Source organism: Peromyscus eremicus, chromosome 13 (genome assembly GCF_949786415.1).
Source record: "Peromyscus eremicus chromosome 13, PerEre_H2_v1, whole genome shotgun sequence".
Taxonomy (NCBI): Eukaryota; Metazoa; Chordata; class Mammalia; order Rodentia; family Cricetidae; genus Peromyscus; species Peromyscus eremicus.
This window is the reverse complement of record NC_081429.1, coordinates 28,253,053-28,354,929: the sequence shown is the minus strand read 5'-3', so window position 1 is coordinate 28,354,929 and position 101,877 is coordinate 28,253,053. Positions and strand designations below refer to the sequence as shown.

The 101,877-nt window shown below is 39.4% G+C and overlaps 1 protein-coding gene across 3 annotated transcripts; it reads right to left on the bottom strand.

Moving 5' to 3' along the window:
* Window positions 1-18,601: 18,601 nt before the first annotated feature.
* Window positions 18,602-86,858, bottom strand: Yes1 (YES proto-oncogene 1, Src family tyrosine kinase). Of its 3 annotated transcripts, none has more exons than XM_059277918.1 (12): window positions 86,755-86,858; window positions 54,559-54,831; window positions 50,443-50,542; window positions 47,084-47,182; window positions 46,201-46,304; window positions 45,954-46,103; window positions 43,860-44,015; window positions 43,477-43,656; window positions 40,319-40,395; window positions 38,437-38,590; window positions 32,455-32,586; window positions 18,602-21,155 (listed from the first exon to the last, which is right to left on the bottom strand). In XM_059277918.1, exons 2-12 carry the CDS (start codon window positions 54,821-54,823, stop codon window positions 20,947-20,949), a joined length of 1,626 nt encoding a protein of 541 aa, XP_059133901.1. In that variant the 5' UTR covers window positions 54,824-54,831; window positions 86,755-86,858; the 3' UTR covers window positions 18,602-20,946. The 3 variants fall into 3 exon arrangements, with proteins under 3 accessions (XP_059133901.1, XP_059133899.1, XP_059133900.1); XM_059277916.1 differs by lacking the exon at window positions 86,755-86,858 and adding an exon at window positions 86,305-86,444; XM_059277917.1 differs by lacking the exon at window positions 86,755-86,858 and adding an exon at window positions 85,772-85,895.
* Between the last annotated feature and the right edge of the window lie 15,019 nt (window positions 86,859-101,877).

Below are 101,877 nucleotides of genomic sequence, written 5' to 3'. Positions count from 1 at the left end.
TTCTACTACTAAACAATGTTTTATTAACTCACCTTTGACAATTTTCATGTATGTATATAGCATACTCTAATCATATTCACCCTCCTGCCCCCATCTTCCTGCCATCCCCCATCAACTCCCCACTTCTTCTAACAAGTCCCTTTTATACTATCATTTCTTTTTGTTTTATGAACCATTGAGTTTAGCTAGAGTCATGCATGAGTGGGCATTGGTATGGAGCTATCCATGTCCACTATCGATTAAAGCATAGGCAATTTATCAATGGCTATACCACTGAAGAGATTGACTCCCCCTCCAAGCAGCCATCAACTGTGGAAGGACCAGAATGTCATGAGTACCCCCAATATATGACTGAATACTGAAAGGACCAGTCTTCAAACAGTAATTTTGCTAAATTTTTACTGTTCAACTACTATGAAACTTAGTGTGGCTTGTTGATATGGAAGAAGCAGATTTCTTTTATTCTTGCCTATCAGAAAATTTTCATATAGTGGGGAGGGGGAGCCAAAACCTAGGACCAGATGAGAAGGTGTTTAAGTGATGACTGTGATCAGTTATAGCTAGCACAGGAGTTAGTTCAAGGGCAAGGAAAAACTAGAACTTGAGGGAATTTTCTTGAATGGGGCAGAGACCACAAGGATGTGCAAACGGGCAGAGAAAGCAATACAAATCCCAGAGGCTTTTTTTATTTTCAACAGAGAAGAAAAAGATCTACAAGAGTATAGTATTCCAAGACCAACAAAGCCATCACCATCAAGAACTGCCAAAAAAAAAAATTCTACTAAGAAAGCCCTTGAGGATCAACATACTATACTCACCCTATCTCCCAGAGAGAAATGTTTTTATGAGCTTCGAATACAGATATCAGAAAACCTGATATCAGAGCTCATAGCCAACTGAAGCCCAGAAGTAAATTCCATTTCTTAACTGTTCCTACACAAACCATGTTTCTTAATATTTCATACATTCAAAGTCAGATTTATGTCAGTCCTTTTTGCTTCTGTTTCTGTGGTGGTATTGTGTTCCCCAAAATATTGTGCACCCTAATAAACTATCTGGGGTCAAAGAACAGAACACCCACTAGATACAGAGGCTAGAAAATGGTGGCACTCACACCTTTAATCCTAGCATTCCAGAGGCAGAAATCCCTCTGGATCTCTGTGAGTTCAAGGCCACATAGGAAACAGCCAGGCATGGTGACACACGCCTTTAATCCCAGGGAGTGATGGCAGATAGCAGAAAGGTATATAAGGTGTGAGGACCAGAAACTAGAAGCATTTGGCTGGTTAAGCTTTCAGGTTTTTGAGCAGCAGTTCAGTTGAGATTCATTCTGGACGAGGACACAGAAGCTTCCAGTCTGAGGAAACAGGATCAGCTGAGGAACTGGCAAGGTGAGGTAGCTGTGGCTTGTTCTGCTTCTCTGATCTTCCAACATTCACCCCAGTAACTGGCCTCAGGTTTGATTTTATTAATAAGACCTTCTAAGATTCCTGCTACACGTTTCCTCATCAATAAGTGATCATTAAAGTAAACTCCTGTTGGGAGCCTTCTTTGTATAAGGCCCTTTTCAGGTATCTATCTACATGCACAAAGTAAATACTGTTGGACCTATTTTATAGATGAGAAGATCTAGGCTTGAAGAGATTATATAATTTATCCTCAGCTGCTAAACCTCACAGAGGCAAAGTCACATTCAATGAGGTGTCTGGATTTTACAAGTTGCTAAAATTATGAATATTTATTTGTAAGTCCACAAAGGTCTGTGACTAGATTTTTGTATCATTTACCATAATATCATATATAAGGACACAGGGATTTTTTTTAATACCTCAGAACAGAGAACATTCTTCTGCACTTAATATATTCATTATAGTTTTAAGAAGCCTGTTTTTAATTAAACATTTCAGGCTTTTAGGAAATAAAACATTACACTGTAAATTAAAGTTCCTGCGGGTGATTTCCTGACCATATTTTCTCTTCCTTGGGGACAGGTAACCATATCCCTAACACTGATGCTTCTCCATCTCAGGCATGCTTCCATACATTCACTCTGCATGGATGCAACTCTTGGTATTCTAGAGTGGTATCTCCCTGGTGAATTAGAAGGCACTCAGAGCTGTGAAGAGCAGTGATGGACTCCACACACGTATTTAGGTTAAGCCATCAACCAGTTGGATAAGACGAGCAGAACAGTCTAACAGTCTCAGCTAGCAAGAAATGTCCTTCAGGACTGACGTGGGAGCCCAAATTTATGCCCTTCCTTTATTTCCTCTCTTAAGATGGTCACAGGTAGAACTCTTTATGTTAATCTTTTCTAATCACTTTTGGAGGTACAGAGATTTCACAGGAGTGCCCTCTCAAGCGACCCACAGTCACTCGACTCCTGGTTTCACAGCCCGACTGTGACACTTTCATTCCACTCAAGAGCAAAGGGTGGCAGAGAGGCCGGGTCTTCTCAAAGTCACTCAATGACTTTGTGATAGAGGGGGAGGATCACCACCCTACATTCCCAGCTCGGTGTTCCTGGTTTCCACCACTGCAAACCCCATAATGTACCACGTATGGACACAGCCAGTGCTGAGTTCTGCTTCGCTAGTGGGGGCTCAACCAAACCCTTTTGCTCTTCTTGGTCCTCTGCATTCTACCCTTTCCAGGAAAACCTAAGTTGTAAAACCAAGGCAAAGAAAAGACAAAAAGAGAACCAAAGAGAAAAGAACCTCGCCCCCTACCTTCCCCTGAGAGTGGACAAGTGCTGGCTACTCCTGCCCCTCAGAAGGCCTCTGCCCTGCCCCACGCCCGCCTGCCTCCACGTCCTAGAAGCCCTTCTTCAACTGGCACCACCCTGGGGTCTGCGCGCTTACCATGGCGTCGGAGCCGTGGCCACTTAGCGACGTAGGAAAGCGCACGTCATGCACCGAGAGCTGGGAGATCCTGCCGCGAGCCATTTCGCACTCTCCACCCCGGGGTGGCGGAGAGGCCGGTTTAGGGAGCAGATCTGCCCGAGCCCCCGGCCAGGCTGGGTGGTTCCTGCAACCCTGCGGGAGGGCGCGGTCGGCGGGCGAGGATTGGTCCGTCCTCTGGGGCCGTAGCTGCACACCTGTCCGGGATTTCTAGCCAGCCCTGCTTCAGGCCAGATCTTGGGCGAGGCGGAGAGCCGCCCCCGCCAGGAGCCAGATAGGTTCTTCCAGGGAAGACCACAGTGGGAAGCCAGGCGGGTCAAGCGTGTGGCCGCTCAGAGTTTTGGATGCCGCCCGCCCAGCACAAACTCGTTCACTTAAAAAGTTTATGTAACTCTGGTTCTCTCGGGCGCAAACTTCGAAAACATCGTCTTGTTGCTAAGTCAAACCTGCCCTCGAGGCCAGATGGCTCAGGGAGTACGCCTGCAACCAAGCGTGACCTGAGTTCAGTCTCTAAGATCTACATAGTTGATGGCAAGAACCGACTCCTGCAGGTTGTCCTCTGCCCACCCCCGGCAACACACACACACACACACACACACACACACACACACACACGACAAATAAAAAGTTTAAAGGCGACCCCAGTCTTTATCATCTGATAAATTGGCACACCCCTCTATGATGCAAATTGCTTTAAATTATCTCTTATCTGTCCAACTGTGCAAGATAGGTAGGGAGGAAAGCCATTTACATTTTATTGTGGGGGTGAGGGGGGACGACAAGAACGTGAATTCAGAGATGTTAAGTGACTTACCCAAGGCCACACAGCCCATTAAGTGGCAATGCCTTAGCATGAAAAGCAGAGGCTTATTTTGGGACTATAAAATCCATCTGAGGCCAGGAGGTGGTGGCGCACGCCTTTAATCCCAGCATTCAGGAGGCAGAGGCAGGAGGATCTCTGTGAGTTCGAGGCCAGCCTGGTCTACAAAGTGTGTTCCAGGAAAGATCCATCTGAGAACAGAGTGCTGAGAAGATGGTGGAGATATAGACCCTCTCTACTGCCACGTTCCACACTCCTCGACTCAAAGTTTGCATGTACATGTATTTTCATATCCCATCAGAAGCTCACTGATGCTGGGAAGATAGTTCAGTGGTTAAAGCTCTTGCCAAACAAGTGTGAAGTTGTGAGTTGAAATCCCCAAAGCCCATCTAAAGTTAGTGGCAGTAGCATGGGTCTATGCTGCTATAGGGAGACTGGAGACAGATACCGGAATGAAGCTCATGGGCCAAGCACACTGAGCAATGTATAACCAAGAGACCCTGTGTCAAAAAAAAGTGCAAGGTGAGGAGCAACACCTGAGGCTGTCTTCTGACTTCCACGTGCCTGCTATGGCACACACACACACACACACACACACACACCCCTCAAATAAAACAGATTTTCTGACATGTGATGTGCCATGCAGTTCGTACCTCTGGGGAAATGGTTTTTCTTTCTTTCTTTTTTCTTTTTTTTTCTTTCTTTCTTTCTTTCTTTCTTTTTTTTTTCTTTTTCTTTTTCTTTTTTTTTTTTTGGTTTTTCGAGACAGGATTTCTCTTTGTAGCTTTGCGCCTTTCCTGGAACTCGCTTTGGAGACCAGGCTGGCCTCAAACTCACAGAGATCCGCCTGTCTCTGCCTCCCGAGTGAATAGTAAATGAAATGCTAGAAATTAATGCTACAGGTATTCTGTCCTTCCAGTGTGTTCCTGTAGGGAGGGCATGGATATTTTTAAGAGTGCTCATGTCATTTATGCTGCTCAAAGATGGGCATGATCCATATTAGATGAATCCTTTTGGCAATGAACAGCCTTGGCAGAAACAGAAAGGAAAAGGAATGAGGTCCCAGGTGGTTGTGGGCACAGCGGCAGGCACCTGCTTTTTTTTTTTTTTTTTTTTTAAACAAGGAAGCCATATCCTCCAGTTGATGGTGGTCCTGTGGGAATTTAAGCACCAGGCTGCCATTATTCCAGAAAATTACCCAGAAGTCTGAAGTGCAGATGTTAATATAAAATATTGTTGTCTAAACATTACCCTCTAGCTTCATTTCTTTCTCCTAAAATGGTGTGTGCTGGTCAGGAAAAGATTTCCATGGACTTAGGGCTTGGTGGCTGGATCTTTGTCTTTCTCTTGGAGAACCAACCTCTTAAGTGTTAATCAGTCCTATTTGCCTCAGGATTTGGAAGTTAATTGCTAAAATCTGATTTTAATTGATGACCCAAGGGAAGAACCTAAAGGTTGTCTGAGAATAAATAATTTGGGTAGCACAGTGTAAAAGGATGGTTGTGTATCATTTATAGAACTCCCAGCAAACTCCTATGAGGGAAGCAGGGATTACCTATTCCATGTTAAAGCTAATAAAGGGAAGATCTAGAAGGATGAGATCAATTAGTAGGGCATTAGAACTAATGTACAATGTAATTCTAGGGCAACCATTGAAAATGTAAAGACAAGTGTAACTGGAAAGCTATGAAAGAAGTGGAATATAGTTATATAAAATCCTAAAAAAATCACATGGAAGACAAAAATAGGAACAAAGAGCAAGGGAAATGGATATGGTCTATATTAATCCTTAGGCATCAATCAGGAGTGGTTGTGAGCATGTGGCAGCCAGCCCTAACCTGGTGGCATTGTGTTTTTGCCTGCCCGGAGATGAACTACTCTATCTCAGTCATTAGAGTGCTCAGACCTGAGTGATGATTAACACAGGTCCTGAGATGACTAAAGAAACTTAATGGAAGGAACCAGGTGTCGCTTCAGGGCTGTTGACCTTTTGCTCTGGAATGGTTGGGAGAGCCTAGTGGCCTGCAGGTGAAGTAAGAATAGGATAAGGGGCTGTGAGGCTTTAACAGCTGCCTTTGCTTCTGGAACACTTGCTTATTGCTATGGGAGTATGGATGAAATTCCAAACAGTCTTATTAAGTAAGAAACACAGAGCCAAATACAGAGTTAAAAGCCCAAGAGATCCAAGCACTAGCAAAGAGCCAAGACCACCTTGTCTTACACTCGCTGCCATCCTTCCCCTGAGAGAGAGAGAGAGAGAGAGAAAGAGAGACCTTCTTCCTGTGTGTCTCGAGTTTTATTCCTGTTCTGCCTTCTCATTGGCTCTAAGCCCAGCCACATGACTGTTATGCCCAGATTGGGACCCCAAAGATAACCACCACAGACCTTAGGTACAGAATGCAATAGCATGGTTTATTTCTGTTTGTTTACAAGCCGCGGGCAGGGAAGCTCGATCCAAAGCACTCACTCGTAGTTGTGAGGCCAGGAGGAACTTGGTTTTTCTTTGAGTGGCTAGCTTTTTAAAGGAAAAAACCACAAGCCCTTCAGGGGGGTTGGGGGAGTTTTTCACGGGTGCAACTCGGATTGGTTTATTTTTATCTCTGTTCTCTCTTAATTGGGTGAGGGTATGTAACCTTTGAATTTACTGGTTGGTGGTTACAATTTATTACTTTGGGGGCAGTCCAGCACAAGTCCCAGGCTTTGTCCTTGAGCCACCATGGGGGCTGGCTGGCCAAGCACGTACTGCACATAACTCTAAGTTGGTGAGGGGCCCCAGAGAGTAAACATCTGGCTGAACTTTGAGCAGTCAGAGTACGTGCAGAAAGGGAGCTACTGCAAGGACTATGTCTTTTGTTCATGGCCCTCCCAGAAACTGCTTGCTCAAGTCTCAGGAAATTGAAATTGAGGCCTGATCTCTGAGAGAAGATTGAGCAGCCTGTTATGGCATCTGCTTGGTCCTTTCAATGACTTTCTCGTCACTGCCTGTCTATACAGACCTCCTGGTCTCTATGGTTGGTACTGGGATTAAAGACTCAAAGGTCACCACGCATGGCTGTGTCCTTGACCACACAGAGACTCTGCCTGCCATGTGATCGGGATTAAGGGCATGGGCTACCACCACTTGACTTCTATTCCTGGCTCGCTAATGACCTCTGATCTCCAGGCAAACTTTATTTATTAACATACAAATAAAATCACATTTCAGTATAATTAAAAATATCACCACATGGGAGAGGGATGAAGTGGTCTTTCTATTACTATAGAGCAGGAAAGTAAGAAACAACTGGGGGAAGTAAAACAGTCTTCTTGCCCAGTTGTTGATTCCATAGATAGTTGTAATACAAGCTTTCTAAAGTCTACTTTAAAACCCCACCTTAACCCTGCTTCCATGGGGCATGCTGTTTGGCTCTAAGGCTGCTGTCCTTCTGCTAGAAGTAAGAATAAATTAATCTAAATTTGAATTGAGCCTACGCCTTCCAGTTCTCTCAGTGGATTTGAATGCCACAACACTGTCAGAAGCTATGTTGCATGTAGGGAACCCATGAGTAGATATGGACAGACTGAAAGTCAGTGGATGATGCTAGAATCTGAACATGTGTCCCAAATTCCTACACTGAAACTTAGTTGCCAGTGTAATAGTATTGAAGTGATTAAATCATGAGGGTTCTACCCTCATTAACGGAATCAGTGATTCTATAAAAGGACTGGAGCAGTCATCTCCTCCCTTATCCTATGTGAAACCATGGTATTCAAGGAGTGGTCTTGGGAATAGAGACTAGCGTCCTATCTAGTGCTTGATCTGGGTGCTTAACTTCTAGAACTGTTAGGAAGTAAATTTATGGTCCTTATAAATTACTTACAGCAGCACAAATAGGCTGAGAATGGCAGACAAAACATACTACATTGATGTTGAGAGAAAGCAGTAAGTTATCTGATAAAATTCAGTATTAATTCATGATTTAAAATACTTAGCAAAGTAGCAATGAGAATAACTTCAACCTAATAATAGGTATCTAGAGAAAATGTTAATAGCAATCGACTGACTTCATGGTTAAAATTCATTTTCCCTCTAAAACTGGGGACAAGGACATGGTGTTTGCTTTTCTCACTTACACTGAACACTAATACGCAAGGTAAGAAATAAGATTGAAAAAGAAGAGGTAGTAGCCCTCTTCTTTTTCCTCCTTGAATGTTATGAGTAACAATCTTCGTAGAACACTGGAATTTACTCCCTTCTCATCCAAGTTATCAGAACCAATGCTAACAAGTTTGCAGAACACAAGGTAACTCTGTTTGGGGAGAGTAAAACCTGTGGTCTAGGCCAGGGAGATGGCTCATCGAATAAAGAAGGTACCTACTACCAAATGTGACAACCTGAATTTGATTCTTAGAACCCAAATCATGGGAAGAGAGAATCTAACTGTTACCCCCACAAACTGTCCTGTCTTTGACCTACAAATGTGTACCATGGAAGCAGGCCCCACCAAAGACAACACTCAGACTCTGGGGCCTGCCTCAATTATATTCAACATGCTAGTAATGAAAAATTGGAACAGAATAAGAAAACAATACCCCAGGTGTAGTTGCAGTGAGACACACATGCAGTTTCAGCTACTCAAAAGACAGGCCAAGAGGACGCCTTGAGCCCAGGATTTTGAGGACAGGTAGGGAGACTTTCTTTCAAAAATGGAAGGAAGGAAGGAAGGAAGGAAGAAAGGAAGGAAAGAAAGAAAGAAGGGACAAACCTTCAACAATTGTAGAAAAAAAATACTGGATAGGACAAAGATATGGCTTAGCAGTTTAGATAGAGCACTTACTGTTTTTTTCAGAATACAGTTCTCAACGTTATGTCAGGCACAGCTCACAACTGCCTGAAAACTGCAGTTCCAAGGAATCTGATGCCTTATGGTCTCCAAGGGCATCTTCATACACGTGGCATTCACTCACACAGACATATACACAGATAAAATATCTTTTCTTAAAAAAATGACTTAGGGAAGGTTTAATAAAAAAGATGCAAGCGTTGTGACTGAAAGCTTTAAAAATCTATGGCCCTACCACCCCAATCACGCCCAATCTCGTCTGGAAGCTGTAAGAAACACTGACAAATGGCAGGTAAAACAGCTCAATGGGTAGGGCGTTGTTGAGCAAGCCTGGAGACCTTTCAGATCTAAGTGGAGCTGGACTCTCCCCATGCACATGCAGAGCCCAGTGTTCCCCCAAGCATCTTGAAAACACTTAGTTGACTTATTCTTCTGTTTAATATTTAAAACCAGGGACCAAAATCCACCGCCCTGATTTGTACATTATTATCTCGCCTGGCCATTATTTCAGTACTCCTGTAACCACCACAGACCATGGATGTGTACCTTTTTAAAGGAAGGTTTGCAGTAACTGTGCAAGAACTTGGCAGATGCTTCCTGAAGGCCAGGGGCCTTCCTACTGGGAAGTTTTCATACATTGTTTCTAGATACATATTTTTGTTTCATTTTCTCTTCTTAGCATTTCCCAATTCCTACTTATTACTTATGACTAACTATTCTTTACCTGAGGCTGATAGCTAGTCATACTCAGTGTTTTACCATAAATGGCACATCAATTAAAAACAAACCAACAAACCTACTAGACAAACTGTGTGTATAGATGTATGTATATATGTGTATATATATTCTCAATTTATATATTCTCAAATTTATAATGTGTATATACATACATGTATATATATGGAGAGAGAGAGAGAGAGAGAGAGAGAGAGAGAGAGAGAATGTTCCAGTTTTGGAGTTTTTAATATTCTCAAGATTTAGTATGTTATCTTTATAGTTAATAAAATTTTGTGGTAATTTTTGACTTAATAGTGTGTGTGTGTATATACTCCACTGACAAATTTACTTTTATATAAGCTGACATGTTGTTTTTATCTAAGTTGTTCTATTACCAATAATGACTTGGGAGTCAGATATTGGGGTGAAAACCTGATAGATCAAAGAAACAGCAGAATAGCAACCAACTGACCTTCCCTTTTTTAGTGGAGACCCAGCAGGCACGTATCTCCACACGTCCTAGCCCAAAATAGACTTCAATTCTCAAAATCCCACCCTATCATTTCCTGTGTGTCTCCCTCCCTATCTGTATCCCTGTCTCCTCCATATTCTCTATGGCTAATTCCTGTCAACTAGTCACTGGCTCTGCCCCCCTGATCCAAGGTTAATTTTATTAACACAGTCTCAGAGTTACACAGTGTGATCAGATATACCAAAACACAGACACTTTGATACATGAGGGTTTTTTTTTGTTGTTGTTGTTGTTGTTTTGCCACTGATAGAACTGTGACAAATTATCAATCACTATCTTAACAGAAAACATACGGCACACCAAAATCCAGGTAAGCCGTACTTACAAAGGGCGGGCAGAACTGAGGAATCACAAAAACTATTATAGTAAGTAGAGGGGCAGCAAAATGTCACCATTAGAGGCGGAAGATGCAGAACCGGAACTGTCAGACCCACAGAACAGAGACCGAGAAGCCTGACCGAGAGGAACCTTTGGCTGGAAGGAGTCTGCGGCTCAAACTCACAGAGAGGAAGCCAAGCAAACACTTTGACTCTTCACCAAAGCTTCTTGACCCGATACAACAAGAACCAGAGAGCAAGAGAAGAGCCTATGCAAAAGCCTTCAAGCAGGAGCAAGGCAATCAGCAAATGATAGCATTGGGTACAGGCTACTTAGAAACATTCAGAAAAAATTATCACTGTGTATGGGCGTGTGCATGTAGCGGTCAGAGGACAACTCTGAGGAGCTGGTTCTTACCTTCTACTTTTATGAGGGTTCCAGGGATCAAACCCAGGTTGTTAGGCTTGCCTGGCAAGCAGTGTACCCACTGAGCCATCCTGTCAGTCTCATACTGCTTGTTTTAATCACAAATATTCCATTGTCTATTAACAATGTGAAGGTTAATTAATCAAGACAACTCAACTTATGTGGCTTAATTCTGTGGTGGTATTTTACTTGTACTGAAATGTGATTTTAATTGTATGTTAATAAATAAAGTTGCCTGGTGATCAGAGTTTTAGAGCCATAGCAAGTGCGTGGCAGTGGTGGCGCACGCCTTTAAGGACCTGGAGGGCGGTACATACAGGCAGTGACAAGGCAGTCACGTGTTTAGGTTTACAACCAATGAGAAGGCAGAACAGCTAGACTATATAAAGACATACACACAGGAAGTAGGCCCCTTTTTTCGAAGAGCTCTCTTGGCTGAAGCAGGATCGCTGAAGCAGGAAGGGTAAGGCTCTTAGTTCTGACCTCTTGGCTTTCTTCTCTGAATCGGCTCTGTGTTTCTTATTTAATAAGACGGTTGGTTACATCTACATAATTCCCTGCTTTTAAACTGAGGGTCATGCTTTTTGCCTGCTTGTTCTCACCTTGCTAGCAAGTCCATTCCCTCACTGGTATTAGAGCTGACTTCTTTGGGCTTCTAGGGTATACTGAAGATCAGCTGAGACCTCCAGCCTCATGGACTGAGCAATCTACTAGATTCTTGAACTTTTCATTCATAGCCAGCTATTGTTGGATTAGCTGGACTACAGCCTGTAAACAAGTCTATATAAATCCCCTTTCTATACATATATAGATTCATTCTATATGTTTTGCTACTCTAGAGAATGCTAATACAATGGCCTTCAGGAGTTCTGCAATGGCATGCTGAGAGCAGTGGAATCTCAGATGTTAGAGGCTGGTCATCTTCTAATACCAATACTTAGCAAGGCCAATGATATCCAAGCTAAGTTTTGTACACACAAGGCAGTAAGACCGATTTGATTTTTTTTTATTGTGTTGGTGCTGTGGAATAATCCTCTTGTACACTATAAAGATTTGTCACTTGAATTGGTTTAATAAAACACTGATTGGGCAGGCAGGAAGTATAGGCAGGGTGACCAAACTAAGAATGCTGGGAAAAGGAAGGACGAAGCCAGGAGTCACCAGCCAGATGTAGAGGAAGATGAAAATGTTGTACTGAGAAAAGGTATCAAGCCATGTGGCTAAACATAGATCAGAATTATGGGTTAATTTAAGTGTAAAAGCTAGTTAGTAATAAGCCTAAGCTACTGGCCAAATATTTATAATCAATATAAGTCTATGCATGGTAATTTGAGAAGCAGCTGCTGGTGATTTGGGTGTTGCTGGCAGGACAGTAACTTCTGCTTACATATGGCATTCCAACGCGCCACACATACATCCACACAAAGCCTGAGAAAGCTTTTTTTAAAAAAAAGGATTCTACACACACAAAAATGGAGCCAAAAACAGCTTCCTAGTTTTGCCTCTCATACGGGCCTTGGTACAGACATGCTGTGGCATGTGGGCTTGAGCTACAGCATGATGGGTTCCTACAGGCTCACATGAACTGCAGTACCAGCATGTGCTGCATGGTGGATTTAGGGTTTCTGCTCATACAAACAAAAAAGGGTCAGAAATATACAGTAAAAACAGGTTCAGACAAAAAGACCTCTAAATGGGTTACAGTATGCTTAAAAAATGAGTGTAGCCTTAAAAATGAGAAGAGGAAGAATATATACAGCCTTAGATTAAAAATATATTTAAAATAATAAAATCTTTTAAAAGGGGAATAAAATAATATAAAGAAAGTAAGCCACATAAAGATGAAAAATATAATCTGGATTACATATATTATTGTGTTTTCTTTGGATTTTTTGACTGTTAACAAGCTAATTGCTGAGAGACATTTGATTATAAAAGCTGCTAAATTTACTTCTACTTTGATATATTATTTTGGGAAAGAGATTCTGCTTTTATTTCTACAGAAAATGAGAGGCTATGGATTCATTTTAGGTTAAGATAAATCATGTTTGATTGAGGAAGACCTCTGAAAATCCTGACTACAGACATGGGAAAATAATCCTAAAGTAACTACAAGACATGGGACGTATATTTTACCCACTAAACCAAAAAACAAAAATTTTTGGCTGGCTTATGTACAAAACAGTTTATATTTCTATTAATACAGATATATGTTACCTTTAAAAATGCCTATGTTTTCAGAACAAGTGGACCAGACACCAATAAAAACAGATGGCCCAGATGATTCAATGTTTCAGCATACCTCTGTTACAGTTTCCTGAATTCTGCACCCAAAACAGCTTCAAGGCTGAGATGGACCAACTGCACAAAATACTCCAGTCAGGACTTGACCATAATTCTAAATTTTCTCAGGGTCCCCGTAAGATTATCAGCACCAATCAACAGGGAGTAGTCAAGAAAACTATGCCCAAATTCCCAAAATATTGTTTATGTTTATTTTCATTTAAGGGGGGTGGTGGTTATAAATTGTTATTGGTCATAGTCAATTTCTTTCTAAAGAAGGAAGGGGGATATGAAATAGAAATAATGGGAAAAAAGGGCAGATTCTTATAACAAGAAAAAAGGGTAGATTGTTGAATCTATTTTAACGCCCAAAACAACTGTTAATCTTACATATTTTACATTGGTATGGATTTTAGTTTATTGATACAAATTTAAAGTTATTTCTGTTATACTATATGTATATTTCTAATCTTGTTTAAGGTATTATGTTTATACAGCTCAATTAAAAATGTAATGTTTAATTAAAAATACAATTTAATAATCATCTATAATAGTCAAACTTACAGTCATTTAGGTTTTCTAGGTATACAAAAACATATTTCAATTAGATAATCATCAAACACTTCAAAGACCTACAGAATATAGCATTTAAAATTTTTTAAGAACTTAGAATTCTTTTGAACATGAGATACATCTGCTCCTAGCAGCACCAATCTACTCACGAGAGGATGATGGGCACTGAAGACACTCCATATGGAGTTTGTTTTCCTTTTGGCAAAACTGGCCTATTGGGCAAGAAACTGCCCTTGCCTCAACTGCTGACAGTAAGTACGATGTACAATCTTGACAAATAGGACACAAAGTGACTGCCAAGCTTTGTCATGACAAGATAAACAGTCTTTCAAATTTTTCTGTTTCTGAAAAAGATCTGTCAGATATGCTAAGACTGTAGGCCAAAGATGGATGCCCCAACATTATAGAAAGATTTGGGTGACTGTCCAGGCAGCCTGATGTCCCTGTCATTATGTAACATTACATCCTTTTGGAGTCTTTGATGAAGTTGAGTACTAGATAATTATAGTTTTCCTTGGTTATGATAAAAGATAAATTAGATATAAAACTTTAGACTCACCAAGATAAGATAGATAATTGAGTGTTTTCTCGAATTTTGTCAAACACAAATAGACTAGATATGATAACTATAATTCTTATTTGATAACTGTTTTGTTGTATGTAATCTTACTATGTTAAAGTTAAAAATCTTCCTTTTTAATTAAAAAAAGGGGAAATGCTGTGGAATAATCCTCTTGTGCACTGTAAAGATTTGCTACTCAAATGGTTTAATAAAATGCTGATAGGCTAGTAGCCAGGCAGGAAGTATAGGTAGGGTGACCAAACTAAGAATACTGGGAAAAGGAAGTGTGGAGTTAGGAATTGCCAGGTAGAAACAGAGGAAGCAAGATGAGAATGCCATACTGAGAAAAGGGACCAAGCCATGTGGCTAAACATAGATAAAAATAATGGGTTAATTTAAGTGTGACAGTTAGTAATAAGTCTGAGCTACCGGCTGAGCATTTATGATTAATATAAGCTTCTGTGGGTATTTGGGAGTGGCTAGTAGAACAGAAACTTACTCATACAGTTGGAAACCTACAGGAAAATAAGAGATAACACACTATAAAGTCATGTTCTCTATTCCAATAGCTTCCAAATGAATCAAAACATTAAAAATAAAAAGCATAAACTATAAAAGAGGTGACATGAATTTTTAATATTGGGGCAGATAAATGCTTTCTAAGCATAAAAAAGGAATATACTTGGCAAAATATAAATGTAAAACTTAAATGTCAATCAAGCACATGTAACATTAAAAGCAAATCATCAAACTAGGAAAAAAAATGTTTTTTTTGAGACAAGGTCTTACTGTGTAGCCCTGGCTGGACTGTGTAATTGAAAGCTTCTCTTCCACCTGCCAGTTCCCAAATAACCAGAGGCTTAATATCTTTTATAAATGCTTGGTCGATGCCTCAGGCTTATAATTAGCTAGCTCTTACATTTAAATTAACTCATTTCTATTAGTCTATGTATTGCCATGTAGCGTTGGCATTACTGGTCTGCTGGCATCTTGCTCCTTGGGAAGCTGGCTGGATTTTCCCAGACGCTACCCTTTTCCTGTATCTCTGCTTGGATTTCCCACCTGGCTGTATGCTGCCTTGCCAAAGGCCAAACAGCTTTATTTATTAACAAATGGGAGTAATACATATTCACAGCATACAGGAAAATATCCCACATCATTTCCCCTTTTCTGTCTAACAAAAAAAGGTTTTAACTTTAACATAGTAAAATTACATATAACAAAATAGTTATTAAGCAAGAATTACAGTTACAATATTTAACCTATTTGTATTTGGCAAAATTAAAGAAAATACTCTATCATCTACCCTATCTTTGTGAGTCTAAAGTTTCCTATCTAATTTATTTTTTATCATAACTAAGGAAAACTATAACTATCTAGTCTTCAACTCCATCAAAGACCCCAGGAGGATATAATATTACCTTAGTAAACAAGAAGTGCACTACAAGCAACTTCCAAAATTCTAGAATGAGAGAGACATCTGGCTGCCTGGACAGGCACCCAAAATTCCTCTGTAATGTTGGGCATTGATCTTCAGCCTATAAGCCTAGAGTATCTGGCAGACTCCTTAGTGAAGTAGGAAATTTGAAGGACTGTCCCTATTATTTTGGCAAATTTCATCAGTTGCTTTCCTCTGTGTCCTGAAGAATGTCTGACAGTTTCTTCTGTGAAGCAGGAACCCTGAAGGATTGTCCCATCTTGTTCTGGCAAAGTTCAGCATTCACTTTCTTGTGGGTCCTGCACGTCCAGTTTAGAGAGCATAGTCAAGCAGTCAAGGCATAAGCTGTTTCTTGCCTAAATGGCTAACCTTGCCACAATGAAAGCAAACTCCTATGGAGGTTCTTCAATACCCATCATCCTTTTATGAAGTAGATTGGTGCTGCCAGGAGCAGCTGTCTCATTGTCATGAAAAACCCTAAGTTAACAAAACATTTCAAATGCCATATTCTATAGGTCTTTGAAGTATTTGAAGACCATTTATCTATCTAAAATATATCTCTGTATGATCTAGAAACATGTCTAATATATCTACAAATTTGACTGTTATAAATGACTATTAACCTATGTTTGATTATCCTAAATAGTTTATAATAATGGCTTTCAAAAACCAGAATTTTACATTTTTAAATGAACTGCATAGGTACAATACTTTAAACAAGAATAGAAGCATATATACAATGTTGTGTCAAAAATAACCTTAAATTTGTATCAATATACAAAAATCCTTTAAACCAGAAACATATACATAGTGTAACAAAATTAACTTTAAATTTGTATCACTATACCAAAATCCATGCCAATGCAAAATATGAGATTAATAGTTGCCCTTTTATCCTATATTCCCCTAAATATAACAAACATTCATAACCCACCAAATAACCAAAGACCATCCGTATCCCCCACCTCTTGAGAATGTGGACGTCATTTTCTCCAAACTGCTCCTGCTGTCTGTGGACGAGCTATCTTTAGGGTCCCTGAGAAAATAAGAGATAATGGTCATGTCCTGGGAAGACCAGTTATAACCTTTGTTGATAGGTATCACCTGTCAAGGTTCAGGTCTCCCTTGATCAAATCTGGTCCATCTAAACCTGGAACAAACCCATAGCCTCTAGTTTCCACTGGAAACAAAAGCAAAACCTCTTTCCCAAAGTAAATTCTGAAGTCAAGACATTTTTTAAATATTTAAGTTGGGTTAATCCAGCAACATTTATAATCAAACATCTTTTAGCAGCTGTTGTTCCTTCCTCAACAGTCAAACAATTCAAAGACAATAACATACAGTATCCAGAATCTCATTTTCATTTTTATGTCGCTTTTTTTTTTATATTCCTTTATTCCCCCTTTAAGGATTTTAATTTAAAATTATGTATTTCTTTTTTATGACTGTCTATACCTTTTCTCTTCCAAGTCTATGTATATTTTTCAAACATATTGTGACCCATTTAGGGGCCTTTTTTGTCTGAATCTGTTTCTATTGTTTATCTCTGACCCTTTGTCTATATGAGCAAAAACCTTAACCTGCCCTGCAGTACGCTGCTGGAGTTTGTACTGATAGCTTAAGCCAGCAGGCAGTGGCTCCTGTGAGAGACTATGGAAGCCTGTTGTGTGGCTTGGCTCACGGTGGTTGGCAGCCAGCTCTATTTCGAGGGCACCATGGTGCTGTGGGAAAATGGTCTTGTAAAGATTTGTCATTTGAATTGGTTTAATAAAACCATGATTGGCCAGTAGCCAAGGAGGAAGTATATGAGGGGTGACCAGACTAGTAAAATTCTAGAAAAAGAAAGGGCAGATTAAGGAGTTGCCAGTCAGACACAGAGGAAGCGAGATGAGAATGCTGCACTAAGAAAAGGTACCAAGCCACATGGCTAAACATAGATAAGAATTATGGGTTAAGTGTAAGAGCTAGCTAGTAATAAGCCTGAGCTACTGGCTGAGTATAAGTAATATTAAGCCTCGGAGTCAATTATCTAAAATATAGCTGCTGGGTATTTGGGACCAGGCCTGTGGCAGAGAAACTTCCACCTACACTGTGGCTGGCATGAAAGAGTAGGAAGCCCATTGTGGATCCATTTCTGCGCATTAGAATCTTTTTAAAGCTTTCTCAGGTTTTATGTGGATGTACATGCCCTACATTGGGTACCATTTGTAATCAGAAATTTCTCTCCCTCCCACTAGTTCCCGAATAACCATTCAGAGGCCTAATATTATTTATAAATGCTTGGACAATGCCTCAGGCTCATTACTAGCTAGCTCTTACATTTAAATTAACCCATTTCTATTAATCTACGTATTGCCACATAGCCGTGGCATTACTGGTCTGCTGGCATCTTACTCCTTGGGCAGCTGGCTGGCTTCTCCTAGACTCTGACCTTCTTCTCCAGTATCTCTGCTTGAATTTCCCACTTGGTTCTATCCTGCCTTGCCATAGGCCAAAGCAGCTTTATTTATTAACCAATGGGAGCAATACATATTCACAGAGTACAGAAAAGACATCCCACACCAGGATTGGAACTGTCTATGTTGATTAGGCTGGTGTAGAAATCAGATATTTGCTTTCCAAGTGTTGGGATTAGAAGAATGTACACCATGCCCAGCTGGAAAAACATTCTAGTAGATTGTTAATATATTACATAAACAATGAATTGAAGAAAGTATTGTGTTGATTGTAATTTGTGATTTTTTTTTTTTTTTTGGAAATCATGAAAAGGGGCAACAATTTCACATGAAGTAGTAGTAAAAAGTAATTAACACAACTGTAGAACTGAAAATCACAAAAGCTTTTGACTAGACATTTAAAATTTTATTTTAATTAAATCTGTGAAAAGAGATTTGTAGAACACATAGAGATGTTTGTGCAACTTTAGGAAAGTAAAGTGACTTTTCTACTTTTTATCTTTCCTATTGTCTGTAAATAGCTTCACTTAAATCACCCAGGTTTCTCTATGTGATACAGTGGCTGTATTTGCTGATACAATTTTAGAAAATGTCATTTACTGTACACAGGAAATTAATCATGTGAAATAAGTTCAATAGTGTTCTAAACTTAAGAAAGAACTGATTTTAATTTCCCAATGGAAGAATAAATTCAGAATAACCAATATTTACATAATTGAGGAAATATAAAGAGCAACTGAAAAGATAAATAGATGCATTCAACAAAGATTTTTATTTTAATTATCCACAAAACAATATTTCAACATTTTATAAAAATATTAAGTTTTAGGTTACCATTATTTATTTTAAAAAAGTGTGCTAGAAGGCTGCTTTTGCCAACTTTTCTTTTTTGGTAAGGGTTAAAGTTCCAAGTTAAGACAATAAAGATGAAAGCTGTTGGAAAAAAAAATCTTCAAATGTACAAAACTTTTTCTTGACAATTCAAAAATACATAACAATTTAAACTGAATACACATTAAGTTAGTGTTGTATCCTTACTATACAAGTGTTAGTATAAGAACTGCCCCATCCAGTTTATTTAAAATCTAAAGAATGCCATCAACTTTTCCTGCCTTATTTTTCTAATCAGAATTAGTACATAAACGTAATTTTATTATTCTTTAAAGAATCCTTAGAAAAAGTACAATACCATAGTTCACATGAAGCCCTTTAAAACACTCATGTCACAAACTGTAGACATCAGGGCAAATAAGGACGACATTCTTATCAGGAGACCCTCTTGGCAGAGGACTCAGTACTGAATAGGTTAAGTAAAAAGAAAACAAACACAACTTTTAGTACCAGAACTTTTGCCAACTTGCTTGAAGTTCACTTGTCACATTTAAAAAGGTTTAAATTTGAACATAATTTACCATGGCACAGATCTTTAAATTTTGTGATTAAAATGATGGTAGTTTAAAATTATATGCTGAAAATAAGACAACTTGATATAACATTTTAAAGTGTAACTATAAAATACAGCATTTAAAAACATAAATATTAGACTTTTATTTTATTTAGCAGACAGTTTTTTCCTTGCTAGACCCTTAAACCATTAACACTACTCAATTCAAATTAATATTTCATAATTTCTGAGTTAGAAAAGCTCTCATTTTGAATGTTTTACTTCTGCACTTTGAGTGGGCAAAAATTTCCCTCTTTAAATTACTGTTACTCAGAGTAAGTATTCTCCCTCAAATTAATTATATTATGAAAGGAAAATACGATAATCATCAAGTATATCTGAAATGTAAGTGAAATTTCAGAGATTTGAAAATTGGAGTTCTAAAAAGGTTCTGTATAAAAATGGGCCACTGAAATTAGTGTTAAACCTTATCTTCACTATTTTGAGGATGTAAAACTTATTTAGTGTATATGTTAAGAAAATGAGTTTTACAGTCATACTTTACAACTTTTAAAGTCTAAAAATAGCTAATGAGGAGCTCTGAGTGCCAGAAAAGCCATGTTGTCACTCCACAACACCAACATTAAACATTCCATCCTATCCCAATACCTGTAAAACTTTCCCATTTTCTTCTCTCATATTTATTTAAATACATTTTCCTCTCTCCTATTCTATACTCAATACAAGCAAAGTGCATTCAAGTCCCTGATCTAGTGATGTTTTCTATTGTGGAGCCCATCACCATAAAAACATACTAGCAACACCTCACAGTACACCATCTATTTTTTAAAAATGGACTGCTTAAATGCTGGGTTTTTATTTTTCATGCTATGCAGATATTAAAAGATTTTTCCCTTGGACTGGATAGTATAATTTCAATTGTACATTGCCTTTAAAAAATCAATACAACCTTGCAAAAGATTAACTCACTTTCTGGTTATCTTATTATTCTAAGTTGAACAATTCAAGAAATGACTTAAGTAAAAAAATTGTTTTTCTACTTTCCAGTTCTATGAACTAAATGTGAACACAGTGTATTATGCTTCCAAATTCCACGGCTGTGATCTAACATTTAATCAAGTTTTTGATGCTGTTTATAATCCATTTTTTTGCTTTTGGAAGACTTGGCCCGTTCCACACAAAAGGAGATCTGTGTTAAGACTACATGCCAGCTGTTAAATAGAAAAACAAAACAAAGCAAAACAAAAACCTAACTTTTGAGGAAAAAAATGCAAGATTTTTAAAAACTGGAATGGAATTATTTGGTCCCATGAAGTTCTTTGATTTTAGATTTTACAGTGATATAACAGCCCAAGTTTTGTCCATATCAATAAATAGTTTTCTTTTAGCAATTCTGAGTTTGGGGAAGAAAAGGAAGTGACTAGTAACCAGTAGTAGTCTTGTTGCTCTTTCTTACCATGCTATCACCCACAGTCACAATATCTTAGCTTTCTTTGGACCCTGAAGTAAGTTGTAAGATGTATCATTGGTACTTTAGAGTTTAACACTTGGGGGAAAAAAGTGGTTTTGTGCAACCATATCTGGAATTCCAGTTTACCACAAGAAACATGCAGAGTGAAGAGTATCTTCTCATTCCTGTGCATGAGGAACTCACACAAGTGTTTTGGCAGATCTGTGCACACAGCTATTTGGATTATAAATTTTCTCCTGGTTGGTACTGTGGCTCTGTAGCAGTGAAGTAGTCTTCCAAGAAGGACTGAATATATTCAAATGTTGGTCTCTCATCAGGGTCCTTCTTCCAACAAAGATTCATCAATTCATGGAGGGATTCTGGACAGCCCTGAGGGCAAGGCATCCTGTACCCTCGCTCCACTTGTTCCAGAACTTCACGGTTTACCATACCTAAGGTTAACATTCAAACGTTAAAAATAATGGTCCTAGACATGAAGAGCAAAACAGAGTAAATACCCTAGCCATTAACTAAGACATACCAAACTTACCTAGTGAAAAGACATTTTCAACAGAGACTAGAATAAAATTTAAACATCAATTTATTTAAAGAAAAGCTGAGAAATGATTATAGATATATGTGTATGTACACACACACACACACACACACACACACACATGGTTTTTCAAGACAGGGCTTCTCTGTGTAGCTTTGGAGCCTGTCCTGGAACTCACTCAGTAGATCAGGCTGGCCTCAAACTCACTGACATTCACCTGCTTCTCCCTCCAGTACTGGGATTAAAGGCATGCACCACCACACTGGGCTGATAATCTATATTTTAATATGACCAATTTTTCATTCCACTTAAACTTTTATTTCTTTTATTCTTTTGTAAGTTTCCTCCCATGATTAATGAGTTACTGTGCACTGTCCCAAGTAGCAAGTGGACTCTTCCTAAATTTCTCTTCTAGACATTGACTCACTTTGATGGTAGAATTACCTAGGAGAAAATGTCTGGGCATAGCTGTGAAGGATCATCTAGATTAAGATAGCCTCTAGGCATACTTATGAAGGATTATCTAGGCTAGGTTAAGGTGGGAAGACCCATTTAACTGTGGACAGCACCATTCCATGAGTTGGGGGGGGCGGGTCTTGGACTGAATATAAAGGAGAAAGAGCTGAGCTGTGGGATGTCTTTCTGTATGCTGTGAATATGTGTTGCTCTGACTGGTTGATAAATAAAGCTGAATTGGCCTAAGGCAAGACAGCTTATCAGCTGGTGGGAAATCCAAGCAGAGATACGGAGAGAAGAAAGGAGAGTCTGGAGAGACGCCAGCTTCCGCAGAAGGAGCAGCAAGATGCCAGCAGACCGGTAATGCTGCGGCCACATGGCAACTTATATATTAATAGAAATGAGTTAAGTTATAAGAGCTAGCTAGTAAGAAGCCTACCATAGGCCATTCAATTGATAACAAATATTAAGCCTCTGAATAATTATTTTATAAGCAGCTGAGGAACCTTCCGGCTACAGAGCTGAACACTAGCTTCCATCTCTCTCTACTTCTTGACTAGATGCAATGAGATCAGTATCTTACGCTTCTACAGTTACGATTCACTACTATGATGGGATAGTACCTTCAACTGTGAGTTAAAATAAGCCCTTTCTTCCTTCCTTTAGTCAGGTATTTTGTTCCAGCAACATGTAAAGCAACTAATACACACGTCATGCCAGCAAACCCTTGACTCTTTGCCACATCCCATTATCACCTTCCCTGCCAGCCAAGACAGGCCATCCCTTATTTCCTGTCATCTTATTTCCTGTCATCTTTTTTTTTTTTTTTTTTTTTTTTTTTTTTTTTTTTTTTTTTTTTTTGGTTTTTTGAGACAGGGTTTCTCTGTGTAGCTTTGCGCCTTTCCTGGATCTCACTTGGTAGTCCAGGCTGGCCTCGAACTCACAGAGATCCGCCTGGCTCTGCCTCCCGAGTGCTGGGACTAAAGGCGTGCGCCACCACCGCCCGGCTCCTGTCATCTTATACTGACCACCAGCAGTAAGACTGTTCACTGACCATGATTACTCTTTTTTTTCCCCCACGGCAGGGTTTCTCTGTATAGCTTTGGAGCCTGTCCTGTAACTTGCTCTGTAGTCCAGACTGGCCTCGAACTCACAGAGATCTGCCTGCCTCTGTCTTCCAAGTGCTGGGATTAAAGGCATGCACTACCATTGCCCAGCAACTATGATTGCTTTCAAACAATGAAAAATGATAGAACTATTTCCATTTTTAGTTATGACTTTCTAAGGAATAAGGGATTCCTCAAAATACTTAAAATCTTAAAAACTGAAGAATATTTTCATCTAAGAAAATAGTACCTCTTAGTGAAATCCAATATATTTCCCTGCTACAGAAATAAAGCCAGAAGTTGTTATACACATGCAGAAAGGACCCAATATTTAACATTCGATGAGGGCTTACTGTAACTGGAGAACTTCTGTTATTGAATATATACGCCTATGAGCTTTTGTACTTCTTAATAGACTAATATTAATTAATCTAAATAAGCCTGAACCCACAAAACTAACTTTAAGTACCAATTACTTCTCCTTTGTGGGGGGAGGTGTGTGCTGGAGATAGAACCCAGGGCCTTTTTTTTTGTTTGTTTTTAAAGATTTGCTCTATTTTTAATTGTGTGTGTATGTGTGTGTGTGTGAGAGAGAAGGGGGGGGGACAGGGAGAGGGAAGGGAGAGGGGGGAGGACAGGGAGAGGGAATGGAGAGGGAGAGGGCAAAGAAGTGAGGGAGAGAACAGGATCTTGCAGAGCACAGAAGGAGACACTGGAACTCCTGGAGCTGAAGTTACAAGCAGCTGCGTCTTGTAAGATGTGGGAGCTGGGATCTGAGCTCCAGTTCTCCACCAGAGCAATGCACTCTAACCACTAAGCTGTCTCTCCAGTCTCTGAACCCAGGGTCTTATGTATACTAAACACATGCTCTACCTTTGAACTATACTTCAGTCCTAATTCCTAACAACTCTTTCATTCAAGATTTGATCCTTCAGAATTTTCTGATAATCAGAACTAATGAAAGTTTTTATGCCAACATATTTAAAAGTAAAGCATGGCAGAAATGGCCTCCACTCAATCTTCAGAAAGACAATTGTTTCTAAGATGCTGAGTAAGACATAACTCTGGAGCATGGCAGGAAGTCAAGCCTTTCATAACTGGTTTTTAATAAAAAGAAGATAGACCTCTAATACTTAATACTTAAAACTGATTGTAATGGCTTTGCTTTCTGTCAATGAAGTATTTAATTATTGCTTACATTTGTTGAGGTTATTTTGCTAAAATAATAGTAGCAAATAGAAACTGTTGGTGCTACATGTTAATCCTCTTCAGTAATCAAAGATGGACAATATATTATTATCCTTTCCTTTTTTGAAGCCTGGGATCTGGGGGCTGGAGTGGTAGCTCAGTGGTAGAATGCTGGCTTAGTGCATACATGGTCCTAGTTCCAACCCCTAGCACTTTCCTGCCAAAATAAAATCTATAAATTGTTTAGATTCTGCTTATTTAAATGTTTATTAATGTAATGTATATTTACAGATATGTAATTAGTTATACCTGTTTGGATTTTTATGTTTCCCTGTTCAACTGACCTTTTTATCATTCAATGATATTTTGTCTCTAGTAATATTTCTTGTCTTGAAGTCCACAGCTGCACAGGTTTTCTTTTGGCTAATATTTTGCATAGTATGTCTCTTTCCACCCTCTGAATTTTAATCATTTTGTACAGCTTATATATTTAAAGTGTATCTCTTAAAAATAGTACTATAGGGGCTGGAAAGATAGCTCAGTGGTTAAGAGCACTACAAAGTCATGAGGACCGTTCATAGCTGGGATTCCAGCACTCATGTAATGAACTAGGTGGCCAATGCACACTTATGATGGCAGCTGCAAGGGCAGGGATGGGTGGTGAGGCAGATACAGAGGATTTCTGAGGTTTGTCAGTTTCTAGCCTGGCCAAGAAAAAAAAAATGAGCGCTAGTTCCAGGGAGAGACACTGCTTCAAAAGGAATATGAGGAGCGATAGGGGTGTACTAGAGGTCTGGCACTGATGCATATATTTAAGATCTGGTTTTTGTCTTTTAACTGGAATATTTAGTGCACTTACATACAATGTAATTATGGGCATAGGTTTAACTATCATCTTTCTTCCTTTTTTTTTTTTTTTTTTTTTTTTTGAGACCTGGTATCTATGTGTAGCCCTGACAATCCTAGAAATCACTGTATAGACCAGGTTGGCCTCAAACTTAAGAGAACCATCTGACTCTGCCTCCTGAGTGCTGGAATTAAAGGTATTTGCCACTGCCAGGTTTATCATCCCATTTACTTGCTGTTTGTCCCATCTATTCCTTGGTCCTCTTTATATTTTGATTAAGCAAGCACTGTTCATCATTACATTTTAGTGGATTGTTTTTGTGCTAGGGATCAGACTCATGGCCTAGTGCATGCTAAGTGAGCACTCTACACTCCCCATAGTCGTCTACCACTGAACCACACTCTACTGGAATTGCAATATGCTTCTCTGGGGCTTACGCTTTACTTTAAATAAGTACTTCTATAATCTCTACATATTAACAGAAACTCAGAACTATCTACCTACTACTGTTTTATACCCTGTGACCTTTGTGTTACTACCATGGAATTTATTTTATTTTACTTTCTAAAGATTTATTTTTATTCTAAGTGTGTGGGTGGTTTTGTCTGTATCTATGCCTGTGTACCACATGCACAGACCCAAAAAAGGACACTGGCCCCCCTGTAACTAGAGTTATGGGCAGCTGTTAGTCACCATGTGGGTGATGGGAATGGAATCTAGGTCCTCTTGAAGAGCACTGAGTGCTCTTAATCACTGAACCATCACTCTAGCCCCATTGAATTTATTTTTAGATGTACCATAAATGTGGTAAGTCAACAATTTTCTCCTAAGCACTTTAAAGACAATTTTGGGCAGGGGTGGCTTAATGGGTAAGGGTGCTTTGCTACCAAATCTGGTGACTTGAGTTGGAGCACCAGAATCTACATAGTAGAGAGAGCTAACTCCTACAGGTTGTCCTCTGATCTTTCCATGTGTGTCCACACACATACATATACATAAATAAATAAAAACATAATAAAGATCTTTCACTTATTTCCAGCTTCCATATGAGTGAGGAAAAGGCAAGTATATACCAATTCCCTAGGGCTATTTATTTGGCTTTGACCTTTATAATTTGGTAATGCTATACTTGACTGAAGTACACTAAACTTCCTTTATTCTGCTTCAAGTTCACTGAGTTAACCAAAACTATTTATTTTTAAGGAACTTCTTGTGGTGGTATTTTATGTTAATAAATAAAGTTGCCTGGGGTCAGAGCTATTAGAGCAAGTGCGTGGCAGTGGTGGTGTACGCCTTTAAGGACCTGGAGGGCGGTACATACAGGCAGTGACGAGGCAGTCACATGATTGGGTTTACAACCAATCAGAAGCCAGAACAGAGAGACTATAGAGACAGACACACAGGAAGGAGGGCTCCTCTTTTGGGGAGCTCTCTTGGCTGAGGAAGATCCCTGAATCAGAAAGGGTGAGGCTCTTGGCTCTGACCTCTTGGCTTTCTTCTCTGAATCGGCTCTGTGTTTTCTGTCTGATAAAACCGTTGGCTACATCTACACTGAATTACATCTATACTTGACTGAAGTACACTAAACTTCCTTTATCCTGCTTCAAGTTCACTGAGTTAACCAAAACTATTTATTTTTAAGGAACTTCTGGCTATTCCTTTTCTAGTAATACTTGTTACTGTTCCACTCTCCCATCTCCTAGGGCTCCAGGTACAGAGAAATGAGACCTTTTCACTATGTTCTATTTAGTTCATACATTGTCCATCCCCACCCCCAGGTATTTAATCTACACACTGCCTTGAGAATTCTTCTAATAATGAACCTATGAATCTACTAATTTTGTCTTCCGCAGCCATATAATGTATGAATTTTACAAAGTATTTTACAGTTCTTACATGATATTTACTTATTAGAGACAGGGTCTTGCTAAGCAGCCCAGGGTAGCTTTGAAGCTGTGATCTTTCTGCTTCAGTATCTTGATTGCTGGGGCTACAGGTGTGCACCACCACATCCGGCTTTGTTTATTTCGTTTATAGATTCCAATTCTATTGAAACTCTCCAGTTTTCTTATCATTTTGCTAACCACTTCTTTCGTTTTAAGTATTGTTAGCTTTGGTCATGTACACCTATAGTACCAGCAGTCTAGGGGCTGAGATGGGTAGATCACTTCAAGTTTGAGGCCAGCCTGGCTATTTTAAATAGGAAGATCAAGGAAAGCTTAGGTTACAAAGCGATGACCTGCCTCAGACAAAACACACACACACACACACATACACACACACACACACATACACACACACCATACCATACCACACTCATGCACACACACAAAGCACTAATTTGAAGTTCTTTACTAAGTTTATAATTGGGGTTCTCTTTAGGGCCTAGTAATTTTCAATTCTTGAATCAGTCATCTATTTATTTATTTATATTTTAGAGACACGGCCTTACTGTGTACTCTGCTGGCCTGGAACTCATCACAAAGATCCACCTGTTTGTGTGTCTCAAGAGCTAGGATTAAAACATGCTACACCACACATGACTTCTGGCAGTTTGAATGAGAATGGCCTCCATAGGCTAAAATATCTGAATGCTTGTCACCAGTTAATTGAATAGTTTGAAAAAGATTTGGAGGTGTGGCCTTGTCGGAGGAGGTGTGTCACGAGGAATGAGCTTTCAGGTTTCAAAAGCCAATGCCAGGCCTAATGTCTCTCTCTTTACGTGATGCCTGAGGATAAGATGTAAAGCCCTCAGCTACTGTTCCTACATCAGACCTGTCTGCTTCCAGTCATGATGACCATGGACGAATTTTCTAAACTGTAAGCAAGCCCTGCTTAAGTGCTTTTTTTTTTAAAAATAAGAGTTGTCTTATTAAAGTTGTCTTATTATTTTTTAGTAAGAGTTGTCATGCTGTATCTCCACAGTAATAGAACAATAACTAAGACATGGTTCTCCCCTAATCAGTTCTCAACCTATGGGTCGCAACCCCTTTGGGGGGTTGAATGATCCTTTCATAGGGGTCACATATCAAATATCCTGCATGTCAGATATTTACATTACAATTCATAACAGTAGCAAAATTACAGTTATGAAGTAGCAACAAAATAATTTTATGGTTGGGGGTCACCACAACATGAGGAACTGTACTAAATAAAGGGTCACAGCATTAGGAATATTGATAACTAAATGATTGGGGCTTTAGTTTTCTTTCACAGAATACAAAATTTTGCATCAATAGATCTATTTTAGGTTGACATTCTGAATCATACATTATGAATTATTTCTTTTTCTTCAAGACATTAGGTTTGATTTTACCAGTAAATTTATTGTCAGATCACCTGGTTCTTCCTTGGCAATACTTTGCTTTAGGTGTTCTTTAATTTTGCCTTTTCTACTAGAGCATTGATGTCAGAACACTGTCCAGGAATGGAATTATGTGAGGAGAATTCTGAGTGCTTGTGAGAACACTCCAAGAAAACAAGACAAGAGTCTTGTAACCTCAGTTTCTTCAAAAACACAAAACTATTCTTGGAATATGTTTTTGTGCCCCTCCTGGGTGTGCTCCTCCCAGGTGTAGCACAGGAGTGAGTTTACTTCAGATAACTCATTATCACTTGCTGTTGTTATTGAATTAAATGTTTAAACTATCCTTTATATGCCTCAATGGAAATTTTATATAGCTTGAACTCATGAGAACTTTACTCATGTGACCTTTCTTAACCCTCAAGAGTATAAATTGTCTGTGGTGCTGATAAAGTTGGCATGAAACTTTAGTTTACCACCTCATTTATCGGTTCCATTCCTTCTAGGGTCTCAACAAAAAGCATAAAATGTTCCCTAATATCTGTTCATTTTGGCTGGGCAAGAACTCTCTATCACTCTGTGCTTTTAGCTCAGCTCAGTTTAGCTCAGCTTTCAGACTTTGAGTGCCTGTTTTCTGTTAGGACTCCCAACCACAGCCTTTCCCTGTTAGGAGGACCTACTGTAAAGAGCCTATAGGGACTGTTTAATGCAGAATTTCAGTTCTTTTTTTTTTTCCTGGAGCTGAGGACCGAACCCAGGGCCTTGTGCTTGCTAGGCAAGCACTCTACCACTGAGCTAAATCCCCAACCCCAGAATTTCAGTTCTTTTACTGGGGCTCCTTCCTCTTTAGGAGCACTTGTACTTCTTTCTCCTTTGTTCAGAAAAACAAACAAATAAACAAACAACCCCCCCCAAAAAACCAAAACTGATGTCTTCACTTGGACTTTATGAATATGCCCACTATAACTGTGATATAAATGTAGGTCTCATTTAAAAAAAAAAAAAAAAAAGATTGCATTCTTCCTTGAAATTACTGTATTATGTTTTTGTCTAATTCTGTATTTATTTGTAGTGAGATAGCAGATATTAGATTCTCTATTGTGGCTAAAACAGAAAGTGCACCATGATTAAAACTTCAAAGTGAAATGACTTAATATAACTGTTTTTTTCACCTCTGGTTTTATTTACTGGTATAGAGAGGACAAAATTGGATTTTATCCAGAATTATGACTTAAGTAGTAATAAAGTAAAAGAAAGATAAAGGATAAAATAAACCCAAGGGAATGATCATATTGTTTGACTATACAGTTTAAGAACAGAGGGGTTTTATGAAGAGGATGAGGGTCTGGCAAAGTTGGTACCACCAATACAAAAAGATCTTGGTAGTGTCAAGAAATTGCTAAAGCTGGGGTAGAAAAGGATAGAAAGATGGAAGGTAGGAGTCAGATAAGGGGCACATGAAATTGTGGCAATGAGAGGAATACAGTTATAGGTATTGTTAAGGTTGAAAGTGTGAGAAATGACAAGATCACAGACGGAAAGTGCTCAAGCCATGAGATCAGAGAATGGGAGGAACCACTGACATATGTATCAAGATGACTATTGTGTCCTTGCTGTATAGAAGCTTTTCAGATTCATGAGATTTCCATTTATTGTTTGTTATTCTTAGTGCCTGTGCTACTGTCTTTTCCTGTGCCAATGAGTCCAAGCCATTTCCCTACTTTCTATTCTATCGGATTCAAGATATCTGATCTTCTGTTGAGATCCTTGATCCATCTGGAGTTTTGTACAGTGTGATACACATCTATTTGGAATCTTCTACATGGAGCCATTCAGTTTCTCCAGTGTGTACTTTTGGCTTCTCTGTCAAAAATCAGGTGTCTGTACATATGTGAAATTGAGGTTTCAAAACAAAAACAATCTAAATAGTCACCAAATATTATGGGAGACAATATCCCAACTAGACATCTTCTAGCACCAAGTAAAACCACCAGTGCCAGGAACATTGATGTTGGCCAAAGGGGTCCCATAGAGACACTACCGCTAAACATCACAGGCTACTGCCAAGGCTTATTGGCTGTTCTCCATAACCTGATGGTAAGGTCCTACTGCTGAAAGAAACACTTAGGACATCGAACACAGAGAAGTTGAGCTGGTGCCTAACTAGAAGCTTTACCCTTACTGATTAGCATTCATGATGCTGGAAAATACTCTGCATGCACTGGAAGAGAAAGGTTATTAATATCACCCAGCTACCTACAACAGCAACCTGCCTGCAAGACACCCTGGTGCAATAGTGTCATAAATGGTACAGGATTGACCTTTCTGAATGGATTTAAGGCACACTCTATGAGATGGAACCCATATCTGACACAGCTAAAGTAGCTAAGAAACTAAGACTAGATAGCCTATGGGCCTAGGGGGAAACCTACTATTATTTGGCTAAAGGAACATAGTAATCTAATGATATAGTACTACACTCGTAGATCAGCAGCTAACTTAAGCCATATCAGAAAAATTTCTTCTTGCATAAGATGAGAATTAACACAAAGTCCCACAACTGGAAAATGTGTAAAGACTGAGAGATTTTAGAAAACTCAGTCCTAAATGGGATGTCTTCATAAAAGTCCTCCCCTCAAGGCTCAGGAATTAATGTTGGAAGAGGAAGCAGAAAAGACTGTAAAAGCCAGAGGTGACAGTTGACTCCAAGAAAACAGTGTCTTCCAAACACAACAGGACTGATGCACATATGCACTCACAGGACTGTGGTAACATACAAGATTTGTACAGGTTAAAGCCAGATGGGGTCCCAGCACTGAAAGGAGAAAATGGACAGGGCATCCCATCCCTAACCAATAAGGTATTTGCAACTGAAGACCTGCAAACAAAGAGAAACACCAGTTTTCTTTAATGGAGTATCACTTTGTGTATCAACCACAGTCTAGGGCAGACTATGCCTAGAAGTAGTTAGCCAACACAAAATGAACTCAATGATATTGCTGTAACCTTTTCTTTTGGTTTTTCAAGACAGGGATTCTCTGTGTATCCTGGAACTAGCTCTGTAGACCAGGCTAGCCTTGAACTTTGAGATTCACTTACCACTGTGCTTACTAAGTGCTGGGATTAAAGGACAATGTGGCACTTTTTTTTTTTTTTTTTGTCTTATTGGTCTTTTGGTTGTTTATTTTGATTTTCATTTCTATGGTTTTGGTTTTGGTTTTTTTTGAAAGAGGAAAAAAAACAAAGAAGGGTGGGTAGAAAGGAGAGGAAAATGTGGGACAAGTTGGGGGAGGGGAAAATGATAAAAAATATAGGCAGTGGTGGTGCATGCCTTTAATCCCAACACTTGGGAGGCAGAGACAGGTGGATCTCCGAATTAGAGGTCAGCTACAGAGTGAGTTCCAGGACAGCTAGGGCTACACAGAGAAACCCTATATATATATATATGATGGTTTTTCGAGATAGGGTTTTTATATATATATATATGATATATATATATATATCATATATTTATATGAAATGAAAAAACTCAGTAAATTAAAAAAAAAAGATGACTACGAATTAAGATAGGAAGGGAGTCTCATTTGACAGGGTGATGAGGAATGACCATTGAGTGAGGAGAATTTGGATGGCTAAGCATCAGCACATAATGAAAGGATGTGGCCACAGAACGTGACAACACTTCATCTACAGCTGCAAGGATTAAGGAATGGCACGTAAGAGATCACTATAGCAATTCTTCCCAAAGACTGGATTTTCTATGCTTTCACACTATTCAACTGTCAGGAGACCTCAGTGGACGTGCTTGAGAGCTAACATGCTGAAGGAATATTCAATTATAGCTGAATTTCAACTAGCCTAAAAATTCTTCTTGCACCAAAAACCTACATCAATGTCTTAATTTTTACAGTAAAATAGTTTATTTTCCCTCTTATTACAAGAGGAAACAATGCTTCTCAAAACAATCTTTTGAGTCTAGAATATCACAATTCTAGAAAAGAATACTTGAGGGGACAGATATAACCTAGGATATTTAAGACATGCTTCTGATATGAGAGTACAGAACATATAAAGTGCTTTTTGGGAAAACATCTTAGAGAAGCCGAAGTGAATGTAGGACACACCTCCTGTGCTTGCTCAAGGATTCCAGCTCTCATGGATTGCTACATACCCAGTGCCAAAATAAAGGGGTAGGAAAGGAGAAACAGTCTCTCTCCCTCACATTCTTGCTGAGTGCACCCCTCATTAAAGCCTATGTTGAGATAACTAAAGAGCTAGAGAAACACAAGCTTACCTGGATATGGCACTCTCCCCTTGGTCACCAGCTCTGTCTGTAGAATTCCAAATGACCACACATCAGACTTTATTGTAAACCGACCATACAGTGCAGCCTCAGGAGCTGTCCACTTGATTGGAAATTTTGCACCTAAAAATAATATTGACAATCTTAAATGTTTCTGAAGAGCCTATCTGCGTAAATGTAAGGTATACGGGTCTAATCTCTATCAATATCCCAATTCTGTGTGTTTTAAGTTTAAATCTTCAAACACAGAAAATACGTGGAAAACTGCACTGACTTTAAATTTTTACACTAAAATAAATCTGTTTTTTCTTATATTTAATGCTATAAAAAGTTGCTGGTGGGAACAGAACATGATCCAATAAAACAGCAGAAGTTTTAATAAGACAAAAACATGGATTGTAAAATTGGAAATTTGGGATAGGGGAGCACATGGGATCCTGATCTTGCTATATTTATCTTAGGCTACTCTTAAATTCTCACAATTATGGCTGGGTGGGCATGTGATGCACACCTTTAATCCCAGCACTCAGGAGACAGACGCAGGAGATCTCTGTGAGTTTAAGAGCAGCCTGGTCTACAGAGCAAGTTCTAGTACATCCAGGGATAGAGAAACCCTGTCTTGGAAAAAAAAAAAAGTCTCACAATACTGTGTCAGCCTTTTGAAAATTGGGATTACAAACATTTGCTAAATCAAGCTAAATCTGTTGCTGTTTTTAGTGTGTGTGTAAAATATGTGATGAACAAAGATTAAAACTTCATGCATTAGTCTCTCCCTCTGTCTGGCTTTTTGAGAAAGCGTCAGCTGGTCTCTAACATGCTATTTTTTGAAGAAAGGCCATGAACTCCTGATCCTTCTGCCTCTAACTTCCAAGTGCTAGGTTTAGAGACATGAGATATTACATTATTATAAATTCTACAACTTTAAGTTCACGACATCCAGTGGCTGTAACCAATTATGGTTGAAAACCCATTCTGGGTCTAATGGCTGTTGGCTCATAACTTTTATGTACTTTTGTGCTATCTTTGCAGAAGTTTTTTGTGGTGGTGATATTTTGCTTGTGCTCTAACAAATAAAGCTTGCCTGGAGATCAGAGTGTGGAGCCAGCCACTAGTTAACCATAGAAGCCAGGCAGTGGTGGCACACATCTTTGATCCTAGTACTTGGGAGGCACATGCCTTTTATCCCAGTACTAGGGAGGTGGAGAGAGGATTTGATAAGGCTGGGTGGAGAGAGCAATATAAGGCGGGAGGAGACAGGAGCTGAACCACTTTCAGGCTGAGGAGTTGGCAAGGTAAGAGGTAGCTGTGGCTTGCTCCTTTGTCTTTCTGATCTTTCAATATTTACCCCGATATCTGGCTCCAGGTTTTTATATAAGACTAATTAGGATTCCCGCTACAGTTTTTATTGTGTGTTTGTGTGAGTGCACATGTGCCATGGCACTTGCATGGAGGTCAGAGGACAACTCTGTGGAGTTGGCTCTACCTTTCCACCTTTATGTGGGTTCCAACGATCAAACTCAGGTCACCAGGCTTGAGTAACAAGCACATCTGCTAGCTGATTCATTGCACCAGCCCTTGTGTTACCATTTTTAAAACACTTTGTTAATTTACACAAATATTTAGTGTAAGACTTTAAAACACAAGCATTTTGCTAATTATTGTGGATACACAAACAATACAGCTTTCATGAAATTTATATATTTATGCTAGCAAAATTATAAGTGCTATATATAGTTGAAGTGATTTTATATGTGTGTGTGTGTATGTTGTAAAATAAGAGTTCTTAGATATTATGAAAAATAGTTCAATTTTCATTTGTCACATAACAAGTCTTCATTAAACAGTGGCAACTAAATTTAGCCTTGAACAAATGGTTAGGATTTTCTAAGTAAGGACTACAGGAATATATGACTAGTTGGAGGTAAGTATATGTAGGGGTAGAGATAGAAAAGAAATGGAGAGGGTAGTGAGATGACTCAGCAGTTAAGAGTACTGGCTACTCTTCTAGAGGATCCAGAATTGATACCCAGCACCCACAAGGAGGCTAACATCCATCCCTCCAGTTCTACGAGATTTGACGCCCTCGTCTGGCCTCCATGGGTACTACATGCATGTGGTGCACTGACATACATACAAACAAAACACCTTTCACACATAAAATAAACATAAACCCTTTTTCAGACTGGAGCTAAATCATGGGTTTTCTACTCTGGCAATGCTAACTGTTCTGGGCATGGTAATCTTTTTTTTTGTGTGTGTGATTATTAGGCTGTATGTTACAGCATGTTTAGCAGGATGTTAGACTCTACCTACCAGATGCTGACAATAGTACCCAAATTGGAACAACAAAAAATGTCACTAGACATTGCTGAGGTCTCCTTGGGGTAGGAAGAGACAATGGTTGACTGGGAACCACCTCCAATCTAAGACAATAGTTTAAATAACAACTCATCAAGTTTGTTTAAAAAAAAAAAGAAAACATTTACTTGAGACAAGGGAGATGGCTCAGTAGGTCAAGTGCTGGTTAGCCATGAGGACTTGAGTTTAGATTCCCAGAACCCATGTAACTTGTGTGTGTAATCCAAGTGCTTTTACAATGAGAGGGTAACTGGAAACAGGAAAATGTCAGGACGTTTAGAGACAGCTAAATCTGGCACTTATCCTGGGAAACAGGAAACCCAATCTCAAGATGGGAGAGTAAAGCCCAAGGCTGTATTCTGACTTTTGTGTGCTTACTGTGTCAAGTGTGTGTTGTGGAGGTCCACAAAGGTTTCCTAGTGAGACCTGAGCTTGCTTTACCCAGCAGAGCTGTATTAGAAAATTGCTTGACCACGTGCAGGGTTACCAGGTGTTTGGAAAGGTCTGCACTTGGATGTGTGGCATGCTTTGATCTAACAAAGGGAGGTATTTTGCCCTGCTCCTTGGCATTCCTTTAAAAAGCCCTTTAAAGATGGGCGGTGGTGGTGCATACCTTTTATCCCAGCACTCAGGAGGCAGAGAAAAAAAAAAAAAAAAAAAAAAAAAAAAAAGCCCTTTAGAAGAAACAGAAGGGGCTGGTGAATAAGGATCCAGGACCTCCTGAGCTATCCTGTGTTTCTATCTCTCTCTCTCCCCTCTATCCTTCTATCTAAATATTTCTCACTTCTCCCTCCTCAAGAATACCCTGGGGTAAAAGTGGGAGTGGGTCTCCCACAGAGGCACCCAAACAGGGACCAGGCACTTGGCGAAAGGGGGAGAGGCCCCCGCAGGAAGTTTGGGCATGTGTGGTTATGTTGAAAAATTGAGGCAGGGGTATTCTATTTTGGGGAGTGAAAGTAAGGCAGTGGAATGCTGAAGTTGAAAAGTAAAGCTGCAGCATATATCTCTCTCTATCTCGGTTTCTTTCTTTTTTTCCTCTCTCTTAATTTCTATCTATAAAATTTAAAAATTTTTAGAGTAACACAGAATATAGAAATACTGGGTTAAGAATATAATTTAAGAAAAAATTTAGGATAAGATAAACAACAAGACAGAGGAACTATGTCCTTGATTTCCAACTATGAGACTGTGAGTGCAAAATCCTGGGGAAGAATCAGAGAAAAACCTACCAAAGATGAAAAAAAATGGGCAGAAAAAGATTCCTATGGCAGTTTTTGGCCTGGAGACGCTTAGAATCAAGCCCTGAAAAGCATGGGGAATTTTTCCTGAGGCGGATGCAGATGAAACAAAACCCTCTGCTCTACCGGTAAACACCATTACAACACCATACAATCAAAATTAGTTTCAGTTTGACTATGAAGTCAAAGATTAGAGAACAGAAATTTTGGGAAAGACTTAGTAATCTTTCTCAAAGAAACTAAAAGCTTCCGGGCGGTGGTGGTGCACGCCTTTAATCCCAGTACTCGGGAGGCAGAGGCAGGTGGATCTCTGTGAGTTCGAGGCCAGCCTGGTCTACAGAGTGAATTCCAGGAAAGGTGCAAAGCTACACAGAGAAACCAAACCCTGTCTCGAAAAACAAAAACAAAAACAAAAACAAAAACAAAAAAAAAAAACAAAAACAAAAAAAAAAAAAAGAAAAGAAAAGAAACTAAAAGCTTTTCAGACCTTTCTTTCTCAGATTTTTTTTCTCTTTCTGTAGGGGCAAAAAATTAAATTCACCTGGAAGAAACATCTATCAGAATGGGAGAATCACTCGTAACTGCCCTAGTATAGAAAACAATCTCCTGAAGCACTGCTAACTTTTACTGTTAGTGTTGTATCTCCATTTCTAACCAGTAGTCGGGAAGCAATTAGCAAAGGGCCAGGGGGCAAGTGCCTCTGAGTTTGAGTGCATCCCAGGAATACTAGGGTTCCTGCAGTTGTCAAGTATCTTCCTGGAGCGTGTCTAGTCTGGAAAAATTAGATAACATTAATTTTTAAAGGATAAACCAATCAATCACATTAGAAGCATGTGAAGTTTTTGTTAGTCTTTTACCTTCAGATATATTTGAATATTTTTTTATTTTAAATTTTTTTTTTTTGGTTTTTCGAGACAGGGTTTCTCTGTGTAGCTTTGCACCTTTCCTGGAACTCACTCTGTAGCCCAGGTTGGCCTCGAACTCACAAAGATCTGCCTGGCTCTGCCTCTCAAGTGCTGGGATTAAAGGTGTGCGCCACCACCGCCTGGCTGAATACTTTTTATAATAGCTTAAAATACAATTTTATGATCTCAGTAGCCCCTGGAAAACTTAATTTAAGGTGTCATAATTAGGGGAGTTTTTCTGTCTTATTCCTAGAAGTTTCCACTCCTGTTTCTGTTTAGAAAGGGGTAGGCTTCCCACAAAGCCTCCCATAATCAAATTTGTAAAAGTGTCTTTATAATTAGCATGGTTTTTGTTTACTTGAGTGGACACTTTGAAATGGTTTGACATTGACATGGGAATCAAAATAGTTTCTTGAATATTTTATTGAACATTTGTTAGGAGAGAGTTTTGATCCAGGAAAAGGGCTTGATCCAGCTAAGACTGCTGTAATCACCTTAGACCCATTTCAAGAAGGATATTCCATCTTTATTATCCTCTACTCCTTTACTGGGAGGTGTGGCAGCTATGGAGATCACTGTGGATGTTTGCAAGCTCTGTACCCCCTCCTGCCAGAGCCTGGCAAAGACGGGCAACTTTCTTCTTGATAGCTTTCAACCTAAGGCAGAGTATGCTTGATGGAAAGTGTATCTCCACAACAGGTAAGGAAGATCTATCAAGGAGGGCGAACTAACACAGGCGCAGTCTATCTGAGGGGCCTGGGGGGACCTTTTTTATATCAAGAAGGGGGATATGCCCACAAAGGTTTCCTAGTAAGATCTGAGCTTGTTTTACCCAGCAGAGCTGCATTAGAGGATTGCTTGATCACGTGCGTGGGTCTGCACTTGGATGTGTGGTATGCTTTGATCTAGCAAAGGGAGGTCTTTTGCCCTGCCCCTTGGTATTCCTTTAAAAAGCCCTTTATAAGAAACAGAAGGGGCCAGTGGATAAGGATCCAGGTCCACCCAAGCTATCCTGTGTTTCTATCTGTCTCTCTCCCCTCTATCCTTCTATCTAAATATTTCTCACTTCTCCCTCCTCAAGAGTTTCAGGTGATTTTTACCTGCTTAGCCATCTTCTTGATCCCTTTTCCCCAAAATCTTGTTGACCTTGAACAGATCTCATATATGGCTTTGCTACATGGGAAACACTCACACAAAAGCACATAGTCTACAGATAGTTTCTTGCCAGGCCCACCCACATAAACATGCATGTTACATGTTAAGCAAAAAGGTACTCTCTCTACCTAGCTGTGCCCTGTTTCCTACAACAAAAAGCTCTTGCATCCACATCCTACCTTGGTGACAGCCCAGCTAGGCAAGAACGTGGATAACTATTAGTGTACTGCATAAAGTCCTGGGTGTTCAAAACAGTGTTAAGTAAGACAAGTAAGTATAGGGCACTAGATTATAAGCATCTATGTATGTTATTTTACCTTGTCTTGCTGTGTATTCATTGTCTTCAATTAATCTTGCTAGGCCAAAATCTGCTATTTTGCATACAAGATTTTCTCCTACAAGAATATTAGCAGCTCGGAGATCTCGGTGAATGTAGTTCATTCTTTCAATATACGCCATACCATCAGCAATCTTAAGAGAGGAAACAAAATGAGAGGCAAAATATATGATAAAAGGGAAAAATTTTGTTTAAATTAAAGGGACTGTTGAAAACTTATGTAGTTAAAAAAATTATAGTAACATACACAGTCCATAAGACAACAGAAAAAAAAACTACAATTAAAAAAAGGCTAAATTAATCTTTATATCCCTAACACTGCAAGGAAAAACCAATCAACATATATTTTGAAGATCAATATTTTATGCCCTGAGTATATCCAGTGACCATGACCAGCACAATGTCCTACTGTCTTGTCAATGGTCACAAGAGGATGGAGTCTGCAGTCTCTGTAGAAAAACTCACACGGTCGATACCAGACACAATCTAAGGTACTGAAGCACCAAAAAACTATAGCTTGTAAGTCAGATGTGGCCACAGCCTGTTTTCACATGCCTTGAGAAGTGTTAAAAAAAAATGGCTTTTACATATTTTTAAAGGGCTGTGAAAACTAATGAGGCCCAACAGAGTTTGTATGTGCCTTGCAAAGCCTAAAAGGTCTGCCATTTTTCTAAGAGAAAGTGACTAAGAGCCTTGAATGCAGGGTCTGACATATGCCTGTCTCCTCTGAAGTTTGTCTACATTATCAGATGGTATGGACATGTGGACTTTCACTGACAGGTAAGAGCCACAGTGCTGTGGAACAATCCTTTTCTACACTATGAATATGTATTACTCTCATTGGTTAATAAAAAGCTGACAGGCCAGTACCTGAGAAGGAAGTTAAGCAGGAAAGCCAAACTGGGAATGATGGAAAAAGGGTGAAGTCAGGAGAGATGCCAGCCAGCCACCAAACAAGCAGGACATTCAAAAAAATGAGGTAACAAGCCATTGAGTCACATGGCAAAGCATAAATAGAAATATGGGTTAATTTAAGTGTAAGAGTTAGCTAGTAACAAGCTTGAGCTATCAGCCAAGCTTTTAAAATTAACATAAGCCTCTGTGTGGTAATTTGGGAAGCAGCTGCCATGTATTTGTGAGTTTCTGGAGGGACAGAAACTTCTGCCTACACTGCAGAAGCAAGCTCATAAACTGAAGGGAATAAATGGTGCCTTTAATACTTATCCTCTATCTTAATAGAAACTTTGCAACAAAAATTCAGAAGTACACAAGACTAATTCTTACTTGTATATTATGTGAATTCTTATATAATAAACAAAAGAACTTCAGCATATAGTTTCAGGTTTAATATTTGGAATAATTCTCATCCATCTTAATTATCGTTTTGTTTCTTCTTCTTCTTCTTCTTCTTCTTCTTCTTCTTCTTCTTCTTCTTTTTTTTTTTTTTTTTTTTTTTTTTTTTTTTTGAGACAAGGTTTCTCTCTGTAGCCCTGGCTATCCTGGAACTCACTCTGTAGAACAGGTTGGCCTCAAATGCCTGCTTCTACCTCCTGAGTGCTGGGATTAAAAATGTATACCACCACCTCTCAGCCCATCTTAATTTTCTTAAACTTATTTGCTGAAATGTAAATACATAAATTGTATTTGTGGAAGCACTGTGTCAAAGGCCATATGATACAAGGCAGCTATAATATTCTAATACTAGCTCAGCTACTAAGGGGCTTACACTGAACCTTCTCCAATGCTCCTTCCTCTTCTAAAATTCTAGTATTTCATTGCACCAATTTTAATATTATACTAAGATTTTTCTACATTTTAAGCATATGCTTTCGTTTCAAATTGATACATATATATGCAACTACCTGAGCAGCCATATCAACCAGCTGTGGAAGCTTCAAATATTTTCCATCTCCTTCTTTAAGGAAATCTAACAAGCTCCCTGTAAGAAACAGAAAGATATTCCAGAAAAATTCAAACATTACATTAAAATGGAAATGAATATTCTTCAATTCTTTAAACAAATCATTAAACCAGAAAACTTTTCAAGTTTGTTTTTGTTTTTTTTCCGAGACAGGGTTTCTCTGTGTAGCTTTGTGCCTTTTCTGGAACTCACTTCGGAGACCAGGCTGGCCTCGAACTCACAGAGATCCGCCTGCCTCTGCCTCCCGAGTGGGATTAAAGGCGTGCGCTACAACCGCCTGGCCATATATATATATATATATATATATATTTTGGGCACTTTTGGAGCTATTAAGGATTCCAGAGGAGTATCAAAATAAAATTTTAAAAATTCTCTTAATAACAGATTTTAAAGGAAAAAAACTACCACTTCCCTATCCTAGGAGAAAATATCACCAGATTAGTTACTCCCCCCATACACTTTGATCAAGATTCTGTGATGAAAAAGGTGTTAGAACTACGTATCTTAAAAGTCAGTTTGAAACTAGTATTCAGCCAACTGGGAATATCATGGAATTGTTACAATTATATACAAGCAACTCATGCTGGCTTGATGGATAGCTCCTTGGTGTCAGGAGATGGTACCATGGGGATAGCCAAGTATGATGAACTCAGCAAAGTGAAAGGTTAGGAAGGGAGGTCTGGTTGTTCCCTCTACTATGAGTTAAAAGCATACAATATCAGATAAAACCAAATAAAGACACATTTTTATAGAAGTAAAACAAAACAACAAAAATACTCATTTTCATAAGAAAGGCTGAGAATTTCAGATTAAAAGGCATATAAAGAGCTGGGCCATGGTGGTGCATGCCTTTAATCCCAGCACTTGGGAGGTAGAGGCAGGCAGATCTCAGTGAGTTCAAGGCCAGACTGGTTTACAAAGTGAGTTCCAGGACAGCCAGGGCTGTTGCACAGAGAAACCCTGTCTGGGGGCTGCAGGGGTGGGGTGGGGGGTGGGGGACGGGACACCAAAAAAAGAGAGATAGCAATTAAATATTGGGCTTGACCATGGATTCCACACTAGATCAGGAAAGTATAATTGGTAAAACTGGCAAAGAGAGAGAAACAAATTCTAAGGATCGAGAATAATATGAACAGACTCAGGGCAAAGCTGAGTCCAATACCACTAGCAGGAACTATATCACCAGCCAAGGGGGACTACTAGAGAAGGTGACATAATAGTTACTTAACTAGTCTGATTCAAAAAAAAAAAATAAATAAATAAAAATAACCCAGGCAGTGGTGGTACATGCCTTTAATCCCAGCACTTGAGAGGCAGAGGCAAATGGATCTCTGAGTTCAAGGTCAGCCAGGGCTACACAGAGAACTCTGTCTTGAAAAACCAAAATAAATAAATAAATAAATAAATAAAATAAAAATAAAAATAAAAATTTTAAAATAGATCTAATTAAAAAGGGGTAGATTCAGGCTTATCAGCATCATTTACTAGATCCTCTTCAAAAGCATCAATGTCCTAGAAATAAATAGGGAAGAGCATCAACCTTGTCTGGCTTTGCCCCTGGCTCTAACTAGCCTTACATAAGAGCCCACCTGTGCCTGGACTGGCGAGGATGAAAAATTTCAATTGACAGCAGGGGAGAACAGTTTCTGGAAGTCTAGTGTGTAAGAACTATGTTTATATAAAATGAGATAAAAATTATACCTTTCGGTTTAATTTGTCTACTTTTTTTTATTGCTCTAGCAATTGCATTTCCTTTAGTTAAATCAACTATGAAAAGACTCAGTCTGTCTAATTTTCCTTTAAAGTCTCATAAGATCCTGTGAGATAACTGGGAATAACCACTATTCTATTTAAAAAAATCACATTTCCTCTTTTCAAAAGTCTACAGAAAAGTCTTAAGTTAGAAAGTACTATATGACAAAAATCTCTATGTATAAAAATAGAGGGCCTGCAAGAGGGCTCAGTGGGTAAAGGTGCCTGCTCCCAAGACCAGTAACACCTGAGTTTAATCCCCAAGACCTAAATGGTAGTGGGAAAAAGCCAACTCCTTCAAGCTGTCCCTTGACCTCCACATATGTGTCATGGCACCCATACAGATATGCATCCAAAATATATAAATCAATGTAATTTTAAGGGAGAAAAGTGAATTCTGTGAGCTACATTAGCAATCTGCTTGCCAGGTATACTCACTGGTGTAATAGGGGCATGAATGTTACGAGAGTAACCATCCATCTTCTGGCTGGACTTAAAAGGCTCACTTCATAAGATGGAACCCATACCTGACACTTAATGAGACCAAGAACCTCTGAGAGCTAGATCACGGACCCCAGAGAAAATCTACAATTATTCTGTTAAATGAACAAAGCAATAAAAGGATTCCTAACAACATACTGCTATACCCATAGAAAAGTGTATCACTGAGCCTCATCAGAGAGATAGATGACTTCTTACAGCAGGAGGCAATTAACACAGACTCACAACTGGACAACATGCAGAGAGTGAGAGACTTTGAAACACTGAGATCTAGATGGAATCACACCCCTTCCCTCAAGGCTCAGGGATCTATGCAAGAGCTAGAGGTGGTGGATGACTCCACAATAACAGTATTTTCCAGACACAGCAGGTCTGATGCACATATGAACTCACAAAGACTGTGACATTATGCACAAGTTTAAACCAGACAAAATCCCAACAAAGAGAAGGGTAAGTGGGCAAATAATCCAACTCCTACCCAAGAACCTATTTTCAATTGACAACTGCTGGGAAAGGGAAAACCCTTTTTTTTTTTTTCTTTCTTTTTCCCAGTGGAGAGAAAATGGGTATATCAACCACACCTCAGGGAAGGCTGAATGCTCAGGAATAGTGGCCAACACAAAATGGACTCCATGTTTTTGTTTTTTAATTTCGTTTTGGGTTTTTCTCAATTATTTTGTCTTTTTAAGTGAAAGAATATAAAATTGGTTGGGTGAGTGGGTTGAGTATCTTGGAAAGAATTATGATCAAAATATATTGTATGATTTTTTTTAATCTAAAAAAGAACAGAAATAAAGTTGTTTAATTGCAACAGAACCATGTAAAAGACAATTCATATGCACTTACCTTTTGACATAAACTCAGTGACAATATAAATTGGCTCTTCAGAAACAACTGCATACAGCGGAACAAGTTTATCATGTCTTAATTTCTTCATTATCTGAGCTTCTTGAAGGAAAGATTCTGGCATCATTGTACCTGGCTTTAGTGTTTTGATTGCTACTTTTGTGGTTCCATTCCATGTTCCTAGGAAAACAATTTATTTAACTCTTTCAATATTTCTGTATCTGAATCTGTATTTGAAGGGATTTTAGACCAAAATTCAACCAACAATAAAAGTTATCCGACATAATTAAGGACATATTGTACATATTTTATCATATTTTGCTATTTTAATTTATGGTTCCACAATAACAAAATGAAGTAACAACAAAGCTCAGGCTTCTTACCCATCCACACTTCACCAAAGCATCCTTGACCTAGTTTAACCTCTAGTCGCAACGATTCTCGAGGGATTTCCCAAGCATCTTTTGCTAGACCTTGAGTCTGGGGTTTCACAGTTGGACACACAGTTGTTAACTTGTGGCATAAACCATCAGCATGTTCTAGATAAATGAACAGGGCACACTGTAAATGAATTACTTTCAAAGTTAAGACAATTAGTGTGTATATATACATACATATATGAACTCAGTGATTTACCTGCTTCTAGGATTAAAGGAGTATGCCACCATACCTGGCTTATTATTTGGTTTTTCAAAAAAGCTTAAGTCATTGAATTAAAGTCATAATCTCCTATAAGCTATCAACTTTACTCTAAAACTACATGAATAATAGGAAGGTTTCCATAAGAAAGATATGAAGTATATACAAGTGAAACATTTTAGAAATACATTTATGCTAATATTTGTTGACTACATATGCTTATGTTATTGTGTCAATCAGTACTATGTAAATCTTTCATATAAATTGAGCTTGGAAAACCTAGAGAACTGTCCCAATGTCCCAGCTAGTAAACGAGAGGATTCAAACACAGATCTATCTGTCTGCCTCCAAAATTCCACTATGCTTTTCAGCAGGTAGATAGGGTGTCTGAGACAAGGTCTTGCTATATATTCTAGGCTGGACTTGAATTCAGGTTCTTCCTGCCTTAGTCTCTTAAATGCTGGGATTAAAGGCCTGCATCACAGCTTAAAGCTCTGCTTAGACCACTAGGATTCATGTATTTCCCCAGGGGGATGATCATTAGTTGTTATTTCTAATAACCACTAATTTGTAAGACTCTGAAAATCAAGGAAGAAGTTGATGTAAGTGATTGAATTTTAAATAAAGGAGACCTAAAGGCAGCCAGTCCAGATTCATAATGGCTTGGTTTGTGTACCCTGCTTATATAAAACTTCTCATTGTAAGTGAGACACATTTCTTCCCATTCTTACCAAGCAACCACTCAAATTCACATTCTAACAATGGCAATTACAAGTTAACGCCAGCTTGGAAACATGTTCCATTAATTTCAAGCTTGCTGATTGACTTGATAGTTTCAGTTTGCTGTTAGCTGTCATAGAAGAAGAATTGCCATGGAAACTTCCCCCTTGTAGTACTAATTATTTAAAGACTTTCAGATGCACTTACATATCCAATCGGCAATGAAAAAATTTAAGACCCAAGACTGCAAATCAGAACACTTTTCAAAGGTCCTTGAAAGACCAGAATGCCTATAGCTGCTATGGGTCCATTTTCTTGGATAAGAAATAGCATCTTCAAATTGGATTTTGTAGGGTTTATATTTTAGAAAGTCTTAAAAGATTCAGCTTCTACAGAAGGAAATCAAAGAAGACATCTGAGAACTTTTGACTCTACTCCTTTTTCTTTTTTGCAGTGTTGGGGAGGAAACCTTAGCACATGTAAGTAAGCGCTTTACCAGTGAGCTACAATCCTAGCTCTGAGATAACTTTTTTATATTACAAGCTAAACTTTAGCTACTTAATATACATAAATATTTGCTGTCATGTTTTGTAATTTACTGTCACAATCTATCTTAGCATTTATACATTATGATCTAGAACTCCAAAGTAAGTGCTATGCCAGTAAGGCATAATGATTCCAATTACAGTCTGATTTGAGCATGATATCCAATCGCCCAATTTAAGGTTCTGCTATGTTGCCTGGGCCATATGTGACTCTTGTTCCTCAGTTTGAAACCAGAGCACAGCACCAGTAAGATGGCTCAGCTGGTACTTGGGGCCAAGCCTGGTAATTTAAGTTTCATCCCCAGGACCCACAAGTTATGAAAAGAGGACCGAGTCCCTAAGTCGCTCCCTGACCTTCCCACATGTACCACAGCATGCGTGTGCATACACACGATCACATGCACAAACACTAAATAAATAATTTAAAAATATCCAACCCAGAACACCAACATCTATTGGAGATTTACTGTGTGTAAATATAAATGAGCATATTAAAGCTTAAGAGAGATAAAGAGTTGTCCTCACAAAATAGAACATCAGAGATTAATTCCTACCTCTGAAGTGCTCACCTACCTGTGTAGTGCTTCACCAGTTTCTGCAGAGTATCAAACTGAGCTCTGGTCGTGATGTAGTATCCACCATTGTCAAGTTTCCTAATTTTATAATGCTTCACATTGTCACCCCTTACCTCATCCCAATCACGAATCGAGAGGGAATAAGCACCTGGGGTGGAGAGGGAGGGGGAGATGAACACGTTCACTCCAGCTTCCTCAAACAATGCCTGAAACACGTTATGCACATATTAATATAATAATCATACCTTTAGTGGTTTCACTTTCTCTTACTAAGAATATACCTCGCTGATTCCCAGGATTCAGAAGTAATCTTTCGGCATCTTTTCTCCCCATTTTGCCAAAATACCATCTAAAAAAAAATAATGATGTTTTGGGTTAAAAAGGTATGAGGATCAGAAAAATTACATACATGTATCAATAAAAATGGAGTGTGACAGGCTGGTAGTGGTGACACATTCCTTTAATCCCAGGCAGAGGCAGAGGCAGGAGGATCTCTGTGAGGTCAAGGCCAGCCTGGTTTACAGAGCAAGTTCCAGGACAGCCAGAGCTACACAGAGAAACCTGTTCTGAAAAACAAAAAAAAAACAAAAACAAACAACAACAACAAAAAAAACGCACACCTTTAATTCCAGCACTCAGGAGGCAGAGGCAGGCAGATCTATGTGAGTTCGAGGCCAGCCCGGGCTACCAAGCGAGATCCAGGAAAGGCACAAAGCTACACAGAGAAACCCTGTCTTGAAAAACCAAAAAAAAAAAAAAAAAAAGTCATAGTAGAAAAAGAGCACTGTTGTGACAATTTGTATCAGCAAAAACAAACAAGTATCACAAATGTATACACTGTGCAAGGAGATGAAGAGATAATCTAGAGTATGTAAAAAAGGAATTTTAAAAATAAACAGAAAAATAAAGGAAAGAGACTAAATACAATGTACAATGACTAATGCAGATTTACTTACTGTGTGTCTCTGAACAGACACATTAATTATTAATTCTCAAACAGCATTTATTAATATGATACATTAGCTGTATTAGGACTGGTATATAACTGTGTGTAAAGTTGTGGTTAAGTAGAATGTGCATCAAAACATTTTAAAAGTCAAATTAATAAAATATGAAGTTGCACCATACTCTTCTGCCTGAATGGAATCTGCAGGTGCTACATAATTGCTAGGGATATAACCATTCTTTCCGGTAGCAATTGATCTTGCTTCCCACCAGTCTCCTTCCCTGCAACACAAAAAAAACCCAACAATCACTATAATGCAGATGCTTACCCCAGGTGTAATTCTTATCTCAAGCAAAGAACAGGAACCACTTTCATTTTTAATCTCGATTTTTTATGGATTAATCAAACAAAGAGCTGAATTCAAAAGAAGGGTATTTTTAAAAGCTGGTTAAATGAATTAAGACCACATAAAAGCACAACTGCACCTATCTGTTCTAAACCAACAGGAATAACAGAAAACCCCTAAATACTGCACACTTGAATTCTACTTACCTTTTTCATGTTAATTCTTTCAACTAAACCTGACGAACTATGCTGAATAAAGAAATTTACTAAATTTTAAATAAAATTTTAGAAGTTTGAGATTTTATTTGTATGCCATACACATCTCACATTTAAAGGACAACATTTAAGGGTTTTAATATATTCAGAGTTGTACAGTCATCAAAATAATTCATTTTAGAACATTTCACCACCATAAAAACCCTGGACTGGTAAGACAGCTCAGCGGGTGAAGGCACTTGCCACACAAGCTATTGACCTAAGTTCAGTCCCCAGAGCCAGTGGAAAGGAGGAAGGTGAGAACCAACTACTCCAAGCTGTCCTCTGGGTTCCATGTGTGCACCCCCACACACATCATACACATACTGACAAAGAAAGAAAATAAAGGTAGAAAGATAGAAAGCCCACGCCTACTCATCCGTCACTCCCATCTCCTCACATTCTCTCTAACTAATCTCTATGGACATGCTTTTTGTGCGAGATGGGACCATTATGAAGTCTTTTGTGACGGCCTTCTTAGAATAATATTATTAACGTTCACCCATATTTTAGCCTATGTCAGTTAATTTTTTTGTTGTTGTTACCAAATGCTTTCTTCTTAATAGCATATAAAATTGTAACTTTTAAAAAGTCACCTAAGGAATAAAATAAATGGCCTTAGTATGCTTATAGCCAAAAACTTAACAATGAATAATAACAATCCAAAGTTAATTTTCTAGAGCTGGTGAAATGGTTTACTGGGTAAAGGCACTTGCTTCCAAGTCTAACAACCTGAGTGATCCCCAGTCCTAGGGGGGTTAGGGAGACAGAGAATCTATTTCCAAAAGCTGTCCTCTGACCTACACACGTGTACCATGGTACACGTACATGCCCACAGTGTGTGTGTGTGTCTGTGTGTGTGTGTGTGTGTGTGTGTTTCTCTCACAAAACTATTCCTTTAAAAAAGTTGAATTTCTAGTGGTGGTGGCAAAAGCCTATGATCTAGCACCCAGGAGATGAGGGGCAGAACAGTAAGTTCAAAGTCAGACTGGGCCATATAGCAAGACCCTGATTCAAATAAAACAAGCATGTTATTCAAAAACTGATATCCAAATATCAGCAAGACTAATACTATAATAACATGAGAACTGTATATTGTTTAGAATGTATTAACCTTGGCTTTTCCAAAATTCCTATGAAAGTATCTCTAAAAAGAAGTTATATATGTGATTCACTACTAAAGATTACATGTTATTGTACAAACTGAAAATTTTATACATGTTTAAAGTGAATTTATTCTCTAAAAAAAGAATTAAGAAAGTTTTTGATAATTTAACTATTTGAAAATAGATACAGTGATTAGTGGTGTCCTAGAATATATTAAATCTTTTCTCATATTCATTAGAAAGTCTTACTATGTAGCCCTGGCTGGCCTAGAACCTGTGGTAATCTTTTCTTAGACTAAAACTTTGCATTAACTGAGTCATTCACTGCGTGTTACTAAGTGTAAGGCAAACAGCAGTCCTTAAGCTTGGAACTGACTCTGGAGCAGGGTTGACAACTTTAATGGTACTAACACTCTGACACTTTGGAGTTGATGAATCTTTGTCATGTACATAGCAGGACTTTACCAATATCTGTGGCTTGTTATGCAGGTGACAACAGCCACACTCTCATCCTGACTGTGACAACCAAAAATATCTCTAGACACTGCTAACTACCTTCTGTGTGATTCTACCTCAAACTGAGAACCACTGGTCTAAAAGACTGACAAGTCAAATTAGAAACTGTAATTTACAATGTGATGACAGCCATGACTGAGGTTTGTAGAGCACCATGCAAATACCTACGAGAAACACTTCATAGAGTAGGGTGTGGGAACTGAGCCAGGCAGGAGAAGAAGAAGACAAGGAGAGGAACCACTGAAAAGGACATAGGAAATATCTTTTAAAGGATGAGGAAGGCGAACTCGAAAGAGGAAAGAAACAAGGGATCAAGTATAGCTTAGTGACAGAGCATAGGCTCGCATGCTTGAGGCTCAGGATTCTATCCCCATCTCAAATAAGCAACCCTTCCACTCCACAAAAAAAGAAAGAAATAGACCAAAAGTCATTCTAGAAAAAGAAATAGTATGTGTAAAGGCATGAAGAGGGTGAGAAACTATTGTACTCAAAACATTGCAAGTACTTCAGTATGGCTGGGTAGCTTTAAGTCTTCATAGCATCATTAGCTACTGAAGGATCTTAAGGCAGAGACACACAATCACAGTTTATGTTCTGGAACAGTAAGTGGTAACAGATGGCAAAACAATGATAGAGGGAAACATGACTAGAAGCAAAGAAGACCATAAGTATGTGCTTTGAGAAGTTACAAAGTATTTGTTATGCTTGTTAATGAAATTATGAAATCTGCTGCATAACAAGCATCAAATTTTCTATGGCAGACCACTAAATGACAAAGTCTAAGAGTAAACATAAGAAAAACACAATTTGGTAAGTTTCAGAGTACAAGGTTTCCATATCCTAGCCACTCCCCCAACAAATAAGGTTTTAAAGTCATCTGGTATTTATATAAATATAGATTTTACTTCCTAAAGATCTTTTTATAAGGGGCATCATTTTGGATACAGGAACTTGGTTAAGTACGCAGCCCATGTTGATTTGGAACTCACTATGCAGCCTAGGCTAGCCTCAAACTCAAGATCTTTTTGTCTTAGCCTCTCTAGTGCTGTGATTATAGGTTAGTGCCACCACACCTAGAAAGAACTCTTTCTTCTAAAATCTCTGTTTACAGACTAACTCCATAAGCACAATTTGCAAAAGTAGTAACTTCTGCTTGTAGCAACATATTATCCAATGTGTCTCAAGAAGCCAAAGGCATCATCATCTAACCCAAAGACAAAGACCCGTACCCCACCACTCTCATCTCCACATCATCAACTCCATCAGTGGTCCAATGCAGAGACCAGGTTCCCTCTTACAAAAAAATATACAAAACTTACGTATTGTTAATTATTTGAAATCTTTCACCCTTCTTAAAGGAAAGGTCTTCTGTAGTTCTAGCTTCATAATCATATAAGGCCACAAATATAGTGACACCACCTGGCACAGGAAAAAAAGACCAAGGTAAATAATAAACCTGAATGCATGAAAGAAATAAACAATTACTGCTAGTAAAAGCTTAGGCTCAGTTTCCTCCTTGCTCTAGTATTTAGTAATTATTTTTTTAGAAGCTGGGTTTTGATAAAATGTTCTCCAAAGGCTTCCTGTAAAACCACATACTGTACTGTATAAATTCTAAAATTCTATAAACTCTGAAATAACTATAATTTCACTTCTGAAACAGTATGTGTAGCTTGAAAAAGCAGCCACATTGCAGATCAATTCTTTGGGAGGGAAAAGCACACAGACTACTGGTACCTGCCTTCAATTCCTTACCTCAAACATGAAGACATTTCCATCTACAACCATTAACAGCAATTATTACGGTTTTCTTAAGGTTCACTTTATATTTACAAATGAAAATGTCATATTTGTCTTAAAAGTTAAGGGCATGGTTAATATGAATTATATAGTATAAATTAAAAAAGTCAGATCTAGCAATGTGTGAATATAGTTAAAAGATAAACATATTTAATATCTAATCTAGTATGTGCAATCAGAACAGAGCATATATACAATAAAAATGACATTGCAGTGTTTAGAATACTTAATAGTAGGTATTATAGTTTTAAAAATGAATTATATCACTTTTTAAAGATGTATATATTTATCAAGTATAATAAAATGTTTTGAAACATGAATAAATCATGGAATGGTTCAATCAGGTTATATTATTTATTCATCTTTTTTAGGCAAGAAACTTAAAACCTACTTTTATCGATTTTCAATACAATTTGTTGTTACTAAGCAGTCACAAGGTTGTATAATGAAATTCCTGAACTTATTCCTACTGAAAATTTATATCTTTTTACCAACTTTTTTCTGAGAAGGGTGTGAGAGGATCAAATCCTTAGCCTCCTACATGCAAGATCAGCCCTGAGCTATACTTTTAGACCTGACCTCTGACGAACATATTCTTTTTGAGACAAGGCTCACTCTGTGGACCAGGCTGGCATCCAACTCATAGAGATCCGCCTGCCTCTGCCTCCTGAGTGCTGGGACTAAAGATGTGTGTCACTACATCTAGCTGACCAATATAGTCTTAACTCAATTATGTATAAACTCTTGTATAGTTCAATTGATTTGCTGCATTCGTTATTAGTTTACATCCATCAGTCTTTTTTTTAAATGGGAGAGGGAAAAAGCAGGTAGTGTAACTACAAATGAGTGATAAATACAAATACTGTGGCATGAAAAATGCATAGAAATGACATGGAAAATAAAACTTACTGCATATAAATACAAAGTAGGAGAAAAGCAAAGGTATAAAAACACATTCATACATAGCACCAGCTCACTCAGCTGGTTTCTCCTCTAAGCTTTAGTCATCAATCAACTTGCTTATTTGACATCTCTACTTCAACGTCTAGTAAGGATTCAAAATTTATACTAAACAAATGAAGCTCTTGATTTTTCTCCTTTAATTTGTATTTGCCCAAGTCATTTTTCTCTGAGGAAAGGGGAGTGCAATGGAGTCGGGACTGTTAGTTCTAGCTCTAAAATAGATGGTTTACCTACTTCCCACTTCTACTCTGGCCACCTCTCACTAGGAATGCTGGCATCAGAAACTACCTTCCTAACCTGCTTCTACTCTGCTTCACTATCATCCATTCACACAGCTACTAGAGTGAGTTTTAATTACTTTTCAAGATTTATTTTTATTTAAGTGTATGCGTATATGAGTGTAAGCCATATATGTACAGATGCCTGAGGAGGCTGAGGGTGTTGAGCTGGAGTTACAGGTAGTTTTGAGCTGCCTGATATGGATGCTTGGAACCAAACTCGGGTCCTCTGGAAGGGCATCCAGTGCTCGAAACTGCCGAGCCATCTCTACAGTCCCTAGAGTATTTTTAAAGAGGAAACCCAACAAGCAAAATCCTTTCCTTAAATCTCAAAGCTTCTTTCTAGCTTTGAATAACACTCAAACAACCCCTTCTATATAGTCTATGGTCCTAAGTAATTACAGTGTCCTGTCCAACTTCAAAAGTTCCAAGTACATTTATACTTTTGAACTTTGTGTTTGCTAATTTTGTTATTTTGCTCCTTCTTCCTCATAGGTCATATCTATCAAGTATCAGTTCAAGTGGGTCCTTCACCAATCATCTTGTTTTTGCCTGCACAATACTTAAATACTAATGATCACTGTTTAGCTGTTTATTCACTAATTATTATTCAAACATTATAATATAAACCTCACCAGGTTCAGAAACTTTGTTTATGTTGCTCACCTCTCTATGTCTTGTACAAGACATTCTGGTCCCCCGACCCCATTTTTTAGCTACTAAATGAACACCCATGAATGGAATATTTCAAATAAGTAAATAGCTTTAAGTATTGGAGGTGGATCTGGGAAGACTTAGGGGCAGGATTGTGGAAAGTGAAAGGGATCAAAATACGTTGTACGCATGCATGAAATTCACAACGCATAAAAATACAGTATTTTAAAAAATTGCTTTAAGTAACTAAAGAAATGTCTTTTTGTATCAACATTTATTTACTCTAGCCATTTTTAATTACTACCTTTCCCAAGTAATTTCAAGGCTGTGTTAACTATCAGCAATAGCACCATGGTACTTGTTGACTGAGATCAGAACTGTGATCAACTGTAATCAACTGTGATGTCTACCACTCTCCAAATGCTATCTAAAAGATCTAGTGTATTAAAGTCCTTTGGCTACTGCTACTGGTCCAGAAGTGCACAGACTGAGGAAGACAAATGTACATACAGTCCATGCTTGTGGAAGAGACTCCCTCTTTTTGCCCCCATTGATTATTAACAAGGACAGGAGCCATTCCATTTGTCCTTGGTACCTGTTTTCACCCAAAGCTAGGTGGGCACTCCAAAGATTAGAGGAGAGAGATGAAAGTAACACCATGCCTTGCTGACATCATGGAACCCTCACATCAGGGAATCCTGGAGATCACTCTTTTCTAAGCCAGCTGTGCTTTGTTATTCTAAGAGAAAAGCATCCTAATGTGGGACGTTGAGCAAATGAGTTTATTTTCTTTCTTTTTAAAATTGACACTTTTAGGACTACCTGATTCCACGGCAAGATTGTCAACTATCACTTCTTGCCATCTTCTGAAAGGAAATGACAATTTAATAAATGGAGTTCTGGACTAGGGTACTAAATCTGTTGCTTATCAACTGTGACTCTGGAGGAAAACTATCTGAACTCTAAGCTTCAGGAGTTTCCTTTTGAAAATCAGCACCCGGGCCAGTGAGATGGCTTAGCTAATAAAGGTGTTTGCTGCCAACACTGATGACCTCAGTTCAATCCCCAGAACCAACATGGTGGAAGGAGAAAATGAACTGACTCCTGACTTCCACATGTACACTATGGGGCATGCAAGAGTGCACACACAAAATAAATAAATACAATAAACTCAGTATCTGATAGAAAACAGTGTGCTATGTTAATAAACTAACATATATTAACATTTATTAAATAAATAATACAGCACTTTACAGTCCTAAAGAGCTAACAAATTGCTGGGATACAGAAAGAAGAATGTTTTAAATTTCCATATTCTCAGTGTCTGCCACATAGTAGATGCTCAATAATTACTTAGATAATGAGTTAATGAAACAATTTATGGTATAATTCAGTAAATAGTCAAAGTCAGTTCTCATCAAATTTCCCAGAACCCTATTATATGTATATATATTAAGACTTCAGGGCTGGAGATACAGCTCCATGCTTGCCTAGTATGTTATGCTGGAGGCCTTGCTTTTGATCCCCAGCTCCACCAAAAAAACAAAAACAAACAACAAAAAAAAAACCCTGAAAATTTGAGGATAGTGCAGCTACAGAGTCAGACTGCCTTTTGTTACAGACTTTATTTGCTCACACAATTTTTTGGGAAATTTGCTAAAGAGGAAGTTTCCCTAGCAGTGGCCAGACCCATGTAAAGCCCAAGGTTATATCTTCTGTAACTATCCATTGAAATCTCACCTGTTAAACCTGTAGGATATGAACTTGGCACCACGGAGAACGAGGAAGACGTGCCTCCAAAAGGAGTCACCCCAGAGGACCCTCCAAATGGTGTCATGGAAAGACTGTTAAAATTGACCGGTGCTCCCTTTGTGGAAGAGGTCGGGGCAACTGTGGTGTGTTCTGTTCCATAATGATTGGCACTTGTGCTTACAGGCTCTGGAGTGTTTTCCGGTGTATATTTAATGGCTGGACTTTTGTTTTCTTTACTTTTAATGCAGCCCATTATCAAATCTGCAGAGGCAATAAGGCAAGTATTTGAGAATTAGTTAACATACAGGGAACTTCAAAAAGATACAATTGAGTAGGGCAGTTGCTGACTTTAATCCTAGCACTCGGCGGAGGCAGAGGCAGGCGGAACTCTGAGGACAGCCTGGTCTACAGAGCTAGTTCCAGGACAGCCAGGGCTACACAAAGAAACGCTGTCTGGAAAAACAAAGCAAAACAAACCAACAAGCAAACATATGAAAGAGCAATTAACAAGAACATGTGTTCAACTTCCCAGCCAACACAAATTTTAAGTTACCTTTTTTGATTATCACTTTGGAAAAGTCTAACTCAATACTTAAGGCTGAATTTTATGCAAAAATTATTAATACCCACAAAATACATTAAACTGCATAAATATATTAGTATAACAAATTTATAAAATTATCTAAATACAAAGTCTAAGTATTACAGAACTGTTAGTAACTAAATTAAAATCTGAAAGAATGGCAGTCATATCAGAGTTTAAAATATGAAAGAAAACACTATTTTAAATCTGATAGTAGGCTAATGGTGAAATGTTCTATCTGTTCATAAAAAGTTACTGTAATTACTGACCACCCATTTCCCCTGGCAGGTTCCTTAATTATGTCCTACTTTTATGCAGTCTGACTTTAGCTAGGTGGTTGATTACCTCCTAAGATACTCCTCTAAGTCTACATCTGTTGTGGGATATTTGTACACTGTGTGAAGATGTGTCACTGTGATTGGTTTAATACAAAACTGAACAGCCAATAGCTAGGCAGGAGAGGTTAGGCAGGACTTTCTGGCAGAGAGAGGAACTCAGGGGCTGAATCTTGGCGCACAGCATTAGCCAATGAGACATTGAGGGAATTGAATGTACAGAATGGAGGAGAGGTTAAGAGACACGTGGCAGAACCCAGATTAATAGAAATGGGTTAATTTAAGTTATAAGAGCTAGTGAGACAAGCCTAAGCTATGGCCAAGTTTTCATAAAAATAAGTCTCCTTGTCATTATTTGGGGGCTGGTGGTACAAAGGAAGTCCAACAAGACTCGCTGCACACATCCTCTCCCTTGAAGAACCACACACTTTCTTCTGCTCACCTATGAAGTCTTCTATTAGCATTCCTGACGTCTTCTCCCATTTCCTCTTAATATGTTCTTGGTCCTTATAGTGAACATAAATAATTTTCCTTCATGTCCCCTCTTCCTTAGTCAAATTAATCATCTAAATCCTGATTATTTTACTTTTTATATACCTCTTTTTTTCCCCTCTTTTGTCCACCTACTTATCCTTTTCAATATCACAATACCACTGTCAGTCCAGTTCCATCAGCACACGACACTGACACATAGAAGCCACTACTGCTGTCCATCTCATTTCAAATGTTAAAATTGTAAGGTATGCTTTATTTTAAAGTAACTGTCAGGTGTAACTGTTGATATTCTGACCCGCCCCTTAAAATCTCCCCCCACATCCTGATGTAAAGGAAAAACCCCTCCCCCTTCCTCTCTGTCTTCTGCTCGCGCTCTCTCTCTCTCTCTCTCTCTCTCTCTCTCTCTCTCTCTCTCTCTCTCTCCACTCCCACGAGGTGGGTACCCCTCGAACCTCCTCTCTCCTTCTCTCTCTTATCTCCCTCTTTCCTATCTTCTCTTCATCTCTCTATTATAATAAACCATTTTGGCGCGGATGCAGTGTCTGGGTTGTGAATGTCCACCCACCCGCTACCCTGCCACCATGCCCACATGGCATGGATTGCCCACCAGCCCACCGCTGCATCTGCCCAGCATGCCAGCATGTTTCTCTGCACACACAGGATACCCTCAGGGTCCCCATGCATAATTCATAACACTGGCGCCCAACGTCGCCGGGCAATCCCACTTCCTTCTCTTGCCCACCAGCAGTCTGACAAGCTCTGGGATCCTGTACCACCCACCATTTTTTTGGCTGGAGCACTGATGGGGACGCTTCACCCTACTGGATCAGTAAGATTCCTCCCTTCCCTTCTGGCCATTTTCCCACAAATGAGGATTTGTCTTGTTTCACTTGCTGGTACCATGTGTCTTTCAAGCCCCGCCCCTATGTGATGGCATATGGAGACAGCCTGTGCCCACTCAATTCTACAGCCCACAGCCTTTGTTATGATGGTGCATTGGCTATCTTGCGCCATTATCGTTGGCCCTCACTGACCCTCTGAGATGCTGGAGGTCAGTCTGCTGGGCCTTATACCTCATTGTGGAAAACTGTGCCTACCCCATCCCAGCTCCCTCCTTGTCCACTGGCCCATGCTCCTCCAGTCTCTGCTAATCTGGCAGTACTAAAGATCAAGCCCCCTATCCTCGCTAACTTCATTAAGCTGTAACTGGGAAACCTGTATATTCAGATTTAAGTCATATATATGCTCTCAAAGTTATAAATACATCTAACAGATTTTGTTCCCCCAGTCCTCAAACACATGTAGAGATCTGAGAATGTGGCACTTAATATAAAAGCCTTTTTATGATAAAGAGACATGTCAGCTCCTGGCAGCATCCTGTATCATCTCCAAGAAGATGGATGGCTGCAGAAGAACTTCCACCTGGAAGCTTATGGCAAGGCTGGCTATGCAGCGAAAAGCTGAGATCCTGTCCAGACTGTGAATAAGAGGCACAATGGAGGACCAACTGCCTCATACCGCAAAGTCAAGGTGGGTCAGTCTCCCCAAATTTCTAATCCACAGAAAAAAATCTGTCAGATCTTCTGGTGCCTATCAGCTGAACAAGTGCTGCCTTTGGGGCTTCTGTCCCCCCAATGACCACAAAGAGACTTAGGACTGCTGCCTAGGTAGCTGGAAAGCTGTCTCACTTCTCCTTAAATTTATCTTTCTCAGATCTGATAATGTTTGATGACTAGGGTATCAGTTTAACAGCCCCAATCCCAAGATTTTATATATATATATGTATATGTATGTATGTATGTGTATATGTATGTATGTATATATATATGCCCTCCAAATACAGACAGGTATGCCTCATTCACAGACTTCATGGTACAGAGTAGACTGGTTTCAGATATAATTCCAGAGGTACAGAGTTTTAATACTGATAAATGCAGCTTTGATAAACTAATAGAACATTGACTACAAAGAGTTCTTAAGAGTCCTTAAATGGATTTTTATCTCTTTTGCCATGATGTAAATACATTTCAGCTGTCTTACAGATACCTACAGGCTCCTGGGAAAAGTTGTGCTAACTGTATCAAGAAATCTGGTCTAATGAAAACTAACAATCTCCATAGTTCATTTCTGACCCCACCTATTTTTCGAGCATATTCACAGATTCATTGTTCCTGCCTGACCTCCAGGGAAATAGCAGATGCCATGGCTTCTATACTCCTGATTTGGTGTGCCATTTCCCCCCAAGCTCCTGGAACACCGCTGCTGTAACCTGCCTCCTCAGCCCTCTCAAGGAACACTCCTGAGATCTTCCGCCACGCTCTTCCCTCCCCACTTCACCCTTTGTCAGCTTGAAGCAGTCTCAGGAATTCAGCGCCCTTGTTCCCCCACTTGCTTCCATTCATCTCTTTTTATAATAATCAAAACGGAGGAATGTTAATATGCTGACCCACCCCTTGAAATTCCCTCCACTTGGGGCTGCCCTGCATCCTGATGTAAAGGAAAAACCCCTCCCCTTCCTCTCTCTCTTTCTCTCCACTCCCATAAGGTGTACACCCCTCAATTCTTTTCTCTTTTCCTCCCCCTCCTCTCTCTCTCCCCCTTTTCCCTCTCTTCCCTGTGGTGACATATTGTGTACTCTAATAAACTTGCCTGACGATCAGAGGGCAGAGCCAGCCACTAGATTAGACACAGAGGCCAGCCAGCGGAGGCACACACCTTTAACCTCAGCACTTGAGATCTCATGCCTTTGCTTGGGAGGCACACACGCCTTAAATCCCAGGAAGTACTATGGCAGGGCAGGGAAGTGTATATAAGGTGTGAAGAAACAGGAACTTTCTCCTTAGGCTGAGGATGTCGTAGAGGTAAAAACTAGTGGCTGGCTGCTCTGCTTCTCTCATCTTTCGGCTTTCACCCTGATATCTGGCTCTGGCTTATTAAAAGACCATCTAAGATACAAACAACACTTTCTCTCTCTTTACTGCCTCGTTCCTATCTTTTCTTTCTCTCTCTATTATAACAAACCATTTCCACACAAATGCAGTGTCTGGGTTGTAAATGTCCACCCGTTGTCCCACCGCCATGCCTACATGGCATGGGTCACCGGCCAGCCTGCTGCTGCATCTGCCCAGCATGCCAGCATGTTTCCCTGCACATGTGGGATACCCTTGGGGTTCCCTGTGCATAATTCATAACAAAAACAAGAGTTAAAAGATATTTGGTGATGACTAGGGGGTGGGGAGTGGGGGTTTGGTGGTGAGATGGTTTAATGCAATGGTTCTCAACCTGTGGGTATCAGCCACTTTGATAACTTCAATCTCCAAAAATATTTACATTACGATTCATGACAGTAGCAAAATTACAGTTATAAAGTAGCAATGAAAATAATTTTATGGTTGGGGTCACCACAACATGAGGAACTATATTAAAGGATGGCATCACTAAGAAGGTTGAAAACCACTGGTTTAGTGGGCAAACGAACTTGCCACTCAAAATGGGCATGGTGGCGAACACCTTTAATCCCAGCACTCAGGGAGGCAGAGGCTGGTGGATCTGAGTCCAAGGCCAGTCTGGTCTACAAAGTGAGTTCCAGGCCAGCCAGGGCTATTACACAGAAAAACCCTGTCCCTAATCTGATGAACAGACTTCCTTCCATTCCAGGAACTCACCAGCCGGATGTCGTGGTATACATCTGTAATCCCATCACTCCTACTGTAAAATGGGAGGTAAAGACAGAAAAATAAATTGAAAACTTGTGGGCCCGCTGCCATGGAATACTCAGCACAGGAAAAACAAGACAGACATTGCCTCAACAAGGCAGGAGGCATTTTGCAATTAAAAAGAAAAATTTTTAAATTGCTAATTTCATGTATAAGGGTGTTTTGTCTGCATATGCCTGTGCACCATGTGTGTGCCTGGTGCCCACAGACACCTGGAACTGGAGTTGTAGGCATTGTGAGTTTCCACATAGGTGTGGGAATCAAACCCAGGACCTCTGGAAGAGCAGCCAGTGCTCTTAACCACTGAGCCATCTTTTCAGTCAAATATCTGACTTTTTCTCTTTTTGTTCCTTTTAAAGAACAGACTCTTGAAAGTTGTCCTCTGATCTTTACATGTGTATTATGTATTATTCATGGTTCACATGAACATATACACAATAAATGCAGATTTTCAAAAGACCAGATTTTTTTTTTATGCTTTGATTGCTTTGAGTTCCATACTACTAACTTAAGAGGTATATGTTAACATAAATTATTAGACCACAAGAGGAGATGGTCTCTCTTTTTAAAAAAGGCCCCAAAGTGTAAGAAGCATAATACTGTGAAATATGAAAAGTGATAGAAGGGAGAGGGTACAAAATATCATTGAACACAAGAGCGTTTAAGTGAAGCCCTGAATGCTGAGGGAAGGAAGAGGTGTAAAGGAAGAGAATATGTAGAGTATTAACTTACTTAAGAATGAAAATTATGGAAATCCTTCCTCTCAGATACTATCACAGTTTTTACATAAAATGCCCCCCCCCAATTAATGGAGGTATAATTTACATACATTCAAATGCACCCATTTGTATGAGAGGTTCAATTGTGTTTTGGCAAATGTGTAAAATTTCACAACCAACACTATAATCACAACATACAATTGTTTTATCATCTCTACCTCAGACAATTTCCAACCATAGCCCTAGGTACCACTAATCAGTTGCTTCTAATTAAAGATTCATCTTTTCTAGGGTTTCACATAGAGGGAATCAGAAAAGCAGTCTTTCGTATCTTTTAAAAATCAAATACTATGTATCTGAGATAGCTCCACAATGTTATAGATATAATTAACTCATTAATTTTTATTGCTATTTGCTTGTTAAATGAGTTATTTATTCCAGTTTTGGGCTATAAATATTCCAGCAAATCTTTGGGTTATTTTTTTTCTTCCCAGCCTCAGAAACAGGTAGGAATGGACCTATTTGGTCATATGAAGGTATTTATCTATTTTCTATATAATCTTGTTTTCCTATAAGCCCTCACACAGTCATGTGAATTCCAGTTGCTTTACAAATATAACACTTTCTCTCTCTCTCTCTCTCTCTCTCTCTCTCTCTCTCTCTCTCTCTTTCTCAAAAAGCCATGATACATATATATGTATCTGGACAGATCTAAACATCAATATAGCTACCATTTCACTCTATTTAGAAAGCTTTACAATTGACACCTATTGATATCAAAAGGAAGCCAATAATACAAAATGCATCTGGATGAGTTGATGTTAAATACATTCAGAACAACAAGTTAATCACTGAGTTCTAGTTTAGTGGTAGAGACCTGAGCTACTACCAAACAATCTTACCACTATCTAATTTGCCTCATTAGAGAGGTTTTTGTTTTGTTTTGTTTTGTTTTACTGCAGTAGACAACAGTTAATATAGAGCCTCACAACTAGTTAAAGTGCAGAGAATGAATGGTCATGGAGTGTTTAGTCCCAAGTATGGTATCTAGTATCCTAGTATCACCCCCTCGCTGCAAGGTTCAGGGAATATCAGAAAGAGGGGAGTTGGAAAGACTAAGTCAGAGGCTGGAAAGGGCTACTGTGAAGTAGAGATTTCTGGATATGACTGGGTCATTGATAACCTGAACTATAGCAGCTGTAGCTGCCTGAACAAGATCCAGAGAGGCAAATTCCAGCATTGATGGGGATCCACTTATGATGCCCCTTCCCTAGCTGAGAGCTATTGGCAGTTGACTGTGAGTGGGAGTCCGGTTTCTTCAGGTATGTGGCCTCTAGTAGCTTGCCAATGGTTCAGTGGATGGCCCTACACCCAAGTACACAGGGACAGCTCCTCTTACTGGATTCAACAGGTTATATATACATGGGGGAGGAGGGGCACAAAGTTGAAAGAGAGATGCAAGGGACCCAGGAGCCAGTATGATCAAATAGATTATATACATGTTTAAAATCTATCTTGTTTCAAAATCTTGTAAGAAATAAAGTTGTGGCAGTACAAAGAAATGTTGCTGGGTATTGAAATGGCCAAGCACTTGTTTTCAAATCTCTAGCCTCTAAATACTGCTTACCTCCCAACATTTATTCCAGCAAATTCAACTTCCTGGTTTCTCACCTTTACTTAAAATATAACCCAAATATTTTTATTGCTTGCTAATTCCATTAATTTAAAATTTGGGAGGCCTGCCCATCAGTTCTGTCCCTAGCACCCCATAGGGCTTCGTAGAAACCAGGCAACAGAACTTGACCCTTGACCTGGCATTCCAGGGTAACTTTCCTGCTCATTTTCCAGCAATAGTCTTGGGGTTTAGAGAAAGACCAGCAAGAGCTTATCTGAGAAAATCAAGAGGCAGAGATACATACTCTTGTAAGAAGAGACTACAGGGTGTTGAAAAGCCATATACAAGAAAGAAAGATGGTTTTTTGAAACCCTAAGTAATTCTGGCTGGAAGTACAGCATAAGAACAGGAAGAGAAGCAATGAAGTCAAATACCTCTAGTAAAGATGCTGAATTGGGCTGGGGATGTAGCTCAGTCTGTTAAGATGGTGTGCCTTGCATGCACCAGGCCCTGCATTTGATCTCGGCCCACGTGAAACCAGGCATGGTGGCACACATCTATAATCGCAGCATACACGAGGAGATGAGGCAGAGGACCAAAACTTCAAAGTCACTCTCAGCTACAGCGAGTTAAAAGCCAGCCTAGCCTACAGGAGACCTGTCTCAAAAACTCTTGTTTCCTCCCACAAATCACATTTTACGTGTTCATTTAAACTTTCTTTTAAAAGAAATCAATGAACTGTAACTTAGGTCTAAGCAATTTTACAGAACAACCAACCTAATATTTATATTTCTCCTAGACTCAAACATAGCAGAAGTTTTAGAAATAGTTTTCCTACATCAATTCTGTAACTCAAAGTTTTTCAACTTTCTGAATATCAGAATTTCCTTAGCTGGGCATGGAGGCACATGTCTTTAAACCCAGCACTGGGGAGCAGAAGCAGATGGATTCCTTAGTTCCAGACCAGCCAAGGATACACAAAAAATGGAAACCCTGTCTCAAGAAATAAATAAAATAATTCTTTTAAAGAATTCACTTATCAGAACCTGCTTTATAAGAGTGTTTTGGTAAAGCTGGAATGAATTTGAGGTAGGTTTTTGTTTTCGTTTTTGTTTTTTTTTGTTTTTTCGAGGCAGGGTTTCTCTGTGTAGCTTTGCGCCTTTCCTGGAACTCACTTGGTAGCCCAGGCTGGCCTCGAACTCACAGAGATCCGCCTGCCTCTGCCTCCCGAGTGCTGGGATTAAAGGCGTGCGCCACCACCGCCCGGCGTGAGGTAGGTTTTTTAATGCATCTGGCTTGGCCAGAAGCCGGAATAGAGTATCATGATATACAGTATGTTAAGTTGACTTAAAAACAGCATTTTACATGATGATAGTACTTTTTATCTCCCCAGTTTTATTTCCCACACAATCCTAACCGGTTACTAGGAGGAGCAGACACAGCTACCCTGTATTACATGTGAGGAACCTGGAGCTGAGGAAAGCTGTCTTCTTAAAGCAGATGTAGCTGAGTGGGAACCCAGGTTTTCTGCCATCTAAACTACATGTTCTCCTACTATTCACAGACCCTCTAGGGAAGCCTTGTGTACATTTCATATTCACAATGTTCATAGATAAGTTATGAAGTATTAGCTCTTTGTACAACTTTATAAATAGGGTAGCTTTATCGGCAGCCGGCTTCATTATTTGGTCAACACAAATCCACTCTGAAAACAGCCTCCCACCTCTCACCAGGAACTTGTCCCTTTATTATTAGTAATAGAGACTAAAAACTCTCAGACTTAACACTTCAGAACTTTTAAAAAGGATTTAAATGTACAGTCTTTCCAATTTTAGCAAGCTAACCAATTGTGACATCACATGTTGTAACCAGCTAGAGGATTAAGTTGTAGTTTGGCATTTTGCCCAGACAGTTCCAGTTTATAACAACGTTCTAAATCTTTAAGAAAGCCTTCAGAAGGCTAGAGATTAGGTAGAGTATGTGCCTAACATGGGTAAGACAATGGGTTCAGTCTGCAGTATTAAAACAAAACTTATAGAAATTAATTTATAAACTTACTTTTAAAAGATATAAAACAAGCAATCTCTACCAGTCAAGCAATTCAATGGATTATAAATAGTCAATGATTTTTCTCTGGTTTCATTTTAAAACCTCCTTCAGTACAAGGCACAAAGGACAGGCAGGACCATAAAACAGAAAACAGGGAGAGGAGGAAGTGGCAGACTGCTATGGGGTATGTACACTGTCTCCTAAAAGCAAACAAAGAACTTAATTAATTTTCCAAGAGTCTCTTTAAAGACCGAAAATGTGATCTACGGAAAACTGAGTTTGCAGGGCTCACTCTGGGAACAAACCCCTCCCCTCACCACACACACTTCAGAAACACAAACAACCAACCTTGAAGAAACAAGCCTTTACAAGCTAAGCCCTTGGAGCTTCCTGGTTTCTTTTCTGATCTTCCTGCCTCCACTTACCATGCACTGGGATGCAGGCCAGTGCCACCAGGCCCAGTTCACAGCTTCTTTAATGAAGCCTTTAACAGACTGCCCTGAGAAGGACCTGACCTAATATACAATATGCAAAGAATTGTAAATAATTCATAATTTATTTTCTGCTGTGGGATATAATTTTTAAAACCTTTCAAATTGCCAGGTGGTGGTGGCACACGCCTTTAACCCTAGCACTCAGGAGACAGAGGCAGGTGGATCTCTGTGAATTCAAGGTTAGCCTGGTCTACAGAGCCAATTCTAGGACAGGCACCAAAACTACACAGAGAAATCCCGTCTTGAAAACAAACAAACAAAAACAACAACAACAACCTTTCAAATTAATGTAAAGCTTCAAGATCTAAAAATTTTACTATTGTTCTGCTAAGGGAACAAAGTGATAAGATGACTGTTAATGACATTCTGCTATACCCACAGATCAGTGTCTCACTCAGTCACCAGAAAGCTTTCTCCTACAGTAGATGGAAACTAATACAAAGACTCACAACTGGACAACATGCAGAGAGCGAGAGACCTTGACACACAGTCCTAACTGGGATGTCTTCATCAAACTCCTCCCTTCAGGGCTCAGAGAACTATGCGGAAGAGGAGGCAAAAAGAATGTAAGAGCCAGAGGGGATGATACCAAGGAAAACAGTTATCTTCCAGACACAACAGAACGGATGCACATATGAACTCAGAGAATGTAGCAGCATATGAGGGGCCTGCACAGGTCTAATCCAGACAGGGTCTCAGTGCTGAAAAGGAGGAGGAGACATCAGTGACCATTCCTAATCAAAAGCCATCTCCAATCGACAACTGCTTGAAAAGGAAAAATTACTGTGCATATACAAACAAACCACACTTTAAGGGTAGGTTCCATGCTTAGTAATAGATGGACAACAAAATGAACTCAAAGATAATTTTGAAGATCCTTTGTTTCATATGGGTGTTTATTGCCTTACTGGTCATTTGCTAGTATATTATGATTTCTGATCTTGCAACTTTATGTTTTATGTGTGTGTGTGTGCGCTTCTTGTCCTCTTTGTTTTTATTGTTGTTTATTCATTTTGCTTTATTCTTGTTTGCTTGTTTTTTGGCCTGTCTGTTTTCTTAAGAGAGAGAAAAAGAAGGCATGGAGTTGGAAGGGTGGGAAAGTGAAGAGAATTTGGAAGGGGAAACTGAGATCAGACTATATTGTATAAAAAATATTGCTAAGTGGTGGTGTTGCACACCTTTAACCTTTAATCCCAGCACTCGGGAGGCAGAGGCAGGCAGATCTCTGTGAGTTCGAGGCCAGCCTGGTCTACAGAATGAGTTCCAGGACAGCCAGGGCTGTTTTCACAGAAAAACTCTGTCTTAAAAAACAAAAAACAAAAAACAAAAACAAACAAAAAAAAAAAACAAAACAGATCTCCAATTGATAACTATGGGAACAAAGTTAATTACCTTCAGTAAGACTTGAGACAATCATTAGAAATAAGTACACTTCTGGTATCAGTCCATCAGATTTATCCCATTTTTTGAAAACTTAAACTATTCTGACATCTATAAGAACCTTTTAAAAATACTTTTTAAAATTTTACTTAAAAAACCTTTGCAAATAAAAAGATTACATACTAAAATTAACTAAACCTATACTCTACACAAGTTAATGAACTTAGACAGTTAGAATTGGCATTTGAACCCATTAAATTTTACACTTTCAGCAGCAAATGTATTTTATACACTTATCTACCACCAAAACCAAAGTCCTTGACAGAATCAGAAAAACAGTCAGCTTCCATAATTCATGTCTAGTACCTGTATTCAGTCCTGCATCCCCTTATATTTAGCTTTTTTGTTGTTTTCTTTTCTTTTCTTTTCTTTTCTTTTCTTTATGTTATACTGTACCTACATTTACAATTGTTTACATTTATATATGTATTATTGGTATTAAGGTTACTGAGGCAGGAGGATTTTAGGCTAGCCTGGGTTACACAGAATGACTCTATCTTTTGGTGGAGGGGGATTCGAGACAGGGTTTCTCTGTGTAGCCCTGGCTGTTCTGGAACTTGCTCTGTAGACAAGGCTGGCCTCAAACTCAGAAGTTGGCCTGTCTCTGCCTCCTGAGTGCTGGGACTAAAAGTATGAACCACCACTACTGGGCTAGTTTTGAAATCTCTTGACATTTTAATAGCCAATTGTGTTAAAAGATGTTTTTCTCAACTTAAAAATTCCATTAAGAAAGTTCTGTCCTGTTATTAATAAATTAAACACATAAAAAATTGTGGTTTGTATATACTAAGTGTTCACTAAATGTTTACTATCCAACTTTTTTAGCTTTTATAAATGCTAATACAATTCTATAGGCACCTACAAATTAAAAAGATACAGCAAGTTCCAATTTTACCTTTTAAATAGGTTTGTTTGCTCCGAAAAGTTCACAGAATAGCATAGAAAAAAAAAAAAAACCCACAACTTTACTGTTTAACAAGCAAAGTCTCAGATCAACTAAAATATCAAAACCTATTAGACGCTGCCATGGTTTGTGATGGTTAGTTTTAATTGTAAGTTTGACCCAAACTCAAATCACCCGGGAAGTGAATCTCAATGAAAGGTTGTTTAGAGCAAGCTGATGTGGTGGAGGTGGGAGGATTGTCTTAACAGAGGTGAGAAGACCTGTCCACTGTGAGTGGCAAGTGTCCCTAGGTGTCACAGGAAGTCAGGACAGGAACTCAAGCAGGACAGGAACCTGCAGGCAGGAGCTGATGCAGAGGCCGTGGAAGGGTGCTACTTATTCTTGCTTCCCTGTGGCTTGTTCAGTCTGCTTTCTTATAGAACCCAGAACCACCAGCCCAGGGATGGAACCACCCACAATGGTCTGGGCATCCCCCATCAATCACTATTTAAGAAAACACCCTACAGGCTTGTGTTGTCTTAAGAGTGGAGAGATTGTTGGGGGATGGAGAGAGGAGCATGCCCAGCACTCAGGAGGCAGAGATAGGCCAACCTCTGAGTTCAAGGCCAGCCTGGTCTACAGAGCCAGTTCCAGGACAACCAGGGCTACACAGAGAAACCCTGTTTCGAAAAACAAAAAGAGTAGAGAGAATTAAAGAGTGATAAAGTGGAAAGTGAGCTGAAGTAAGTACATACACATCCACTCTCTGTTCTTGCCTACAGAGTGATCAGTTGCTTCAAGTTTGCCACTTTGATTTCTCTGCTATGATGGACTGTCAGCTAAAATAAACGCTTTCATCCCCAAGTTGTTTCTGTTAGAGTATTTCATCCCTGCAATAGGAAACAAAACTAAGACATGGTTTGAATCTAAAATGTTCCTTGAAGGCTCATTTGCTAAAGGCCTGGTTGCCTGCTGATACAGATTTGGGAAGTAACAGGACTTACATTTTGGGATGTTTTTATTGCTATTTTAATCCCCCCCCCCCCCGCGTTTTTGTTTTTGTTTTGTTTTGTTTTGTTTTTTACTGGGTTTTCTTTAATTGCACTGTATTAGTGTGGATGTATCCTGCAGGGCAGATAACTTCCAAACCTTTGACTACTATGGATACTGGAGAAACTGAGAAGACCAAGACCCCTCCCTGAATGTCCTCAGGTTACTCTATACTGAGTGCCTTTGGCTTTTTCCCTAGTCTCCTCTCATTATGACTAGGAACCTTGTTTTCCCCTATGCTTAGGCAAAGTCAGTCCTTTGGAGTTTGGAGGACTTGCAAGGTACAGGCTTCATGGTAATGAGATAGATGAAAGATGAAAACGCTTGAGCAGTCAGTAGTACCTCCAGTGCTTGGTAGTAAAGTTCTAAAATTTTACCTTTGGTTTTAATAGATTAATCTGTGTGACTTGATCTTGAGGATGTTGGATCAATTCAATGATGGACTGATAATTTGTGGGCATCACTAGAAGTAGAAACCAGCTACGGTCTAGATGCAGGAAGCAGGTCATTAGGAGAACGCCAGAGAAGGGTTCTATCTTGTTCCTGGATCTGCATTCTTTCCTCCCTTACTCCTCATCTCTCTTTCTCCTTCCTGGATGTCGTAAGATGAGCACCTCTGCTCTACCGTATACATCCAGACATGATGTTCTCCTTCACCTTGGCCCCAAAGTAGAAGAGCTGGCCAACCATGAACTAAAACCTTTGAAAATGTGAGTCAATATAAACTTTTCCTCCTTTAATTGATTTCTCCTAGGTATTTGAAAGGCAAGGCTGATTAACAACAGATGCCTACAAACATTCTTTTCCAGAAACCCAAAGGCTCTTTGGAAACTGGTAAAGTGGTCTACTAGGCATCCATTGGAGTCTTTTCCAGAAATTTCAAATTTATCATGTCCAAAGTAATACTTGTCATTTTTTTTTCCTATCACAACAATCCACTCCCTTTTTGTCACAAATGCTCTATGAAATGGTGAGAACGGCACTCCCATCTACCCTCAGAAACTTGAGAGTCACTTTTGGTCTCACTCATCCCATGCCTCAGTCACTAAAATCGGCCCAAATGACTCTATTATCTAGTAAAAAATAGTCTACTTCTCCCCTAAGCTAATTACTACTCCCCTGGCTACTGGTCATGTCTAGTTCACTGCAAACCCTGTCTCTAAGTGTTAGTTCTCCAATCTTTTTTATTACGTTTTCCTTCTCTTTCTGTAAAGTCCACTCCTTAACATGCTATACACACAGCTTACTTTACTTCCCTCTCCGGGCTTTTTCTTGTTTATTCTTGTTTGTTTGTTTGTTTTTGGTTTTTTGAGACAGGGTTTCTCTGTGTAGTCTTGGCTGTCCTGGAACTAGCTCTGTAGACCAGGCTGGCCTCAAACTTGCAGAGATTTGTCTGCCTCTGCCTCTGAAGTGCTGGGATTAAAGGCATGTGCCACTACACTTGGTTTTATTCTTATATTTTTATCTTCCTGGCCAGCTAAATTTGTTTTTTTAGATTCTCAAGTGCACCAAAATATTTTCTTCGCTGTTTGGCACAATCTTTTATTTTATGCTTAGTTTATCCTCACCCTTCTCTAGTCTTACCTTGTGCAGTCTAAGGATCTTCCCTAAGTCCTCTTGTGTTCTCACGGCCCATTTTATTCTTTCACCTAAAGGATTAACTGTGTGGAATTATCACTGCCTGTTTATGCCTCCATCCTTCTCTGAACTCCAAGCTTAGAAAAGCTATTTGGGGGTGGAGGTGTCTCTCTTGTAACTTGGCCTAATATCTGTACCACAGACATACCCAATGAATATTTTATATAGTGCCCATGTACTATAAAAAAGAAATATCTTTGGGTTAGATCTATAGTTCAATTCTGCTTTGGCCACTTATGATTCTTATTTAATCTTTTCTTTCTTTTTTTAAAAACATTTTTAAAAATGTTTTAGGTGCATTGGTGTTTAGCCTACATGTATGTCTGTGTGAGGGTCCCAGAACCCATAGAACTGGAGTTACAGACAGTTGTGAACTGCCATGTGGGTGCTGGGAATTGAACCTGGGTCCTCTGGAAGAACAACCAGTGCTCTTGAGCCATCTCTCCAGCAACTATTTAATCTTTTCTAAACCCAACTTCTTCCCCACTCTCAACCCTAACTGAGCCCACACCTGCAAGAATACTACCTATCTTGAAGTTGCAAGAACTGATATTACATGCAAAAACAAACAAACACATACCACATATCCTAACAAAAGCAGATATTTGCTTTCATTAAGACTCCAGAATGAGCCAGATGAGAATGAGAGCACACCTTTAATCCCAGCACTCCAGAGGGAGAGGCAGGAGGATCTCTTTGAGTTCCAGGCCAGCCTGGTCTCTTGAGTGAGTTCCAGGCCCGGAGGGCTACAAAGAGAACCCCTGTCAAAAAAAAAAAAAACAAAAACAAAAACAAAACTTCAGAATGAAAGAACATATCTGACTAGGTAGCTTAAGCAACAAGGGGACTTTCAATAAAAGTTACTAAAGTATTTCATGTAATTCAAGGTCAAAAGAAAAATTTTGAACCAGAAACCTAAGTCCCACCTTAGAATGGAAACACACACACACACACACACACACACACACACACACACACACACAGTAAAAAAAAAAAAAACAAAAAACAAAAAAAACTTTAATATATTGGGTCTACCCAGATAGCCCAGGAGGCACTCACTCACTATTTCAAAATTTAAGCAAATTCTCATTTTAATAACAAGCTTAACTGCATCTGCAAACACATGTGTCTGCACCCAACCTTTTGTGAATGATTATCTAGATTAGGTTAGCCTCTAGGCATGCCACTGGCATATTATTTAGATTAGGTTGAGGTGAGAAGATCCACTGGGTAGCATTATTCCATGAGTTGGGGTCCTAGACTTAAAAAGGAGAAATCAAGCTGAACACAAACATTTATCACTCTCTGCTTCCTGACTGCAGATGAAATGTGACCAGCTGCCTCAAGCTCCTACAGTCAAGACTTCCCTGTTATAACAGACTATTCCCCTGAACTATGAGCCAAAATAACCCCCCCTTTCCCTTAAGTTGTTTTTGTCATGGTATTTTATGTACAGGAAAAGTTACTGAAACAGTTTAAATAAATGTTCCTACCAAGACTCATGTTGAAATTGTGAGGGATTAAGAGGTGGTACAGACCAAGCAGGACTATAAGATGTTTGAGAAAGGGTCCTCCTTTGAATGAATTAAACTATTCCTCCATTAATAAGCTAATGGTTTGTTTTGAGAGTAGGTCTCCTATTAGAATCAATTTCAGTTTATCTCTTATATAAAACTCTTCCCATGTGATGCTCTGTGCCACCCCAGGACTCTATAAGGTCATCATCATCAAGGCCCTCATCAGATACAACCCCTTACCCTTGGACACTCCCAGCCTTCAAAACAGTGCGCTGAATAAACTCTTAGTTTCTATAATCTACCACTCACTGTATCGTTAGTAACAAAAACAGAGTAAGACAATGTAATCTAGTCACACGTTCCTAGAATTCACAGGATATGATCATCTTGGAGAGCCATGATGATGCCTTCTACCATGCCTAGATTTGCAATCAGCATATAATCTCTCAGTATCCATGGAGGAATGGTACCAATATATCCAAATTATATCAAGATGCCAAAATCCATGGGCTCTCAAGTCTCTTATAAAAAGGGGTGAACCATGTACATTTAACTTATTCTCACATATACTTTTAAGTTACCTTTACCTCTATTAGCTAATAATATGCAAGTACTACATAAATAATTTTATAATATATTTTCTTAGGTAATAACGACAAGGAAAGTCCTCATGTTCAGTACAGATGTAGTTTGTTTCAACACCCCCCACATACACCCTGTGGTACTAGAGATTGAACCCAGAGTCTTAGGTGATATTAGCAAGTGCTCTATCATTGAGCTATATCCCTAACCCCTTTATGACACAGAGTTGGCTATATTTGAGGATATAGAGTCCAAAGATAACACAGGTCTAACTGTTAGGGTCCAGGCACTATGTTTTGAGTCAAAATATATCATAACTTAAGGTGAACTCTATACTAAGCAGTACAACCTGTCCAAATTTAGATATTTTCATTTATTAATTTAACTCTCAAAGTAAAGCAATAAGCATCAGTCAAGAGAATTATTCTTCTTACTGCATCATAGATGAAATAAGCCAATAAGAGATGCCATGCTTCTCTTCCACTTTGAACTTTTGGAGTACTAGTCTTACTGGCAGGAAGCTGCCCTCTATAGAACAATTACCAAAACCACCAGGACTCAAAGATGGGAGATTTGAGGGAGTGGGGTTGTTTCCTTCTCTGCCACACCACCAAACACTGAAGCATTTTCTTCTCTTTCTTTTCTATAGTGGAAAAGAGATGCTAGATGACTGCTAAGTTTGAGCAACGCACTCAAAAGAACTAAGGAAACTTGAAGTAGGATCTTTGCCTATTATTATGGTTAGCTCAGAAAGTGTTCTGTAATATTCACTACTATAAATGTCATTATTAACATACTCATGGCCATCCATTCTCTTAGTAAAATACATTGGCACTCACTGAATCAATACTTAAGGTATTTCAAAAGGACTGCAAAAATTGAGTTGATAGATGTATATATTCCTAGCATAGGTAAAACAAGGTGACCCACTGCTTTCTTGAATGTCCTTTATGTGGTCTTTAGTGCTTTTTTTTTTCACTTTTGTACATTTTATTGATTTTGTGGTTTGAATGCCCTGGTGTTGAGGGTTCATGCTGAAGTATGCATAAGTGCAGTAAGATACTATGGAAATAACTCAAATAACTGAGTAAAGTCCTTGCTACCCAAGCATAAAGACCTGAGTTCTGATCTCCAGCATCCATGTAAAAAACCAGGGTGGCAGAACACGCTTGCAATCTCAGTGCTAGGGGGTACTGTGTGACACTGTTCCTGGGAAGATGAGAATAAATGTCTACTCACCCCAGATAGGGAGCCAATGACAAACCAAGTCCAGATACTACCAAAGTCCAACTTAGTTTTCCTGGGGTTACTTATAGGAATATGGGTTAGGGCTTATTCATAAGACCAGAAATGACTTAAAGACAGCTACATCACCAAAAGTCCGTCCATGCCAGCTAGAAAGCTGGAAACCTGGAGCACATTGCACAACCCTGCAGGCAGCTCAACAGATACAGTGTCCTTTCGTGGTAGTCCACTGGTCTGAGCCCCTTATGAACAGCTATGTTGGTCAATGTTTCTTTCAGGCAGCTAGGTTGGTCTGAGTCTCTTCAAGACAGTACAGCTGGCAGATAGTCTTTTGGGTGTCTTGGCTTGTCTTGAGACTTTACTGCTTAAGTACTCTTGGAGAATCTGGTCAGTTTCAGGGACTTCCAGAAGCTACTTTGAGTTTACTTCCTATCTAAGGAGCTTCCCTGCAGGAGGGAGTGTTTCACCTCCCCTTAGAGCATCCTGCTGTTTCACTTTCCTTTTTACATCCTATACCTTAAGATTCCCTCCAAAACGGAAGGCTTTAATCTCAGAGGAAAATGATATACAACATGGAAGAAGAGATAGGAAGATCCTTAGAACTTGCTGGCCAGTCTAGTCAATCACTGAGCTGTGAAAGACCCTGTCTAAAAAGTTCAAAAGTAAATAAAAATATACAAATGTAAGAAGTCTAGGCTGTGTCTAACAGAGAAAACACAAGTGTTACAAAAGCTGCATTTAGGCATGAATTAAAGTGTTATTTTTTGAGTTCAATGTTACCAAATCAATAATGTATATTAAGGTGTTTTTAAACGAAGCACACACAAAAGAGTTACGTGGTATTTACAAAAGCTCTATTGAACCTAACTGTGGGTTTCTCCTAAGAAGCAAATGTTCAGTGGCTGTTAACTTAATGTTAATAGTAATTTTATAGAACATAACCAGAAATAATTATTTTGTGCTCTAGTTCTACTCTAGTTCTGTTGCTGTGATAAACACTCTGACCAAATTGCTTAAGGGATAAAGGGGCTTATTTTAGCTCACAGGTCAATGTCCATCACTGTGAGGAGTGAGGGCCGGAACTCAAACAAGAACCTGAAGCAGAAACCATTAAGGAACACTGCTTCCTGCCTGGCTCAAGCTTAGCTAGTTTTCTTCAATAACCCAGGACCATCTGCCATAGTGGACTAGGCCCTCTCACATCAACCAACAATCAAGACAATACCTAACATACCTGGCTACAAGCCAATAAGATCTGATTAATACCTCACCGGAGGGAGCCTCTCTTTTTGAGTGATCCTATGCTGTCAGGTTAACAGTTAAAGCTAACTAGGATATTTTGTATATATGGTTATTTTGATGGAAAATACTGTTATAAGTAAGTTAAACGTTTTGTTTGACGCTGGAGATTGAACCTGGTGCCTCATGTGATACACACACACTGTAACCATCAAGTTAAACCCCTAGCTCCAAATATGTTTTAAGTGTGATACATGATTATCAATTTTCCCTCTAATAAGCATTTATGTAAAGGAAAATCTAAATGCTGTTGTTTTAATTAATTTTTTGCAGTGCTAGGGAGTGAATCTGAAAATTAGCATAACAAGCCTGAAGAGATGGCTTAGCAAGGAAAGGCACTTGGCACCAAACCTGATGACTAAGTTTGTTTGATTCCCTGGGATCCATGTCTATGTGGTACAAGGAAAGAACTAACTCCTGAAAGCTGTCCTCTGGTTACCATGCACATAGCTTAGCAGGTTTTTACCTGGATGCATGTACACACACACACACACACACACACACACACTCTCTCTCTCTCTCTCTCTCTTCAAGAAATAAAATAAAATTTGAAATTTATGTTAACTGTATGCACATAAGTCAACATTTTAAATCTGATTAAAAATGCAAACATTTTGATTATCAAAATTGTCACATAAAGCTTTAGAAGTTTCTAAGCAGAAAGCCACAAATACTATACAGATATCAGGCTGAAAAAATGAGGACATGACTGCTCCAAGGTATGGCTGAGGAAGTTTATTGTAGATCTGAGGGAGAGAATAGCCAGAGGCATCTTGAAGGGTCCAGACTGAGTATAGCCAGCAGACTGAAACTGAACCGGGTCATGAGAGGAGGTGGGGAAGGGGAGCGAGAGAGGAAGAGAAGGAAGGTGGCAAGTAGAACAAGAGGGAGCCATGGACCACGTGGCCAGGAGTGAGCCAGGAGACCACGAGGGTACAGAGCCAAATGGCTGCGTTATACAGGAATCTGAAGCAAGGGAAAGGGAAGGAGAAGGCCAGCCCTTGGGAAAGAGAAGTTTAGAGTGGGTGGTGCAGTGAGAAGGGCTGGGAGGAGCCACAGGTACTGAGAGCTATCCCAGGTTTCTTTGGGACCTGACAATATCCAACTTGTTTAATTACCAAGCCATTCTATGGCAAAGATAAAACTATTGTCCACTAAAATTTCATTTTCTCTTCCTATGTGTAAAGTTGTTATGAGTAGCTAGGGGCCTGACATTATTTTTCCCAACTCTCCTTAAAAACCATCTGGTAAACCCATATGACTTGTTTACATTAATGTAATATAATAGGACCTGATGTATGCTATAGTTTTTAAGAAGCATGGTCACTAGACATAAAACAGAATGCTCTCACTGAAAATGAGTAACTGTGCTTAAGGATAATTAAGTACTTCTCTTAAAGTTTACATCTTCCTGCCAATTCAAACATCAGTCAAGTTAAATGCTTATTTGAATTTACTTAGGAGAAAAATAAACAATGACACTAATTTGTTTCAGAATATTCCTTTACACTGTGTGAAGATGTGTTACTGTGACTGGTTTAATAAAGAGTTGAATGGCTTATAGCTAGGCAGGAAGAGGTTAGGTGGGACTCCTGGAGAAAAGTCTCAGGAAGAAGAGAGGCAGAACGCCAGCCAGACATGGACAAAACAGGATGGGCAGTACAGAGTAAGGTAATCTAGTCATGTAAAAGAATGAAGATTTAAAAATGTGGGTTAATTTAAGTTATAACAACTAGTTAGGACAAGCCTAGGAGGCTGGAGAGATGGCTCAGAGGTTAAGAGCACTGGCTGCTCTTCCAGAGGACCTGGGTTCAATTCCCAGCACCCACATGGTGGCTCACAACCATCTATAGTGAGATCGGATGCCTCTTCTGGCATTAAAGCCAATAGAGCACTCATATACATAAAATTTTAAAAAAGCCTAATTTATTAAGCCCAAGCTTTCATAATTAATAATGTCTTCATGTCATTATTTATGAGCTGGCAGCCCAAAGAAAAAGTCTGCTACACTAATTTACATCAGGTCTGCCATGCCAAAAAGTCAAATATTTAAAAAAAAAATCTGTGGCTGTTGTACGAGTTTAGTGAGGTATTTGTTGATGGGTCTGTGATAAGCAGACACTGCCGGCTGCATATCCTACATTCAAAGAACACTCCGTAAGTGTCACTGCTTTGGATTCATGAAAACTTTAGGAGCTAAAATAAAACTTCCTACCCCAGGCAGCTTACATTTTAGTCTAGAGCTGGCACAACAACAGAGTAAAACTTGTCACTCTTCATATGAAAACTTACTAAGCATGGACAGTGATAAACTGCCGAAGTTATTTATAAAGGACCTGTACTGCATTTATTCTCTGTGGCATAATAATGTTAGAAAGTCTAGCTGGTGTTCCCACTAGAAAATGATGTTCTAGCCTATGAGGGAGAACAAACGGTATAATCTCAGCTACAACTCAAGGCATGAAAGGAAGCCAAAAAAGACTTCTAAAGTAGTGAAGGAAACGGTCGAGGATTTAATATGTGGCCAAAGTAGCAAACAAAAATTCCATTTAGATCTTTAGATGGGAACTTTTTTCCATAGATAGTGAAGAATTTGTATAGCAGTATGATTTACAGAAACAAACCATATGGAAGACAGTAAGAATTAAAATGATGAACCAGTGGGCCAGCTGGTGGTGGTGCACGCCTTTAACCCTAGCACTTGGGAAACAGAGGCAGGCAGATCTCAGTGAGTTCAAGGCCAGCCTGGTCTACAAAGCAAGTTCCAGGACAGCCAGGACTGTTACACAGAGAAACCCTGTCTTGAAAAACCACCCCTGTCAAAAAAAAAAAAAAAAAAAAAAAAAGAACCAATATGGAAGAACTACTGTTTCCTCCAAATGTAGCTTGACCACTTGGTAAATATCTAACAATAGGAGATCGCCATCCAAAAACTGGTAACCTCGAAAACACCTCCTTATACAGCATGATCTAAAACGTGGAGAGGATGAGGCCCCTGTCCGATTTGTTTCTATTAACTCATCTAAGAATAAATAATACAATTCGGCCATCAAAGCAATACTGCATATTAGCAATATGAGTCAGAAACTCAATTTGCATACAAGCCCTATGAGCACATACACAAGTATTTTCTGTATACACAATTACATGATGGGAGCTTGACTATAAACAGATTATATATAGAATATATGGGCCTAAACCTACAGAAGGGCTACGAGTAAATAAATCATTTTTTGCATGCTTCTTTGTTCTTTCAATGAATTAAATTTAGAGAGGAAAAAAAATGTTGGGAAAACATGATAAAAAGTATCTCTGTTAATCTGAGCTGGACGTTTATAAAGAATCCTTGTATCATTTTCCATGATAAACCCACAAACAACAGCATCTGATGCAAGAAGCTTCTTCCCTTAAAAAGTCAAGGATGGTGACAGATGTCTCTAATTCCACCACTAGGAAGCAGAAAGCAAAGGCAAGAAGACTAAGAGTCTGAGGCCAGCTTAGGCTACAGAGCTAGTTTAAGGCCAATCTGGTTACACTGTAAAGCCATGAATACAAACAAACAAAAACAGAAAAAGTCTAAGTGAAAATTTTTCTTTTCTCCCAATTCAAACAGATAAATTTAAAGTAGATAGAAAAGGATAGGACCCTCCTTTCCTACCACTGTTTCTCATTCCCAAGGAATAAAGGTCTAGATTCAAATCCTAGTTCTGCTAAATCATGAGTATGCATCTCTAGTAAGTCAAACATCATCAGTTGCTCCAGCTGTAATGAATATGTATGTCCATGATTTTTCTGCATATTTGGAAACATTAAAATTCATATTAAATATGATAATCCATGTTAAATATTAGTATCCCAACAAACCTGTCACAGGACAGGCATTTTTTCATTACTTAATGCCCAAGGAATAGATAGAAAATAGAAAAGGACAGAATAAAAGAGGAAAGTTATAAACTCAACATCACATCAGTCATCATTTTCCCAAGCCCCTGTCTTCTTATTTTTGAAGCTTCACTCTGTCCTGTAGGGTTAGAGTAGGAGGCATCGAAAGTAGAATAGTAGGTATCAAAAAGCTTACCAAGCAGGTGAGAGAGACTATGGATAATTCTTTACTCAGGGTTCACTAGGAGTCTCAGTGATTCTTAACAAGAGTAGGGGCTGCAAAGGTACCAAGGGGGTGACAGAATAGACAATAGGTTATCTACCTCATACTTAAGAATATTTGTAGAAAAACATTTTATTAATTCAAAAAGTACATATTTAAAAAACAAAAAAAAATGAAAATAAAAAGCACTCTACTACCAAAACACTGTTACACCTGCTTCTTAGAGTTTTACAGGATAATTTTAATGGGCTACAAAGAAATCTAACCAGATAGGTTACATTACAGGAAAAAAGACATTCCAGGGAAATATTCCAATTTCAAAAAACTAATAAACTAGGAACACAACCTACTTGCAATTTTAGGTTTTCCCCTAGGAAATCTATTCTGCAAACCTTCAAAAGTGAAGACTTCTAATACCCATTCTTGTTGTGTTCCAAATATTAATTATTTGTTCAAGGAAAAATAAATACCCTTTTCAAGGAGTTTATACTTCGTCAATAGAAAGAACCCTAAATTGGGGCCAGTAGGATGATGGGTCATTGGGTAAAGATGCTTACCATGTAAACCTAGTAACCCAAATTCAATCCCCGAAACCCAGTAAAGGTGGGAAGAGAGAGAACCTACTGTGTCCTCTAACCTCCAGATACATGCCGTGCCAGGCATGTTTCTTCCCATCATGAATTCACATAAACATAATAACCAAAATTTTTAAAAATTAAATCTGAATTTTAATGACAATAGCTATTTTCCTGTTACAGTGTGGCAATGTCCTCATCCAAATAGCCATGGTTATCTGATAACTGATATCACAGCTAACTGCTTCAAAGAACAGTTAAGAAATCAATTTCTGCTGAGTAGTGTTGGTACATGCCTTTAATCCCAGCATCTGGGAGACAGAGGCAGGTGGATTTCTGAGTATAAGGCCAGCCTGGTCTACAGAGTGAGCTCCAGGTAAACCCGGTCTCAAAAAACTAAAAAAACAAGCAAACCAAAAAGTTTCAGAAGTATCACACACTAAACACCACTGTCTTGGTTGGAATTTCTATTGCTGTGGAGACACCACGACCATAGCAACTTCTATAAAGGAAACCATTTCATTGGGGATGGCTTACAGGATCAGTAGTTTAATCCATTATATTATCATTATGGGCGGTGGGTGTGCAGGCAGACATGGTTACTGGAGAAGCTGAGAGTTCTACACCTGGATCCTCTGACAGCAGGAAAAGACTTGACACACTGGCCAGGCTTGAGCATCTGAGACCTCAAAGCCCACCCCCAGTGACATACTTTCTCCAACAAAGACACACCTAGTCCAGCAAGGCCACACCTCCAAATAGTGCCACTCCTTAGGGACCAAGCATTCAAACACAAGCGTCTATGGAGGCCATTCCTATTCAAACCACTACAATCATCAAAATCCAAAAGTATTGTAATATCACACTAAAAATAGCTACCAATTTATAAAATTTACAACAGCCACATAATCATAGCTAATTCCACCAACCGTGAATCCCTAGGAAGCAGAAGTCAGGCTACAGCATTTTTATAATCAAAATTATCATGGTTTTTTTTTCATTTAATGGAATAGTTTTATGGAATAACATTGTATTTGCTTGAGAAAATTCACTGCAAAGTCCATGGGTCATATTTTTTTATTTTTTTTATTTTTTACCATTTCTATGTATTTGACACCTAATTTTATTATAAATTTCAGACTATAACATTTTCATAAAAATTTATCGAAATCGCAAAAATTTCAACAGTAGCAAAAGTAACATTTTACACATTATACAATACTAAAATGTTATTAGAAACCATCTGGCTCAACAACCTCTTACCAAAGAAGTTTACTAAATTGACAAAGCTATGGAACTGGTCACTGTCATAAGTGGAATCCTGTGCACTAATTTAAAATAAAGCATGTCTTTACACAAGTTCGTGATTTTTTGTTCTTTCCTCATTCATTTCCTTCTCTGCTCCTTTCCATATGCCTGACTGCCATTACTTTAAGGTATCCTTATCTGTAAAAAACTAATCACATGAACAAAGGTTAGACTTCAATAAATCTGCCTCAGAACAATTCTAAGTATTAACTTATATATGTAAGCCATCAAGTCTACCTCACTCCAACTGCTCTTGAATGCTAAGAAACTGTAAATTATTTAACAGACAAAGAGAGAGAGAGAGACAGACTGTTGAAACAACCTAAGACGCTATACATACATTGTTAGACACACAGGCTGAAAACCAGACAATCTTGACGTTTCAGTGGTCAGCACTTTCCTTCCTGGACTTCCTGTCCCCCACCCCCCAACCAAAAAAAAAAAAAACCCAACACAATGTGTCCCAAGAACTATGCATTCATTTACACACATCATATAGTAAATGAGTACATTTCTTTCCTTTCATCCTACGGAGAAACGAACCTAAATTATAATACTGTCAGTTTTAGAATGATAAATTACCAAACGTATTTCAGATAAAAATCAGGATTCTTTTTTAAATTTTTTTTAATAATTTAACTTTATTTTATGTGTATTGGTATGAAGGTGTCAGATTCCCTGGAACTGGAATTACAGACAGTTGTGAGCTGCCATGTGAGTGCTGGGAATTGAACCCGGGTCTTCTGGAAGAGCAGCCAGTGCTCTTAACTGCTGAGCCATCTCTCCAGTCCCCAGGATTCTTTTTATAAGTTAAGATTTCCTATATTCATTAAAACAGTAAAAAAACAAAACAAAACAAAACAAAAACGTAGGGCTGGAGAGATGGTTCTGTCATTAAAGGCTAGGCTCACGATCAAAACATCAGAACTGTAAAAAGTATTTCTTTGAAATAATCTTTCCTAAAGACAAGTTTAACTTCAACTATAAAGAGTTTTTAGTTTAGAAAGAAAACCTTCAAAGTTCTCACCTGCAAGATTGTTTAAAATTATTTTATAAAATGTAAACAAAACTTTGAGAGCAAAAAAACTGACATTATTTAACTTTAATCTATAAAAAAAAGCACTAAGCTAATTTTATTAATTTTGGTAAAGAAACACATAAAGATGTTTGTTATGGATTTAAAAAGCCCATAGTTATATGGTTACACCCAAACTACATCTTTGATACAATTTGAAGATTTTTTCTTAGGTTGGTGAAATGGCTGATCGGATAACAGTGAGTTCAATCCCAGAACCCACATGATGGAAGGAAAGAATATACAAGCTACACACACACACACACACACACACACACACACACACACACACACACACCCCTAAATAAATAAATAAATACATAAATGCAAAAGCTTTTTAAAAAATTCTTTATGTGGATTACTATAAAACATCCCCTTGCCACAGGAACACTATGTCAACTACAACAGCCACAGAAAGAAATTACAATTTTAAGAGAAATATGCTTTGTCATATGAGCTCTGTGGAACACAAAGGAAGAGAATGTCTTACCAGTCTCTTGTTAAGTGACCTAATGATAATGTATACTTGATTATGTTCAGTCTTCTATATCTCTTCCTTCCTTAGGTTTACGCAACTCTGTCTAATCCCCACCTCAAATTGGCCAACCCCTGAACCACCTGGTATTGCCAGGACTAGTAAAAGGAATTGTCCCTGCTATCTCAGTAGATAGCCATAAAAAAGCAGTATAAAACACTGCGATTATCATTTCAGAGGCAACAAAATTTGCCCATGGCATCTTCCAGTCTGAAGTTCTCCATACATAGCTGATACTGTATTTGTATGTTGCTTTCTTCTTTTACTTTTGAGATAAGATATTACTAAATGGTCTAGGCTGGCCTTGAATTCCCAATCCTCCCATCTCCGCCTCCTCCCCAGTAGGTGGGAATACAGACTCTCACGCATGGCTAGTACTTGTGCTTGTTGAGGCTTATGTTCTCAAATACCAACAGTAAGAAAAAAGAATTTTGGATTTCTACTTTCAAAATTCAGGCAGCAGGGGATAAGCTATGGGTAGCTAGTTCTAGAACTAACTCCTCTCCAGGGCCTTCCACTTTTTGTTAGAAAGGAGAATGTACACTGGTACACCAGCAATCCAGTCATTCCCCCAAATACTAACAGTAGTTAAAGCAGAACGGAATACTTCTTCTAGTTAAATGCTTCTTGAAACCCAACAAGAGATACGGAAGGGCACTGCTAGGCAAGGAGACGAGGCATTGGGGCTTGTAATTCAGGCCTTCAGTATATCATGCTATACTTTGTAATCACAGGACTCTCCGTTTTTCTTGGAGTATGCTTCTCAGTCTTAAGGGTAAAGCTCAACTCAGATAAAGATACGCTGCCACCAAGTTAGCTGGTTCCAAGACAATGGTAGTGCTGCAGCAGCCGAGGACCCCTCGGCACAGACTTGCTCAGACCACACTGGCAGGAGCACTGGCTCTTCCCTTTCTCTCTCGACTATCACTATAGCTCCTTCGGCTAAATCTGCCTCTGAGTTTAGACAGGAGTTGGATGGCTCATAATCACCCAGCAGCTGCAGCTGAGCAATACGCAGCTAATTGTGGCACTGGAGCAGCTGAGAAAAGAAAATATATACCCTACGGTAGCCATACACAAATGGCTGTACACGGTATTGGTTAAGACAGCAAGATACTTTAATAGGAACAAAGCAGTTCCTTTAAAGAGAAGCAGTTGGATCTTGCTGGAGGAGTTGTATTTATGTTATAAACCAGTTTAAATGTGAAACAAAGGTGACCTAGCCATGCAGCCCTCTGAACAATGGAAGATCTTACGAAAACTTCCTGTAAATATTCACACAAGGCCAGAGTAACAAACATCACCTTTACAACATGGCACAGTTCCTGTGACATAAGAACTTGGCACAGATGCAGTCTCTTCTTCAGCGCTCCATTACAACAATGTAAAGCAACAAAATCAACAGCTAAAACAGCAAACCACTACACAGAATAAACCAAGCAGCACCACGCAACTACTGTGCCTTCCTGAAACACACCACCGTCACAGCTTTCCTCTGCAGCCAAAGTGTGTTATTACTTCAGACTCTACCCACCTCATAAAGTCTCTGGAAAGAAAAAATTACTACACAATAAGAATCTCATGAGAATATCAAAACTAACACTGAAATTTTTTAGTTAAAGCATTACTGCTCTAGGGGGACAAAACTGAGTCAAGACTTGCTATATCAATTATGTCATGGTACCTGGTTTTCTCAAAAGTAGGTACTTGATTAAAGGAACATCCATTCATTCAATAAACATTTTGATTACTTACTATTTACTACTCACATTTAAAATTCGTAAAGCACAATGCCTTCTTTCAAAGTATTAAAATAACATAACAAAACCCCGGAATAGTTCTATTTCTATGAGAAATAAGGTTTTTTTTGTTCAGAATTCTCTCATTATTGTACATTTGGAAGTGTGTGGTATTTTCAAGGCGGTTATACACAAGCTAGTATATGACAGTTGCGATGCAGGAAATCTAAACCTGTTAGCAAAGGAGAGCCCAGGGAGTGTTCTAAAGTCAGTCACCAATGATTACATTGTTTAACAAAAAGGGGAAAGATTAAAGGATGTGACAAGAAGCAGGCTATCCCAAAACTTAAATTAGTAATTTAATCCAAACACCATCTATACTGCATTACACTCAGGCTTCTTGAAACTATTTTCATGCAAAATATAAAACCCAGGTACAGAGAAACACACAAATGTAAGACTTGATGAATTACATTAAGACCAACACCTCCATGACCCCAAGGTTAAAAGAACTTTCCTACTGTTTCAGAAGTGGGGGCCCTTATCAGCTGCCTGCCTCCCTCCCTCCCTCCCTCCCTCCCTCCCTCCCTCCCTCCCTCCCTCCCAATCTTTGTTTTTATGCAAATCACTTCCTTGTAGTTCTTTTTAAATAATAGTTTTTATCACTTAAGTTTACATTTCTAGACATCAGAGCCTAGCAAATGCTCTTTAAAAAAAAAAAAATCTGCTTAGGCCTCTTTCCTAAATAATAGCAATAGGAGTTAACTATTTTTAAAGAAAAATTACCCACAGTAATAAGCTATTTACGGCTAGAACTATGCAAATTTGAACTACAAATAAACAAGGATTAGTAATACTTCACTTGTACTGGATCACTAATCTTCTTTCAGTGTATCCTTTTACTTTTAAGCACAATGAAGTAGAATTTTGTTTGCATAGACAGTGACTTTTTTTGGAGAATTTCCTCAACTAAAAACAAATTTGTGACTATATATTAATATTATCCTTTGACCATAAGACAAATTCTATACCTCTCTCAGGAAGACAGGTCAGGGCTGTAATTTCACTTTCAGTTGAACAGAAAGGAGTCAATTTTGTGGTGTGTGAAGTCAGCAAAAACTAGCTGCAAAATTAAAGCTATGATAGCATTACTGTGGTTATGGCAAAGTACATATTTTAAGAGCCCTTCTATTTTTTTTTTTTTATCCTGGAGACATGGATACAAACTGTCTTGTATTTAGGTTTTGATCAAAGGCAATCGTTTTTGCTTTTTCAAATTGAGGACCCTCTGAAATGTCAACCAGTCTCTAAATCCCTCAATGAGATTTTGCTGATATTCAAAAAATAAGATATAGCTGAATGTTGACATGGCAAGAAGAAGAAAAAAAATATTCCTGGTGAACAACTTTTCTACAGTTTGTTCTCTCACATGTGATGCATACCAGAACTTTGGGTTTTAACATTCCCTTATCTGTCCACGCAAAATGTTTCCTGTCCACAACCACTGTGCTTGTTAATACATTTGACATGTATTTCACATTAAATTCATAAGTCACATACGCTCACTTAGTAACATTTTAAATTTAGAAACTTAACAGGATATTTAAATGCACTTTCAATTGTCAAGACACTTCTGGTACGGTAATTGTATACGATAATGCACGAATATACTAGACCACAGTGTCTTGTGAAATCACCTATGTGAAAGCGCAGCTATGAGGCACACACACACAATAAACGACCGAGCTGCAAAGTTGCTGTACTGCAGACTTTTCGTTTATTTACTTTGATAACTGCCATTAATCATTCCATGACTGTTTCAATCACTTATGTTAAAAAAAAATAATAATAACCACATCAAAACCACGCTGCGCCCGCCCCATTCACTACAGCAGTCCCCTGTACCAGAAACGACATTCCCACTTTCTTAAAACAACTCTTCCCCAGGTCCAATAAAGCCAAAGCTGGAAGCAATTATCAAGAAGAAAAACACACTCTCAAACAAAATCTTCATTAACCCAGGATAGAGAGCCGAACCCAACAGGAGTTGAGTGGCCAAGAGTGGCATGGTACCTTCAAAGTGGCCGCTGAACACAACATTTCCCAACACCCTCCACCCCAAACAAAGGAAAAACTTTATAAAAAAAAAAAAACACGTCGCGGTTTTCAATCAAACCATGCCTACTAGCCAGCGGCTCACCCACTCGCCCCTCACGTCCTCCCCAGTCCTCGCTCCGTGTCCGGACGGACAGTCGCTGCGGGGCTTCAGGCAAGCCAGACCTCTCAGCCCGCTAGGACGAGAAGGGGGCCACTCCCCTGCCTCCCGCTCGCCCCTACTACGCCCTTTAGGACGCAGGGTGCAGCAGCAGCAGCAGCAGCAGCGGGTCCCTCGCGGGATCGGAAAGGACTGGACGGGGCGGGGACCGGGGCTAGGGGGGCAAGCAGGTAGCGCGCCTAGGAGACACGCCCGGACGGACGGACGGACCGACCGACCGACCGACCGACCGGGGGAGGGGAGAAGTTTCTCCTCAACTTCCCGACACTCCCGACCCGGGAGACGGAGGACGGCGGCGGCAGGAACCGCGGCGCCTGGAGGATCCGGGGAAGCGGGAGGACGGACGCCGCCGCTGCCACGGCCACCGCCGGGGCCACCGCCGGGGCCTAGCGCTGCCCGGCGGGCCGGGGTGGGGGGAGAGGTTCAGCAGCCTCCGTCGCGAGGCCCCGCCGCCAACTTTACCTGCCGTCCGGCCGCGCTCGGGCACGGGTCGCTGCGCGGTGGGGGAAAGAAGAAGAAGGTGGCCGGCCGAGGCCGGCGGACGCCCGCGGGGGCCCTCTCCCTTCTTCTTCTCCACCTCCGGCTCGCACGCCGCCGCCGCCGCCGCCGCCGGGGCGCCGGGTGGAGGAGGAGGAGGAGGAGGAGGAGGAGGAGGAGGAGGCAGCGACGACGGCACAGCCGGCCCCCGGGACGCGTTACTTGTGGAGGAGGGAAATCCCGGGCGCCCGCACCCCGCGGTCTCCCTCTCTCCTCCTCCCTCTCCTCCTCCTTCTCCTCCTCCGGCCCCGCCCCTCCGTTCCCGACGGGGGAGGGAGGTGGGAAGGGGGGGGGGAAGCAGCAGCAGCAGCAGCGCGCGGGGCGGGAGCGGCTGCGGCTACCTGCGCCCGCCCGCTCGCTCGCTCGCTCGCTCACCGGAACTCGCGCCCTGCTGCCGCCGGCTTCCAGCGCCTTCCGGCGCCGGATCTCCGTGCGGGGTCCGCGGGCGGCTGGGAGGCCGGGCCCTGTGTGTGCGTGCGCGCGTGTGTGCGTGTGTGTGTGTGTGTGTGTGTGCGCGTGTGTGTGTGTGTGTGCGCGTGTGTCACGCCTGCCGGCCCAACATGGCGGCGGGGGCTCCCCGGCGGGCTCCGGAGGGGGCGTGAGGAGAAAGCGAGCGGCCCAGGCCTGCGGCCGCCCTTGTCCCACCCGCCCGCCAGCTAACCGCGACGGGGCGAAGCGATCGGAGCTCGGCCCCCGGCTCTCCGGAGCGCCCGATGGGGGGGGACGGGGGAGTGTGGGGCTTTGTTGGAGGGGGGTGGCCGGGGTTCGGTGGGGGGGGGGGAGTTCTTTAAAGAGAGTTTGACTTGTCGATTCGGCTCGCAGCCTTGTGTGTGCGCAAGCCTTTTGTCACTGATAGTAAAAAAAAATCTCAGTTCCCCCCCCCCCCCCTACACACACACACCGCGTGAGCCAGCGGGGCGGTGCTTGACACCCTGGTCGCGGTCCAAAAACGTTCTCATCTGGCCGCTTTCCGAAGCTGGGATCCTGTCCCTGCCCCAGAAGCTTCCTGTTGACTGTGAGCCGAACCGGCCTTTGCCGGGAGGGGAGCCGAAGCCGTGGTGTTGGCGACTTCTCCCCGGAATGATGGCTTTCACTTAGCGCGGGGACCCGGACTGGGACTCCGCTTTGACAGATGTGGACACTGAGGCTAGCCACCCCCCCCCCCCCAGAAGTTTAGAAGCCACGATGGAAGGGTTTTTTCTCCCAAGGCTGTGCATCCTTTTTTTGTGTGTGCCTCGTGGGAAAGGAAGGGTTCTTGAGAAGATGAGCCAGGCAAGGTCAAGAGACTGAATCTAGACGCAGTCCCGCTGAAGGCACTTCTGCCTTGTCAGACTCCGAATTTCCCGTCTGTATTTCCTGTTTGATGGGGTTATCCGAAGTATTAATGTGGGACTCTTGGTTTCCTTTGTGGTTTTCAAGACAGTTCAGAATCATCTTCGGCGTATTCTAAATAGCACCATCAAATCGTATCAGTCTTCTGGTATTCTAGGAACTTAAATGCGTAAAGTTTTTTTTAAAAAGTTTCTTCAAAAGAAAGGTATGGGAATTCACATGAACAGTTTTACATGTGGTGCAGAATGGTGCTTTATTTTGCCATTGACTGGGGCATTAAGTTTTTCATATAGATGTATATATTCCATGTTTCTTGAAACTAGAGCTTTAATTATTTGATAAATATTTAATTATTGTGGCCTTTCTAAACCTCCAGATATAATAGAAATATATTTGTGACCCTAAACTCAATCTCAAAAACAAAACAAAAAACTCTGTGTTAGTTTAACCTGCTTTGAATTCGTTCTGTATGTTTTGTTATTTTGTTTTACTTTGTTTCTGAGACATGGTCTTGTGTAGCTCAGGCTGGCTTTGAGCTTGCTGTGTAGGAGCGGATGACCTTGAGCCTCTGCTTCTGCCTCCACCTCCCAGTCGTTGGGCCTGCAAGTAGATGCCATCACACACAATTTCTGTATGTTAAGGTGAGGAGAGGGCATCAAAGTCACACCTGCAAACTGTAGTTTACATTTAAAGTCCATTCATTTTAGAAATATTTAAAACTTTTTTTCAAAGAAAGTATCAGAATCTGGAAAGTTTTGCTGGGTTTGGTGTTACAGAAGTTAGTCTGAGGTAAAAAAAACCTGTTTGTGAAATGGACACGTGAAGGATGTCAGCCCACATTTCTCTCTTGCACAGTGTTCTGGTGTGATAAGGACCTATCTTGAAACCTCTGGGAAAGTCAGCCCTAGGGAGGAAGGGGAAGGTCAGGGGAACGGTTAAACTATATTAGGTATTTCTAAAACTAAGGTGTTCTTATTAAAGTTTATTAGTGCTTAAAAATTACTTGGCTGGAAGCTTGAATTATTAGAAGTTGAACTGATACCCAGTGGAACCTGTGATTCTGCCTGGAAATGTTTTTATTTAGGTTAAACTTCCTGCTGTCAGGGAGAGCTCTACCCCCCATCACTAAGGCCCTGATGATGATTTTCTTTTCCTTTAAGTGGAAAGCCAGCTGCTCTGCACAAGGTGCATGCAGTGTATGATCTCAAACAGCCATCCCTACCGCCAGACAGATTTTTCAAGATGCCTTTTATCCCTTGGAAGCAGGATATCCTTATAGCCACATGGCACCTAACGTTATCTGTACCACCTTGGCTTTGCCTCTTCCAGCTGGCCATGCCTACTCCAAGGGCCTATCCAAGAAGAGCACAAGAGCCTCCTTAAGCTAAGAGTTGTAGGCTCAGGCATTTCTTCTTGAGGGTGAGGCTCACCATGCCAAGCTCTTTGAAACAGTACAGTGACCCATTGCTTTCTCAAACGTCATATTTTCATTACCTTGTAATGGACATGGTGGTTTTGTTTTTACTTCCTCTCAACTGGACAAGAGTTGTCTAAGAGAACCAGAATAACAGGCATGAGAATAATCCCTACAGTGAATATACGTGTATTTTCGGTTCAGCAAATCCACCCTGTCTTCTTGTCTTCTTGCTGCTTTTTATTACTTTCTCTAGCTTTTAACCTTGTGGCTACTTGATACATAATCTTAGAATTTCACTCCTACTCTCTGTACCTCCTCAGATCCAGGGCTGTTTTGTAACAGTCTAGGTTTTGCTTTGACACCTACTTTGGGATCCATTGACATATTCTCTTACTTCAATCCAAGTTCTTTTTAGTTTGGACCCAGTCTTACAACAAAATCCCCACTTTCAACTCTAGCACTTACTATTCAGTCTTCGTGCTTCTACTAGAAAGTCTTGCCTACATTTTCAGACTCGTATTCCAAGTTGACACTTCATTCTGTTCTTTCAACTGCAACTTCTACACCGAACTTGCACTTGACACCCTTTATGTGTCCTCTGTAGAGTGACCTACAGAAAGTAGTGGTTGTTGATGCCTTTTGAAAAGGGGTGTCTATGGGCCTGGGAATGTAGCTCAATTGATAGAGTGCCTGCTTACACAGAGCTGCAGGTTCCATCCCCAGCACTACATAAACCCTGTGTACAGCCTTGTAATCTCAAAGCTTGGGAGGTAGAAACAAAGGAGCAGAAGGTTCAAAGTCATCCTTTGCTGTGTATTGAGTTCCAGGCCAGTCTGGTATACAGGAGACCTGGCTGAAAAGGAGAAGGATATGGGGAGAGGAAGTCTATCTAAAATTTTTCTGAGAATTAGTCCTCCACCAGTAGCTGGAATTTAATTTAAGCCTGCTCTCTGAGTACCTGTACTGCTAATAGCAGGTTTTAATCTGGAATTTTGAGTATTTATTTTTAATTTGGGGAGAGCTATGCCCCATGGTGCTTGGGAAGGTGAGACCACACACAGCTTGTGGAAGTTGGTTCCCCTTCCACCATGTGGGTCCTGAGAATTGAATGCAGGTCCTCGGGTTTTGTGGCAAACACCTTTACCAGCTGATACATCTGTCTGGCCTTCTAGAATTTTGAGTTTTGAAGGTAACTCAGATTATTCTTAGAGCCGGATCTGGATTCCGCACACCTTAGCTTCCCGACTGAGCCTGTTTCTCCAGTCTTCCTGTTGATTCTCTGAACTTACTCCAATAAATTCCTTTTTGGCTTAAATTAAGTAGAAAGTCTGTTCTTTGCAAGTAAGAAACCCAATTTAGAACCTAGCTCTTGAGAGATGGAGGCAAAAGATCACGAGTTCTAGGCCAGCCTCATCTCCATACTGAGTTCCACGCTAACCTAGACTCAGCAGGTCACAAACAAAACAGAAATTCCCAGAAAACGAAACACAATTTAGTGTCTCCTACTTTGTATTTCTGTCAGTCACCTCAGTCCTGTGAGGGCAGGATATCCTGCTTTCTGTACAGACTAGGAGTGAGGCACTTAAAGGGGATTTTCACAGAGAGAGAGAGAAAAAAAAGTTAGCCACACAGCCGGAGTGGAGATAGGATCTTGCAGGAGCCCCAACACAGACTGTGCTTTGCTCACCCCACAGTTTTGATATCAGCTACCCGAAACTGGAAGGTCTTGAAAGCCGTTTGCTGTGCCTGCCTGCTAGGCTGGTCGTTTCCTCCCATGGCCCGTATTTGCAGTTCCATAACTGCAGTTCCTATAACCCGTTCCTAGAACGGGTAGCCTCCGTGGAGGGTTTGGCCTGGGCCTTGCTGATATCTGCAGCTGGTGTGTAATAATATTGGCAAGTGTTCCTGGCTTTGAGTTTAAACTCCACTGAATTGCTACCAGCTTTCTACTTCCCGAGATCTTTACACATGGATTAGGAATAGTAGAACCTAACTTTGCTTGAAGGCAAGACGTTGAAGTTAGAATGTCTACCGGAACTGATAGTTTAGAAAAAGAAACTAACTCAAGCTCTACCTTTAAAGTTAACTAAATCTGACCACGAAGCATAACAGATTGATGTTAGGGAGCTTTTTACAATTAGATGTTTTACAAGGTGAGGCTAGCTTGGTTTTAAACTGTGCTTAGAATTTATACTTTTCAAACTTGTTTTAAATCTTCTTTCTAAAGCTGAACATTTTGTTGCGTTTTCAGCTACAATGATCACTTTCTCATTTGTGTCTGACCAGATTTTAAAACTTGACTCACCATACCTTAGGAATTAGCATAAACTAAAATGTCTTTAATCCCTTAACAAAACGTATTCACTCTTCTTTGACTTGTATGTGATTAGGGCTTTTGATGAGTTGAATTGTTTTGTTTTGTTGTTTCTTACTAAAAGAAACACATAGTGGTAGTTGCCTTTAAGCCTAGCACTTAGAAGGCAGAAGCATTACCAGGGCTATACAGAGAAACCGTGTCTCAAAAAAACAAAAACAATAAAGAAATACATACACTTTAAATCTTTAAAGTAAGACCCATGCTTTGGTGAAATGTGTTTTAAGTCGTGTGAATGAATGTATTAATCAGATCAGCAATGCAGATAGTAAAGTTGATAAAACACCAGCAAGGATAACAAGAACATTGGCTGTCTTGTATTGAGCCCCACACTGTATGCACAGGGCTTGCCTACAGCATTCATTGAATCCTTCGAATATCCTTGTATGTTAGCAGCCTTATTTTCAGTTTGGAGCTCTCAGGCTTAGAGGGAGGACTTAAACACAATGAGAGGAGCCACTCCAAAATGTACTGAGAATATGATTTCAAAAAATAAGTATTTCCCCCCTCTACTCACAAGAATTATTTTAAAATATTTCAGTGACCATGTAAAACCAGTTATTTCTCCCTGATTCTAGAACCATAGGTAAATTGCTCATAGAAAAATACATAGCTGAAACCGAGTTGGTAGACATATCTGTAATTCCAGCACCTGGGACCAGTCTGAGATAATAGTGAAATCTCTCTCTCTCTCTCTCTCTCTCTCTCTCTCTCTCTTCCTTTTCTCTCTCTCTCTCTCTCTCTCTCCCTCTCTCCTCCCTCTCTCTGTCTCTCTCTCTCTCTCTCTCTCTCTCTCTCTGTCTCTCTCTCTTTAAAGTCAGGGTTTCTCCGTAGCTTTGGAACCTGTCCTGGAACTGGTTCTGTAGACCAGGCTGGCCTCGAACTCACAGAGATCAGCCTGCCTCTGTCTCCCGAGTACTGGGATCAAAGGCATGTGCCACCACCACCTGGTGTGAAGTCTCTTAAATATAAACAAATGAGAATTTAAAAATAAATACACAACAGTAAGCGTGAGGTTCTATAAACTCATTGAAAATTCTATTACAATACTATATCCCTAAGAAAGGGTTGGGACAAGCTTAAGTATATGAGACTAGTCTTAAAAGAATTATTTGGGGGGTGGGATCGGAGGGCAGTGGGGTGAGGGGCAGAGAGGAGGGAGGGGAACTGCAACAGGATGTAAAATAAATAAATTTATTTTAAAAAGAACCATATTAGATAAGGCTTTCTGATGATTAGTATTTTGCAGTTATTCACTCAAACTTCACTGAAATCTACATAAACCATGGTTTTTAAGCAAAAACCTGAAAAATGATTATACATAAAATATCTTACCAAGTGAAAAAATATGTTAACATTTCCATTTTGGTCTGCCAAGTTTAGCTGATAATAGTTAAGCTTTGCATGATAACCATAGTGACAAGACCCCATAAGTTAATAACATGATGTGAAGTAATATTCTTAATGTCTTAAAATCAGCTTATTCATTCATAGAACATTTACAAAGCACCACCTAGTGTATTATCTCTTAGTCTATAGTAAACTTTTTGTGGTTTTTAGTAACTTAGAGAAACAAGAGAGTGAGGCATATACTAAAGAACTCAGAGAACCACCTGCTCCGCCTCTGAGTGCTAGAATTAAAGATGTGCACCACCACCACCACCAGAATTAGCAGATTTTCAAAGACTATTAGGGCATTTATTTCTAAAGAAAAAGGACTTAATACCCTACGTGCTTTTATCTGTTGAAAGCTTTCTTTTTTTGAGCCAGACTGTGGTGCCACACGCCTTTAATCCCAGAACTCTGGAGGTAGAAGCAGATCGATGCCTGTGAGTTCAAGGCCAGCCTGGTCTACAGAGCAAGCTCCAAGACAGCCAAAGGCTACACAGAGAAACCCAGTCAAAAAAAACAAAACAACAAAAAAGCTTTCTTTTTGAAGTACTCACTAAAGATAATATGGTTTAAATATTATGTTTTAACAACAAAAAGAAAAACCCTAGCCACCATTTCTCAACTGCCCTGTAGTCTTATTACCATCATGTTTCATGTCTTTATTGTGAGCTAATTCTCAAAGGTTTCACAATTATTGTGCTCTGAGTTCTGATGATGAGTTTACATGGTTAGACATTTTGTTGTTGATTTTTTGTTTTTCGAGACAGATTTTCTCTGCATAGCCCTAGCTGTCCTGGAGCTCATTTGTAGAGCAGGCTGGCCTTGAACTCACAGAGATCCACCTGCCTCTGCCTCCAGAGTGCTGGGATTATAGGCCTGTGCCACCACCACCTGGCAGACATTCTCATGAATCCTCAAAACTGTGCTTTCTAAAGAATTAGCAGCTATGTACTGATGATTCACATCATATGTGATGGTTCTCAAAATTTGGAGGATGCTATTTGAATAACACAAACATGATTAACTTTCACTTAGAGATTTCTCTTGTGAAAACCATACAGTTTTGGCATACAGAGTACATTGATATTTGTGCTCACTTTATGTAAAATTAATTACAGTAAGTTAAAACTGAAGGAAAGGAAAAGACAAAGGAATGGACGTTTTGGAAAAATAACAAAACACCACAGATGAGAAATTCAGTTTATGTTATGATGAATGACTTAAAATTTATTTGAACTTCCATCCAGGAAAGCATTTTGGTTCCCCTCAAATCTCTTAGGTGTCTATTGTCTAATAGATTTTTGTTTGAAAACTCTGAAATAAAAAATAAAATAAAAAACATCTTATAAAAAGGTTCCAGAATAAACAACTTATTTAAGTTTTATTCAAAGCCTCACATATTCCCTGTAAAAAGTACCAGTTTCATTCCTTTAAGATGATGTATGTCCAAAGAACAAAGTATTTCCTGAGTCTGTTTCATGTACATAGGACCCATTCCTAAGTGCTTACCATGTCCTCCCAAGAAGCTGGAAGGGTTGGGGTTGGGGGAGAAAAATACAGAAATCTATATGAAACCTTGAGATGATTTTTAGCACACAGCTGTTCAAAATCTTGTGAGCTATTTGATAAACTTGATTTGTTTGTTTGGGTTTTTTGTTTGTTTGTTTGGTTTTTGTGTTTCAAGATAGATCTCTCCATGTAGCTCTAGCCATCTTGGAACTTACTATGTAGATTAGTCTGTCCTCAAACTCACAGAGATCCAAGATCCACCTTCCTTTTGCTCCTGAGTTCAGGAATTAAAGGTGTGTGCCACCACTGCCAGGGTGATAAATTTGATTCTTTAGACATGTTTATATACCTTTAGGATCATCTACTTGAATAGTGATATAAGGCTATGGCAGTGCAAAGATCTTTGGATTCTGAGTAAAATATAAATTTTGGTACCATTGTGGACACAGGATTTCTTCTTGGAGTGATGAAAATATGGGGACTAATAGTCATAGCTTTATGAATGTACTTAAAAAGCTACTCAACTATAAACTTTAATGGTAAATTTTACTATATATAAATTATATCTCAATTGAAGTCATTCTGATCCCCAAATCCGGTAGCTTTGTATCTAATATGGGCAAGTAAATAAATATCCCAGTTCTTAGGACATCAGTTTTTCTACTCTAAAATGAAGGGATTGAACAAAGCCAATATTCTTTGGAGCTACATTACAATTTCTTAATGAAAGATAAAAATCAATTTAGTTAGTGGCAATTAAAATCTTTTGAAAGTTGAAGCAAAGAATTATATTCTGTGCCATGTTTTGTAAAACATTTGCTTCCTTTGTATATGTATAATAGTTATGTAAATACTTTTCCACCATGGGTTGCAGTAAAAATGTTAGAAACCAAGTATAGCTGTTTTTTGTTTGATTGTTTGTTTTGTTTTGTTTTGTTTTGTTTTTGAGACAAGGTTAACAGCCCTGGCTGTGCTGGAACTCACTTTGTAGACCAGGCTGGTCTCAAACTTACAGAGATCCACCTGCCTCTGTCTCCTAAGTGCTAGGATTAAAGGCATGTGCCACCATGCCTGGCTATCAGCTGGTTTATAATGTACTTCCTATATAATTTAACTATCTTAACATTATACGATTTAAAAGTACTGAATTCTTCACTATATTTTGTGAAACTGACAGGTAGCATTTTTTTAAACAGTGTGTGACATTGTTCTCAACTTTCTATGTATTATGTCAATCTTCACAATAGTCTAGAAAGCAAAAAATGATTTAAAAACTTCATTCAAGAGGCAGGAGATCAGGGAAAGAAAAAATAATCATTGAGGCAAAAATTATTCCACCAAAAGGAAGATAGCTGGAAATTGAGCCGAAATAGTTCATTTTTAGAGCTACCCCTCAACTACTATGATATCCTATCTAGAGTTCTCACAATATTTTTTTAAATTTAAAATTGGCATACAATTTTTCAGTTAAAAAATATACCAAGTGTATTTTTTAACTCGGTGCTTGGTGGTGAATATTATTTGTAAAAAGTCAATATTTTGCTGATAGGAAGCAAACCTCATTTAGGGAGACCACTAAAGGGGATGGAGGAAGTACAGACCTCCAGTCAGTTTGGTCCTTCACCCTTTGTGGGATTAAAAGTTTCCACTGAGAATCAGAAACTTTAAAATACAAATAAAGTAACAGGTGTCTCTGTATTAAGGAATTCTTCCTCAAGAAAAAGTAAAGCTTCTGTAATTCTTTTTCTCTTAGTATGAAGATTCCTCTGAGCTCAGGGTTTGAGTATGTGCTTAGCATTTGCAATGAAAGAAAACCGTTGGCTTCAGTCCCCAGCACAGAAAAAGGAACTGGACACTGTGATACACACCTCTAACCTCAGAACCTCCGGGGATTAAGGCAGGGCTTGTAGCAAGGCTAGCTTTGGCTACACAGAAAGAGCCTGTCTCAAAAACATTTCTTTCCCTTCAGCTTTAGTTTCGCTCTATTTGGCCACAAGCATGTCCACTGTGTCCTGAGATCAGAACTATTCTAATTAACTTTTTTTTTTTTTTTTAAAGCAAATGATAATAGCATGCCTGAGAATCGAAAACCAAATGTAGATGAATGGCTGGAATATTTTTTTAAGTACAAATGCCTAATTCTCTGTCTTCCTTTTTTTGTTGTTTTAAATGATGTCTCTTACTGAGTGTGCACACATGTTCCTCCTCTTGTAGTGATTCAAAAACAATCTTTTTTTTTTTTTTTTTTTTTTTTTTTTTACCCTGTGAGAACTGATTGTGAAGGAGCTTCCAGTCTCTTGGCAGTAATAATTGAAAGCCTGAGCTGGCGAAATGGCTCAGCAAGTAAAGGTACTTCCTGCCAAGCCCGACGACCTGAGTTTGATCCTAAGACCCACATGGTGGAAGGAGAGAACACACCCAGAAAGTTATCTCTGACTACCACCAGTAATAATACATACATGGTAATGAGCTTTTAGAAGTTGGAAGCTTAACCATAATGTTGCTTTCTTTTAGGAAGGCAAAGGCAGGTGGATTTCCAAGTTCCAGGACAGCCAGGGCTACACTGAAAAACCCTGTGTCCAAAACCAAACAATTAAAAATTAAAAAAAAAAAATTTAAAGGAAGCTTACTTGAATCTTTTTTAGTAAAACTGATGGATTTAAATTAGACCTTACCATGAGGTTTTGTTCTCTTGTTTCGTTAATGAGCATACTGAACTTTAGTTAAATTAATTGATACTGTAAGATCTAACTTCAGTTAGAGGTTTCTGAGCCATGCATGGCAGTTCCCTTTGTTTCAGGACTCTGAAACCTCTCTCTGAATACACCATCACACATTAAATGCATTTATTTAATGTATTTAGATTGTTAACATTAATTGAAGAACATGTAAGATATTTGCCTAGACATTCCATCCTGGAATCTGGATTTTGCTATTACACATTTAGAAGATGTAGTCTACCATATTTTGTTCTTTTACCTTTAGTTCAGCTCAAATTTGAATATTTAACTTTGTATCTAGCAATCACAAATGCTTCACAGTATTTTCTTGATTTTTTTTATCTGTTGCTGGGGATTGAACTGAGGGTCTCGTGGATGCTAGGCATGCACTCTACCACTGAGCTACATTTCCAGCCCCTTATTAGTCCCTTTATAGTGCTATACTATAAATTGTTAAATTTAAGTCTGGCTGCTAATGCCTAAGAGACCAGGAATAATGTAGCTATTCAGGAAGACTTTTGCAAATTCTTTGTGGAATTTAAAGAGGAATGGAGACTCCTGGCTGAGGTGGATTCCCCCTCACATGCCCACACACTTGCCATAATCCATTCCTTGGAATTATGTTCAAAATAATGATCCCAGCAGAGAATGTAAGAAATATAGAAAGGTAGAGAAAAGACACTTGTATAAAGCATAAAATGAGATATGAACTTCTGGTTTGTAAAAACTTCTTTGGGGAAATAAGATTACAGATTTCTCCAAGGTATAGGAGAGCATATTTAACAGGGATGGTAGCCAGTAGAAAGTATGCAGAACCTGTGTGACCAGCCACATGTTGGATTCCTGGTCATTTATTTCTGAAGGCAAGTACCATTCATTTCATAACTGACAAGCGTCAGGCAAGTTCCTACTGCCTTTAATTCCCTTATACTGATCCTATATTTTCAGATAGCAATGGAAAGTGAAAGTCTGGACAGTCAGAAATACCCTATTTGTGACAAATACCTTTGGGTCAACTAAAAAGGGAATACCATTCTAACTTATAAACGTTTAAGGTGAGGAAACGGGTTTAGGGATGTGAACCAAGATGGCCAGACTGGACAGCTGGAGTCTGATGCCCTTCGTGTTGCACTGTTGCCTCTATGAACGGTTAAATTGTCCCAGCCCTGCAGTTTTTTTTTTTTCCAGCACCTACTTCCTTAATCATATGCTGGTAAATTGTACCTGTAAGTAATATGTGGCTTAGGAGTTATGCGGAAGTTAAAATTTAATTCTTAACTATAGATCAGATCCTTGCTGGGAGTGTAGCTCAGTGGTGGAGTTCTAGCCTAGCATGTCCAAGCTCCTGGGTTCAATCCCTTGCACCATGGAGAGGAGAGAATTCAAATTCTCACATAAAGGAATACTTTTGGATGATTTTTATGAAGAGATTTTTATCCTCAGCAAAGATATTGGTGATTTTCTTATTATAAGAACATTATAAACAATTATATTTGTAACATAGTTCTTTTTCCTACTTAGAAATCATAAGCATCTTAAATATCTCCAGTATGAAATATTGTGTAGCTTATGAGTGAAATAAAATGATTTCCCAGTTTCTCTTGCTAAGGCAACAACAGCAAATCTTTTATTACTCAAGAAATTCTTACTAAAGTGGATGAAGTGTAGGAACATATCCTACTTTTAGACACTCAACAATAGAATATATACAAACATGAATAATAGCTAACTTTTTTGAAAGTGAGAGGACTAGAAAATAGACATTGGCAATTTAGAATTGGGTTAGCTCTTAGGCAGAGAGAGCAGATAGCTTTGAAAGGCAGTGGTATATGATCTGGAAAGATAATTCCAGAAAGAGAAGGTAGGGGCATAGGTATAGCTTGAATCCCAAATGTGTATAAAATGGTGTGTTCAAAGTGCCAGAAATCTAGGGTTTGTATAGGGGGAGAATAGGAAGGAGTGACATTCAGTAACTCAACATTATACCTTTCACACCAAATGTGATATTTTCTAGAAAATACCTGTTACTTTCACTGCATTGAGCTTTAAAAAAAAAATGGGACTTTATCTTATCGACTCATATGGCTTTTGTGTCTATCTCAATACTTTCAGTGCCTGAAAAATGAAAGGAATTCTGCCAGCATTTGTTGAATGAATGAAGAGAACAGGTAGATTGAGTGAGTTACTCAAAGTCAAACAAATAGTGGGTGATGAATTTATGATTGGCACAAACCATTTATTTCTGTCCTATTCAGACAGGAAGCATGGAATGCTGCAGCCATTTTTGCATTCTTGGCTTTTGGAAAATTTCATAGGTGAATCTTCAGAAGCTTCCATTAAGGTTCTCCAGAGAAATAGATTCAATGCGATGTGCATGCACATAGACACAGATCATAAGGAACCGGCTTGTGTAGTTACTGTAGCTGGGACGTTCTTCTGCACTGTGAGTTATCAAACCGCAGAGCAGAGCTGGAGAACAGGTAGCACAGTTCCAGGCGGAGTCTAAAGGTGTGATAACTTGAAGGTGGAGAGTCGAGGGGATGGCCCAGCAGTTCACGTGCTTGCTGCACAAGTGTGAGGACTAGCGTTCAGTCCCCAGAACCTGTGTAAAGCCTGGCAGAGCAGTGGGTGTTTGTAACCCCAGTGCCTCTGTGGCAAGTTGGAGGCCGAGAAGGAGAACCCCTGGAAGTCCGTGCTTTCACTGTTCTGACCAGGACACGTTCTCTGCTGATGTAATGCTATTCACTGAGTTATTTGAAGCGCACTCAAAACATACCATTTTCAAACAGCATCATGGAATGAAGTGGAAATGAGAAAGGGTTGCAGTTTCACATCTCTAGCATCTGTCTAAGACCCAAACATTTTAAAAATTAAAATTATAGTAGCCTGGGACTATACGGGGAGATTCGGTTTTAGCAAATGAAGACCATCCCTCCTGTCCCTCTCTGCTAAACCCTGCAAACAAAGCAAACAAGACAATCCGATGTGGCAATTGGTGAGAAACAGCAAACAGTCAGGGACAAATAGGCTATCAAAGCTCATGGGAAGAAGGCAGACTCGAATAAGGGAAGGGAATGACATCATCACTGGGACAAAAGAGGAAGACGGCTTTGACAGCAGCCTTTGAATAAACTTTGAAGAAAAAATTAGAAAGGGGGAAAAAGGAAACAGGAAAGGGAAGTCTGTCAAGAACGCAGCATGACATTGGGAGTGGGTGGGAAGCTTCCTGTAACAGCTTGATGTGTAGAACATCTGGTCTCCTAGTCTCGTATCTTCAGAAATCCCAGGTTTCTCAGCTGACCAAATTAGACACAGTAGGAGCCCACCACCAAAAAGCCATTGTTCCTAGACTGGGTTATCCAAAGAAAGCAAAAATATAGATGGAAAGAACAAACTCTCCTTTTAAACTGAAAACATCACTTGTTTTTCTATGCAACAAATCCTAGCTGTATGTACTTTATGTACTTTGGAATACTGATTGTATATTAAAACTGAAATGTAAAATATATTTTAATTTTTTCAGAGGGAAAAAGTTTGCCAGTGAACTAACAGAGAAAGAAATTGTTTCAAAGTTAATAATTTTCTGTTGCATTGTTTAATTATTTTAATGTTTCTTTCATTTCTCACTTAAAATTCAGTGTTGACCAGTTTCCTAAAACTCACTTGTGCCCTCTAATGGTTCTTGGTATTTAATAAAGGCCACTTTGGAGGTTTTAAACAACTTATTATTTTAAATTGCATCTATTTACCCTATCCCTTTGTAGTGTGGTGTGTATATACACTCATACACACACTCACACAAGAATGGGCAGCACAACCCATGTGTGGAGGTAAGAGGAAAACATGCAGGAATTGGTTCTTTCTTTCTACCATGTGGGGCCAGGAGGGATTGAAACTAAATCCTCATACTGGCAGCAAGTGACTATACCAGTTAAACCATCTTGCTTGCTCCACTCTAGAGTTTCAAGAAGTGCTTATGGGTAGAACTAATGATACTCATGTCACTTTCTTTTGGCTACTGTGGTAGTTTGAATGTAATTGGTTCCCATAAGCTTATAGAAAGTGGCTCTATTAGGAGGTACAGCTTTGTTGGGAGTAGGTGTGGCATTGTTGGAGGAAGTATGTCACTGTTGAGGTGGACTTTGAGTTCTCCTATGCTCAAGCTATGCCCAATGTCACAGTTAACTTCCTGTTGCCTGAGGATCAAGGTGGGACTCTCAGCTCCTTCTCCAGCACCATGTCTGCTTGTATGCCACCATGTCCCACCATGATGATAATGGATTAAACTTCTGAAACTGTAAGCTACCCCTGTTTGGATAATCTTTTTGTATATTGTGTGAAGATGTGCCTCTGTTTAACCTTACCTGTCTAAGGCACCTTATGATTGGTTTAATAAAGAGCTGAACGGCCAATAGTTAGGCAGGAGAGGATAGGTGGGACTTCCAGGGAGAAATAAGAACTCTGGGAAGTAACACAATACAGATCTGCTGTGTTTGTATGCAGGTAGCATTTGGGGGCTTCCTGAATCCTGTAACACCTACTGACTTACTACTTTGTCTCCATGACATAAAAAAGATGGAGGAGGAACAGTAGATTTCACCTGCTTCAGAGTAGAAGTGATACATCACTTTCCCTTCTTTCCTCTCTCCTTTCCTCTTCTTCAAGGTCTGTCTTGCTTCTATCTCTCTAAACCTCTGGCCTCTTACTCCTCCATCGTTCTCTCCAGAGTCTTTCAGTGTTGTTCATGCTGATCT

Coding starts and splice junctions, on each gene's coding strand:
- Yes1 (XM_059277918.1), bottom strand. CDS start 54,823: ATGGGCTGCATTAAAAGTAAAGAAAACAAAAGTCCAGCCATTAAATAT. Junction 50,543..54,558: donor ATATCCTACAGGTTTAACAG/GTGAGATTTCAA, acceptor TTCCTGTGCCAG/GTGGTGTCACTATATTTGTG. Junction 47,183..50,442: donor TTTCAAATAATTAACAATAC/GTAAGTTTTGTA, acceptor TTTGTGTTGCAG/GGAAGGAGACTGGTGGGAAG.